We start from the raw sequence: 128,792 nt of genomic DNA, 5'->3' as shown, positions 1-128,792 counted from the left end.
GGCAGTAGAAGCCTGAAGGACACGTATTTTGAAAGCAGCGCCCAAGTGGTGTTCCTCCAGTTCGACAGTTTGGTAGAGGCGTTTCATTTCCACAACATATCCCTGTACTGACCCCAGGGGCAGCTTGGCAGAAGAAGCCTGTAGGACACGCATTTTCTACACAGCGCCCAAGTGGTGTTCCTCCATTTCGACAGTTTGGTAGAGGCATTTCTGTTTGCTGTTCGTGAGGGCAACACGTCCCAAACTCATTTGCTGATGCGGAGGTGCAAACGTGGCCTACGGGACACTGGTTGGACCCAAAAGGCCAGCACCAACCTGCTGGATTGCCGCCCGAGGGGCAAGTGACCGTACTACTAATTGGACAACAAAGGCCAGAGGCTTCCGTTGAGCCATAGCAGTAATACTGGCTTGGGCAGGTACTTGGAAACGTGAACGGATTGCAGGCCCTGCTCAGCGGCGTTCCTGTTGGACACGTCTGGGTGTCTGAAAAGTCTGAAAGGTAAGAGAAAATCAAATGAAGAATGTCTGCTTGATGGTGTAGGAAAATATTTAAAAAAGTTAAAATATATTTTCAAGGTACGAAATAAATTATTATACGTCAGTGAATATTGGCTTGTGGGAAAAAGGTAGCATGTGCTGGCATATTACAGGCTAGATCTGACTTCCTCATCCGGGTATATTCAGGTCATGATTCATTTAGCAGAACTGAAAACTGTCTAGATCTTTAGAGCACTGGCACAGCACGGAACAGGACTATTTGAAATGGTCTCTGAACTTTTAGAAAATCACAAATCGTTTAACTGTAGTTGTTTTTACTATATTGATTAATGTACTAGATTATACGTTATCATTTTTAAAAGTTATTTTAAATGCAAGGGCATTAGCTGAGATTTTACGCATTTCTCTAACTTACACTGCCCTCCTCCCTCGTCTCCTTCCCCACTAAATATGTAGCTACTTCCCAAACACTAAATATATATTTCGTTGAGGAAACAATGAACAGTCTAGAATTAGAAGTTATATTAAAACGGCACAAATAAATTCCACTGTAGAAAGTATATTTTGCGAAAGTAAGATTATTCTAATATTGATTGTCATATAAGTATAAGACAAAGTAATTAAAATAATATATCACAGTCGTATCCAATAAAACCATATGTAATTTGTGATTCGATTAATTATTAAAATAATATTTATGAAGCATAAGGCTTCCTTGACACAAAAAACAAAATGTTTCAACTCGAAGAGTATATCTATCAAATGCTATTTAAGCTCTACAAAATTGGAATATTTCCTTACCAATAACCAACAGCGATAGGATGGCCAAAATAAATGGAATCCTTCGTCCAAACATCTTACTATGTCGTCCAGAAACGTAATTGATCTTGCTGATTGGGAGGAATTTATAATGTGCGCGTGTGGGGCCTTCTTTGGTGGTTTTGTTTTCTCGACAAAATGCGACATCATAAATTAAATTTTCATATAAAAAAACCTCATTGCTTATGATGTCTGGAAAACATATAGGAAAGACGTATACACCGAGTTAGTCAGTTTAATGTTCGCTGTAAATCTCCATTTTAAGGCCATCACGCATGCATAAAGACATGCATTGTACTCCATTCACCAGCTTACTAGAGCTACGATCTAAGTCGAAGCACAACAGGTTGCAACCTCTAGAAAATAAAGAACCCGACTTTTGGGCTTGTTCCATATATATATATATATATATATATATATATATATATATATATATATATATATATATATATATATATATATATATATATATATATATATATATATATATATATAAATATATATATATATATATATATATAGAGAGAGAGAGAGAGAGAGAGAGAGAGAGATCGTTACAGCAATTAAATTGTTGTTTAAAATGATGACAATTTCGTCTAAATTGAAGTACACATTTGAATTTAATATCAGTCTGATAATACTTGGTCACAATCCTACCCATTATAACAAAAAAAAAGCTAAGAAAACAAGGGAAGTAATGTAAAACTTCCGAAATATGCATTTGGTTGTTGTTGTTGTTCATGATGATGGTGGCAATTTTGATGTGTATTATGATTATTATTTAATTTGCGTTTGAAATTTCTACGCCTGACTTAGAATTTCTGAACCAAATCATATGATCATTTTTGCGAGGTTCAGACATAACGATGTAGTGTGATCGCATGATAGTATATTGGTTTTTTGTACTATTAGGATGTTTAATATTAGTTATCATATAAATAAAGAAAGGAAAATCGAGAATAAAGGTACGCAAGACCGTTATATTGGATGCGATGCCCAAGGCGCACGCTTGCAGATGTGTCCGGCCGTTGTTGCTACTGTAGTATGCCTCGGTTTTTATGTTTTGTTTTGTTTCGTTTTTGTCAATAGGAGCGCTGTGTCCTAGGCAATCGCCTTGTTTCATTTGCCCTCAGGCAATTGGTACATATTTCAGTGCAGTGGTACTAAAATAGTCGTTAATTATTATTTACCCGCGAAATGTGGCATCACTGAAATAGAGAAATTAATATCGGATATAAATGGATCTCCTAACTGCTCTGTGTAATAATAATAATAATAATAACAATATGTTTGTATGTAACCATTAGCAACATTTGAACCTGTCTCTATGGATTTCGTACGTACAATCCTGATGAAGAGTGCACCAAAGTCATGTGAACTTGATCCAATTCCAACATCACTGCTGCTTGAGTGCTTAGATCCATTATTGCCTTCACTAACTAATGTTATTAATACCTCTCTCTCATCCGGGGAATTTCCATCATTTTTCAAAACTGCCATTGTAAAGCCTCTGCTGAAGAAACCAACACTAGACCATAACGATTTAAAGAACTACCGCCCAATTTCTAATCTCCCATTCGTATAAAAACTCTTAGAAAAGGTTGTTCTATCCCATCTAGTATCTCATCTAAATTCAAACAGTCTTTTTAGCAATGTACAATCTGCATATCGCCCTTGCCACAGTACTGAAACTACTCTTCTAAAAGTAGTTAATGACATTCTCTCTGCGTTGGATAGCGGAAAGATTACAGTCCTCACCCTCCTTGATATTTCTGCAGCATTTGACACAATAGACCATGATATATTACTTCACCGTCTCCAGCATGTATTTGGCATTCATGATACAGCCTTACTGTGGTTCAAGTCCTACTTGGTCAACAGGACATTGTATCTGCAAATGAAATACACTCCAGCCCAGTTGATCTATGTTGTGGTGTTCCACAGGGATCTGTTCCTGGACCTGTTCTCTTCATTCTGTACACTCAGTGGCTCTCAAGTGTCATAGATCATCATCCAATGTCCCACCAATTGTACGCTGATGACACCCAAATATACAAATCTAGCCACCCAACTGAAGTTGATGCTACCATCCAAGGTTTAGAGAGGTGCATTTCTGATGTGAAATCATGGATGACATGTAACAAGTTGCAGATGAATGATGATAAAACTTAGGCCATTCTGATCACAACACAAAGACTTTCTCATTCACATCCTTTACCTCAAACAATCAATATCAGCAACACCAACGTTAAATTCATACAATCAGTACGAAACCTAGGTGTTACTCTGGACAGTACTCTCACATTGCACCAACATGTCATGAACATATGCAAGGCTGCATATCTTGAGCTGAGACGCTTCAGCTCAATTCGCAAATATCTTTCAGTTGATGCCACTAAAACACTTGTGTGTTCATTAGTACTTTCAAGACTGGATTATTGCAACTCAGTTCTGTCTGGTTCATCTCAATATCTGCTCCAGAAACCTCAAAAAGTTAAAAACACAGCTGCTCGGGTCATACTTACAGTACCACGATCAGATCACGCCTCCCCGCAGCTCTGTACCCTATACTGGCTATCCATTCGATCCAGAATCAAACACAAAATTTGTTCTCTGTGCTACGTTTCACTGTCGGACTCTAGTCCAACATACCTATCCGACCTCACCCATGTGTATACACCAGCATGATACTTACGCTCCTCTTCTGACAATCGTATACTCATTATTCCCACTATGAAAACAAAGTCATATGGACAGCGTTCTTTTGCATACCAGGGCCCAGCAACGTGGAATGAATTGCCCACTGAACTTAGACACAAAGACAGTGATCACATTCAAGAGTGCTCTCAAAACTCACTTATTTTGACTGCAAGAACAAACTTAAAGACCTAATATGTTTCCTACCTTTATTTATTCTCAGCATGTTTTTTTAATGTTTTCTAATTTTATGGTGTTTGTTTTTGTAATCATATCATTATATGTTTTTTATCTTATAGGTGTTGTCTAATGTTGTAAAGCGCTTAGAGCTTCTAAAGATTAGGCGCTATACAAAGTCCTCATTATTATTATTATTATTAGCATTATTATTATTATTGCTACCGGAGAGCGCTGGCCGTTAACCTCTTCACCATTCAATGATTCACTATGCTCTTTGCGGCCTATAATCTGTCCTTAGAATATTAGAATGAAGGCCCGGTTAAACTTGGACCTAAACCACTAGAGGTCTCTGCGATCTCTGATGAAGTGGGCAATCCTTGCTATAAGAATGGCATGTCAAATGATTAAACGCAAACTCAGATTTAAGTTTCATCTGGTTCATTCACAGTCACAAAAGTATATGTCAGTAAATATTCAGCACTCAAATATCAGGTGCATCCCTTCTAAATAAAAACTCATTGATGTTTTAACACAATGGCAGTGTGCTTTTGGACCTGCTTAATTTATAAATAACAGTTTATTATGACAAAACTTCATAAAAAATATTTAAAAACATCAAAGTTTCAATATTCCGATTTTATATTAAAACTATTGTTCAGTGGTAGACATCGAAACATCGGCTAACACTTAATGATATGCATGAGGATTAACTTCCAACAGAGCGTTGAGAAACAGTCAATGGACATAATTATACTAACAACATATGTACAACTCCTTGAGATACACTCAATAGCCACTTGCTGCACAAATCTGCGTCTGGCAGGAAACATTATGCCGTTCGAGGGTAGCAACCACTGGGAAAATTCTGCAGGGGCAACCGTACCTCGCTACTGATAATAACAAAATCACACAGTGATAAATAATTTTGATTAAAAACCTACATTACTTAGTATATTAGGTACGTGTGCATACACCATACACGTCAATTAATTAATGAATACAGGTAACGTACCACTCTAAAAAATACTTGCAGATATTTAAATTGCATTTTCTGAACCATTTAATCCCTATTAAGCAGTATGCAATAGCATCACATATTCATGTAGCATTACACGCTATATTCATGTAACATTACACGCTATATTTATGTAGCATCACACGCTATATTCATGCAGCATCACACGCTATATTCATGTAGCATCACACGGTATATTCATGTAGCATTACACGCTATATTCATGTAGCATTAGACGCTAAATTCATGTAGCATAACACGCTATATTCATGTGGCATCACACACTATATTCATGTGGCATCATACGCTATATTCATGTAGCATCAAATGCTATATTCATGTAGCATCAAATGCTATATTCATGTCGCAGCACACGCTATATTCATGTAGCATCACACGCTACATTCATGTGGCATCACACGCTATATTCATGTGGCATCTCACGCTATATTCATGTGGCATTACATGCAATATTCATGTAGCATTAAATGATATATTTATGTAGCAGCACACGCTATATTCATATAGCAGCACACGCTATATTCATATAGCATCACACGCTATATACATGTAGCATCACACGCTATATTCATGTTGCATCACACGCTATATTCATGTCGCATCACACGCTATATTCATATGGCATCACACGCTATTTTCATGTAGCATTACATGCTATATTCATGTAGCATTACACGCTATATTAATGTAGATTACACGATATATTCATGTAGCATCACGCGCTATATTCATGTAGCATCATTCGCTTTCTTCATGTAGCATCACACGCTATATTCATGTGGCATCACACGCTACATTCATGTGGCATCACACGCTGTATTCATGTAACATCACATGCTATATTCATGTAGCAGCACACGCTATATCCATGTAGCAGCACACACTATATTCATGTAGCATCACACGCTATATTCATGTAGCATCACACGCTATATACATGTAACATCACACGCTATATTCATGTAGCATCACACGCTATATTCATGTGGCATTACATGCTATATTCATGTAGCAGCAAACGCTATATTCATGTAGCAGCACACGCTATATTCATGTACTTTTTCTGATATGCCTCATATGTTGTATTAAAGTATTGCTTTGTCTTCTCTGTAAAAATGTTCAAAGTTTGCAATACCAAAAATTGTTTAGCTTTAAAATGGATGATACTGTAAGAAACCATTAAGCAATGTAACGACGGGAGTATGCATGCATGTATGTATGTATGTATGTATGTATGTATGTATGCGCAACATCCAGTTCAAGGTTTTCGTATAAATCAGCATTGGATTGATAAGAGTGAGTTTGATTAGGGAAGTCATCAATACTTAAAACATGAAATGATTACAAAAGAATGACACCTTTCACGACATTGCTGTATAGATTTCGAAACCATTATCCACACCTGTTGTCGATGAACAAACTTGACACATCTGATTTGCACAGATGTTAAAAATTCATTTCGTTACTTGTTGAAATTGGTAATTATTTTGTTCACAGTTGCAGAACTGGTACATGTAGTGTTACAGGGAGACTGTACAAAGCTTTCCAAAATATTTTCGACAATGTCTGCAACAGTATCCTTATAAATAAAATGACCACGTATTACATTGATTAAACAGTTTATTTCAGATGCTGAACATACCAATTATTAAAGAATTATTTTTCAAAATAATATTAACATTTCACAACCTAACCAGGCAGCTTGGCTAACATGTCATGCACTGGTTATAAAATTAAGATGCTCAACAAAGAAAACCAATTAGATTTTCACCATTGCTAAATACTACTACTACTACTTCTACTACTACTACTACTGGTAGCGTCATTTTACATGCTTATCTGGTCTTATCACAAAAGGTTTCAATTTGCAATTCACAATAATTTATGGTCGACTTGCACATTAATGTTTGTTGAACGACATTGAATTTTATTGTATAATTTAAATGGACCTTCTGGGCTCATTTAATATAAATCAATCATTTCCCTGAACTGGAAACCTTTCATGTTTTTGAGGACGTGAAGCATCATTTTACAATGCTTTGTGTCATGTAGCAAACGAATTTATCTGTGTAGAGTCAATCAACCAGTCAATTTATATTTCTTTCAAAAAGATAATTAGTTTACAAATATAGAGAACATAACAGAAAGAAAGAGATTTGTCTATTTACATTGATGATTTCAGAAAGCATTCCAGAAGTCACTGTTGCAATTAAAACTAATGCAGTTGATGAAAGAACAAGTGGAATATCAATGATTAAGAAATACGTGCAAGCATGCACAATTGCACATAAATGTTGTACATAAATCTATTGAAGAAAAGAAATAAAAATGTATTATTACAGCACGATTCCATTAATGATAATGCCTTTGATAGGAGCTGATCTCTAAGATACATGCGCGTGTGATCTTTACATTACCACTTTTGCGAACAGATTCTGATAAGCACAATGTTCAATATTAAATTACATAATATGGCCATGTGAAAACATTTCAGAAAGGCTGAATATACAAATAAAGACAATACAATTAAAAGCCTTGACCTATCTCCACTAAACCCTGTCTTCTTCATGTTGGCCATCACCACCGTCGTCGTCGCCGTCGTCGTAGCTGTAGTAGTAATATTTTGCTTCTTGATTAGATGAACCATGCGTACTTACAAGTCCCTACACCTTGCTGTAACAGATCTAGAGTCAGCACAGATCATATATCATGGTGATCATCAATAATTGGTGTAACGGATCTAAAGTCTTCAAAGGTCATACACGATGGTGATCGCCAGTACACGGCGTAAAGGATCTAGAATCTTCAAAGGTCATACACGATGGTGATCGCCAGCACATGGCGTAAAGGATCTAAAGTCTTCAAAGGTCATACACGATGGTGATCGCCAGTACACGGCGTAAAGGATCTAGAGTCTTCAAAGGTCATGTATGGTGGCGATCAGCATTAAATGGTGTAACAGATTTAGAATTTTCAAAGGTAATACACGATGGTGATCATCAGTAAATAATATAACAGATCTAGAGTCTTCAGAGGTCATGTATGATGGCGATCAACATTAAATGGTGTAACATATTTAGAGTCTTCAAAGGTAATACACGATAGTGACCATCAGTAAATGGTGTGAAAGACCTAGAGTTTTCAAAGTTCATGTATGATGGCAATCGTCAGTAATTGATGTAATATATTCAGAGTATTTAAATATCATATATGATCATGATAACCAGTAAATGGTGTAACAGATTTAGAGTCTTCAAAGGTCATTCACGATGCCTATCAGCATTAAATGGTGTAACAAATTTAGAGTCTTCAAAGGTCATTCACGATGCCTATCAACATTAAATGGTTTAACAGATCTCGAGTCTTCAACGGTCATATATGATGGCGATCCCCAGTAAAAAAACAAAAGAGCTTAAAGGTCGTGGTCTTTTGAAGAATGGCAACTAAACAAATCGTTAAAAGTCATGTGAATAGCAATATTAAAATTTTCTTGACGTTAAACATATTTTTTGTCAGTAATTAGGCATATATCCTTAAAAAAAAGTAACCCTGTAAATATTAGTGTGTGCTTATAAATGGTTACTGAACTAAATGGAGACACATTATTTATTTATTTTGACTATAATTTCGGGGCTTCCAGAGAAACTGCGGTCATTATGTCATCCGGTCTTTCTTTGTTTGCTTGTGCTTCTTTGAAATGTCGTGCAATTCCTTCGAGCTTTAAAATAGAGACCGCACGCCTTGGAATATATTTAGGGTTGGTCTGTAGATGGGGAGAGGGTGGTGGGAATAATTCCATATGTTTAAAATTATTCCCGCTATTATACTTTGAGATGGGAGGGTTTACACTGGACGGCACAAGGGTAAGTGTTTTACAAGTACTAGATATTAATAATAATAATAATAATGTTACGTATATCTGATTTAATTTATATTTATTTTAATTTTATTGTTTGTTTGTCAGCTTTAAAAAAAATTATATCACATGCTCTAATAATATAATCTTGTTTACATGATTTGGAAATTTTATTTGGTAAACAATTAAATCTGACCTAGTTCCCGACCTTAATTCAAAATTAGTAACAACCACGTGAACGAGTTCTTTTTTATTTATTTGTATTGTGGGAATAATAAGGTTGAGATCGAGGCTGTTTTGGATACGTGACCTTTGACTTGTAGATAGTTTTTAGTGAAGTAAACAACTTTTATTCTCTGAGTTAAAGGATTGGTTCTTATCAAGGACATACAGAGGCTACGTGATTTTTTCATATGTAGACATGATCAAGTGACCGTTATCCTGGCATCTGTTTTACGCATTATTCAAGTTTTAAACCATTGCTTAGAGAGAGATCTCACAATCTGGGCTTTAAAAGGCTTGACGTCAAGTCGTTTCTTTCTGTTGTATCCAGTTTTCGAGTTATATGTTAATTTTTCTTCAGATTATTTGGATTCTAAAATATTAATTCGTCCTACTGGAAATATTTTTGTGCTCATACAGAATTCTTGAACAAAGATATTGCTTATAAATTGTATTCAGATTTCCAACATCGGAGTGTTACTTGCGTTTCTACAAGGAACTGTAGACCACAACACAATACAGGATACAGCACACGTCATCGCCTCCCATCTCGGATTCTTCGTCGGGACTCGAACTTGATTTCATTATAACATTTCAATATTACGTCTTTTACAATTTTATTCGTGGATTATTCTTGGATTTGATTCTTAAAATCGTAAGTTCTTATTTTTTAAATTTTACAGTAATTTTCCAGGGAAATAAATTATTTGAAAAAGTTTTCTAAGCTTGTTCTTTTGACTCTTTCTTGTGTCACTGTTTATTCGAGCCTAAACACGTTAAATAATAATAATAATAATAATAATAATAATAATAATAATAATAATAATAATAATCTGTATTGGTTATAACATATTTCTACGAAATTAAATATTTATTCTGAGTTATAAATGATCATAGTTGCTATATCAATTTCTGTTATGCAGAGAAAGAGAAATTGGAAGGGACGAAAATCCCCTTTAACTCTAAGCATTTACTCCTTTATAAACCGTTTATCAATTTACAATTTAGCCTTCCAAAGGCTATATATATATATATATATATATATATATATATATATATATATATATATATTCGACATCGATGGACTTGAGATTAGTGACTTCTCTTAAACCTTTTATACATTTGAGAATATACAGTCATGAATTTAGTGGCAATGGCTTTTTGCAGGGATGATATATTACGATTTAATAAATATTCTGTACAGGATGACAATCGTGTAATTTATGGAAAGTATTTTCTGCAAAAATATCGCCGGGACAAACCGATAGCTAGACGGGCAATTCCTCCTGCTGCATGTGTAAAAGGACTGCTCGGCAGTGCATCCTGTATTTTTCTCTTCAAGATGTAATTTTGGTGTCGTAATGTATTATTATAGGGAGTGCATGTTTATATTGTATCTCATAAATAATTATGTTTTAATCGTTATATTTATAAATGTGTTGGATTAGCTCAGTTTTCTGTTATAATCTTGCCACGGGAAATTTATCAGTGAGCTTCGGAATATCACGAATTTCCAGACTGAAAATAATCGGCTTGTCAAACATCGTTTCTTTGCTTATATCAGTCAGTGACAGTACGATAATTGCTAATAAATTATCTCGTGTGATTTGTTTGACTGATGTGTTTAGCAATGAAATGTGTTCATTTCTAATGACCTTTTAAAGCTCGATTATGTAGAAAATTCAATATATAAAAATAAGTATTAAGAAATCATTCTCTTAAGGTTGACTTTTCAAAGATTGTTTTGATACATTATTTCAAGATAACTAGTGTTATTGTTAAGACGGGTTCTCTCAGATCGTTCTTGTATGAGTATAACATAAATCAGTACACAAAAGTCATGCTTCCATCATTTTTTGATGCAGATGAGAAGTGTTTGCCAGTGTACCGAGGAAAAAGTGCGTGTGTTTTTGGATTTTTAACGTAGCTTTAACAATTTTTCAGTCATATTGCTACGATGTCTGCAGTGTGACAGTTTATAGTGATGTCTAGCACTGGGGCATCATGCCGCAGACATGTAGCATCATGTCCCATCCAGTCATATTATTCTGACACTGGGGCCGACCAGTCCTAACACTAACCTCTTAATGCTGAGCGCCAAGCGAAGCAACTGTTGGTACGATTTCTGTAAGTCTTTTGTATTGCTTGGACGAGGTTTAAACATGCGACCTCCTTCATCCAAAATGGATGCTGTTACCATTTAGGACACCGGAGCGGTCTCCGTAAAAAGTAAACTGAGGTTACAATGTCCAACGTTTCTCTCCAAGATGGCTATGCTATATGTTTAACTCAAATTGTTAAACTACCTTAAAAATACACACACACACACACACACACACACACACACACACACACACACACAGATTTTATGGCTGGTAGCATAATAATTAAAGTAAATGCACATAAAATATTACATGAATATACACTGCAGCAATACCTGAAAATTAGGCGTATGTTATTTCTACCCAAATATTCCTTCTGTCTCATCTTTGCTAGTCAAAATGTCTTCGATCCATGTCATTCCACATCTGATGTGGAATGACGTGGATAGATGACTCTGGCTAGAGATGTTTCTTCTTTTGGTGATTGTATGACCAATGAATGCACCAACCAATTTTTATGATTGTATGTATAAAAGTGTATGAGCTCAGCTGTCCTTGAAAGGTAGGTTAATTTGACCCTCTTTAAATAATAGTTGTACCCTTAATGGAGAACATTGTATTTACCGATAGGTTTGGTCGTTCGGAATTTCGCACATGTGTCACAATACATTTCGATATATCTACATTTTAAACACCTTAGATTATCCAGTATAATTTGCCAAAGCCGTGGTGATTTCTTTATATATCTAACTGCAATATGTTTTAAAACTACATCCAGTTCATGTAAGGCTCATAATTTTAGCAGAAGATATTAATAATCATAATTTTATCTGAAGATATCAATAATCATAATTCTAGCTAATAATATGTGTAATTAAAGTTACCACAAATCTGTTTTGAATGTGCCCCCTTCATCCACCCACCCAAACGCTATAAAGTGTGTGAACACTATTCAGTCTATATCCGACTTAAGAAGGATGCCAGGTAGTAGGTAAGATCAATGTATTTGAACAGATACTTTTTTCAAGCATGCATTTTATTTCAAACATTAAAACTTCGATATAAATATATTTTTCTTGTGTTCACGTTTTATTTATACTATGAGTGCTGGGTACATTAGTATCTTATAAAAGTGAAATTTGCTCTTACTTGTTGGTGTTCGTGCCGGGTACACTGTTTTGCTACTGAGGTAAACCTTTCTTGTGTTAAATTGATTTAGATTGTGAGTACCAAGTAATCAAATAATTACATGGAAGTAATGAAACTCATCTGATACAATCGATCATCGAATTTACACCAGGAATTTGTTTTAATACATTATTCAAATACATTTATGGAAATAATGATATATAGGTAGACAAAATAGCTACACATATCATGGCATTAGAAAATTATACTAGTTGCATCAGTATAGTTTTGCATTAAAAATGACCCAAATGGGATTCATCATTTGCTAACTGCTCTGATCTTTATAATGCACCCACATAAAGGCTGAAGTTTAAGTTTTCAATTGTAACAAATTTATGTTAGCTTTCAAAAGTAATTTATGATATCTTCCTTTAATCTAAACATGTAACAAATAAGTGTTAGAAATTTTACTGAAAACAATATTTGTTGGAGGATTTGTTTCTGCAGACTGACTTTCCAGTTATTTGGTCATTGCCGAAACGATTTGTCCGGATGACAGTTTTTTTCTCTGCTGATTATATACTAGAATAGCTTAAGGGATGGTCTGTTGTCTGACGTATAGTGTTCCTTTAGCACAAGTTTGCTATTGCAACTTCTCGACTACTTGAAGGGGTGCCATCAAACTCTGAAAACAGTCACCACAAGGTATAGGTGATCCTAACTGAAACGGGCATCAAAGAACTTAACTACAGCTACCATCTTGAATATATTGTTATAGCTACTCCTGCTGAAGAGAAGATCATGTGGTCTTTTGCAAATATGATGACCTCTTGTAAGTCCTAAATAAACATGATGTCAATCCACCAGTTAGAAAAGCGCAGCCATCGTGAAACTTTGCTTCTGCTACTTCTATTGCATTCATATTCTAAACGACAGAGTATTTGCCGAATGGTATTTTATGATGGTTCTCAGATCGTAAATGTAAACGGAGCCGATTTAACATCTGGTATAGACACCATGGTGGACATCTTGAAATATTTTTATCACTGAAATTTTTTAGAGATGATGTTATGTATATTTAATTTAATTGTTTATCTGTTAGATTTGATTTTTTTATTCCATTACATGCTATTGTAATGTAATTTGTTTTATTGGATTTGATATTGTCAAGAAGAGAGTTCAGTTGTGACTGATGTTTTTATATATTGGGGTTTTTTTTCCCGATGTAAACAACTAATAAATGATACATTGTATCTTTTTGATGACCTTTTTCCAAAATCAGTGACAGTGTTGATAAACAACTTTTTTCTAAATTTTGTATTCTTTCTCAGAGTAGTGATCATTAAGTTGAGTCAAGGTCACAGCTGGTCGACGTGACATTTATCATGTAACAAACTTCCATTTCTTCTGGAAGGTTGAACTCTTGACCCCCATCCGGGAATCTGTTTTGCGTTGTAGTTAGTTTTATAGTTGACGTTATGATAAGAATTTTATTAGTCGTGCATTAACACTTGAGACGTAAAGTTGTTTTAAGTTGTGTCCAGTTTGAGCTTATCTCTTTTTATTTTCTTTAAATTATTGAAATTCAAGGGATTCGTTTCTCTGGAAATACGTAAGTGCTCTGATAATTCTTGGACAAAACATTCCCTGGAAATTATACAGAATTTAAAAACTGGAATAATATTTTCTGTGATTCAACAAGAGACTGTTGATACATCAGTACAACGGTAACTATTACAGACGTCAACGTCGTCCATCTTGGATTCCATCGAGGTTTGAACTCTGATTCACTTAGAACTTTTCATTGATAGGACTTGTGTTTTTTAACTCTTGGATTTTTTTATTTAATTCGTAAAACCGTAAGTTCTTTTTTCTTATTTTTCACTTAGTACTTTAGGGAAATAAATTATTTATTTAATTTTACAAAGCTTGGTGTCTTCACTCATGTATGTTACTTATTTCAAGAGCATAGACTTGTAACAGATGATTTGAACACACATCAGTTAGATAGAATACACTTCTTTTGCATTTCTGGAAAAATAAATTGCTATTAGAGTGTAAATAACTTTGAGGGTCTCTTGTGGTGTGTACACATTTAATAAATAATATAGTACAAAGACTTATGATTCTAAGTACTTATATGCTATGTCTCACACATTATTTTGTGATTTCGTGTAAAGCAAACTTGTGTACAGTACAATTTCTCTTAAGCCGGCACAGGGAGGGAAGGAAAAATTCTGAATATAAAACGTAGATGGCTGCTTAAGGGAGGCAACATATGTACACCTCTCAGTCTTTATAACGATATTCAACATACACATCAAGTGTAGCGCCTTATAGTGAGGTTGCCGTATACCGGGTATATTATACATAATATCACTCAATTATGGCCCTGCATGTCTTATAAGAGGATTACTGCTGCACTGCGATACTACGTAAAGAGGGAGTGGCGTTCAAAATGTAAAGAGCTAGGAAATCAAACATTGGCTGGATGGGAGACGTTTCCGCTCAATGATTGGCATCGTTAGTGGCGGTTGCACTGAGCAGGAACACTTTGATGAATGCGATATAAAATTATTTTAAAATGTGTTATTGTCTAAAGTTTACATAAATTATCCGACTGTGCATGTGGATCCCTAAGGCAGTTTTTACTGACAGCTTTGAACCTACCGAACTGGAAATGATGGATGAGACTGTATTTTGCTTTTATTATTTATGGATTAGTGGCAGAGTCATATTCTTTCTAAACGTGTTGCTATAGATGCTCCAAGTATGATTACAAACTTAAAAGTTCCAAAATTAGTCCTGATTTTTTGACTGTAGGAAAGTATTGATAATTAACAGTTACGTAACATCGTTTCTTTAGTAACTTCAGCAGTAGTGTACTAACCAAAATACATCAATATGCAAAGTTGCATGATCTAAGGGATAAGTTGCATGATCTAAGGGATAACCAAAATACATCAATGTGCAAAGTTGCATGATCTAAGGGATAACCAAAATACATCAATATGCAAAGTTGCATGATCTAAGGGATAACCAAAATACATCAATGTGCAAAGTTGCATGATCTAAGGGATAACCAAAATACATCAATGTGCAAAGTTGCATGATCTAAGGGATAACCAAAATACATCCATGTGCAAAGTTGCATGATCTAAGGGATAAGTTGCATGATCTAAAGGATAAGTTGCATGATCTAAGGGATAACCATACATATACCACTGTTACTTAATTTTTTGTAACTTTTGTATTTAGGTCAATGCCTCGAGCAAGTTTACTGCAGGAATATAGACAAAAGTGGTGGCTGGGCATCTGTGTTCTATCAACACGTTTCTAGTCATATTTATTTCATAAGAAAATTATTTTTATGGAAGTTCTTTAATATCTGATTCGTTTAGGAATTATAACATTTCATTTCCCAAGCAATTATTATTACTTTTACTGAATAAGTATACTATGAAACTGTAGAAAACCCTGCAATCCATTGTCTTACAAGAATGAGATGTTACTGCATATTGATTTATTCATTATATCCGTGTTGATTAATTACCCAAGCGCATATGGTCCAGTTGGTTGGCTATTTCTCTACATTAAGCTTAAAACTCTTTAGTTTCTAGATTTCCTGGTTAAAAGGTAGGACCTTTACTGCAATGGCCATGAACCCATTGTCCAACCATAGTCTATTGGCTATAGTTTAAAAGCACCACTCTTACTTAAATATTAGTATTCATTTTTTAGGAAGATGTATACAAAGGTCTGAAATGTACTAAATCCATCATCTGCCCCTTCTCCATCTGATACCACAACCTGATAATAAAAATAGGTCACTATGAGTCATAATGGAACATTACAGATTTAAATATGGGATAGGTGTATGCATCTTAATTGTATGGTCACTGCATAAAATCGTTGCAAAATACGAGGGTTAGCCTTTGTGAGCGGGGTCTGTGGTTTGAATGTATTACAATAATTCACGAAAATGATGACCCGTATTAGAGGAAAGCCTGCTTTCAGAGGGACCTTATATAAGAACGCGACCAATAGAGTACCACACAGTATTACTTTGTGGCATACATTATTTGTTAATAGTATTTGTTACTTATGTTCAAGTTTTTCTTTTCTTAGATGAAACCGAGACATGAATGCATAGTTTATTTTAATTTAAATGAGACATACTGTATACGTTATTCCTGGACGCTTGATGACAGGATGCCAGCACTACACAAGTTATGAAGAGATTTATCTTAGACCTGTATCGTAGATTCCGTTTCACCTCTGTGTTTTAGCCACAAAATTTTATGACCGGACGTAGCTATTACAATCAAAGACCACTGTGACCTAAATCTTACATTTTCCTACCTTCATTTAAGATGACATGTTTAGATAATGAACGCATATCTTTTATGGCAGACATAAAATTAAGGGATGATTCCAATGGTAACTAGATAAGGGAGAATTAGATATAGAAAAATATTGCCATTATTATCTGGTTGTAAACTAATTATTATATGAATATTGCGCTATATTTAAAACATAATGTATTTGTTTCAATCTATTAAAATAGTTGTTACTTGCAATATTCGATTACATTACCAGTCACACTTGTACCATTTTTAGTTCGTACAATAGAATCATCTCTTGTGTTTTCAAATCACGTTTAACCTATTATGTTGGCGTTTGCATGCTACACGTGTTCTTCGACCTTGATATATATTGTATGGTCAATTATTCATGTTAATGTCTTAAATTAAGACAGCATCAACTGTTCACACATGTGAATGGTGGGGTAAAGAATGTTCGCATATATTCAATGTCTATATGCATGAACTGACAAGGACAAAACGAAGCTCACAAACAGTGAATTTTATTTGAAGCAAACCAAAGTACTTTCCTCAATTCAGTGTCAGAGACAATTCATGAGTTCATCTGTAATTAAAGAGACTACCTCTTTGCACATCCGAACGTTCGCACGCTTCAGTGCGCGTACATGTTGCAAAATGTATACAATCTAGATATAGCCTATCATTGATAAATTGCGGAAATTTGTATTAAAGCTATTAGGTTCCAAGTATTGTCAATCTGATACTGAGTGCCACATAGATTTATACTCCTGTTGTTGTATAGAAGACGGTCAATCATGTGTCAGTGAGATCCAGAAAAATAAACGAAATTAGTTCCCGTTTGACCCATATCAGTACCAATAAAGTTCATTGACCGCAATACCAGGTCATGCATGGACTGTATCGCACATGATTATATAGACGCTTCCCGATAAGGTCAGACGATATTCTGCCAGACGGCGTTTAACCTGGACGATGGGCAATCTGGCAATGTCTCCTATATGCGACCACCAAAAGTGACCATTTTGAACAAGGCACACTGAAGCAAAATCAACTGATAAATTACAAATATAGATACCAACAAAAATCCTGATTTGTGTTATGTTTATGGATGTATTTTTGTAACAGTATCTTGAGATTCAATGAATTTATTTCAACTTCCAAACACCATATAAACTCAACAGTAAATGTGACAGCATACCACAAATATGGCTGCTAATGTTGTCATTCGGGAACTGTCTACTCCATAACGGATTCATCGTCTCTCTTTATTTACGTCGTTACCGTTGTTGACATCTTGGAGTTGGTCAGTTTACAGTTTTGGTAACTGGGCATAAGTAAACCTGGTCTGTCCAATCAGCGTACCGTACCTACTCTAATATTTGACAAAATTATAAACATTGTGCACCGATATCTTGACAGACTGTGGATTCAGTGATTTTTTTACCACTTCAATATCTGATTTCTCACGCTATCTGTATATTACCTTTAATTTTATAATGCTTTAAAGTACGACGATAACTTAGATTTTGTTATGTTCTAAATGTTTCAGTTCAGACGAGCGATTGCATGTTTAATATGTCCCAACCATAAATTAACGATTTAATATAGAAGACATAGTCAAACATCAGCAAATCGATGTATCCGTGCCTTTTATATGATTTACAAATGGATGTATCAGTGCCTTTTATATACCATACAAATGGATGTGTCCGTGCCTTTTATATGCCATATAAATGGATGTATCAGCGCCTTATATAGGCTTTAGAAATGGATGTATCCGTGCCTTTTATTTGCCTTACAAATGGATGTGTCCGTGCCTTTTATATGCCATATAAATGGATGTATCAGCGCCTTATATAGGCTTTAGAAATGGATGTATCCGTGCCTTTTATTTGCCTTACAAATGGATGTATCCGTGCCTTTTATTTGCCTTACAAATGGATGTATCCGTGCCTTTTATTTGCCTTACAAATGGATGTATCCGTGCCATTTGCATGCATTACAAATGGATGTATCCGTGCCTTTTATATGCCTTACAAATGGATGTATCCGAGCCTTTTATATGCCTTACAAATGGATGTATCCGTGCCATTTGTATGCATTACAAATGGATGTATCCGTGCCTTTAATTTGCCTTACAAATGGATGTATCCGTGCCATTTGTATGCATTACAAATAGATGTATCCGTGCCTTTTATTTGCCTTACAAATGGATGTATCCGTGCCTTTTATATGCCTTACAAATGGATGTATCCGTGCCTTTTATTTGCCTTACAAATGGATGTATCCGTGCCTTTTATATGCCTTACAAATGGATGTATCCGTGCCTTTTATATGCCTTACAATGGATGTATCCGTGCCTTTTATTTGCCTTACAAATGGATGTATCCGTGCCTTTTAGTTGCCTTACAAATGGATGTATCCGTGCTTTTTACATGCCTTACAAATGGATGTATCCGTGCTTTTTACATGCCTTACAATTGGATGTATCCGTGCCTTTTAGTTGCCTTACAAATGGATGTATCCGTGCCTTTTATTTGTCTTACAAATGGATGTATCCGTGCCTTTTATTTGCCTTACAAATGGATGTATCCGTGCCTTTTATTTGCCTTACAAATGGATGTATCCGTGCCTTTTATGTGCCTTACAAATGGATGTATCCGTGCCTTTTATTTGCCTTACAAATGGATGTGTCCGTGCTTTTATATGCCTTATAAATGGATGTATCCGTGCCTTTTATATGCCTTAAAAATGGATGTATCCGTGCCTTTTATATGCCTTATAAATGGATGTATCCGTGCCTTTTATATGCCTTATAAATGGATGTCTCCGTGCCTTTTATTTGCTTTAAAAATAGATGTATCCGTGCCTTTTATATGCCATAGAAATTGAATAAGAAAATTATACGGTAACAGTCTATTAAAATTTTTTTGATTTCGTATTGACATTTGTACCATTAAGTTCTCAGTCTATTAATTTTAATTTGGATTTCAAATCATCATTTATACAATTAAGTTCTCAGTCTATTAATTTTATTTGGATTTCAAATCGACATTTATACAATTAAGTTCTCAGTCTATTAATTTTATTTGGATTTCAAATCGACATTCATACAATTAAGTTCTCAGTCTATTAATTTTAATTTGGATTTCAAATCATCATTTATACAATTAAGTTCTCAGTCTATTAATTTTATTTTGGATTTCAAATCATCATTTATACAATTAAGTTCTCAGTCTATTAATTTTATTTGAATTTCAAATCGACATTTATACAATTAAGTTCTCAGTCTATTAATTTTATTTGGATTTCAAATCGACATTTATAGAATTAAGTTCTCAGTCACATCCTAGATAAGAACATTTTCTATTCACTTCTGCAGAGTTAAACAGGCCAACATTATATGAAATGAATCTAGCTTTCTTCACCATGAAAACGAGTACAAAGAACCTGAGCAATCTGATACATTCCAACTGTAGTGTCAATATTAATGTGTTGTGCTTTTATATCTCTTCTTTGCGTTGTCCTTTCCTCTTGAGCCCTCAAATCATTTTGATTTGCTGACATTCTTATACCTGCTGTTTTTGTCCCTGTCCGCTATACTAATGCAGAAACCATGTACTCCGATTAATGAAATATAATAAACAAGTTTCTGGGCTTTTTCTCCGGAATCTGTAAGATTTATGTGCCAATACAATGAAATTTGCTTCTGTAATATTAATTGTTTCACCTGACTGCAAAGCCAAGTGAGCCAATAGAATGGCTCATCGTTCATCATGCGTCCACCAATGTCCATCGATAATTGATATTTGCGATGTTTAAAAATTCTTGTCCAATTTAAACCAAATGTGGCAAGATCATCCATGCATAAGGGCCTTTCGATTATATATATGGGATGCCAATCCATGCTCAAATAATGCTGCCCTTTCTAAAGATGGAAAAACCTTAAAACGATGTATCAAATGCTGCTGAATGGAATATTGTCACATGAAGACCTTTCAAGTTTGTACAAATGATGTCAATCTACCATCAAATATGCCCACTTTCATTAAACCCGGACAAACTTTTATATGACTTCTCAAAACCCACTCAACAGAATTTGACCAAATTTGACAAAGAATCCTAGAACAGAAGCTTTCCAGATGTTTCAAAATATGCCAGTCCACATCAATCCTATCCAATCAAAAACAAACTTTTAAATGACTTGACAAGAACTGCTAAATATAACTTGACCAAACTTTTAGGTTTCCACAGATGAGGTCAATCCGGTTTTAAATATGTATGTTACTAACATTTTAAATAAGCAAACAAACTTGAAGTAATATCGAAGAAATTGCACAGCAAAATTGGATCAAATGTGATATAGCCATTTCAGTTTTTGGGACTTTCATATTTATACACATTATTTCATTTAACGTTAAAATATGGCTGCTGTTATTAAAAATGGAAATCCCCTTCTTTCAGCAATTCTATACAAACTATGAAGACCCATCACATATTTTATATAGCTGCCAAGGAAAATGGGAGCTGAGTGCTTTTCCCAAGAAAACACCGATGCAGAAACCTATGACGTTCTGGGCGGGTATCGAATCCGCGACCCATAGATCACGATTTTGATTCTATACCAACTGAGCTATAAAGGCTCCCTCACAGTGAAGCACAACGAGGACGAGGAGACGGAGGGTTAGGAACCTGAAGTCAAAATGCGTATAATAAACGTACGATAGTAGTTTTATATGAAATAAATTTTTGTGGTTAATTTTGAAGTTAGTAATTTGGTGAGGTTTGTCTTCAATATGCTCTACTAACAATATGCCAGATAATAATCATTATTATTACGATATCAAAACCCAATGTGAGAACAATGAATAACCTACTTTTGGGGAAATTAATATAGAGAACAAAACCAATAGACAAAAACGTTCACTTCTATGGGAAATATAACTTTCTTAGGCAACTATATCAATCACTATTTCTTGCTGTAAAATGAAAATAACGACATTTCCTCTATTATAACTAACAGCAAAAAATTATTATTATTAATCCCAACGTCTAGTAACTGAAGTTACAGAGACGTAAACAACAAATTTATAAATTATTTTCTTGGCAAGAAAATTACCATTAATGTTAAAATAGGAAATAAAAAATGAATGAGACTTATTTAGAAAATGTCTTAGAAATATATCACAGGATGGACATTCATGTTACTTTCTTATACGTCATTAAAGAAATTAACCTTGATATATTCACGATGCTGTATTACCACAAAGTGTCATCATTCACCCAATCTAATTTATTTTCACACACACAGATATATATATATATATATATATATATATATATATATATATATATATATATATATATATATATAACCTCATGGAAGAATAATATCGTTTTGTAATTGAGTTGTTATTGTATAAAGATCTAAGAGTCAAATATACAGAGAAACACTAAATTTCTAGAAATTATGAATAACCAGAATACTAGAATTTTGAATATTTGAACTACTTACATTTATAAAGTTGTTAATCATAGAAATGGTGCCTTGTATTCATCTATCTGCATGTATTTTGGTTGCCCATTGCCTATACATGAATTTGAATTACAAAACATATGATTTATCTTCATATTATTACCATTAATAATGCAGATGTCTCTTTCTCCCTACAGAGATATTTTGAGAATTAACCTGCTTATTTCATTAGCATTGATCTGCAGTTTCGTTTCATTCTGTATTTTCTCACGCATGAAACAGAGTAAACTAGCTGATTTGCTAACCTTACATACCGTATCACAATCTGCTTGTCTCAGTCCGCTTGTATCAGTCATGATGTCCATTTCAAGGGAAGAAACCCTGTTGTATTCTGCTATGCCTAACGGAGTTATAAAATCAAACAACAACAACGACAATAGATATATAACATAACGAACTTCACTTATAAGGCAAAGCTTCTTCAACTTTGATAACACATCACACAAAAAATGTTTGAGACACACGCACACACTTAAACACACACAAAACACACCTGAGGTCGAACTATCTGGTAGTCCTCATAAATGACAGCATATCTTATAACAATAACCCCAAACGGCTGAGGCCATCAGTGCTAATCACGTGAATAAATCGTTTGAATCCTCGCTGTTGGAGCATAACTAGCCGAAAACTTTATTGAACACTTTATGGTTAAAATATGTTTCACTTTGGGGTACGGACAGGGAGTGGAGAACACAGAAACATCAAGTGCGGCGATATATGTATATAGCAAGGTTGTTAACTAAATTTAGAATATTTGGAGTTTAACGAGACGAAGACAAGAAGGGGGGGGGGGTACGTAAGAACCACGAGGAATGAAAAACCGAAAATGTACACTAATCCATTCTTTCCATATAGGTGTCATGTATCTACTAATGTTAGAAGAACAAACGTCCCTGTGATTTTTGTGACCGGCTCATATAATTCTTCTTTGACCATGTAACCCATGTGGACGCACCTGGGTCAAATGACCAATGGAATTTTACGGGCACACTTCTAGCAAGAAAGCTGATTATCTTAATGAAAAAAGGCTACGAAAACAAAATTGCCCACGCTGACTTCTAAACATAGCACATAAAACTCAACAGTGAGAAAATATGTATGCTAGAAACTAACAGAAAACACTTTTCCAGACATACATGCTAGTCACATCACTGGACACAAAAATTCAAACTGTCTACCAATACTGCAAATTTGGCAACAACAAGAAATATGTTACGTCAAACCTGCTTGCAAAACATCATCACAATCGCCCCAATTGAATCAAACAATATAATGCAATTAAAAAGGAAAACTGCAGCACTTACGAATTAGAGTGGTTCATTCATAGGTCCACACTCTATTACACAAGAAAATTTCCATGACGCGTATCAATGCACTAGTAATAGTAAAACTTGCCATATTGCCAGGACTGGATATATAAATTTCCAAGAAAAGATGATTTAAAAATCTCCTCACATGGTTCAGTTGAGTATTATATCTGAGGGGTCTTTAATGATGTGGTAATTTTAAAACCGAAATCGATTACAACACCAGTATGTTACATACAATTTCAACTCATGCAAAGAAAAGGTGAGTTGATATTAACACAGATCTCTTATTCGCCATGAATAATCCAACACATATACATCGTACTACAGTCATTACACACTGTGTTAGAGCTGTGTACTCAGTATCGCATCATTGCCTAACACAGAGCTTTTCCAAATCAGAACTAATGAAAGTTACACAAGGTATCGGTATAAAAATGATTAATTACTTATTGTTATTTTCATGTATCATCCATCGATTCAATGTGATAATACAGTAATACTATCAAATGCTTTCATGCTTCTATTTTCTCACTAGCAGAACTTATGTACTTAGGTCGACAGGTCACCCCACTGATCTCATTAACATATTCGTATCATTGGGCAATGCTTAAAAACAATAGCACGTGGCTCGAGACAGTCATGGGCAATATTTACGACACGTAACAATTATAACATTTTTTTTTTCTTTTCTAAGAGCGGCAGATATTGCTAGAGTCTGCTGATATAATTATTTAGAGTTTCATAAAACAATATAATACGGGATGACCTATACAAAAATGTGGATCAATACTAGTACCTGTTGAATACTGTATATGTTGAATGTGCTAACTATATTTCAAAAGCGTATGGTTATTTTAACTTTCAATAGAAAACGGGTGAGAAAAATAATCTATGTTGGTTATTGTATATTTTGAACTAACGTGCTCCACCAATGCAGCGCTATAAGGAAATAAAAGTTATAAGATAGGAACGATATAGCATAGCCTTTAAGAATATATTTTAGGAATTTGGCTGGAGAAATTAAACTCGAACGTTCTAACAGAAAAACGTGTATCCAAGAACATGGTAAACAATCTTTACTTTATATGTTCACATGGATGTGTGTTTATGTGTGGGTATGTACGTATGTATGTATATATGTGTGAATGTACGTATGTACCAAATACTTAAAAGAAATGGTACCAACCGCTGCCTCGCTTGGCGCTCAGCATTAAGAGGTTTGTCTTAGGACTGGTCGGCCTGGTGTCAGGATAATGTGACTGGGTGGGACATCATGCTACATGTCTGCGGCATGATGCCCCAGTGCTAGATATCACTATAAACTGCCACACTGCAGACATCGTAGCGATATGACTGAAATTTTTTTAAAGGTACGTTAAAAATCCAAATCACACACACACACACACACACACACACACACACACACACGCGTATGTATATATGCATGTTATTAATTGCAGAAACTTTATTTAATTTCACGAATGAGTTTTAACTTGTTTCATTCAATATTTGAACTCAAAAAGAAGAGTCCGTTATGTGTGTGCAACTTTAGCTGTTATTATTCTTCCGTACACATATTTTTAGAGATATTCTTGTAGTAATTTTGTCATTCAACAACATCTTGAAAATACATATCTATCAAACATTACGTCTTACAAACAAGGCTAAAGTTACCAGCAAATTATATAATTGATTAGATAGATATTTATTTTTTGCATTGAACGCCCATTACTAAATGCAGATATTGCATTATATGTGAAATCGCGGTGAAATTTACTGTATTATTCTAATTTCCATATCACTGAAGGATGTGAAAACCATATAAGGATCAAGTTAAGGAAGCCTTGGCGCTTGACTCCAATCGTGTTAGCGTTAAGCCCATGACGTCATAAATGTTAAAGAATTCCGATACATTTAAATCGATAAAATTAATAGCCTTACCATGAAATTTCTCAACTGTGTTTAATGGCAGTAGTTCGCGTGTGTGTGTGTGTGTGTGTGTTGTTACGAGTCTTTGCTCTTAAAATAAGTACCAGAATAGTGTGAAATTCAAACAGTTTTTAAAAATTCAACAAGTAATTTATTTACCTAGAGTACAAAGTGAAAATGAATTTTAAAAAAAAAGAAATTACGGTATTGCAAATTAAATCACTCCATAATCATAGAATTACATATAAGTCCTAACAATGAAAGTTTTGAATAAACTTTTGTAGAAATTCGAAGAAAATATCTAACGCTGAAAGTGTTGATGTGCCTGTGATGGCTCTGTATCGTAGTGTTATACCAACAGTCTTTTGTTGAAGCACAGTAATATAATTCCAGGTTCGAATGCACTAAAAATCCCATTGAATGTCTCTGTCCAAAAAAATTATTTGTTTAAGAGCACTCTTTATATCCAGAGAATATCGTAGCTATGTATTAGTTGCTTACGGAATAATAAAAAAGTCAATAATTTGGGTCAAGGAGAAAATAAACTTGATTTTGGACAAGATTAAGTCCAGCATATAATGTTACATTGCAATAACATCTAATGAAACAAACAAAATGAATAAAACAACAACTAACAAACAATGCAAATTATATATATATATATATATATATATATATATATATATATATATATATAACTCTGTGTGTGTGTGTGAGAGAGAGAGAGAGATGGGGTTTCTTGGGTATGAAATTTAAGACATGGCTGTGTTTTAGTCGTTTCCATATTATGTTATAATTTTAAAATATTTAAAATTGTTTTCAAGACGGAATAGGAAGAAGGGGTAAGTAAAAATCAAAAGAGCACAAGTCAAATAACAATAGAATTTTTTATGTAAGCATGTTTCATTCGATAGCAAAAACAGAAAAGAAAAAGTAATGAAGAAAAAATAATATATAAAGAATAAAATATATTAATGAGCTTTAATCAAATAGAAAAGATTTGGAAATAGCTGATAATAAAAACGTAAAACTTCCAATCCAAGAACCCTGCTGCTCTTGAACATAAAATAGGTAATAAAGATGTGACATAAATGTCAGAGTAGCCAGGAATATTGGACATGGCATATATGGGAGGGGCATAATTTTTTAGATTAAACATTTATATTTCTCAGTTTGTATGGATAACATTTGTCATACGTGAAAAATGATGAGAACGGAAGTCAAATTACAATTACAATACAATTATTTTACTTAAAGTTTGCAATAAGTTCATGAATTTATATATCAGCCTTATGGAAAATGAAGTTAAAAAACACAAAAGAACCACAAAGAATGAAAATATCACATGTGAAGTATCAATAAGTGACAAAGGAGAGCTAGTGGTTGATTGCGGATTTTAGGGCGCAACAACACTAAGGCTATATAGCTCCACAAAAAGGGTTATATGATAAAAAAATATAAAACCAAGAAGTTAACAGAAATAGAGATCATATGATATATATCGAGAGTATTACTTCTCCATAGAAAGAATAACATTTCTCCATCAGATTTCAAGAAAAAACAGGGTCTAAGGTCGAATTCAGACCCACGTGTGCGTGTCATTCATCGCGTTTATTTCTCGGTGTTGAGGATAATTGTCACCCTTTGAGATCAGACCTCGGGATGTAACTGTCACCCCCGACATATTTACACATTTTCCCGCATCCATCTGGGCAACACCTCTGACCCTGTCGACAGTCATTGTCCGACAAACAATGACCGGGTAATATCACACACGGGCCCACGCTGTTCACCACAGGACACGAACCTGTGGAAGAAATAGGTAACCACACCTGTAAACATCATGATAAAAATAGTGACACTATTTCTAGCTTTGATATGTCGTGCCGTTAACCTCTTGTTCGATACCCCTCCCACATTCATCTATCTCAAGGCTTTCATAATATATCGGACATATTGTGTTATTGTCCATCTATATGTCACTCCGTCCAAATCTCATCTTAAACCGCTGGGCAGGGGGTAGGGGTGTGGGACTTCACGAATGTTTGCATCTGGCAGGGGGTAGGGGTAAGAGACTTGAAGCATATATATATATATAGGTGTGTGTGTGTTTGAGTGTATAACTTATAATCATTTTAAAAAATTACATTTCAAATATTTGCTAACCAAATTCCATTCAGGTCACACATTATATAGGTGACGAATTTTGCGATATGGTGTGGAATTGGAGGGTTGTGTACAATCCGTTATTTGGTTGGAATATGAAGCAAAATTACTTGCTATTACTTGAAATCCATGCCGTAAAATTAAAGTTGTCGTACTGCTAATTTGTAAAACGTAAGAAAGCATGGAATGTATGCAAGAGTAATGTATGAGAGATAGAGAGAGAGAGAGAGAGAGAGAATTACCGAGTGCTGGTTGAACGATTCTAGTTGGACAACATATTCCTGTTCTGTCGCCTGGGACATCTTGACAGAAGAAGCCGCCAACACACTGATTAGTGACAGAGGGAACACACCGCCCATTCGCTGTCCCTCCATTTCGGCATCTGACTGGCAACATTGGTATATCGAGAGGGCAGCATGTTCCAGATCCATCTACTGATGTGGAGCTGCAGAAGTGGCCAGACGGACACTGGTTGACTCCAAAAGAGCTGCAAGGACCTGCGGGATTTCCGCCCGAGGGGCAAGTCACCTTAGCGATGTCGGGGCAACAAAGGCCAGAGCCGTCCGTGGAGCTGTAGCAGTGATATCCGCTCGGGCAGGTACTCGGAAACATCCGCGAATTACAGCCTCTACTCACATGCGTTCCCCTTGGACATCTTTGGGTATCTTCGTGTGGTAAATATAAAAAATGAAAAATGTTTTGAAGATACAAAATATATTATTTTATGTCATGGTATGTTGCATTTGTTTGGAGAAAAGAAACCATGCTATGTGTTCACACTTTACATGTTGGATAAGTTAATCTAGTTCGATTCTTTGTTGACCTTTTTGCTGTCATCCGGATATATTCACGTCATGATTCAATCTGCAGAAGTGAAAACTGTGTATATCCTATAAGCAATAATAAAGTTCCGAGTATGCCTCTAATTATAATCTGCCAAAGCCTATTTAACAATTTCCCTTTCCTAACCGTGAGGAAAAGACCACTCATTTCAATGTAATTGTTACCGGATTGATTACTATGTAAGACAATCTCTTTTCGTTGGAAGTACAGAAATACACGCACAAGAGCTGAGGTTCACCCACATCTCCATTCCCCCTCCCATATGCACACTCCATTGTATTTACCTTTCTACGAAATCAGCGCCCGCCCAACCTCCATATTTTCGGGGGAGGGGGGAGGGGGAGAAGGAGTAAACAACGAACAGTCTCAGGTTATTTTATATTGGAACTAAGAAGTGAATCAGGAATACTAAATTTGAAACGGGAAAAACAAATTTCACAATAAGGTAGTTTCCGTTAAAGCAAGATTACTTTGCGCTGGCCAAATTTCTAGTTCTGATTTTAATACGCGTAGAAGACAAAGTAATTAAAAAATATTATCACAATCGTATGACGTACAAGTTAAAACCTCAGATAAATTGTAAATTAAGTTAAGTTATAAAATAAATATCTTATAAAGAACACAGTTTTCTTAATGCGGGAAAAGGCTTGAACTCAAAACGTGTATCTATGCAAGATTTTTGCACCAGTTACATATTTTTACAATTGGCAAAACCATGACCTTTATGTCACTTATGTTTCCTTCCAACAGATTTAGGGGCTGCAAAACAAACTGTGTCCACGACATTCATCCGAAGTGATCTCATAATCATGACCACGATGATGCTGATGATAAATAATAATGTATGTAATGATGATGATGATGACGACGATGACAACGATTATAGACATCATAAATCATAGTCGTTATCATCAGAGAACAGACTGAGGAAATGAATACATTTTGAGGACGGTACACCCACTCCGACATTCTACGAAATCTAACAGTAATCAAGGAAAGTATTTTTTTTAAAAAACTGAGAGAGAGGTATGTCTGGATGTTGTTGTTATTGATGATGAAAATTCATAAAACGTAGAAACAGGTATGTTTGTCTGTTGCTTCTGCTGCAGCTGGTGATGATGATAACAAGTTTTGTCTTTATTATTATTACTGCCATCACTGACAAGATGATGACAATGATAGCGATGCTTATTATCATCTATATCATTATTATTTGTATCTTTATTTATATTATCATAATAGGTTTGCTAAATGTTGTCATGATAACATGATTATTATTATTATTATTTAACACGATGTTGAAATATCTACCTATAACGTAAAAGTTTTATCCATATCATATGTTCGTTTTAACGAGATGCTCGTCATAATGATGTTCTGTGTTCGAATGCAAGTTTTGTTGTCCTCATACCATATGGTTTTTAATAGCATGTACCTGCGAGAACTGGTAAAATCCAAAACAAAATTATTATTGCAGACAAAATGTATGTATTGCATGGTCGAGGTATCCAATAGTTTTTTAATGACGGGCAAAAAGTGGTATCACCGAAATACTGAAATTAGTATCGCAAATAAATGTAGGTATTTAGTAACTTTCCTGTGTTATAATGATTACTGAAAAATTGAACGAGCCATACTTGTGTGATCTGTGCATTTGTTTTGAATCAGATATGTAAGGTTTTGGGATTTGTCCATGGGAACGATACAGCAAGGCTACCTCATATTACGACGGTACGAGATGTATGACTGAACGCGAAAGTAGCATTTTCAGTTAATCCTTTGGTTGTTTGTATTATTTTGTGAATAAAAATTTGGAATAGCCTCAATATTTGGTCTTTGAACATTCAGGAATGGTCGCAAATTCTGATTCTGTGGAGTACAGTGTTTAGGAGGCGGCAGCCAAGAATTGTACATGACCTGCCTGGAAAGAAAGATCGCCCCAGACTCAAAACGAGACAAGCCACATGGTCGCCAGATACACCAGTTATATGGCCGACTTAAGTAGAATTTTGTGAAAAATGGCTTACAAATCGGTCGACCTTGGTGCGTCAGTGATCGAACAATGTGATATTTGTGGGTTACCAGAGGTCATAAATGAAAATGTTTTTTGGATGTGATGCATGACTTTCTTAGCGATAAACCATTGACTCAGACGAAGTATGCATACATATAATCCACCTCAAAGAGAAACTGCAGAGATGTAGCAACAGAGATAGCAACAAACATAATAACCGTAGTTCTGATAAAGTGAGACAGAGATCAACGACAACAGCCTTGCGAGACGATCAAAATGTTGAGCTGATATTATCAAATACTTCCAAACTGAAGCTACCGAATATTCATTGGTCGGGATTATCCACAAGAAATTACAAATGCTCGGAAATCGTTCAATGAGCTAAAACGTCTAAAAAGCAAGTACTCACAATCAAAAGTTACCATTCAGTATCCGGCAAAATTAACCGTGGATAGTAAATCAGTCAACGATTATTTTCCATATTGGCACCAAATCAACAGGCACAACAGACTGAGCAATATTAGCGAGGCCCATAGTCCTTTGCTAACTACCAATGTTGATAAAGAGTCAAAAGGCGCTCAAACCTCTCGGCCATGGAGATAAATTCCGAAACAAGCAATGTTAGCGGCGGTAATTATTATGACAACAAAAGTTATTGCAACTGCAACTCTCTTATCTAAAAATGTCCTATCTGAAGATAGCACTGTGGGAGATGATGTCGACACGCAGCAGAAGACCCCTCTATCGCAGATGCAATACAAATCCGGAATAAAATGTCGAAAGACCCTGCAGAACCTACAGATAAACCACCAGAGAACTCAAACGTCGACGCTGACCTCCGTCCATCGATTACCATTTAGGAATGCAAGGGATGTTCAAAGAACGATTCTAGTGAATGTTGTGATGATCCCATATCAAAAATAAATCAAAGCCAAAACTCGAGTGAATCAGGTTTCAGATCAAGCAATAAAATGTGCATCTTTTAAATGTCTGCCGTCTTAAACCGCAATATTTATGAATTTATTCCAAACTATCATATCTGTGTGTTAGTGAAGCAAAGCCAGACAATTTTGATACAAATGAATTGCTTTGATGCGTACTGGTCTAACAATCGAAAGCAAACATATTACCGCAAGAACGGTGGGTTGAGCGTTTTTTTTTTTTTGTTTTTTTTTAGAATTGTATTTTTCCTTTTATTTGTATCATTTAATCTGATTCAGATTACGTACTTTGGTTTAAAGTTTAGAATACTAATTTTCAAATTGATGGGGATGCAATTTTTGGGTTTTTTATGTTCCCCAATCAGATTCAAGGTTTTATCCTAAAGATGAAATTCCTAACAGGACGTACTTGGAACAAATATGTATTTTAAATGGGATACTTTAATGCCAGAACTCCTAACATTGATGGTTGTATAGCAAACAGAAGAGTTCCTTCTTAAACTCTTCGATATTGGTACCGATTACTCTCAGTTTTTCAACTATACCACACAAATTCTTGGTGGTTATAAATTGCCTAAGAAACGAGTAACATTAGACAAAATAATTACTAACTCTGGAATAATAGTGATAGAAATATGTAGAAATAATAAACCTTCTTATATTAAACGGAAGATTGGTGACAAAATGATTGCAGGTTCGACAACCTTCGAAATATTTGTTATTTAATATCTTCTCTATGAACGCTCTGGAATATGTTAATAATTTTTGCATACAAGATCTTGACACACTATTTTGCTGATGGTCGCTAACTTTAGTTTTTACTACGAAACCAAGCAAATTTAACTTGACGATAAAAGAGCATCATCACAAAATCCAAGATAGCAAGAATATGGAAAGGATGATTTTATTAAAAATAGTGATACCGGTAAACTTGAAGAGATAGTAAAGAAGGTTCGGGGTTAACATAATAGAATATAATAAAAATGACATCAACTGATTGTATTCATCGATCTCATCGTTATTTAACGACTCTGCTACAAAAAGGCTTGCTATAAATAATAGCAAACACATTTGGATGAAAAAATTAAACGATAATTTGGAACTAAGTGTCAAAAGGCCTGCAGAAAATATCACCTAGCAAGAAAAATATTCAGGAATAAAAAAAAAACTCGTACAAGTATGGCAAATCTTGTGAACGCATTTATAATAAGCAACAAAAGTTGAAATTTTGCAGAAACAAAAAAACAAGTTAAACTCAAAAAATGCGGAAGATGAAAATTAAAGAACCAAGAGGTTTATTGGATAAAACTAAATAAAATAGGAAAGACAGCAGGGGACAAAAATGTTAAACTCGAAGAACTCAAAGATTTAAAAAAGAAAAAGAATATTGACGAAATTGAAAAAAAAATGTATTTTGAAGATGATATAAAATACAATAGACGACAAAAAACAAAACAAAAAAAACCCAAAACAAATATTTAGTTCTGCAATTACTGAGCCAGAAGTTATTATTTGCGTTAAATGTCTTCAGAACAACAAAACAGAAGACCGCTCCGGTGGCTTAGTGGTTAGATCGTCAACCTCGTATTGGGGAGATCGCGGGTTAGAACCCCGGCCGAGTCATACCAAAGACCTATAAAAATAGTACTAACAGCTGCATCGCTAGGCACTCATCATTAAGAGGTTAATGTTAGGACTGGTCGGCATGGTGTCAGAAAATGTGACTAGATGGGACATCATGCTCAATGTGTGCTGCATGATGCCCTCATGCTAGACATCGCAATAAACAAGCCACACTGCAGACATCGCAGCGATATGACGAAAAAATTGTTAAAGCTACGTTAAAAATCCAAATCACACACACACACACACACACACATCTAATGCACTTATGTCTCTTTGTTTTACATAATATTTTACACTTGTCTGATTCCGGACTCTTGGTTTGAAGGTATAATCAGACCAGTATACAAGGGGAAAGGGGACGTAAGCTCGTCTGTTAATTATAGACCTCTCACGAGTTTGAGATTTCCAGTAAACTTTTTACATCCGTACTTGAATAAAAAGACTCCAGAATGTCACGATGTTCTTAAAGAATTCCATGCCGGATTCAGGCCAGTCTATTCAACAGCGGATCATTTATTTTGTCTTCGAGCTCGTATGAAAATATGGGGGGCCAAAATCGGCCATTATTGAACCCCTTTGTTTAAAAACTTTCAAGGTGAAATTATTTTGTGCTTTTATTGATTTCAGTCGTGTCGTTGGTAATGTTTGGAGGATAATAATGCGGACAAAACCAGAAGATAACCATGTCAATGTGAAAATATATAAGATGTATCGTTTAAATCACATGTGTCAGTTATGCGAGGGAGAACAATCTTCTTTTAGTGAGGTAAGGGTGTGATGCAAGATGAAAATCTAAGCCAATTTTATTTATTATGTACCTAAATGACTTAGAAAACTCTCTGTTAGAAAAAGAGTGCACAAGTGTGCAGTTGCAATTTTCTGATCCCCCTATGTCCATTTTCCTTCGAATTTTTTATTCTCCTTTAGGCGTCTTTTTTGTACTGACGAAGAATCTTTCTAACATTATATAATTCTGTTTCACGAATATTTAGAGCTATGGAAAATGATTATTAATTACATAAAGACAAAGAGTTTGATTATTAGTACAGAAAATGATGACAAATACAGATTTACAATTGGAGAAAATCTAATTGACGTTTGTACTGAATTTAAATATTTAGGGATGTTCCCCTTTTAAAATCGACCTTTTTTAAGTCAATTAATGCATTTTGTCCAAATTAGAAAGGTTACATTTGTACATTACTAAATACGTAGACACTCCAATAGTCCCATGCAGTTGCATCTTTTCGATCATGCTAAATTACCCACTTTACTTCACTGGTGTAAAGATAGGATTTTGCATCTCTGTCATCAATGGTAAGTGGGCTAAACTATCCAGACTCCTCTATCCAATCCTTATAAGAGACCAATATAACGCCAGTACTTATAGATGGATGAATTCAATAAGAAACACCTTTACCATCGTTTAAAAGATCTGAATATGGAAAACTACCTATTACTGTTACCTAGGCTGCTGTATTTTAAAGTTTAGGATTTCGATCCATGCAATGGCTGCTAAAACATGTCGTTTGGACAATATACAGTTTCAGGAATGGTGTAGCCATTGTGATCAAAATAACATAGGAGACAAGAACCATTGCTACTTCATTTTTTCACAATTTTAGAGACAGAAGGTTTTGAAACCATTACGTTAACTCTCTATTGCAAAAGAACAAATCTTATTTGCAAAAAAAAAAAAAATAATAATGCTAAATTTGTTATTAGTAGTGAAAGGGGTGAGATTAGCGTCAATGGGAATTAGCATTAAAAACACCCCCTGGGCGAGATTAGCGTCAATGGAAATTTAACATTAACCACCCTGGGCGAGATTAGCGTCAATGGAAATTTAACATGGGCAAAAAACCCTGGGTAAGATTAGCGTCAATGGAATTTAACATTGGAGAAAGGAAAAAAAAGGAAATATTGAGATTAGCGTCAAAGGCATTCGAACAATGGAAAAAAAAAAATATCGATTCTAGGGACAAAGGCAATTGAACATGGGGAATAGAGTTTGGGTCTGTCTAGGGACAAGGGGAATTGAACATGGGAATAAAGTGTGGGTTTGTCTAGAGACAAAGGGGAATTGAACATGTTAGAAAAAAAAAACTACTTTAGGGACAAGGGGAATTGAACATGGGATTTTTTTTTTAAAAAAAATTTTTATAAAGGAGTAGGCAATCGAAAGGCTATCTCTTTTCGAGAAATGTGGGTGGCCCTGAAAAGGGCCTTTGGGTTTATGTTAATATTAATATTAACATAGACGGCATCTGTCACATCTTCTTCTTCTTCTTAAACTCCTTCTAACTGCAGGTCCATACACAAGTACCCTCTTGAGGCATCCTTGTCTTTCTATGTAAACTCTTCTCATCCATAGACTAGTATCTGTCCTATCAACAACAGTCCACTTGGACCGGACATACATGAGCATGTCCGTCCTAAACATCATGGAAGACACAAGGGTGGATGATTCAACTGTGGTCCACATCGTGAGGCGACGAGAACAGGTGAATCAATGCAGTGAACTGCGCTTATTTATAGGTAGAGGAAGGATTGAAACGGATTGAGTCCATTCACCAATCCGAACACGCGTTACAAAATTCAGTCAGTCCGCATCCAATCCGAAGAGAGCAGTATGTGACGTCATGTGGTCTATATAGGTTTGCTAGCGCCTGTGTGCTGTCAATCTATGCGACAGTGATTCAACATGACGGAAACTCAGAAAACGATCCATTGGGGTGAACCAGCAGTGGAGACCACCCAAGGGAACCCGGACTTACTTTCAGAAGAGGTACATTGGGATTTTGTGGATTTTCTTACCTCGCAAGAATTTGTTCCGGAACCTTCGTCTCATTCTTCATTACCGCAAGTGGAGCATTTTAGACAGAGACAGAAAGAAGAATTGGAGAAATTTATGCAACGACAAAAGGAAGCTGAACAAGCTTTTCTCCTACAGCAACAGCAACAGCAACAAGAAGAGGTAAGAAAAAAAACAACAAGAAGAAGAAGTAGCAGCAAAGAAACAAGAGGGTGAAAATCAAACGGCTACGGTACTGTTGGACATTTTAGCGGAGTTAAGAAGTCTGAAACAAATGTATCAGACTTCTTTATCACGACCGAAGAGAATACGACCTTCCCGAGCTAAACATGCCAACCCTGTGACTAAGCCTATCGTACCACCCTTAGTGATTTCAACCCAATCATCAGAAGTAGGCCTCGGCCGTGGCAAAGGCTTAAGGCAGTTAAAGTTGATTGCTTAAACTCACCCCCTACACCAAAATAAAAAGGCCCTTTTCAGGGCCACCCACTTCTCTCGAAAAGAGATAGCCTTTCAATTTGCCAATAACTCAAAAATCAACAACAAAAAAAAAACCATTTTACCCTTATAGTACATGTCTGTGTATGAGTGCGTGAGTGTAGCTTCTTATTTTAAAATCAAAACTCAAAGACACTTACCTTATATAATTAATGTATTCTTTTCTCCATAGTTACAATCCAATTCACAATTCACAACAGAACACTTTATAAATTGCATTCACTTCTTCTGTTTCTTTCTTTTTTACTCTCTCTTTTTTTTCAATTTCTTCACCGTCACAGTCTTTTCCTCCTCTTCCTCCTCACTTTCTTCCCTTCTTCTTTTCTTCTCCTGTTTCTTTTTCTTCACCTGGCTGCTTTCTTCCTCTGAAGAATCTCTCTCTTCTTCTGAAGAATCCCTCTTTTCTTCCGACTCCTCTTGTTTCTTTTTTGGGCAATCTTGAGACACAATGTCCTTTTTCTTGACAATAATAACAGGTATCTTGACTTTTGTCTTTTCTAGCCCCTTTTTTCCTTTTTTGACGGTCTGGACACTCTGAAGACCAATGCCCTTTCTTCTGACAGATATAGCAAGTATCTTGACTTTTATCTCGAAAGGAAGGAGAGTAGTCCGTCGGCTGGTCTGAAGAGAATTTTCTAATGACCCCTCGCAAAGCTCTGATGAAACGTTCCATCTGGGTAGTCTCTTCCATCGTTGTGCTCGGTTTGAGAGTGAAATGAATAGTGAAAGGACAAGACACACACCCTTTTTATATACGCTGGTTTGTCATGACTATAAATTAGTCTATGGTGTTTAAACTTGAGTCATTTGACGTTTTGCACTCAAGATGAAACGATCCTATTCATTCGAGAAGAAAGAAGAAGAAGAAAGTAAGAGGCAGAAACGTGATCTATCGCCTCGTACCAGAGCTGAAGTCTTGGCACAAATTCATGCCAGTGATTTTGAAGAGGACATAAGTGAACCAGAATCCGAACCCTCTAAACAAAGTTCACCACCCTTAGTTAACCCTGAAAAGTACTACTCCATTCGAGAGACGGAAAAGCGCTCCTCTAGAAAATTTAGAACCACGGCTTACACCTACACAGTGAAGTTTGAAGATTTCAAGTCCGACGTACCATTGGAGAAAGCAGAAGGGTTTATCACCGAGATGTGGGATTCTTTGCTCACCGCACTCAAGCGACAATGTCAACCCAAAGAAGACGATCGCTTGACACTATCCATAGATCACGACAGCTTGAAATCCCCTGTTTGGATCGAGTTTAGCAGACCCGCAGAACTAACCCCTTCCAAAGTCATGGACAAGATTCAACACGTACAACAATCTAATGACCAGTTTGACATCACCGATGGTAAAGCCACACTGAAATGGCCCACGTCTCTCCTCCTCAAGGGACCGGACAACGCAATAAGGTGTTATTGGTGAACGACCTTCGCAGCACCAAAAAGAGTCTCGTCCAAATTAACAACCCTCAAGACCAGATGTGCTTAGCCCGAGCCATCGTGGTGGGACGAACCTATGCCAACAAGAACGACACGACAGAATGGAAAAGAACCTGGAAAACTATTCAACAATCGGACCGAGCCAAACAACGAAACGAAGCAGAACTCCTGTTGAAACAAGCTGGCCTGTCCAAAGACACACCCTGTGGCATTCCTGAAATGCAAAAATTGCAAGATGTCCTAGCTCCACGCTACACCTTGAAAGTGCACCCTCAAGAAGTGCGTGGACCTCTGTTGTTTCGAGGGAAAGACTTTAAGGACGGAAAATACATTCATGTCTATTATCACGATGACCATTTCGATACCATTACCACTATCACTGGATTCCTGGGATACAGTTATTACTGTGAGAAATGTGACTATGGCTATAACAATCGAGAGCAACACAAACATTGCGGATGGAAATGCCTAGGATGTTTGGCCTCTCCACCCTGTCTGAGCGAAGGACAAGAAAGAGTACATTGTCCTGCTTGTCTGCGCACGTTTGTCAGCCCTGCCTGTTACCAACAACATCTGAAGACGCAAGGTTCACAGCAGAAATGTGCTTGTCAACTGCTGAGACTGTGCCCTACGTGTCGACAAGGCCTACGTACCAATAATGCCAAGGCACACGTATGTTCAGGAAAGAAAAAATGTCACATTTGTCACCACATCGTGGACTTGAAACACGAATGCTACGTGCAAAAATACCAACCCCCACCAGAGAAAGAGGACGGTCACAAGAAGAAAGGCAAGTTCATCTTTTTCGATTTCGAATGCATGCAAGAGACTGTCATTCACATTCCTAATTTCTGCGTGCCTCATCGAGCGCGCTAGAAGTGCATTCAAGAACCTATCTTCAGTCATTGCCCTCACTGCAGCAAGATTCCCGGAGGGCGTGAAAAAATCTTTCGAGGACCGAACACGTTAGCCGATTTTGCCCAGTGAGTCTTAGATCCCATCGACAAGACGTGGAGCCAAGAGGACATCGAACGTTACGGAGATTGTCATCGTCATGCCACAGTGATGGCTCACAATTTCTCCGGATACGATGGACAGTTTCTTTTCAGATGCTATACGGAACAAGGCACCGAACGTCCTAAAGTGACTTTGAACGGAGCCAAAATCATTTTCATGCAAGTGGGACAAGTGCAGTTTAAAGATTCGATGAGCTATTTGGCCATGCCTTTGAGTCGAATGCCTAAAACGTTTGGAATGACAGAAATGGCTAAAGGGTACTTTCCACACTTTTTCAATACGGAAGCCAATCAACACGCCGTTCTACCCCATTTGCCTGAGGCTCACTATTACGACCCCGACAACATGCGTACCGAACAACGAGAAGCTTTCTACGCTTGGTACCAGACTCACGCCTCCGACCCTTTCGACTTTCAGGAAGAAATGCTAAAGTATTGTCGTTCCGACGTGGACATTTTACGGCGTTGCTGTGGAAAATTTTGAGAACTGTTCATGGAACACGGAGGGGTCGATCCTTTGAAAGAAGCTTGCACCATTGCTAAAGCGTGTTCCTTAGTGTATCGACAACGATTCATGCCTGAAAACACCGTGGCTGTCATCAGTCCTCAAACGACCTACTATGTCAAACGTCAATACTCGGTCAAAGCCCTACGTTGGTTACATTACTTGTGCGACAAGGAAGACAAATGGATTCAGCATGCCCGCAACGGAGGAGGCGAAAAGACCATCGGAACGTATTCGGTCGATGGCTGGGACTTAGAAAACCCCAAGATCGTGTACGAGTTTAACGGTTGCTTATTTCACGGATGTCCCGTCTGTTACCCTGATCGTAGCACTAAAAATCAGTTTTTACAACGAACCATGGAAGACTTGTACCAGGACACTTGTCAGCGACGCCTAAAGTTAGAACAGCAAGGATACCAAGTGGTGGAAATGTGGGAACACGAGTACGATCACCGTATGAAAACCGATCCCGAGTTTAAAGGTGCCGTCGAAAGTTACAAGCTGATGGACCCCCTAAACCCGAGGGATAGTTTATACGGAGGAAGGACCAATGCCACCTGTTTGCTGTACCAAGCCGACGAAGAGAAAGGAGAAGAAATCAAATACTTGGACGTGTGTTCGTTGTATCCTTACGTGTGCAAATATTGTCCCTTTCCTGCAGGGCACCCACAATTGTTCACGGAACACATCGACCTGAAAAACATTCGACAATACGAAGGCTTGATCAAGTGTAAAGTTTTGCCTCCCACGAACCTATACCATCCCGTCTTACCTCACCATTGTCAAGGCAAACTGATGTTTCCCTTGTGCCGTACTGGTGCCGAAACGTGCAACCAAGACCAACCTTGTCAGCATACCCAGGAAGAACGTGCCTTGACGGGAACCTGGGTCAGCGTGGAATTGTTCAAAGCTCTGGACATGGGATACGAACTGTTAGAAGTGTACGAAATTTGCCACTTTCCCAAGACACAACAATACCACAAGGGTGACCCCAGTCAGAAAGGCATTTTCGCAGACAACGTGGATGCCTTTTTGAAACTGAAGCAAGAAGCCAGCGGCTATCCTTCCTGGTGTCACACTTCCGAAGACGAAAAGACAATCAAAGAGAAATACTATGAACAAGAAGGCATCTCTTTAGACCACATCGAGAAAAACGAAGGCAGGCGGTCGTTTGCCAAAGTGATGTTAAATTGCTTGTGGGGTAAAATGGCACAACGACCGTGTTTACCCAAGACGGAATATTTGACAGAACCTTCCCGCTACTTTCAGATGATTCACGACAAAACCAAATACATGAAACACGTGGACGTCGTTCGAGAGAATTTGATCTTGGTCAATTACGAAGAAGATCTTTGTACAAGACGACCCCTTTGGAAATGTCATCATTGCGGCTTACTTGACAGCTCATGCTCGCTTAAAATTGTACGAAGCTTTAGAACTGTTAGGGGAACGTGTCCTGTACTTTGACACGGACAGTTGCATTTACATCCATCACCCGAGTCAACAGCACCCTGACATCGAAGGAGACCGTTTAGGAGCCTGGACAGACGAGCATCCCGACGACAAGATTCTAAGTTTCGTCAGTGGTGGTCCCAAAAATTACGGCTACGAATACCGGGACCCACAAGGAGAATTGCACACGACGTGTAAAGTGAAAGGATTGACTCTGAATTATCGTACCAGTCGTGTGGTGAACTTTGGGGTATTGAAAGAAGCCTTGCAATCGGGAGAGGATGCAAACTTTAAAGTGACCACCTATCAACCGAACAAAATTGTACGTTTACCCACTCACCACATCGTCAGTCGACCCTTGGAAAATTCTATCAAATCGTGTACCAGAAGCGAGTGCGACTTCCCAATCATTTCACCTTACCGTATGGACACGTCGGTATTGGTCTGTATATAAAAAGGAACCCTAGGCAAGATCGATAGTTCATTGTGACTACCAAGACCGAGCGAACAAGATGAATACTTTCAGAGAGACACAAAACAAGTTTAGACAGGCACAATTCAAGTGTGGGGCTTCTGAAGTGGAATGCGATTGTGAGCCTTGCGACTTTTCAACCTGTGTTAGTGACGGTGCCAGAAGAACCCGTCACCCAGGACGGGACTGTCGTGGACAGGCCTGAAAGACCCTTTCGGGAGGACACTTGTGTGACCTTACCCCCTACTATAGAACTGGTTAGAACATTACCCAAAACATGTTGTACAGACACTTGTGTTTATTCCACGTTGATGGTTATCATGTGCCTTTTATCCTTATACTTAAGCCTTTGACTTTTATGTATTTTTGTCTTTCGTATTCATGTTTGAAACATTCAATAAACCTGTTCTGAAAAAAAGTATATAAACTCTTGTCTTGTTTCTTTTCGTGTCACAAGTGACATTTCTCACACTATGGCTACCTCTGCTGTCTCTGCTCCCTCTTCCTCCACTGTCAAAGTCATCGACGAACACTTAGATCGTGCCAGTTGGGAGGCTTTGTATCTTCGCCATCCCTTTAACATGCTCATTGCTGGACCTAGCGGTTCAGGCAAAACCGAATTTGTCAAACGTTTAATCGAACATAAACATCATTTGATCGATCGACCACCTCAGCGGATCGTGTGGTGTTACAAAGAGTGGCAATCGGCGTACAGCCTCATGCGAGAAAGTCAAGGCGATTCCATCGTGTTTGTGGAAGGCATTCCTAAAGAAGACGACGGCATCGTCTCTGACTCCCGTCAAACCCATTTGGTCATTTTCGACGACATGTTAGGGGAAGACGAAGAAGAAATTAAACTGTAGTTTACGCGCAAAGGGCATCACCGTAATGCCAGTGTCGTTTACATCACCCAAAATTTGTTTCAACAAAGTAAAGCCCATCGCACCATCAGTCTCAATGCGCATTACGTGGTCTTGTTTAAAAGCCCTCGAGATAAATCGCAAGTGCAAGTCTTAGCCAAACAGTTAGGAACGCCTTGGCTGACTCAGGCGTACGACGATGCCACTCAAACTCCACACGCCTATTTACTCGTCGATTTGAAACCTACGACTCCCGAGGATTTGCGATTTCGTACCCACTTGTTTCACCACTGGTGCCAAAACGGAGGGCCTGTCCTGTACACGTCTCCGTCCTCGACTTAATTTCACTCCACATAAAAAAATCTATAAAAACCTCAGACCCTTTTTCGTCTGTCTCACTCACAGTGCGAACATGACGTCCCTTCAGTCGCATCTTCCCGTCAAATTGATTCGTGCCTTGTATGGCATCAGTCGAGAAAAAAATCCACAAATACGAGCTCGTGTCTTAGAAGCTAGTCTCAAAGAAGTCTTACGATGGTTCACGGTGACGGCACGTCAAATACTCCAAGGAATCATTCAGATTCCTCATCAAACCAAACGCTTTTTCGATCGAAACAAAGTCGCTTTGGTCCAACTGGCCGATCCCCGCATCGACACTCAAACCAAAAAACAAATCATTTTGAAACCTGGAGTGAGTGGTACTCTAGGAGGGGTCATCATTCGCTCACTTTTAAGATGGGATCCTAATGCCCCCAAAGTTATCCCCAAGAAAAAAGTCCAACGAAGCCCCAAGAAGAAAAAGAAAAAGACCAGGTCCCCAAGAAGAACTTCTCCAGTGGCGGGACCCTCCTCTTACCAGACACCACCCCGGGAAAAGAAAAGAAGCCCCCAGAAAAAGAAAAGTCCACAGATGAAAACTAGTCGCAAGAGAGGCACTTCGGCCAGGACGCAACCTTACACTCGCAAACCACGACCTGCCACGGCGGTGACTGCGTCTCCGGCAGCTTCACGTTTGTCCACTTCTCCGTTAATGACACCCAGAACTGAAGAGTACTTGGAGACGTTGATCACACCAAGAACTTCTCCGTTGATGACCCCCAAAAGAACTTCCCCAGTGGCAGGACCTTCGAATTTAGTGGCAGTGGCTGCTGCTCACAAAGTACCTTCTCCCAAAATCAAAGTCCATGAAAGATCGGGTATGTTACAAAGTTTACTGGATTTGTCCAAGCAAGAACTGGCTCGATTTAGTCCGTTGCGTACCCCTCCACGACGTGTCATGCCTGTCCTCAAACTGATACGCCGTAAAGACAATCAGTGGAGACGCGTTCCAGTATAAAAAAGACCTGTGACCAAGTCGGGGGTATCAGTGTTTTTTTGGTGTTCCTGAAGACTCAAAGATGTCACCCTCCAGAAAACCCCAAGGAAAGAAAAGAAAAGGACTACCACCATGTTTAGTCAAACATGGGGACATGTTATCTGTCCTGTCCAAAGCTTCTCCACCTCTACGAAAAAAACTCATTCAATCGGCCTCCAAAGAGGTCATCGATACCGTGTGCGAATGTTGTTTGAATGTCTTGAAAGGCACGATCCCTTTGTCCAAACACCAGAAACAATGCTTAGGCAAACATCGTCACGTTCTTCGCCAAATGGTTCAAAAGAAAATTCCCATTCGTCAAAAGAATAAGATGTTGGTCCAACGTGGAGGCATTTTACCCCTCTTGTTAGGACCCTTACTGAAAGGAGTCTTGGGAACCATGTTGGAAGGACTGGTGGGAGCAAGATAAAAAGACCCTCGGAAGTCCCAAGATCTCAGAATCGACCCCTGACAACCCCATGGAAGGACGAAAACTAGCTTTAGTGCCTTACAAACGATGGATGGAATACCATCGGTGGCAAGAACAACGCACCCCGCATTTACCTCCCAATCCCCATTTGAGCGAGATGTCCCAGTTACAACACGAATTGCAGTCCTTGATGGATCGCCAAGATTTGTCCGAAACAGAAAAACCGCAAAAGTACGGTCAACTCTTGCAACGACTGCAACTCTTTCACCAGAAAGCTTTAGACGAAACAGCTCTACCCACTCTGAAAGATTTTAAGACCTTGATGAAAAGTCCAGTACCATCACCAGTACCAGTACCAGTACCACCACTACCAGTGACCAAGACAGAAAAAAGAGAAGAAGAAGGGTTTCAAACTCCACCAGAAAAATTACGCAAGTTAACAACACCACCTACCTCCAGAACTGGATGGATTAAAAAGATGATGGCCACCCCTTCTTTATCACAAGAGAAAAAGAAAGTGAAGACAGAAGTGAAACAAGAACCGATATCCCCCGCTCAGACATCCTCCTCTTCAACACCTATTGCAGGTCGCACACGCAAAGCATTGCAATCCCAAAAAATACCCCAAGAGAAAAAAAGTAGCATCCTCCAAGAGTGGGTGCCTTATTAACACACCAACCAACACAAAAAAATAAAAAATGGAAAAAGTCTTAGCCAGCATTTACTACGATCCCTCGCATCCTGCAGGTTACGCAGGAGTTCAAAAATTGTATCGCGCTGCCAAAACTCGACTGAAAAGTCTCCGTTTACCTCAAGTGCAACGATGGTTACAAGAACAAGCTACCTACACTTTACACAAACCCATTCGACGCAAGTTTGCCAGAAGTCGCACCCAAGTGGAAGGCATCGATCATCAATGGCAAGCCGATTTAGCCGATGCCTCTCATTTGGCCAGCTACAATCGTGGCTACAAATATTTCTTTTGTGTCATCGACGTCTTTTCCAAATTTGCCTGGGTCGTGCCCTTGACTTCCAAATCGAGCAGCGAGTTAGTGCGAACCCTGCAACGGGTGTTGAAACAAACCGGTCGTCACCCTCTTCGATGGCAAACGGACAAAGGCACCGAATTTCTGAACCAAGCTTTCCAAAAAGAATTAAAGAAACGTGACATTCATTTTTTTTACCACCAAGAATCCCGAAGCCAAAGCCAGCATCGTGGAACGTTTTCAACGCACTTTGAAAGAACGCATGTGGAAATATTTTACGCATCACCACACTCTGAAGTACATCGACATCTTACCGCACCTGGTGCAAGCGTACAACCAATCTTACCATCGAAGCATCGGATGTGCCCCGCAAGACGTGACTCCCGACAACGAAGTGTTGGTGTTTGAGCGTCTGTTCGGTACGTCCCCGACGAGGGCTGTCCCCAAGAAAAGTGGAGAGTTGGCCGTAGGAGATTGGGTGCTCACTGGCAAAACCAAACGCACTTTCGACAAAGGTTACTTACCTAACTGGACGACCGAATTGTTTCGCGTCACTGGACGAGTGCATGGCCGTCATCCTGCCGTCTATAAATTGGAAGACATGAACGGAGAAGTGCTCAAAGGAACGTTTTATTTGCCCGAGTTACAACGTGTCACCAAAAAAGAAGACGACGTGTACGACATCGAAAGCATTCTCGAACGCAGAACCCGTAAAGTGGGCAAACGACGTGTCAAAGAAGTCAAAGTACGTTGGAAAGGATATCCGCCCAGTTTTGATTTTTGGATCGACGCTTCGCAAGTCATCGACTATAAAAAGAAGTGACCATCATGCCCTTTCACACAGACGCAGCTACGTCGACCACTCCTTCTTCACGTAGTTCTTCTGTGCAAGATTTACAAAAACAACCCTTGTGGGTGTGGTGTGGAGAACGTGTGCCTAAAACGCAAATCGTCTTTTTCTGCCAAATCTTCGTGGTGTATTGTGTCATCGGGGCAGCCATTGCCAATTTGAGTTTGCAACAAGGAGACAAACAATTGTGGACCATTTTATTGAGCAGTTGCATCGGTTACCTGCTTCCCAATCCCTCCCTGAAATTCTCCTCGAACGGGAACCACGGGAACCTTGTATCCAGTGCCAGTGCCAGTCACCACTCCAACAACAACCACAACCAGAACCCCATTTTGGGCGGAGACACGCCTCTGACATCCACTAACCCCTCGGACAGCCACAGAACTCTGGAATTATGAGTCACGAAAACCAATTTTACTTAACCTTACCCAGTGACAGTTCCATGGAGGTGTTTCCCCACAACACGTTGTGCTGTTACACGGCTAAATTACCTCAAGCCATCCAGTTAGATCACGAAGCCCATTGGGAAGTGGCTTTAGTAGAAATGATTCACCCTGCACAAATCCAAAACATCACCGAAAAGCAAAACACTTTTGAGGTCGAAATCATGAACCAACAATTACAAGAAGCCATGAATGACATCGGGTTTTCAGGGGACACAAGACCATCCAACAATTCACCCTTCAATATCTACACCTTGAAAATTCCGGCAGGGTTTTATTTTAGTGGCCAACATTTGGTGGACACCATTACTTCCAGGTTCGAGTTCGCCTTTGGCAAAGCCCTGAACAGAGTCAAAAAAGTGTCACCCTGGAGTACCATAAAGTGGCTCGTCGCTTACTGATGAAATTTCAGGATACCCAAACGTTGTCCATCAGTTTTAATCGTGACTTGTTTGATATTTTAGGTGGAGACACAAAAATGGCTCCAAATTTTAAACCGAAGATCAACAGCAATACGGAATTTTACAAGTTTTTTTCGATAAGATAAGATTGGCACATATAGCATTAAAACCTATAATGACAAAACTCGAACGTGGACCTACAACTTGGTGATTCCATCAGGCTATTATTTTAGCGGTCAACATTTGGTCAGCACCATAGCCACCAGGTTTAATGGCGTGTTTCATAGAGCTTTGGAGCTTGTCAATAAAAAGGTCACCCTGGAGTACCACAAAATAGCTCGTCGCTTTCTGATGAAATTTTCTGATGGGGGCAAATTCATGTCTTTCTTATTTTGTCCTGAATTGTTTGACATGTTGGGCGGAGACATGGAGATGAGAAAGAAAGTAGAACAAAAAGGACAACCCGAATTACGAGTCATTTACGACAACGAGTCTTTTGCCAAGTATTTTCGTACCCCGGTAGAACTGAACCAAGGACTGAATTTGATGTTCGTGTACTCCGATGTGGTGGAGTATAACGTGGTGGGACACACCTCTGTACCGTTACTGCGTGTCATTCCTTTCAAAGTGGATAGTACCACGACCAGTGACCAGGAAGGTGGAAACACCTACCATGTCCACTGGGAATTTGTGCATCCTCATTATTTGCCTGTCAGCAAGTCGTATTTGGACACGGTCAACATTGCTATAAAAGGAGATTTGGGACAAAATATTGCATTCACCAAAGGAAAAGTCACGGTAAACTCTATTTTCGAAAGCGGTTCTCTCACGACTCGTAAGTCATGTATCCAGTGTATCGAGGGGTTGCACGACAGCGAGGACACGGTTAAGGAGATATGTTAAAATCGGCCTTTCGTTCGGTGGCCCCGGTGTTGAAACCGATGGTGACACGCGGATTGCACGCCTTGAAAGATGCGGCACTGACACAAGGCAAAGAATTTCTCCAAAATGTCATCATCGACAAACAAAACCCTAAAGAAGCCTTCATGAGGGCAGGCAAAAATATCTTGCTGCAAACGGGTAAAGACCTTTTGGGCCGACAAGACACACCTATAAATGCCCTGCACGCTACCGAGTCAAGCATTCAGCAAGGACAAGGCAGAAAGAGACGACGAAGAAAACACCCTTTCACCAGACTTCAAGCTAGAAAGGCCAAGAAAAGAAGAACCGTTCGAGACTTAGACGTTTTCGATTATTGAGACACTGCAACAAAAAAATGATGCACCGAGAGTCTTGCGCCTGTTCCAAGACGGAACTGGATCTGTTTGCCATGCCCCCCACCATGATGACCATGCAAGAATCCCAATGGGTGGAATTTCATCACGTCTCCTCATTGACCGATTCCGCTCCCATCGAGTTTAAAATCAAGGGACAGCCCGAAGATTACATCGATCTGAATAGCAGTTACTTGTACCTGAAAGTCAAAGTTCTAGATAAGGATGGAAATGCTATAGACACTGAGCCAGTAGCTCCCGTCAACAATTTCATGCATTCCTTGTTCAGCTCAGTGGACTTGTACTTGAACAACAAACTGGTTAGCAGCAGCATGGATACTTACCCTTACCGTGCCTACCTGGAAAATCTCTTGACGTACGGAATAGACGCCAAGAACACTCATCTCAATGCCTGCGTGCTATGGGAACCTGACGAAGCGGGCGAATTTGATAAAACAGGTCTTGAAGCTGACCCCAAATCAAAAACAACCACCAATGAGGGATTTGTAGAACGAAGAAAGAGAATCATAGGACCCAACCAAAGTTTAGAACTGATGGATCGTTTGCATTTGGACATGTGGTTGCAAGAAAAATATTTGCTGAACGGGGTGGATGTCCGCCTGAGACTGAATCGGAGCAGTACCGCTTTCCATTTATTGGCTGATGCTGGCGAGTACAAAACCAAAATCCAAGAAGCCAGACTCTACGTACGTCGTGTGGAAGTGTTACCTAAAGTAGGTAACGACATCAGTCAGACGTTGGGCAGAACGACCGCCAAGTATCCGATCCGACGCGTAGAAGTGAAAACTTTCACCATTCCTAGGGGACAGCGATCCATGGTCGAAGATCATCTGTTCCAAGGACAGCTACCCAAACGTTTGATCCTTGGTATGGTCTCGAATGAAGCCTTCAACGGAGCTATCGCTAAAAATCCTTTCAACTTTCATCACTTCAACGTGTCCAAGATTGAAGTCAGTCGCGATGGCAAGACCTTGTGTACCCGACCTTTCGAACCTGACTTTGAGAAGAAGAATTACTTGAGATCGTACTTGTCCTTGTACGAAGCCACGGGACAGTTAGGAACCAACACCAGTCACGGCATTACGTACGACGATTATGACGGAGGCTATGCTTTGTGGGCTTTTGATTTCACTCCAGACCAAGGCAGCGACGAGGGACATTTCCACCCTATAAAATCCGGCCAGATTCGTGTTAAAATTCAGTTCGGAAACAGAATCGGTGATGATGATGTAACGTTGAACGTCATCCTGTATGCAGAATTCGATAATACCATAGAAATCAACAGTTTGAGAGAAGTCATTCTAGATTACTAGAAGCCATGGAAGACTGTTATCCCTCTTTACCTAGTGGAGAAGCTTTGAAGATGGAATGTGAGGAGACCGTGGAAGGAGAATCCCAACACAAAGACGAAAAGGACATCGTGATCAAGTCGAGATGGCCAGAACAAGAACAGCAATTGGTCTCCTACTGTGCTACATACCTGGCAGACACAATTACGACATGGATGAAGCATGATTACTATGGATGTCAAAACATCAGTCAAGAAGAAAAATTTAACGAATATCTGGACGAAGCTTGGAGTCTGTTTAAAAAAGACGTGTTACGTTGGTGGTATAAAGACTTGCGTGAACATTTCTGTCCTCCATTAACGACTCGAGACATCCATTACATCAAAACCCTCTTTGACAAATTCAAAGAGAAAGTCGAGATCGAAAGTGATCACTTATTATCAGCAAAAGAACATTTAGTGACTTATTTTGATCGTGATTTTTCTAGAAACGATGAGAAAGTAAATCGTTGATTTTTTTACTAGTATGCTTATTTTGTTGTCTTAAGCTAGGAAACGTAGTGTCCATCCATGACTCAATGACTTGTAACAGTGGAAATCACAATTTCATTCACAACTTTGCCAACCCTGTTTAAAGTAGAGTGTAAATTGAAAAAAATGTTTGATGTTATATTGTTGGATTATTGTTAAAAAAATTTAGAGTTGTTGGTTAGTGTTAAGTGATTTTTGAATAAAAAATGATGTGTTTTGAAAAAAATGCCTTTGTGATTTGTTTGGCTATAAGAATGTTTGATTCATGCTCTTTGACTTCTTACTATCCCTCTCATGACACTCATTGAACATTGCGGCTCGAAAACCGTGGAGGGATGTTTTCCTTCACGTCCGCGCTTTGACTTTAAGAACCGGGTTGTTTCCAGTCTAACCATCCATTGTCGACTCATCCTCCTACGAAGATGTGCTCCAAACTAGCTAAGCTAAACGAAGCCTACGTGAATTTGCATAGGGTCAGACACAGTCTGATACCGAAGCCAGAAGAGATAGAGAATGTGAGAATGCTAAAAGTCACTGAAGACTTGATAGAAGAACTCTTCAGAGAAGAAGTGAACAGGGAGAAAGAAGAATGGACAGAGAAGTACAGACTTCAGAGACAGCAGCAACAACAACAACAGCAGCAGAAACAGCAGCAGGAACCTGAACCTGAGAGAGGCTTTGTCGATTGTCGTATCGACACCAAAGAGTTCTTCTTCTCTTTCCGAAGAAGCAGACCTAGCGCCAGAAAGTCTATCCTCAGAGGACATCGCATTCTTAGAAACTAAAAGAATGCTATAGCAAACAAAAAAACCCCAGCCCTTTTCAGGGCTACCCCAATACTCTAGAAAAGAAATAACGATCAATTTGCCAATGTGTGTAGGTAGAGTAGTGTGAATATAAACACCAACTCTTTTTTATAGTGTGAGGGTATGTGTTTGTGTGTTTGTGTTTGTAACATCTCACGTACGTTGGTGTGGATAGTAGATTAAGATCATGTTTTTTTTGGCTGTTTGAGGTGTGGGGAGAGTAGATTTGGGGGGTTTGATTGAATTGCTTTGCGTATGTGAATAGTATATTGGAGTGATTAATGAAAAAATTTTTTAGAATAGGAATGGGTAGTATAAAAAAGTGAGTGAGTGTTTCTTTTAGGTCCGCGCGTTGTTTTTTGGTCATGATCTAGGTAAGATCAATTTTATGTTTTTTAGGGGGATGGTTTCCTTCACGTCCGCAGTTTTAGTATAAATTGAAACTCGTTCGGCAGTCCAGCTACCCTTGTTGATTGATCAACACCAGAATGAACACGAGACTGGCGAAACTGTTGGAACTTCATGTTCATCTGGAATATGCCAGGCGCCTGTTGAACGAACTGGCCGCGGAGGCCATTGTGGAAGAAGGAAGGATGAGAGAGGAGGAGGAAAGAAGAAATAAAGAAGAGGAGGAGAGAAGATACAAAGAAGAGGAGGAAAGAAGATACAAAGAAGAGGAGAGAAGATACAAAGAAGAGGAGGAGAGAAGATACAAAGAAGAGGAGGAGGAAAAGGAGAAAAGAAGAAGAAATTTCAGAATCCCAGAAACCGAAAATTGGGATTCTGAAGCCACATATCCTGCCTCTGCTCTCTCCCCCAAAAAAGTAAAAAGCAACTGGGGAACAAGATGTGTATGTGGCGCCAGGCCTGGAAGGTGCCACCATTAACCAGGTGTCCATGAAGTTCAAAAAAAAAAACAGCCCTTTCCAGGGCTACCCAATACTCTAGAAAAGAAATAACCATCAATTTGCCAATGTGTGTGTGTGTGTGTGTGTGTGTGTGTGTGTGTGTGTGTGTGTGTAGGTAGAGTAGTGTGAATATAAACACTAACTCTTTTTTCATAGTGCGAGGGTATGTGTTTGTGTGTTTGTGTTTGTAACTGCTCACGTAAGTTTGTGTGAATGGTAGATTATGGGTTTCTTTATTGTTTCTTAGCGTATGTGAAGAGCATAGTTTGGGTTTTGTAACCGCTCACGTACGATTGTGTGGATAGTAGATTATGGATTTTGTTTATTGTTTATTAGCGTATGTGGAGAGTATAGTTTGGGTTTTGTAACCGCTCACGTACGATTGTGTGGATAGTAGATTATGGATTTTGTTTATTGTTTCTTAGCGTATGTGGAGAGTATAGTTTGGGTTTTGTAACCGCTCACGTACGATTGTGTGGATAGTAGATTATGGATTTTGTTTTAATGATTTGCGTGTGTAAATAGTAGATTTGGGGTTTGTTTATTGTTGCTTCACTTATGTGGATAGTATATTACATGAAATGAGAAAAGTAGGGGATGTTTTCTTTCACGTCCGCACGATGTTAGGTCATGATCTAGGTAATATCAATTTTATGTTTTAGGGGGATGTTTTCCTTCACGTCCACGCTTTTCGTATAAGAACCCACAGTATTCGTCGTTCAAACCATTCTACAGAGAAGATGGCTTCGAACCACCTCAATAAATTTCAAACATTGCAAGACGTCCTTGACAATTTGGGCATGATAGAACAAATGCTAGTACGACTCAATGAAGACCACTATTCTTATAGTCCACATAGAGTAAAAATGGAGATTAACAACTTAAGAAAAGCAAAGGACATGATAAGTGGTGTGATGAAGGAAATAAAGGAGGAGAAGGAGGATGAAGAGGAAAGGATAAGAATACGAAAATGGAATGAAAAAATTGAAAAAGAAGAAGAAAATGAGAAGAGGAAGAAAGAAGAGGAGGAGGAAGAGAAGAAAGAAGAGGAGGAGAAAAAAAAGAAGAAAAAGAGTGTAGGTGAGAAAATAAGAAGTTGGTGGAGAAAAAGAAGAAATTAGAAGCAGAAGAAGAAGAAGAAACCAAAGGCCCTTTTCAGGGCCAGCCATATTTCTCGTAAAGAGAATGACTTTTCAATTGCCTATCCCTTTATAAAATTGTTAAAAAAAAAAAAAATCCCATGTTCAATTCCCCTTGTCCCTAAAGTAGTTTTTTTTTTTCTAACATGTTCAATTCCCCTTTGTCCCTAGACAAACCCACACTTTATTCCCATGTTCAATTCCCCTTGTCCCTAGACAGACCCAAACTCTATTCCCCATGTTCAATTGCCTTTGTCCCTAGAATCGATATTTTTTATTTCCATTGTTCGAATGCCTTTGACGCTAATCTCAATATTTCCTTTTTTTTCCTGTCTCCAATGTTAAATTCCATTGACGCTAATCTTACCCAGGGTTTTTCGCCCATGTTAAATTTCCATTGACGCTAATCTCGCCCAGGGTGGTTAATGTTAAATTTCCATTGACGCTAATCTCGCCCAGGGGGTGTTTTTAATGCTAATTCCCATTGACGCTAATCTCACCCCTTTCACTACTGTTATTCTTAATATGAGCACAATATCTATAATTGATAATGGCACAGAACAGAATATACAAACAATGATCCGGGCCCGGTGAAAAGAACAATATTTTTCAATTGTATGTATGTATGTATGTATGTATGTATGTATGTATGTATGTACGTATGTATATGTGTGTGTGTGTGTGTGTGTATGTATTATTTTCCACCCAAAAAGAGATAAAGTTTGTTTTGTGCATGCGTTTTTACAGACATTACTTTATGTAATATTATTATTTAACATTATCATTTTGAAAATAAATAAATAATGTGCACATAGGTTGTAAGGAGAGAGAGAGTTACCGAGTGCTGGTTGAACGATTCTAGTTGGACAACAGATTCCTGTTCTGTCGCCTGGGACATCTTGACAGAAGAAGCCGCCAAAACACTGATTAGTGACAGAGGGAACACACCGCCCATTCGCTGTCCCTCCATTTCGGCATCTGACTGGCAACATTGGTATATCGAGAGGGCAGCATGTTCCAGATCCATCTACTGATGTGGAGCTGCAGAAGTGGCCAGACGGACACTGGTTGACTCCAAAAGAGCTGCAAGGACCTGCGGGATTTCCGCCCGAGGGGCAAGTCACCTTAGCGATGTCGGGGCAACAAAGGCCAGAGCCGTCCGTGGAGCTGTAGCAGTGATATCCGCTCGGGCAGGTACTCGGAAACATCCGCGGATTACAGCCTCTACTCACCGGCATTCCCCTCAGACATCCCCGGATGTCTTCTTTTGGAAGTATCCCATAAATGTCTGAAATGTACGAACAAATTAAACCGGGGTTGTATGAGTTATGATGAGGGCATATAATGTAATAATTAAAAACGGGTTTTGAAGATACCAAACAAACAATTTTACTCACGGAATGTTTGTGTTGGTGAAAAATGACGACATAATTTGTGCTCACATATTACAAGTTAGATCAGTTAAAGTACTTAGATTGGTTCAACTTTCCCGTCATCTTGGTGTATTCAGGTCATGATTCACTCTGCAGTGTTGAAAACTATACATATCTTTAGAGCGTTTGCAAAGTCCCTTAACTCCAGTTATAAGCTGTAAAAGTCTGTCTCCTTCCTATTCGTTAGGAAAGGACCACTCATTAAAAACGTAGTTGATACTGTACTGATTACCACATTAGATCAGTTGTTTTCATTGTCAAAGTTATTGGCAGTACAATGATAAGACTGAGTTTTACCCGCTTCTCTCTCCCCCATCCCCTTCCATTATTGCAATACACGTATGTAGCAGATTAATTAAGTTATATTATCACAACCCTATCCATAATAAAGTAAAACCTTAAAGAAATTGTAAATTCGAGTAATTATTAAAATAAAAATCTTCCCCTCTTATTTTAGGACGCATATATGACAAATTAATCAAAATATATTATTAAAATCATATATAACATAAGCGAAAATTAGATCAATTATTAAAATAAAATCTTTATAACGTACACGGTTTTCTAAATGAGAAGAATGTTTCAATACAAATAGTATATCTAAGAATTGTTATCCAACCCGAAAAGTTGAAATATTTTCTTACCTGTAACCAGCAGCGAAAGGATTACCAAAACAAATGGAGTTGTTCGTCCGTACATCTTACTATGCCGTCCAGATCTGCAGCTGATTAAGCGGTTGTGTAATTGGAGGGTATTTATACTTTGCATTTAAATTTTCCTTAATGATGTTTTTCTAAAAAACATTTGACATCATAAATTAAATTTTCGTATAAAAAAAGTAGCACCGCTTAACCCGAACTATGACGTCAAGAAAACATATATGAAAGTCAGTAAGTTCAATGTTATTCGTAAATGCCCTATCGAACGTCATTACGCGTACACAAACGTATGCATGATACTCCACAATAACAAATCTAACTCGAAGCGGAACAGTACGGTATGCCTGGGTGTAACGTTTACAAAGCATATAACCCAGTTTTGTGGTTTGACACCAAACCAATTAATAAGATACATTATATCCAATACAGTGTTGTATAACGTAAAATGATCAATAGTTTCTCTAATTGGAGGTGCGAATATAAATTATAGATAAATCCGAAAACACTTGTGGTTATATAATTTTCTTTTCATTATTACCACAGCCTGATATCATCTATTCCAAGTAAACCAATGACATCATGTCAGTTAGTAGTTCCTTGTTGATATGATAGAGTGTTAATAACACGATCCTGGAACAAACATGGCATATTTTGTTACATTCAACCTAAAATGGGATTTGTGTAAGTCAACTATCGATATTTTAAGTCCTGCAAGGTGTAATTACATGAAGGTAACATACATAAATCATCAACATAACTCATCTACATAAGATATGTGCACCAGAAACTGAGCAACCGCTCTGGTGGCTTAGTAGTTAGAGCCTCCGCCTCGATTAGGGTGGTCGCGGGTTCGAACCCCGTCCGAGTCATACCAAAGACTTATAAAAAAGTACTAGCAGCTGCCTTGTTAGTATCATTTTAGGTTAGTGTTACTGGTCTGCCTGATGTCAGAATAATGTGACTGGGTGTGACATGATGCTACGTGTCTGCGGCATGATGCCCCAGTGCTAGACATCACTATAAACTGCAACACTGCATACATGGTAGCGATATGACTGAACTTTTTTTTAAGCTACGTTAAAAATCAACATCACACACACACACACACACACACAAATACACACACACACACACACGTGCACACATTCATAAAGTACACAATCTCTTTTTCGACAATTGCAAATATACAGCGTCTATGTGGTCCACTACTGTGTACTACACTATGATGCTGTTATACATGCATTTTAAATAAAAACACAATTCTTAGTAACAGTGGAATAACGGTTCCCACTGTTCCGAAATCAACATAAATTATTCTTTCCTTTCAGATTTGATTGCAATTTATATTTCCAGATTATAGTGATTTTTACGAAAAACGTTTAAACTATCTAATCTAGGCATTTCCGCATTCATTTTACAGCAATCAAAAACGTTATACTTACTGAATATTGCAACAAAGTTCACTTATATGCCGTGGTAGAACAATCAGAAACATATACCAAAGAATGCAAGCAGCAGAGAGGGTGAACAGACCATAGAATTCCGACAAAACAAATAAAACAAACAAATAAATCATCTGTAGAAAGGTCCAGATTTTTACAAATAAACGTTTCCTGGGATGTTTTTATTTTTTGTTGAAACCAACCCCATCAATAAAACCCTAGCTTGAAAAGGTAGCTGAAAAAACTAAAGTACTCTACGTGTTTATTTATTTTTTTGTTTAATTACTGGACGACCAACGTTGGTAGGCGCCCTCTCTGCTGCTATTAATTAAAAAATTGTTATGTTAAAAATAATGGTACATCCAGAATCTCATACTGCAAGAACAGCACGAGAACGATTAGAAACAATTAAAAAATTTCTTCCTGTCAAAGACTCATTTAGAAAAAATTTACAAGCGCAGCAAGAAGCAAAAGTTGAGTATGAAGAAGACACTAAAAAACTATTTAAACCCGTCACTGCGGCTACTGAACAAGTTACAACTGTCATCAAAGAAGATCTTCTTCCGGTATCAAAAAAACATAGCAAGAAGAACTAAACAGGCAAGGGAGATTTTACGAGACCTTCCAATTGACATAGCCGCAGCTCAGCCTCCACCTGTTGGTGAGGAAATACTTGAAGGTATTGGAGAACTTCGTACTGAAGTCGCCGATTTGAGAGAAAAACTTGCATCTAAATCCAAATCAGCAGGAGAGAGCTTAAAATTAATTGCAAGATTTAACGAAGGAGTTGTTGAGGAAATTAGAAACACTGAAAGAGAGAGATTACCTGAGATGATATCAAAAAATATATCTAATAAATCTAATTTTTTAAAACCCTTTTATGGAAAAACAAATGATGATGATTTCATTAAATGGATATATCGCGTATATTACAATAAAAAACAAGCTAGAGGTCCAGAATTTAAAAGATTTAATGAAGAAGTAAATAGACTTAGAAGGAGACGGGAACAACTAGGACAAGGAGAGTCCTCCCAGTATCAGCTTCCTCCACCTCTGCAACAAATAGAACAACAGCAATCTTCTTCGCAGCAAAGGTTGAAGTCGGAACTTAAAAGGTCTGAAGAGCTACTTAAAAAATCAGCAGAAAAAAGATCACCCTTAAGACTATTTAAGAAAACAACAGAAAAAAGAGAACAGATGTTGGCAGAAGGGGATGATGATGATCCTCCGAGCGCTGTTGGAAGTGGTTTTCTGACTACATAGGAAGAAAACAATTTTGTTTGTCCTGATAATATCATCAATGATGTGTCACGGTTAGAGGTTCTCATAGGAGGAAAACGTGCCGGAAATAATTCACCAGAAATAACCAATGAAGCAGCTGATATTTGCCAGCGATTATTTCGCGGCGGCATCATGGATATCGGCGTTTACCGAGAACTTATTGATGAGCTCGTTGATGACTAGTTGTTAGATAAATGGTAAATAAAATAAGATGATTGTGCATGATAATCATCGTAAACCCACACAGGTTAGAGCGGTAAACTCACGATTACCAATCTATAGTGTTATTTACGGAAATGGACTTGGTGATGTCATTCGGGTATTATTCACGAGGATAGCTCCAAAAGTAGCACCCGTCGCAAAACAATTATCGATGAAGGCTATTGATATTGTTCGTGATAAAGCTCCTGGTGCAATTGTCAATGTTGCTGGTAAGGCGTTCTCGGCGATCAAAGAAAGACTAGCACGATTATTGCGACGAAAACAACAATCACCGGTGAAACTGGCAAGTACTGAGGTGATGCCTGCAGATGTTAGTAAAATAATAAATCAGGCTGCAAATCAAAAACTAGCGGCGATATCTGAAGAAGCAGAAAAAATATAACAGCAAATTTAATAGCAGGAAGCGGTCTTCGTCGACGATGATCATCATTTGGAAAAATGGTAACTATAATAAAAATGTTCAGGCGCGAATCAGACCCAGCATTTGATATGGAGGCACCTGTCCTTAAGTACGAGTCGGTACGTGATTATCAATTTTATTCTTATGACGCAAGACTACCAAATCAGCGAGGGAGAATCGAATTACAGGTTCATGATACAAGTAGATATTTCTTGCCCGCTGAGGCGTTTATTGAAGTAGAAGGTAGACTTGTAACGAATGTTGTAGCTAATACGCCATATGCTGCTAATTTGCGTGTTGGTTTTGTCAACAACGGAATTATGGCATTATTTAGTGGCGCCACATATATGATTGATGGAAAAAATATTGAATCAGTTCAGAATGATGTCGACGTTGCTACAACAATATTTGGTCTGGCGAGATATTCTGACGACTTTACAAGATCAGCTGGTCCAACAATGATGTTTGCTAAGGATATTACCAACAACGCTGATCATGTTCAGTATACCAAAGTACTGGTAACACAAAATACTGCATCTAATCCACAACCAGTTGATTTTGAGCACGCAGACAGACCAGGTGCTGATTTTGATATTATAAAAAGTGTTAATGCGACTTACAACCTGGGATTTGCAACACGCCGGGCGGCGCTGTCGGGAGATAATATAAATTTTTCGTGTGCAATTCCATTATCACACATCTTTGGATTCTGCAGAAATGTTAGAAAAGTCATCTTTGGAGCTAAACACACAATTGTGCTCGTAAGAAAAGGTGATGATAATGATACAATCTGGCGAGGTGCTGGTGTTGCCGAGGGTAAAGTAAATATATCAAAACTTTCACTATGGATGCCAGTAATGACTCCATCTATTACTGAGGAACAAAAATTACTATCTTTTATGGATCAAGGCGGTAAATCATTGCTATCATGGTTAACAGTAACCACAGATGCTGCTCAAAGCAATATTAATGGTTTATTTACATGGCATATAGCATCACAACAGGGTGTTTCTGCACCACGACATATTTTTATTGCACTACAAGATAATGCTCGGACGAATAATCAAGAACGTTCACATATGATATTTGACAACCTTGGAGTTAATGAAGTTTCCTTACGGATAAATGGACATCAAGAACCAGCCGAGGATATACAACTAAATTTTGTTCAAAATCATGTAGCGCGCGCATATCATCGTTTGATGTCATTTATGGGACGTGATCAAAATATAGATACTGGTTTGCAAATATCACAACTAGATTTTACAGGTCCTATATCCGATTTATTATTTTTCACTAGAACATCTTGATTTATCCAAACAATCTGTTGTTGATATACACTTTCGAGCTCATGTTACTAACCCTCCTCCTGATATACCCGGTCCACCAATTGTTCCCGGCTTCTACAGAGCGATCGCGGTCATACTTAGCGACAAGGCCATGTTACTTGAAGGTGGCAGTGGTCGAATGAGGGTCGTTGATGCACCGGTGGAAAATATTTAATCGTGTTATTTAGAAAAATATTATTTATATAAAAATGTCGTATAGTCATGTTAATGTTACTCTGACCCCGGGTCAGGTAAAAAAGCTTCAATCAAAAACCGCCAACAAATGCGGAACTAAAATATCACTAAAACGAGATCATATTAGTGGTGGTCCAAACAAATTATCGTTGACAAATAATCAGATTAAACATTTCAATAAAGCCCTAGAATCAAAAACTGGAGTTCAATTCCATCTCTCCCCGAGCGCCATCAAAGACATGGTTAAAACGGGCGGTATATTTCCACTTCTTGCGGCCATTCCGGCATTAATAGCTGCGGCTGCTCCAGCCGTAGCAAAAGCAGCCGCGTTAGGTGCTGTTGGAACAGCCGCTGGAATGGCACTAAAGAAAGCAACAGGAAAGGGATACAAAAAAAAGGGACGCGGTCTAAGATTACCGGGATCTCGTTGGAGGAGAGGCCTAAGGCTTCCAGGGTCATTTCGTTAGACGTTCCAGCATCAAATTTTGATTTACTTGATGCTGCTAAAAAATTAAAAATATCTGCCTTTAGAGGTGTTTTTATGCGAGATCAATTACCGAAACAACCAACAAAACTAGAAACAGGTATTATTAATCTTGACAAACGTTCTGGACCTGGTACTCATTGGGTATCATACGCGATTGATCCGCGTGGAATTGTTTATTTTGATTCGTACGGGTTAGCTCCACCTGTTGAATTTATCAAGTATGTCGCACCACTCCACGCAACAACCTCTGGTTACAAAGTTTGGTATTCAACGCTACCCACACAAACAATGACAGATCCGCCAATATGCGGCCGTGAAGTAATTAATGTACTCGACGCTATATCAAAATCATCCAAGCCGCCACATAAAGTCGTGCACGATTATACAAGCAACCGATTTGTTGCGCGTAAGGCGTTTTAAACAACGAATCTTATTATAATGGTTGACATCTACGGAAGATCTTCTGCTAGTAAGAAAATAAAATCCGACGTTGATCTGTCAAAGTATGCGACTAAAGATGACCTCGCTGATATCATGAACCTTGCTGGAGTTGATCCAGATGAGGTTGTTATTTTTCAAGATCGATATGGTAAACTAAAAACCAGCAATATCAAATGGAATGATATAGTCCGGCGAGTACTTGGTGCAGTTACAGATAATATTCCCGTGTTTACTGATAGCGGCAAAATCAGAGATTCAAGTATGTCACTTAAAACCATCAGAGATGAAATTGCAAAAAGTGTTGCTAATCGCGTGAGAAACACCGGTGACACAATGATGGGTGAACTTAGCATGAACGGGAACAAAATAGTAGTTTTAAAAGATCCAACATCTGACGAAGACGCAGCAACAAAAAAATACGTCGATGTCAACTATGGCACCGTAGACAGTAAATTATCCACGTTACGGGCTGAGTATGACGTTCACGCAGGAGCTTTTGGAAGATTTCGAAGAAATTTTCAAAAAACCGATGATACCATAGATAAATTCTTCGGTACTCCACGCGCCATTGACATGAAACTCGTTGATATCAAAAATAACCTAGACACGATCAAACAAACACAGCAAGACGTCGTAGCGGGAATTCCTGAGATTGTCAGCAAAACAAATTTGATTAAAATTCCAGCTGGAATAACTCCCGGGCATATTACAAACATCGTATACACGGTATCATCGGGATTTGCAACATGGTCGCAGCAAAATAATACCATCAAATATACCGCAACAGTCACTGGCGTGTACAGGCTATCTGTGTTTAGTGCTGCAAAATTTGAAATATTTACAACGTTTCCATGGCGTCATTCCACAGACAGGTTTTCCGGGGTTGTATCTGTTGTATTAAATAGCGGAACCGAAGAAATATTTATTCTGGAAGCAGCTGATAAGAAATTAACCGCAACATCCTTCTGGTGGTGTTTGGAATTTGTAGCTGAAACACCTCAATTGGTTACTGCATAAAAATATATATGGACGGTGCACAATACAGATACAATCAAGCGCGTGAATGGCAGGCTGCGCTAAAAGATCAAGTCGATCAATATACAGTAAAAGTAAAAAAATATCGACGACGATTGGTTATCGTTGATGTGATTGTTTATTTAGTATCCGCTGTTGTTGCTGGAACCGGTGTAATATTATCAGCGTTGACAACGATGGCACCAGTAGCTGTAACTATCTGTATTTCAGCAGCAACAACGATTGCAGGTGTGCTTGGTATCATCACAAAAAAAATATGTACTTGTACGAACGAAAAATTATCCGATTACAAAATAAAATTACATACAGCGACGGTAGCATACTCGAAATTATCCTCGTTGTTATCAGCGAGTCTCAGTGATGGAATTATATCTGATTTCGAATTTTCAATGATAACCAAAATATACGACGAAGGTATTAAAGATACAAGTATCAATAATGACAGAATTACTTCAGCAGATCGTGACCAACACAACTCCGCCCAAGATAACAATGATCTCGGTAAGTTCAATTAATCCTGAATTTAGTGTTAATTTTCCTACTGCAATTCCAGTAAAAGAAATAGCACTAGCACAATTACGAGTATATTACAGCTGGCCAAATATCAGATCAAAATCATTTAATGGTACACCAGCAAATAATTCGCTTGTATTTACTAACAAGAACAAACCCGATGGAACACCTGACTGGGTTGTTGTTGGAATACCAACTGGCAGTTATGAGATTGAAGAGATCAGTGAGGAATTTGCGCGTAGAATAAAATCAATAACAGGAAAAGAATCAAAAATATCAATTAATGTTCATGAACCCACCCTGTCCTCGACGGTTGAAATAAACTCGCCTGATTATGCCGTTGATATTTATCAATCTTCAATCAGATCAGTGCTAGGATGGCCTGAAATATCACCACCGATAACACCGATACCACCAGAACCGAAAAAGTCTGATTATGTCACGGATAGACAATCATATCATGAAATTAATCCATCATACGGGGAACAACTACGTATTATAAAAAATAAATCAATGCTTCACAATTTTGCCTTCTTCGGTGAAATTGAGGCATGGTTTTTTAAAAATCCGGGAGAAACAGGACATTTTAGGGGTTTTTATCGAGATACGATTATTAAATATTTTCAGGAAATCAATCAAGAGTGTAAAAAACAACTAGATCAACTAAATCAATATTTTAACGAACATATTTTTGACATATCAGCGTCATCGCGTGAAAAAATCATCACGCGTGTGGAAATATTAAATCAGCTTATATCAGATATGGAATATTTTAATAACCGAATAGTTCAGGCGATGCTTAGTCTTTTAGAATCACCTAAAAATCCTGATGCATATAAATGGTTAGAAAAATATAAATTAACAGAAGCCGATGTACCAAATTATAAATTTCCCGGGTATAGTGTAACCGAGTTAAGAAAATCTATCAATGATGTCATTGATGAGTTTTTTCCTAAACTACTCGATGCATGGAGAAAATTAATTCCGCCTCCAACCGTTCTTAGACATGATAATGATCCACACGGCGGCGGAAGACACGTATCCCCGGGGATCGTTAATATAACACCGACGGTCGCGGTCAATCTGGTTTGTGACGTAATCGATGGCAGCTATCAAATAGATCTCGGAAGATCAAATCAGGCTCAACAAGGATACATCCTGTACACGTTCACACCACAAGTTCCCCCTGGAAATTTAATCGTGCAAGAACCAACTAATCCTGTGTATCTGCGGTGTCACAATAATATGTTAACGCGAATCAATTTTAAACTCACAGACCACCTTAATCGCTTAATTGACATACGTGAAGAAGAGCTTGTAATAAATCTGTATGTAAAGTCCTAAGACTTTTGTCTTAAGGATTTCTGTCCTAAGACTTTTGTCTTAAGGATTTCTGTCCTAAGGACTTCCGTCGTAAGGATTTCTGTCTAAGGACTTTTGTCGTAGATCTTCATGTAATGGAGGGTTTTTACACGCGAGGATTTCTTAACAGTTAGAAGAACATTTGTAACAGAGATCAGACTCAAATTCGATCAACTTAAAAAAATATTTTATTATTACTAGCACAAATTTGTGTTTGGTACAAATTAATCGGCCCAGGCAACTAAAAAAGCTAGTCGATGAAAGTAAAATTAAAATTTCTATCACAAAAAAAATAATATTTATTAATTTTCCTGATTTTTACTGAAATTGTACAAATTACTTGATTTTGACTACCAACTACCCCGTCAGAAACATAAAAATGCACGAATTACTTGATTTTGACTACCAACTACCCCCTCAGAAACATAAAAATGCACGAATTACTTGATTTTGACTACCAACTACCCCGTCAAAATCAAGAAAGTTCTAACCTTGTCAAATTGTTCCTAATAAATTTTATTTATTATAAATTAATTTTATTTATTAATAATATTATTTTTACTGAGATTTTTATTTTTTTTTACTAAAATACAACGAAATTGCTCAATTTTCCTGATTTTGACTACCAACTACCCCGTCAGAAATCAAGTAATTCGTGCATTTTTCTTTGATTTTGACTACCAACTACCCCGTCAGAATCAAGTAATTCGTGCATTTTTCTTGATTTTAGTAAAAAAAAAAAATAAATCCTCAGTAAAAATAATATTATTAATAAATAAAATTTATAATAAATAAAATTTATAATAAATAAAATTTATAATAAATAAAATTTATTAGGAACAATTTGACAAGGTTAGAACTTTCTTGATTTTGACTACCAATACACGTGGTCAGCGTTGACATGGACCCCAGTTACCAAAACTTTCATTTTCATTATCACCAGTAACGAGGTTACTCTGGATCGTTTCACCAGTAACGAGGTTACTCTGGACCGTTTCACCAGTAACGAAGTTACCTTGGATCGTTTCACCAGTAACGAAGTTACCTTCTAACATAATTTTTCTTAATAGTCTTATACGGGTACTAATCGTTTTCTTTGCCTCATACTCGTGGGATAATAACGACTTAATTCTTTCTACGGCGGTAGAAAGAGGAACGAACTCCTTCACATGATCATCTTCTACGGTAGCTAGCGACTGAAACATTGCCGATTGAATCCGTTTCATGAGCCTGTATTCAGATGATAGTGTGTGTGTCCCCATGGTTTTACGTTCTTGTAAAATCTCAAAGTCAGAAACTATTTTTTCAGGATTAAGTTCATCAGATATATTAATTCCATCTTTTTTCAATTTTTTAATAGCGACAATTACATCATTGATATTTTCATGGTTCATTATATAATATATGAATCTTTAAAATAAAAAAAATATCCCTAGAACACCTATCGAGTGTATTAGCGAGTTCGTCGGGATGTTTCAGGGACAGCACAACCAAGAACTCGTAGCTTGCCACCGCAATCTACCAAGTTCATTAGGCAAATATTCCCTCTACGAGAGCCCCTAACCCGCCAAACAACGGTCTAGAGGCCCAAGAGGGAGGACAGCACAATCCTCATTAAACTCGTAGCTTGCCACCGCAATCTACCAAGTTTAGAGGATATACACATAACATATAACTAACTAAGGACGGCACAAGGACAGCACAATCCTCATTAAACTCGTAGCTTGCCACCGCAATCTACCAAGTTTAGAGGATATACATATAACATATAACTAACTAAGGACATCACAATCCTCATTAAACTCGTAGCTTGCCACCGCAATCTACCAAGTTTATCGGATATACATATAACTAACTAAGGACATCACAATCCTCATTAAACTCGTAGCTTGCCACCGCAATCTACCAAGTTTATCGGATATACATATAACTAACTAAGTACGGCACAAGGACAGCACAGTCCTCATTAAACTCGTAGCTTGCCACCGCAATCTACCAAGTTTATAGGATATACACATAACATATAACTAACTAAGGACGGCACAAGGACAGCACAATCCTCATTAAACTCGTAGCTTGCCACCGCAATCTACCAAGTTTATCGGATATACATATAACATATATACAATGAAATGGTTATATACAATGAATGAAGAGCCCCTATCGAGTGTATTAGCGAGCTCAGATTATGAATGAAACGGCACTAACTAAGGACAGTACAAACATGTACGCTCAGCAAAATCCCACCCACAATAATTAATCCAGTGGGTGATACGAAAATATGTATCAACCACAAGTCAATATTGTGGTTGGGAATTTTGCTGAGCGGGGGGGGTTTTGCGGTTCCCCCCACTATTATAAAAATCGCAATTATGCGTACACCACCGACAAATTGTCAGCCATGGGGATTCAATCCTGGACCGCGAGCGTCACAGTCCAATACCATACTGATCGAGCTATCAAACATTGTTACGAACATATGTTTCGGAAGTTAATATATAGCTAGCTATATAGCTAAGGAACCAATATTTACACTAAACAGCGGTTTCTGAATAATAACAGTTTCTGTATTTAACAGTTTCTGTATTTGTAGCGGTTTCTGAATAATAACAGTTTCTGTATTTATAACAGTTTCTGTATTTGTAGCGGTTTCTGAATAATAACAGTTTCTGTATTTGTAGCGGTTTCTGAATAATAACAGTTTCTGTATTTATAACAGTTTCTGAATAATAGTTTCTGTATTTGTAGCGGGTTTCCCAAGTAGACTGAGAATCAATAATAACAGTGGCATGAACACACAACTGCAGGTCGATTACAATGACAAACGGTTTCTGTTTCACACACAGCTTCCTACGGATCAATAACATTATCATGATCTCTCGTAATGTTGTATGATGGGGAAATATTTAAAAAACATAAATAATACTTCTACGAGTAATTAATTACGATGTAATTAGTTACGATGTAATTAGTTAAACTGACTAATTACGATCATAAAAAAACAACCATCTACGAAGAAAACTATATATTACAAAGTAATCTCCCCTTATATAATCAAAAATTCAGTAGTGTATGGAGGACCTACTGTGACATAAATTAAAAAAATTAATTCAATGTGGTGATGATAGTTAATAATGTGGTGATGATAGTTAATAATGTGGTGATGATAGTTAATAATGTGGTGATGATAGTTATTGATACTTAAAGATAATTTTCTGCTTATATTTTTTCGAGAAGGTGGTTTTATACATATTTTCTGCTACTTTTTGTACTGAATGCGGGTGAATATCAAAATATTTTGCAGCAGAAGATATTGAACGAAACATAATTTCTTTGCCAGTTTCTATGTTTGAGGAAATTACCGCCCTCTTTCCGATTGTCTTACATCTTCCTGTATTTCCACGTGTATTATTCTCGCTGTGAGAGATAGCTTGTAAATTGGATAAATTATTGTTTTGAGTATCCCCGTCAATATGATCAATAACAAGACCATCATTGATCACTCCGAAGAAACATTCATACGTAAATCTATGACATAGATAATGTTTCTTCTCCCCCCCGCATGTGAACATTAGATAACCAACATTAGTAATATGACCAACTTGTTTCTTCAACTTGCAGTGTCTGATGATACCATTAATATTTGATTCATAGTTTGTTATGACAGGATGTGGGACAAATATATTTTGCTCCATTATAATAATATTATATGTTTAAATCATTGTTTGTCTGAAATCTTGATATATAATCCCTCACGGATTTTATAGCGTTTTCACCGCTATTATTTTTTTTGTCATAATATCTTTTAAGCTCTCTGAACCGTTTCCCGCCGCACTTCCCACATAATTCTGTCTTTCCTCGCACTCCAATACCACACCGTAGACATGGTATTGGTCCTAGACTTCCTCGTCGTATGTTTTGTGAGTGCATCCAACAAAATTCCTTTCTACAGGATTTGTTGCATCGATTTACTGAGCCGATCATCAACCATCTGCATTGGGACATTGTATATATATATATATAATTTTCTTTATTTAAATATTTGTTTTAATTATATGAACGAGTTTGAGAGATTATCCCAAACTAGGCCTGTTAAGTATAAATTCAACCTTGACAGATTATCTTCTGACTTGCCAGTACGAGATCTGGTTGATCCGAAAAATAAAAGTTTGATCTCGAAAATTCACGACGCTAAGAAAGAATTTTACACGGATGGTGCATCTCATACATGGTCAACGTTCAAGATTATGCGCAACACTGTCAAGGACGCTACAATGAATGACAAACGAGCGGCAACTATCATTAACTACATCGCTGAATACGAGGGCAATCAAAAATATTTCTTCAGAGTAAAATTTATTGTATTAACAGAAACGGATAGTTGGATTATCCGTGACAAATATGATCCTGTCCTTGGTAATAATAAAACTATCATATTAAGTAAAAATTCCAGACCGGGTCTATTGACTGGTATTGATAAACCGTATTATGAGCGAGCATATCCTGTAACAGCAGTTATTTATGGAATCTATGAGATAAATAAAAAACCCAACGTTGATAAACTAGCGCCGATGAAATTTTCAAGGTTAAATTGTGTGGCTGAACGGGTAATAGAACACTTTACAAACGCGATGCGTGGAAATGGATTAACCGATTTAAGGCGTGAAAAAATAAACTCGTGGGCTGATTCAGTTAAGGATACCGGTGCTACAATAAAAGATGTTGCTGAGTTAGGAAAAATATTAAAATTTCCAATAACCGTAGCGACAATAACGGGAGAAGTACTGTACCAGTCGAAATATAAATCGAAAGGAGCTCCAATAAATATTATCGATCATAACGCGCACGCATGGACTAACGCAGTAACAATATTTCCACGTGATCGAACTGTTAGATTTTACCCCACAGATAATTCTGTGGCAGATAATTCTGTGGCAGATAGTATGTTTGATTTTATCAACGAAATAAGTAAAACCGATCCTGTATCGGTATGGTTATTTAAAAGTAATGAGGAGGGTGAATTTGATCAGTTTGTCAAACCAAACGGTGAAATATATCGCACAGAATCCCTCCATGACGAGATGAAAAATCTTGCGACGTTTTTACAGTGCAAGCACGCGGAAAATACTGACAAATTACTAACTAATTGTTTTACCGTTCCATCTGTTGCGGCTCATTTCGCCAGAGAACGAAATTCATGGAAACCAACACGATTTGATTTACTCGAGGACGTACGCGCAAGTTGCGTCGAATATGGACATGGCGGATTATGGAATACCAAATGCAATTACAATGATGTTATTTCGGTTGATATGGTTGCATGTTATCCAGGAAGTTTTCTGGGATACGGAGATTGTTCTACGTACTTTGAAAGATTTGGTCACCCTACAAACGAGATGACGCGAGTGGCAATTAATGGACCATTACCTGATTTTGATCTGACTGGATTCGCCTGTATTGAGTCGTTCGAGTTTAACGAAAATCTTCACAAGATTTGTTATGTTTGGTTTGGCAGACATTTTTGTGAAAAACGTTGGGCACCTATAGTTTTGTTGCGATATATGCTAGATTGTGCGATACTGACATCGTTGGTGGTCAGTGAGGCAATTATATCATATCATGCACAGACCAAAGTTTGGTTGCCCATGTCAGATTCTGAAGTTATCAGCGAGTTTAAGGATATTTCCGAAGATGATATTCCTAATAAACTCAAAACCGCAAAAGATCTCGGTAGAAAAATTATAGGTAAATTTACTCAAGGTGGTGCATATGATTATAAAAGACATCACGCACGATTAATTCTAGATGATGCCGAGTACGATTTTATAATCGCTGATACAACAGCGAAAAATACGTTTGTAAATCGAGAGAGTGTTTATTTATCCGACGGAACAAAATTAGGTACGATCGTTAGTTACATAAATGATATCTCCCCACAGTATACACATCTAAGATCTTCCATGTTGGCTTATGTTTCTATAAATTTATTATCGATGATTAATAGATTTCCTGAGACCGCAGTCAGAGTCGCAACAGATTCGTTTTATATTTCAAGTAAATATTTAGAATCTGTTATGAAATTTACAAGTAATGATGAACGATGGGGTTCGTGGAGAATAAAAGAGGAACTATTACACAATTATGTAGAATCAGCAGATGTTCCAGTGAGAGATTTTTATCGTGAGGGTAATAAAATATCAGAAATGTCGAAGGCACCATCGTTGAGTGATCCAATAACCAGATATAAGACAGTATATCTCAATGGACCTGGTGGATGCGGCAAAACAACTCGAACGATTAATGTTTTTAGAAATTCAGATATAATCGTGCTGACACCCACACATAGACTTGCACGTGAGATGAAACAGCGGCAAGTACTATCGTGTACGTATCATAGTTTCTTCCGATGGCGCGGAGATACATGGACTCCTGAGCGAATGGGAGAAAAATATATACCTAAAATAATTATTTGGGATGAGATATGCACGGTGTCATTGGATACATTAAAAATGTTTCTTGATTGGTTGTTGACGAAAAATACCGCCATAATAATGTGTGGCGATCATGGTCAACCGCCGCCCTTTGTTGGACCATCTCCACATGATTGGTTAAAAAATTTCGTTGATTATTACGAAGAAATAGATGATGATCATAGAGCTCTTGATGCAAATTTGAAGGAGTTTAAAAAATTAATCAGATTACAATCAAACAAAATTCAGTGTGAAATAATACGTGGAGTGATCTCAGAGACATCAATGAGTGATTTTTTGAACTCATGGAGACCCACCGATTTGATCGTAGCAAGTAGAAAAATAATCAGAGACGCTTTACAACAACAGTTATTTCAACTACATAAAGAACAATATTCAGAATTACCTGTTCCGTTGTGTTATAGACCATCAGATACACGAAAACAGAATATTAATGTTGATATTCCAGGACCCTTGACAGAGTCAAGGAAACAGATTCTCGTATTAAATGATATTGTCGCCGTTGATATCAGTGTGGTCGAAGATGCAATAAACGCTGACAAATCTCCATGGGTGTTGGGATACGCTATGACGATCCACTCGTCTCAGGGATTAACTATTTCTGATACACGAGTTTGGATTGTAGACGATCGCATCGAGTGGTCAAATTTAGTTTATTTGGCGGTATCGAGGGTCAGAAATATATCTCAATTACGTAGAATCATAATTCCTGAAATCGTTGATAAATTTAACATCATCGATGATGATATAATAAGAAAAAAATTAATCGGATACAAACAATCTGACAAAAAAAATAAACGTGACTTTGATCTTGATGTTGAATTTATTATTGAGTTAAAACAGCAGCAGAACAATCATTGCACCAGTTGTAATTGTATAATGTTATGGCGATATTCGAGTAATGATTCAAGACAATTTACCGTAGATAGAAAAGATAATAGTCGCGGTCATACACGAGAAAATACCATGTTAACCTGTCTTGAGTGTAATCGACGTAGAGGCGCTAGTTAAGTGATCGAAATCACCGGAGTGATCGCGGTGGTAGTTGTGTATCCGCGGGAATTATTTGTAGTTGTTCACGTGTAAATCCACGTTGAGGAGCGGCCGAATCTAATCTGTAGATTGCAGGTCTGGAAACGCCTACGTTTCTTCCAGTGGATCTTGTCACGGCAGATATTTTGTGTGTGGTAACACTCCAAATAGGATCAGTTGCTCTCGCTTTACCACCTTCAAGTTCACCAGGCTCATATAAATATCTGACTGTGACATCACCTAATATTTTTTGTTTTCCAACATCTTTTCGTTGTGTTGGTATATTTTTTTTTGTGACCGCGCTAATGGGTTTCATGTTGGTTGTTCGTGTGATTTCATTATTTAATGCAGCTATCACGATTGGTAATCTTGCAACCCATTCGCGAGATCTTTTATCCTGAATAAATTCCCTCGCGTATTGATATCCAAATAACCGTTCAGCAAGTGTTCGATTAAATCGCTCAACAATTGCTTGATCACGGTGAATTGCAGTATGACCTCGTCGTATTTTGGTATTATGTTGTTTCATCAACGATGATACTGGACCAAGAAATTCCTTGCCAGGATCAACCTGTAGTAGCTGTGGCCATCGTAGACCACCTTGTGGTCCGAGTTCTCGTTGATAAATTCGTTCAAACGCATCGGCTACTTCAGATGATGTTTTCGCTGATAGCGGCTCTGCTTCTTTATATCTACTTGCAACATCAACTACGGTTAGCGCGTATTTGTACGTTTTTCCACGCACAGTATCATGCGGTAAAAACAGAATATCAGCTTGATGAACTTCATTAGGAACACTGACATCGAAATACGAGTACTGAATTTGTTTAGGACGTGGTAGATAAATTTGCCATATTGCCTGCCTGGACAACCACGTTTTAGCAGTAGAATGTTTAACCGCCGCTGCATCAGCGAGTTTACCAATTGCTGCTTTGCCTCTCCAGTATCCTCTCGGTGAATAATAAATTGATTCCATTATTAATTACCAGCCCCAATCGCTAATTTACCTTTCATCGAGGATCTTACTAACCAATTAGCTAATGATTCTCTAATATTTTTATTTTTTATAGAATTTAATGAATGAATTAATTTTACATCTGCAATATGCCTATCTTGTAGATTTTGACTTTTATAAGCTACATCATGAGCATGACAAGCTCGATCAATAGCATTTATTGGTTCCTCGCCTGGTTTTGGTTGATCTTGATTATCGAGCCTGATATCGAGTCGAGTACCAGGACCGCAATAATTATATCCTGGTAGATGTTTTTCTCCGCTGTATTTAGCCCATGGAGCACCTGGAAACTTTGACATCAAATTAGCAATATCACCACCGCGCTTATTAGGTAAAAATGAAAATTTCTTTCTACAGCACATAGAACATTTTCCACCGTACGCTATTTTTTTGTTTTTTGTTGTAACTGTAGCTAAATCAATAGTTGGAGTTTTAACTTTACAGCGTAAACAATATAAATTCATGTTATAATATATATGGATATAATTGATTTCTCAGCAACTCGGCAACGAGAGCCAGTTAAGCATCATCCTGCGCTACCGAATTCCATCAGAATGATTATCATAGGACCATCTGGATCGGGTAAGACGCAATTATTACTTAATCTGATAATGAGATGGTTGAAATGGGATAAGTTGTATTTAGTAGCACCATCCGTTGATGATCAACGATGTTATGATGTACTTAAAGATTTCAATGAAAACGCGCGATTACTGGATGAAGATAATGATGTTATAGAGTTTATAACCGATATTGATGAAGCACCACCCGTAGATTCCATAGACGGATTTATTAATAATTTAGTTGTATACGACGATGTGATGCTAGATAAACAATCAAATCCAGCCAGAATATTTTCCCGAGGGAGACACAAAAATACAGACGTGATCTATGTTACTCAACGATATACACAAATTCCGAAGGTGATCAGAGACAACTGCAACATTTTAGTTGTGTTTAATGGCGTAGACACACACACGTTGCGAAATATTCATCAAACTTGGTGTGGTGGTGACATGGATATAATTAAATTCAAAAATTTCTTCTCACGAGCGCAAGCTACCCCGCATGGATTTATAACAATAAATTTACATGACCCAAGAACAAGATATCGTGTGGGCATTGATAAAATATTTGGGTAACAGGGGTGATGATAAAATTAAATTTAATTAAACAGATATCATTAATATAATGAACAACTGTGCGTGGTTACGTCAAGGAACCACTAACAATTGTAATAAAAAATGCCGTGGAGAATATTGCAAGAAACATAATTATCTTATAAAGAAAAATCCTCATGCTGGTCCACGAAGATGTGTTGGATGTAACAACGGCGTTAGAGGATTATATCAGATTTGCAAAAATTGCGGTGGAGATCGATACAGAAGTTTGATGAACTATTACAGAAAAAGAAAAAACATAAATCCAAAAATAGAAAAACCACCATCAGAACTTGAATATTACTTGAAACATAGAACAAATTCCGAAGATTCAGATGAAGATGAAACAGATGAGGAGAAAGGACAGCGAGAACGCGTTGAAAAATATTCATCAAACTTGGTATGGTGGTAAATTAATAGCAGCAGAGAGGGTACCTACCAACGTTGGTCGTCAAAAAATAAACAAGAAATAAATAAACACGTAGAGTACTTTATTTTTTCAGATACTATTTCGAACTGAGGTTTTATTAGTATAATCGTCCATTACAGAAATAAAACATCTCAAGGAAAAGTTCATTTGTAAAATCTTGACCTTTCTACGAGATGATTTATTTGTTTGTTTTATTTGTTTTGTCGGAATTCTATGGTCTGTTCACCCTCTCTGCTGCTATGCATTCATCTAGAAGTGGATAATAGCATGTATGTAATATTACGACTCTTAAACTAAGTAATAAAAAAGACCGAAAACCAAATACATGTGTAAACTTCAACAAACAATATATTTTCCAAGAATACAAAGTGAAAATTTAAAAAGAACTTAGAGTAATGCGAATTAATCCCAAAAGAGTATCATCAAAGTCCTATCATCAATCCTAATGAAAAAAGTTCTAATTAAATTCCAGTGGTGTTCGAAATAAGAGCCAACGCTGAAGATGTTGATGTGCCATTGCTATATCGATGTGACGGCAGTCCGTTTGATGAATCACATTAATATAATCCAAGATGCCCTTGTTTCAATTCACTATAATTCCAAATTAATGTCTCAGTTCAAGAATATCATTAAAGAGCACTTTGTATTTCCAATGAAAAAAAACTAAATAAATAATTTCACCCAAAATCAAAAACTGAACTCAATAATACAAATCATTTGCTTCAAGATCTTACAGCACGAATGAATAATTTCTAAATAAACAAGATTTTAAAGCCCTCTACTTGACCTAGGTCACAATTGGCATTTTCCGAAAATACTATGACTCAGTAATATACCACGAGATGTATACATTTTTCATTAAAAGGAAACGATGCTTGCCGAGTTTACTTTTCATGAAAAATATATACAACGAGTGGTTTGTCATTGATACAGCGTACAAACGATATATATATATATATATATATATATATATATATATATATATATATATATATATATATATATATATATATATATATATTATTTTATTGATATCACATACAAAAACACATATTTGCCCTTTGAATAAAATTAAGATATACTCCAGGCAACTGTGTATTGACCGAGTGAATGAACTCCTTACATCCCTGTGAGTGTGTAGTTCCTTGTAATTCTTTTCTTGTTGTTAATAATCACATTTGCCAAGTTGATAAATTGATTGCATTCTTTTTAAGTTTCTATTTTTATTCACACTGATTAAATCTATATAAGACATACATATGATTTAAACATGAAAGATTGTTTTTACGGAGAAAGTAGAGCACCACGAACACGTTAGTTTCTCGTACACCCTGAACGCTCAGGCATTCACTTACTGGCGTATGGAAATTAGCGTCGAAAAGAAACTAAGCGAAATGACTAACCAACAAGAGGTATTATTTAATATATTTACAGTTGATCTAAGTCATTATACTGCTTTAATTAACATTGCTACTGACCGTAAACATATCTTGACTTAACTATATCATCATTCGTAGGTGCAGAGACATTGTCGTGTGACACAAGGAAAAATCCCCAACACTCGTATTTTCATGGATTTTCGCCCGTATCTTGTTACGATGGTCAAAAGAGAGAGAGAGAGAGAGAGAGAGAGAGAGAGAGAGGAAGGGCGCTGTTTGGACATTTTCACATTTAATTAATAACAATCAATTTTTAGAACATTATAATAGGTGTACGAAGCAATAATAACAACAATACGTCATTAAAGACGTTACAGTACGTGTGCTTCGTATCCGACAAATTTAACTGATAGTGTCGACAGGCTATTGCATCTATGTATCATTGATACTATGAACACTGTATATGAATCCCAAGGAAAGTGTAAACATACAGTTACGACGTACTATACTCTTGCAGGTTACTTGGTGCAAGTTTAGTTTTAAGGTTTTTATCCGAACTAAATTGTTTTTCTCTCTCACTCCATATTTCTGCGTCTATTGCATCCTTATGCATGATAGGGCAGCGGAGAACAGAAACAATGAAAGGACTGCGATGAAACTGTACAATGCTAAATTCATTTAGAGAATGCGGATTATTAATACTTTATATCGTTATTTTCATACGCTATCAATGATGAATGAGTGAAAATTCATTATTGATCTATAGGCCTACAGTTGAAAGAATGTTTATATATTGGTATTATTGTGCCATGGGCGGATCACAATTTGATATTCCAATAGTGATGGTATATCAATTTGCTTTATACCAACACTTTGAATGCCATGTCATTTTTAATGTATGTGGTATATAGGTATATAGATAGATCCATTCTTCCATCCATCCATTCATACACCCATCCATCCATCCATCCATCCATACATACATACATACATACAGATAAGCCATGTTGGACGAGACAGTCACTACACACCTAAATATTTTTCATTTTTCTGCGGATAACAGATAACAGGGCATGCATGCTTGGTACGTAGGTTGACTATGTGCTGAATTGAAACTAAGTTAAACATGTTTACATCAACAGCTAGGCTTCATGCCAAGAAGTGTCACATGATAATCCAGTTTATGAAATATACGTTGGCAATGGCATTTCTTAATACCTACCTTTGGATGGCAAGATTAGGACTAAGTTTTCAAAAACCTAACCAAGGCAGGTCACTTATTTGGACCGTTACTTGGAGAGAGTTTAATGTTATTTCATCAGAAAATGATACGAGCATGTATTACATGTTTAGACATGTTTAGAACGATGCACAGTTAATTTTTAGGGGGTCAGTTAGTGTCATCTCAATCGAGAAAATATCTCGAAGGTTGAAGGTATTATGTTCAAAATGGTTTAACTTAATATTTAAAGTAGGTAATACCAGATTAACGTTGTATATCTGCTCCTCAAAATGTGTCCATTCCATCTTGAGCACAATTGATTGGTGATTCAGTATGAGTCTGTCATACAACCATGTATTAAAGGGCTTTCGACAAGTGGATAAGGTACCTTAGGGATCGCCATTTAATTTTCGTTTAACAGAGGAGGGCGGGGCTGTTTTTTCAACCAAGCAGGATATGTATTTCTTTTACTTGAAGAGTGCAACTAATTGTTTATTTCTGCAAGAAAAAAAAAATTGCAGGTAATATGGAGTATTTTAAATGTATTTGGGACATGCCAAATATTATTTACTTTTTTACAACTGCTTTACCACACCTATAGATTGTTTTAATAAATTATGAATTGAAAATGCGTCTCCTTTCTAAGATAGTAATTAAAATACATGTTGATGGCTATTATAATGAATTAAAAAAAAAATTTTAAAAACTGTAAACCGGAATCAATGAAGCTATGGGGAATCCCGAATGGCTCTGTACACGTCGAGCAAATGTGTAAGAGTAGAAATCAGTTAGAGCGACTTTTCAAAGTGTTCTTTTGCACGCATGCGCAACACGATACGAACAAATGGTCATAATCGTCTGAATGGTACATGCAACGGGCAACCACCGACAGCGAATTTAATAATTAAACTGAACGTAGGTAGAGCACAGTGTATGGAGGGGGATTACCGCCGTAATTATATGCATGTATTCTAATCTTCCTTGATGCATTATTGTAAATGGCTGCTTGCAAGTGCTACTTTCATAATTCTGTCCATGTATATTGTATTCTTCATTGATGCAAATTGTACGTGGCAGTTCCAAGTGTTACTTTACTTCTGCATTATTGTCAATGGCTGCTTGCAAGTGCTAGATTCATAATTCTAGTCATGAATTTTCTATTCTTCATTGATGCCAGCTGTAAATGGCTGCTTGCAAGTGCTTAGATCTACTTTCCTTCTGCGTCATTGTATCTTGCAGCTTGCCAACTACTGAACTGATGTCGTATGGCAACTGCTGTGTCAGTTATTACAAGTTTTAATATTCTATTTATAAACTTGCTGTATCACAAGTTAGACAGATTGCACCTTCTAAAATCATGTTTATAATGTAGCATCAAGCATGTTGCAAGTTAGCATCACGGAAGTTAGGATAACATAATGCATAATTATGACAACAGATGGCGCTGTGACACGTCAATTTCTTACAACACGACTACTCCAGATCCTAGCAAAAAGAGGTTTTACCACTTTACGACATCACAGTCAGCTGATTTCTCAGAGTGTAAGCATTCCGAAGAGAGGTGGCTTGCAAGAAGCACAAAACAAATTAAATGTATCAAATTGTATACAATTAGAAGCATTTACACAATGTTATATTTCCACTGACCTTTCCCACCCCATTTTTAATTGGATATTTTGTGGGTATAGTTTACCGCTACCGCACGATGGCAGAATAGGGTAGCCGTTTACAAACAAGGTTTATGGTCCTAATTTGTTTATATATTCTCATTTACAATGTTATGAATTCAGAGCATGTTTATTATTTTAGAGTGCAGTGCAAATTCTGCTTTTTGTGTCAGTAAAGACCTCATACGGTCTGAGCGAATTGCGGATAACTGCACCTCAAGGCCATATTTCTCTTGTTGTTTATTCACGAGAGTGTGTGTGATTTGGATTTTTAACGTAGCTTTATCAATTTTTCAGTCATATCGCTACGATGTCTGCAGTGTAACAGTGTATAGTGATGTCTAGCACTGGGGCATCATGCCGCAGACATGTAGCATGCGGGATGTTGTGGGTTTGATCCCCGGCCGAGTCATACCAAAGACTTACAAAAATGGTACTAACAGCTGCCTCGCTTGGCATTCAGCATTAAAAAGTCAATGTTAGGACTGGTCGGCCTGGTGTCAGGATAATGTGGCTGGGTGGGATATCATGCGACATGATGCCACAGTGATAGGCATCACTATAAACTGCCACACTGCAGACATTGTTAAAGCTACGTTAAAAATCCAAATCACACACACTCACACATTTTTATTATTTAAAATCGTTTCATCCATATATAAAGCGATATTTATAGCATAGATAAGATGATTGATTGTAAGTCTTACGTCACGTGTTTAGGTTCGAATAAACATTAACACAAGAAAGAGTGAAAACAACACGCTTTGAAAAAATGCAATAAATTATTTCCCCGGAAAAATTCTTTAAAAATGAAAAAATATGAACCTACGATTTTTTAAAATCAAATCTAAAAATTATCCAAGAATAATGCAAGAATAAAATTTTAGTAGTCCCAGTTAGAAAATGTTCTTCTGATTTCACGTTCGAATCTCGACGAAGAATCCAAGATGGAAGACGATGACGTATGCTGCCATCTGTAGTGTTGAAGTCTACAGTTCCTTGTAGAAACAAGGAATTATCACTCCGGTCCCTGATAGCTGAATTTAAAAAATAACAACAACACTGTTCTTGTTCCACAATATTACATAAGCACACTTATTTTCCAGAAAAACAACAGAATTAATCCTTTTGAATCCAAGTAATTTGAAATAACTCGAAACCAAATAATTTGAAATAACTCCAAATAGCACAATATACAACTAACAGTTTAACAGCCCAGCTTCTACTGAGATTAATTCTACAAAACATGGATTATAGGGTCTTTCTAAAAGGTACACAAGTGGTCACGTGATCATTTCTCGAAGGCTATAGAAGCAAGTATTTGTTACAGATCACGTTTACCCAGTGTGGCCCTGAAGAAAACCAATCATTTTAAAATAAAATAGAAATTCTTTACGATGGTTGCTACAAATTTTGAAACAAGGTCAGGATTTAGATCAACACCTGGTGTTTATAAACTAACAGTCAAGGTCAAACTCTTTTCTGCAAAAAGTATAATCTCTAGTGAATAAATTTACATTACCATATCATGTAATGAAAAAAAAATTAAAACTGACAAACAATTAGATTGAAATCAATATATATTAAATCAGATACAAGTAAATCAAATATACATAACAGTAAGTTACTTCACTGATAAATCATCAGACCCCTTTGGTAGCAATTATAAAATTAAAACATATTGAATATAAAAAAACGTTGCTGCCGCTACCAGTAACCAGCTAACTTTGCTTTTATTATTACTGCTACATTACAGTACCAAACTTTCTTGAAACATTTGGATATGAAATTAATGTAGTAGTTAAAAAGATTAATACAAATTTCCACATGTGTCTTATACAGATGTGATTGTTTTTTGTTCCAAGAGTAATACACACACACACACCCCAAATAATTTGTTTAAACACTTTAAAAATTGTGAAGCTTATTCCCAGCTCAGGCTGTTGTAGCATCCATCGCCCTACCCCCATAAACGTCTTCATTTGCCTGTGATTTTATCATTATTTTATCCTGTTTAAATTATAAGTCAATATTGTCATCACACAAAAATATCAGCACAATACGACTATGCAATAAAGCAAAAAAAAAAAATAACTAAAAACTATATACAGTCCTGTGTTTAACTTTTCATAGGAAATGTTAGAGAAAAATAAATATTTGATGTAAACCGGCATTCATAAAAACAATATTGTTAGATGATTTAGTCTAAAACAAATTATCATTCATGTAGGCAATCTTAAGGAACAAATACATGGATTTTCTTGTCCGGAAGCGAAACAAGTACCAGTCTGTTACTATTTGGAGACTACCTGATGTACTTGCTGTTGATGAGTGGTCAGTGAGCAATCAAATTGTTGTTCCTAAGTCGTATAGACAGGACATTCATAGTCTAGCTGGTCAGCTGGGTGTCAGTAAGACTTATCAGAAGATACTAGTGAATAGGGGTGGTTTAGGGTCTAGGGCAAGTACTATGAAAAAGATGAATATTGAATATAGGGACTACGTAAATTAACATTAGTCAAATAACATTAGTTTTCCATAGTCCCTGAGAATTTTTCCTATAAGGCATAGGCATCATAGGGACAAAGGGAATCTAACATGGGAAAAGAACATTAGTTTTTCCCATTGTCCCTATCACTGGACAAAAAGGACAAACGTCATAGGCATTATAGGGATAAGGTGGAATGGAACATGGTCGGGATCCTATTTTAATAGGGTCCCGACCTTATGGGTTTATGGAAATAGAACATGCGAAATTTAAACAGGAAGAGGTCTCCATTTTAAAAAAGGGGTAGACAATGAAAGTCAAGGTCTTTTCGAGGCATATGAAGGGGCCCTGAAAAGGGCCTTTGGGTTTCCTCTTATTCTTCTATTTCCTCCAGTTCTTCATCCATCCCCTTATCTTTTCCAAAATTCCTTTCTTCTTCCTCTTTTCAATTTCCGGGATCCAGTCAGGGTGGCCCATAGCTCTAAACTTCTGTTGGATTTTTATCCAATTATTGTTCAACCTCTTATATTCTTCCTTTTTCTTTCTATTCTCTTGTTCTTTTCTATCTTTTGCCCACTTGTCCTTGATTTTCAGCACTTCTTCTTCTATTACCTTTTTCATCTGTTCCTCCGCTTTCTTTAGTTGTTCACTGCCCCTTTTAACAAACTTCCACTCTGACCTTTTCTCTAGCTCTTCCAAATAGCATCTCACTGCTTTTACCTTGTCCATAGACTCTTTTATCGTCCCCACTCTGACATACTCTGGTTGAATCAATCCTCTCAATCTCCTAACTTCTTCCTCTATCATCTCCTCTATCATCTTCCTTGCTAATTTTAGTTCATTGACATAGTCAAGACTTTTTCTTAATCTCCATTCTCTTTCTATCCTTTCAATAGCATATTCTCCATCCAACATCCAAAAGTAAACATTTCTTAAATCATTAAACAACACTGACACTTCCAACTTGTATAGGTTATTCCGTAGAATGGTGTGAATGACGAACTTTGCGGGTTCTTATATAAAAAGCGCGGACGTGAAGGAAAACATCCCCTACTTATCTAATCTCATATTAGCTACTATCCAGCATAATCAAACCCAAATCTACTATCCACACACACCCTAAGCAGCAAAATCAAACCCTAATATACTAATCACACAAACTTACCTCAGCAATTACAAAACCCAATAATTTACTATCCAAACAAACGTACGTGAGCGCTTACAATCACACACATAAACACATGCAATCACACCAAGCAGCAGAGAGACTGAGCCCACCAACTATTCCGTCCAAAAGAACCCTCTATCGAGAACACTTTTGATAGAGGGTCTTATTTCACAAAATAAACCCTCTATTCAGAAAACTATGATAAATAAACCTTCTCTGCTGACTAGAAGAGTTATTTCATGAAAAATAACTAACTATAAAAATACTTCTTGACTCCGGGGTCTACTAGACGAAACACTTGGTGGCTCAGTCTCTCTGCTGCTATTGATTTAAAAATTCTAGGATTTCTGCTGTGAATTAAAAATTTAAGTTAACAATAATGGCCAACATTGGAGAAGCACATTCTGCTAGACTGGCTCGAGAGCGACTAGAAGCAATAAAAAAATTTCTTCCTGTGAGAGATTCTGTAAGACAAAAATTACAAGCACGGCAGGAAGCACAAGTTGAATTTGCAACAGGTGCAGAAGAATTATTTAAACCCGTTACAACAGCTACTGAGAAAGCTGCGGCGGTCACTGAAAGAGCTTTATTTGGATATGAAAAGGGTATTCTTCTAGTGCTAAAACAAACCGCTGAGCAGACTGAAAAGATTGCTAGAAGAACTAAGCAAACAAAAAAGATTTTACGAGATCTTCCAACTGATATAGCTGCAGCTCAACCTCCGCCCGTCGGCGAAGAAATACTTAAAGGGGTCAGTGACATTCGTACTGAAGTAGCTGGAGTAAAAGAAAAACTTACACCTAAACCAATAAAAGAAAATGTTGCAATGATTAAAAAATTTAGAGAAGGGTTTGTCGAAGATATTAGAAATACTAAAAGTGAAGAACTACCTGAAAAAAACATTAATTAGTATATTTAATAAATCCAGTATCTTAAAGCCTGGCTTTGAACAAATAAACGATGATAGTCTTATCAAATGGATATATCGTATATATAAAAATAAAAAGCAAGCCAGAGATGATGATTTAGAATTCAGAGGGTTTTTTAAAGAAGTAGATAGACTTTATAATGAGAAAGTGAAACAAGTAGAACAACAACTATCCACTCAGTCACCTCCGCCATCAGTAGAAAGACAGCTACCGCCTTCACTTCAACGTATTCCATCCCTGCAGCCTTTACATCAGCTTGATACACCTCTACCGTCTTCATATCAACTTACTACACCTCGGCCACCATTAGAAAAACGACGGCGGGAGTTAGCTAAGGAATCTGAAGAAGGGGGACCTCCCGGTGCTACTGGTAGTGGTCTTGGTGGTCACATTACCTGTCCTGATAATATCATCAATGATGTATCACGGCTAGAAGTTCTCTTAGGAGGAAGGCGTGCCGGAAATAACTCACCAGAAATAATTAATGAAGCGGCTGATATCTGTCAGCGATTATTTCAAGGTGGCATCATGGATACTCACATCTATCGAGAACTTATTGATGAACTCGTCGACATCGATTAGAGAAATAACAATTAAATAAAATGATTGTACACAATTCTCATCGTAGACCAGTCATGATCAGGGTTGTAAATTCACGAGTACCCGTATACAGGATGACTTATGGAAACGGACTAGGCGATGTTGTTCAGGGTTTATTTGCGAGGATGGCACCTAAAGCAGTACCGATCGCAAAACAATTATCGATGAAAGCCATTGATGTTATTAAAGATTAAGCCACTGGGGCTGTTGGTAGCGCTGCCGGTAAAGCATTCACGGCAGTCAAGGACAGACTAGCACGACTGACACGTAGAAAACCGCCGCCGGTAAAATTACCAGCCACCGCAGACATGCCAGCAAATGTTAGTAAAGTAATAAATGAAGCCGCAAATCAAAAACTAGCGGCGCTGATAAATCCTGAACAAATAAACACAAGTTTGATTGCGGGAAGTGGTCTTCGTTTTAGACGATAACTTCTATAATAAAATGTTTAAACGGGAATCCGACCCAGCATTCGACATAGACGAACCGGTTCTTAAAAATGAATCAGTGCGTGATTATCAGTATTATTCTTATGACGCACGAGAACCAAATAAACGAGGACGAATTGAACTTCAGGTTCAGGATACAAGTAGATATTTCCTGCCCGCTGAAGCATTTATTGAGGTAGAAGGTGAAATTATAAAAACCGATGACACAGAATACGGACCCAATGTTAAAATCGGTTTTGTCAATAACGGAATTATGGCCTTGTTTGATAGTGCTATCTACATGATTGATGGAAAAAATATTGAATCAATTCAGAAGGATGTCGATGTTGCTACAACAATAATTGGTCTAGCAAGATATTCTGATGATTATACAAGATCAGCCGGTCCATCAATGATGTTTGCCAAGGACACTTCTAATTTTCCTGACAGTGATCAGTACAATATTAGACGACCAAGAAACTTTGCCGATAACGCTGACGCTGATGTGTGGCCGGTGGTTCGTGGTGCTAACGCAGAATTTAATTTAGGTTTCGCTGCACGTAGACAAATGCTAAAAGGTAATCGTAGAAATTTTTCATGTGCCATTCCGCTGTCGCATATCTTTGGATTTTGCAGAGATGTCAGAAAGGTGATTTTTGGAGCAAAACATACAGTCGTGCTTGTTAGAAAAGCTGACGACAATGATGCGCTATGGCGACCTCTAGGTGACGCTGGTAAGGTAAACATAACAAAACTATCACTGTGGATGCCGGTAATGACTCCTGCAATTACTGAAGAACAGCGACTGCTTTCTTTTATGGATCAAGGTGGTAAAGTGCTGCTATCGTGGCTTACAACAACCACAAATAGTATTCAAAGTACCAATAACGGTTTATTCACATGGCATATAGCATCACAGCAGGGGGTTGCCGCGCCGCGACATATTTTCATTGCTCTTCAGGATGTTGCACGGGTGGGTAATGAAACACGTTCGCATATGATATTTGATCAACTTGGTATCACTGACGCTTCTCTGAGAATAAACGGACATCAAGAACCATCTGAGAACATAATGCTAAATTTTGGTAATAATCATGTTGCACGTGCATATCAACGATTGACAAAATATCTAGCGCGTGATCTAAATATCGACACTGGTTTGCAAATATCACAACTGGATTTTATATCTCATTATCCAATCTATTACTTCTCGCTGGAGCATCTTGATTTAACCAGACAGTCTGTCGTTGATATTCACTTTCGGGCTACCGTGAATAGAGATGCAGGAGTTACAGCTAATTACAGAGCAATCGCGGTCATACTTTCCGATAAAGCAATGTTACTTGAAGGTGCTGGCGGCCGAATGATACTCGTTGATGCACCAGTAGAAAATATGTAATATGTAACAATTAGATCAATCTCGTATTAAATAAAATGTCATACAGTCATGTTAATGTCACTCTGACTCCTGGTCAGATCGAAAAATTAAAATCAAAGCATGCAAATGCCACAGGGATATCAATAACACTCAAACATGGACAACTAAGTGGTGGTCAAAATAAGCTATCAGTTACTCAAACACAACTTAATTAAATCAACAAGGCTAAATTGACAGGAAAAGGAATCAGACTTGATTTTAGTGCCGCAGTAGTTCGTGATATGATTAAATCCGGTGGAATATTTCCGCTTCTTGCAGCAATATCAGCGTTGATTGCCGCAGCAGCACCAGCAGTAGCGAAAGCTGCGGCGCTAGGAGCAGTTGGAACCGCAGCTGGAATGGCACTAAAGAAAGCAACTGGAGGAAAATGTGAAAAACGAGGAGGAAATATGCTCCTGTCACTCATGGGAATGAATCGTGCACTAACCGGTAAAATTAACCCAACAGCAAGAGAATTCTCAGCGGCTTTAGCTCCTGCGGCACAAAAAGTACTTTCTACGGTGTTGCCAAAAGTGCAACAACGATTATTGCAACAACAATCAGGATCCGGATATAAAAAAAGAGGGGATCCGGCCTAAGACTTCCAGGAACTCCGCCATCATGGTACCCAAAAAGGTTTTGAAAACACAAGGTGTTTCTGTTTCACTTCCAGCGTCCAACTTTGATTTACTTGATGCCGCTAAACGATTACGCGTAAAACATTTCAGAGGTGTCTTTATGCGAGATCAATTACCAGCACGACCGAATAATCCAGAAACCGGAATAATTAATCTTGATAACAGCGATGGTCCAGGAACTCACTGGGTTGCTTACGCGATCGATCCACGTGGAATTATCTATTTTGATTCGTACGGGCTAGTACCGCCAATTGAATTCCTCCGATATGTATCCCCGTTAACAAAGTTAGGGACAACGTCAGCAAAGGTTTGGTACTCAACGCTGCCAACACAAACACTGACCGATCCTCCGATATGTGGCCGTGAAGTATTAAATGTTCTTGATGCAATCTCGAAATCAGCGAGTTATCCTCACAAAGTCGTGCATGAATACACGTTGAAATCACAGATGTGATTTCCAAATTTAAACAACCCCATAACTAATAATGGTTGATATTTACGGAAGATAAGCAGAACAAAGGAAGAAAAAAAAGATATCGATTTATCAAAGTATGCGACCAAAGATGAAATTGATAATCTTTTAACGTTAACCGGGATAGACCCAGATGAGGTTGTAATTTTTCAAGATCGACATGGCAAGCTAAAAACCAGTAACATTAAGTGGAATGACATAATTCGCAGGGTTATTGGAGCTACCACGGACAACATCGTTGTATTCACTGACAGCGGCAGAATCAGAGATTCGCTGATATCAATCGCGGCGCTTCGAGATGATGCACGAAAAGCCGCAGGGGAACGTGTAGCGAAGACCGGTGATACAATGACAGGTGAACTCAGCATGAACGGTAACAAAATAACCGTTTTAAGAGATCCAACATCCCCGGAAGATGCCGCAAACAAACAATATGTAGACACTAGCGTCCACACAAGCACTAGCGCCGTTGACAGTAAACTAGCCACGTTGCGGGCAGAGTATGATGTTCACGTGGGCGCGTTTACAAGACTTCGAAGAAACTTCGCAAAAACCGATGAGACCACGGATAAGTTCTTTGGGACTCCTCCAGTCATCGACATGAAACTTTCTGATATCAAGACCAACATTGACACGATCAAACAAACACAGCAAGATATCGTATCGGGAATTCCTGAGATCGTTAGCAAAACCAGTTTGATTAAAGTCCCAACTGGAGTTACCCCCGGGCATATCACCAACATCGTATACACGGTATCATCGGGATTCGCAACATGGTCCCGACAAAATAATACTATCAAATATACAGCAACAGCCACTGGTGTATACAGGTTGTCTGTGTTCAGTGCCGCTAAATTTGAGATCTTCACAACATATCCCTGGAGACATTCCACTGACAAATATTCCGGGGTTGTGACTATCATATTAAACAAGGAAACCGAAGAAACATTTATACTGGAAGCCGCAGACAGGAAATTAACCGCAACATCTTACTGGTGGTGTTTGGAATTTGTAGCTGAAACGCCTCAATTGGTTACCGAGTAAAATAATAAATGCAAAGTGTTTCGGTGTCAACGACAACACTAAATGCTCAGCAATATAGGTATGATCAAGTACGCGAATGGCAGTCAGAGTTAAAAACCACTATTGACAATTGTGCAACAAAGATAAAAAAATACAAACGGCGTGTAACTGTATTAGACACAATAGTGTATTCGGTATCCGCGGTAGTTGCATCTACTGGGGTGCTATTATCAGCGCTGACACGTGTGACAACTGCAATCGCGATTACAATCACAATTTCAGCATCAACGACGATTGCAGGAGTTGCTAATATAATTGCAAAAAAAAATATCCTCGTGTGCGCTAACAAAATTGCATGAATATGAAAAGTTAAACAGCGCGGCCACGAGCACCTACTCGAAATTGTCCTCGTCGATATCATCCAGCCTTGACGATACAACAATATCCGATTCCGAATTCACGTTGATGTCCAGCGCATACAACGATTACAAAATCACAAAGTGTTTTTCAAAGTACTTTGATTTGAAAACGATGAAGATAAATAATGACGGAATTACTTCAGCAGATAGCCGCAAACACAGCTCCGGCAAAAACATCAATGATAACAATATCTTCAACGCAACCAGAGTTTAATATTAATTTTCCAACTGCGATTCCAGTAAAAGAAATCGCGTTGGCACAATTACAAGTATATCACAGTTGGCCCAACATCAGGTCGACATCATTTCACGGACAGTTGCCAGATAATTCATTTGTATTTTCGTATCAGAATAAACCTGACGGTACCCCCGACTGGAACGTTGTCACGTTACCAACAGGGTCTTATCAGATAGAAGAAATCAACCAAGAAATACAGCGTCAAATAAAGCGTATCACGGGAAAAGAAGCAAAAATATCAATAACCGCCCACGAGCCAACGTTGTCAACGATCATCGAAGTCGCTTCACCGGGTTACCACGTAGACATTTATAACAGTTCAATCAGAACAGTATTAGGATGGCCTGAAAATCCACCACCGACACCACCGATACCACCAGAGCCTAAAAAGTCTGATTATATCACTGACGCGCAGTCATATCACGGAATTACCCCGTCATACAAACAACATCTTGATAATATAAAACAACGTACAGCGGACGAAGGCATGAATATCTATAAAGATGACAGCGATATTGAGTGGTGGTTCGGTGGCCCCCACCCCCTCCAAGTGTGGGATATTATATATTTCATTTTCGCCTGAGTGAATTTACTGAATATTTTCAACTTATCAATGTGGCGTATCAAGCGCAACTAGCGCATCTACGGCAACGCTTCCAAGAACATCTTTCCGACGTAACGGGTTCACGCAACGAAATCATCAAACAAATTGAGATATTAAATCAACTTGCCGCAGATATGGAATATATTAACCAGCGAGTAATTCAAGCAACAATTAACAGTGAACCCCATTTTAAACAACTATTTTTGAAAAGGTACTCGCTGACCGAAGCCACGTTGCCGAATTTTAAATTACCAGGATATGTTTCCCCGGTCATCTTGAAAAAAATTGTTACTGATATCATCGATGAATACTTCGATGACATACTTGAACACCACAAGCGAATACTACCACAGCCAACTATCCTCAGACATGACAATTCCACAGCCAGTGATGGCAGACATATTTCTCCGGGAATCGTAAATATCACTGATGTCGTCGCGGTCAATCTTGTGTGTGACACAATTGATGGCAATTACAACATAGACACAACAGTATCAAATCAAGCCCAGCAAGGGTTTATATTATACTTATTTACTCCTGAAGAACCACCTGGGTTTTTGATTGTACAAGAGCCAATCAATCCAGTATTTCTGCAGTGTTTAAATCCAATGCTGACAAGGATGAATTTTAAAGTCACTGACCAACAGGGTAGACTTTTGGACTTGAGAAATCAAACTATTAGTATTAATTTGCTGGTGAAATCGTGAAACGATTTTCAATTAATAATATCATATCATAATAATGTCCCAAAAATCTTCGACTTACAAGAAATGCAAAGCGTTTCCGAGAAATTCGAAGAATTACCAGAAGTATGATGATGATGGTAAAAATCTCTCTGACAGTGATTTTATTGTTAGTGACAGTGATAAAAATGTCTCTGACATTTCCACTGACAGTAATTTTATTGTTAGTGACGAAGATGTCTCTGACAGTGATTTTATTGTTAGTGACAGTGACGACGATGATGGCACTGTTGGTAATATCACCATCAATGACAGCACTGTCACAATAAATTATATTAAATGATAAAAAAAAATATAGCATGTATCAGCACGTGAAATGTTTCATATACGACAAACAAACACTTGAAGAATATATCAAAAAATTATTCAGCGGAGCGTCGTCGATTTCATCAATGATGAAATTAGGTGAAGTTAAAATAGTTATTGATAAATACGGCAATGATAATTTTTTACTGACAGAATCGCAGTTGAAACAACTACAAGAGAATCATATCATAGCGATCACATGTTTTCCAGACCAAATCATGAATTATGCTCACTCGTGCATTTCACGGGATCATCTTGATAAGATACTGCAGTGAAAGTCAAGGGGGAAAAATCACAGAAATCGGACGATTTCACGATAATTTTATTTTTTTGTGCAGTAAAAATATTTTACTATAATAATTTTATTTTTTTGTGCAGTAAAACTATTTTACTTTACTTTTACAACACTTACAATTTCACTGGTTTTCATAGGGTATTTGCTAGTAAAAACCAGAGAAATTGTCCACGTTGCTAATCTTCATAGGGTATTTGCTAGTAAAAACCAGAGAAATCGGACAATTGCATAATTTTATTATATATATATTTTTTTAACACTGACAATATCGCTGATTTTGATAGGGTATTTGCTAGTAGCAACCAGAGAAAATGTCCCAGTTGCTTATCCTGATAGGGTATTTGCTAGTAGCAATCAGTGAAATCGGACAATTGCATAATTTGGACAGTAAAAAAAAGCAATATTTTTTTACTTTCGATTTCACTTCCAAGTACTCGATCTCACTTCCTTGATTTTATCAAGGTATTTGACTTCGTCAATGACGAAATCAAGGTGAGGTATTTACTTCCTCGTCAGTGACTTCGTCGTTGACGCTGTCAGCGGACATACAATGTTTCAATTTTCGGACGCGATTATTTATTATCTTTTTCATCTCATACTCGCCTGCCAATGCCAGCCTGATCTTTTCGATTGCACGAGACAGTGGAACAAATTCATTTATTTGTGCTTCTTCTACGCCAGCTAGTGATTTATACAAATTATTTTGGATCATCTTTATGAATCGATATTGAGCAGGGAGAATATAATGCCCTGCGCATTTAGATTCATATAACGATTCAAAATCAGACAGAATTGTTTCAGGATTTAGTGATAAATTAAATCCTTGTTTTTCTAATTTTTTAATAGCATCAGTCACATTATTGATATTTTCGTGATTCATATTTATATATATTTTTATATATTTAAAATAAAAAAAACATCACATCACATGAGCTTCTAGCTTATCATATGATAGGCTACCAAACTCAGGAGCGGAAACACGACCCCAATGCGAACGACGAGACATTCCCCATTTGTGAACCCCCTAGCTTACCATTGGTATGCTAGCAAGGTTCATGTAGGGACAACACATAACATGTAGTATTTACAACTGCCACCGCATTTTAGCACGCTTACACAGTAGTATAACTTAATTCTAACTTATCTTAAGACGGCACAAACACATAGTATTTACAATATTTACAGTAGAAGCATATTTACAGCAGTTGTATTTACAGTAGAAGCATATTTACAGCAGTTGTATTTACAATATTTACAATAGGGACGGTACATACATATAGACAACACAGACAGATGCGGGGTTATACTCTACATCCAACAAAGTTGCACCTCCACCCCCAAAATCAATCCCGTTGTGTGGTAAAAGACCAACCCTGAACGGGGCGGTAACGGAGAAAGTTGTGCAACTTCGTTGGGTTTCGAAAACCCCATATATTATTCGGACGATATTGTATATAAATCGAATGATACCTGGGAGTTCAGAAATAGCTCAGCGTGATTTTAAAACATTTTTTCTTAAATATGATCGTGTGAAAAATACGGATGTACCATAAACCCGAACAAGTGTAATCAAATAGTGATATTGTCTGTAAAAAAAAAGATAAATACGCGTTTATTCCTGACAAAGTCAGGGATAAAATCATTCTTGACGCTGTCACCTTAATAAAATCAAGGGGAAATAAAGGGAAGTTATTTACTTCCTTGTGCAGAAAATCGTCTGCTCGTACCTGTAAAGTGTTATAGCGCGCTGTCAAGGTGACAAGGGGGAAATAATTGTATCATTGACTTCAAAAATCCTTCGATTTCCACACAGTCACTGCAGAGTTATTTACATAAGAAAATATAATCCAGCTATCAAACTTACGTGAAAAAGTTGATTTGATAATATTTTCTGCAACACGTTGAACCGAAGCCCCACAAATATCAAAATGCTTACTGGCTGAGTTTATCGGTTGAAATTCTCTCTCTTCATTCGTATCTAAATTTATAGATATAACTCTCCTGGCGATCTTATTACCACGACCAGTATTCCTAGCCCTACAATTTTCGCTCTGCGTCACAGCTCTCAGATTTGAATAAATTATTATTAAGTTTCTGTCCATCGATGTGATCAATTACAATACCGTCTTTGATCTCTCCTCGGAAACACTCGAACACGAACTTGTGATTATGATAGGTTTTACCCCCACCAACCCTAAATCTTAGATAACCAGCATTACTAACAGCACCAACTGGTTTTTTCAATCTGCAATGTCTAACTATTCCCTCACGTGATGCTTCATAATTTTTAACGGTTGGATGTCGAACAAATTCTTGATTCATTTATAACTTCATGTACTTGTCTAATTTATAATTTGTCTGAAAACTTAGTTATATAATCACTCTCGGATTTCAGCGCATCTCCGTTTTTTCTATTGTAATATCGCTTGAGTTCATGGTATCGTTTCCCCCCGCATCCCGCACATAATTATGTTTTACCCCTGACACCAATGCCACATCGCAGGCATGGGATAGGTCCTGTACTTCCTCGTTTGATGCTTTGTATATGTTCACCGCAGAATTCCTTCCTGCAGGGCTTATTACAGACTGTTACGATCCAACTTTTAACCACTTGCAGTTATTCATTGTATATATAATATTTCTTATTTAATATTTGTCTTAAATATAATATGAAGGGTTTATTTGGCGCTGGGAGATTCGATCTTGACAGGCTAAACAGAGACTCACGACGGCGGAATCTAACTGATCTATTTAATATTATCAGGGAGGGTAAAAAAGAATTCCGCGACGACGGCGCTTCTCATGTATGGTCGTCATTTAAAATTATCCGTGACATTGACGAAATCATCGATGACAGCATCGATGTTGACGAAGTCATCGATGCTGCATTGACTGATGCCCGAGTAAAAACAATTATTGATTATCTATTTGATATTCATCAAAGCGATGAACACAGTAAGAAATATTTTTTCAGAATAAAATTTATCGTCCACGTTGAAGACGATGAATGGATTATCCGTGACAAACTCGACCCTGTTCTTGCTAACGGAAAGACCATTCTGTTAAGTAGAGATTCCAAACCAGGAATGCTGACCGGGATTGATAAACCATATTACTCTCGAGCGTATCCTGTGACCGCAGTCGTTTATGGAATCTATCTGGTAATAAAACCAAAAATTGATAAACTCACCCCGATGAAAATGACTTCGTCAATATTGACAAAGTCAATGACTACGTTAAGTTGTGTAGCCGAGCGAGTAATGGAACATTTTAAAAATGCAAAACGAAGAAACGGTTTAACCGATCTGCGACGTGAAAAAATAACAGCATGGGCTGAGCAAGTCAAAGATACTGGGGCAACAATAAAAGATGTTGCTGTGCTATCAAGTAAATTAAAATTTTCAATAACAGTAAAAACACTAACCGGGGAAATATTATATAGTTCGAAGCATTATAAAAAGTCAGGATCACCGATTGAAACTATTGATCATAACTCTCATGCCTGGACTGATGCAGTTACAATATTTCCACGAGATCGTGTTGTCAAACTTTATTCCGGAAATATATTTGATGCTATTTACACACTGAGTAAAACCGACCCTGTGTCAGTGTGGTTGTTTAGGAGTTCCGAAGATTCCGAGTATGATCAATCTGTAAAATCTAACGGGGAATTATACCGGACGGAGTCGTTGCAACAACAAATGAAAAAACTCGCAGAGAAATATGTGAGAAACGCAAGCGTTTCTGAAGACATTGATCAGTTATTGGTTAATTGTTTTACAGTTCCAAGTGTTGCCGCTCACGCCGCCAGAGAAAGAAATTCGTGGAGACCAACACGAAGTCAGTTTCTTTCGGATATACAATTAAGTTGTGTCGAGTATGCGCATGGCGGGTTGTGGAATACCCGGTATTACTACCGGGATGTGATTTCCGTGGATATGATTGCTTGCTACCCAGGAAGCTTTCTCGGGATGGGCGAGTGTCGCGAATACTTTAAGCAATTTGGACATCCCACGAACTCGATGACACGAGTTGCTATAAACGGCGCTTTACCCGATTTTGACCTGACGGGATTTGCTCGTGTGACTTCGTTTGACTGTCAGTGAAGCAATCATATCATATCGACCGCAGACCTCAGTTTGGTTGCCAACACCGGAGCGTGTCAGTGTAGATGAAGTTATCAGCGAGCATGCACGAGAGAGTCCAAATACTCCGATGGATGTCATTGTCAGTGAGGCTCCTAACGTTCTCAAGATCAAACATAGCAATAGTGAAAAAGCAGCAAAAGATCTTGGACGAAGAATAATCGGTAAATTTACTCAAGGTGCTGCATTTGATCATAAAATGCATCACTCGCGACTGATTATCGATGATGCTGAATTGGATTTTATAATTGCTGACGTTGTTGCGAGAAACATATTTTGTAATCGGGAGGATGTGTTCTTGTCCGACGGGAAAAAGTTGGGCACAATTGTAAGTTATATCGACGGAGAATCGCCTCAGTACACACAGCAGATGTGTTGCTTCATCAAGTACTCCGGAAATGTGGTGGTATTATGGATCATTTTTACGACCGTATCTCGAGCAAGATATCAAAGTTACTTTTGAAGATATTAGTCGCGAGTATGCAACGCAACAAAAAAAGTTACGTCAATTATTAACTGAGTATCTCCTTGACACGTCGTCGGCAAAAAATGAAATTATTAAGCAAATTGAAATATTAAATCAGATTATATCCGATATGGAAACAGTTCATCAAACTATTATGCAAAAATTAATGAAATTTCCTGCCAAACAAAGATTTCTTGACAAATACAAGGTAACAGAAGCAGATCTACCAAATTTTAAATTTCCCGGGTATAACGCAGACGAAATAAAAAACTCACGACAACATCATCAACGAAAACTTCCTTGATATATTTACACGGTACAAAGAAACACTACCACCGGCAACTATTCTCCGGCACAATAATGGTCCACAGGGGCAAGGACGACATGTATCTCCAGAAATCGTAAATATAACTTCTGTGGTCGCGATCAGTCTTATGTGTGATGTAATTGATAACAGCTACAGCACGGACACAAGAATAGCAAATCAAGTCTAGCAAGGATTCATTCTTTATTCATTCACACCAAACGAACCTCCTGGATTTTTCATTATACAAGAGCCGATCAATCAGGTCTATCTACGATGTCATAATTCACTGTTATCAAGAATAAATTTCAAACTAACAGACCAATTAGGCCATTTACTGGATTTGAGAAATAAAACAATTAATATTAATTTATATGTAAGATCTTAATACCTCATCGTAAAAATCTACGATTTTCAGGGATTTCCATCTTAAGATTTTCATGCTTCAAATCTACGATTTCCAATCGTAAAAAAAGTAATTCTCCATTCCTTTGATAAAGTCAACAGGTGGATTGACAAATGGTCGCTCAGATTTCACAAGAAATTAATTTTTATACTGAAAACCTGTCGAATTTCTCAATTCAGATAGTCAAAATCGTGTAAATCGACTGATTTGCTAATTCTGAAAGTATTTAGGTAGTCAAAATCGTGTAAATCGACTGATTTGCTAATTCTGATAGGTTGTTTACTAGTAAAAATCGTGCAAATCTAACATTTCAGTAAAAAACAAACAAAAAATATTGAAATCTGTCAGTGGTGAACGAAAAAACAAATTCTCCTTCCTTATGGACTGACATACTACTTTCAATTTCATTTCCAGGTACTTGTTCACCCTTGATGGAAATCAACCAGTCTAACTTTCGTTTTCGATCATTTCACGATCTGACATAATTTTTCTTAGTTACCTCACACGAGAATTAATTATCTTCTTTGCTTCATATTCATGAGATTATTCTAATCTAATTTTTTCGATTGCACGAGACAAAGAAATAAATTCTTTTATCCGCGTTTCTTCTACTGTGGCTAGTGATTGACACATAGCCGTCTGAATCTTCTTTATAAATTTATATTGAGATGGTAAAATATATCTTCCTTTGTGTTTAGCCTCCTGCAGTGTTTAAAAATCAGAAATAATTTTTTCAGGATTTAGTTCATCAGATATATTTATGCCGTCATGTTCTAATTTTTTAATAGCAACAATTACATCATTTATATTTTCATAATTCATATACCAAATTTTATATATTTAAAAGAAATTTTGCTTAGACAAAAATAAACAGTAGCATGATGAGCGGTTATCATTTATTGGTTCTTCACTGGCCTGTGTGTCTTTCATAGGGTGAATTATGTCTTTGTCTTTGTGTAAGACCTTCCTTCTTGCACCCTGTGACCGTTTCTTTTTGGCCACATTCTTTCTGAATGTTTTTTTGTGTGGAATACCCATGTGACTTAGAGCTTATACATCCACGCTACTGTTTATTTTGGGAGCGAAATACATTCGTGTACACCCCCAAGCTCAAATCCCGGGGTAGTGCAAAAGACGCATCACCACGTATTTGACGTGATGAGAGATGTACACGGGCTTTCTGGCGCTCCCACTATATAGAAAAACCTATTAATCGGTACCGTCGACAATATGCCTGTTACGAGATTTGAACCACTGACCCACAGAACGAGAATCAGCCGCTCAACCACTGCGCGATGGCTCTAATCTACTGGTATATGATTTAAAAATTATTATGTAGTTAACCGTTTGCAGACAGTTAACAAGTTGCAGCTGAATTTTAGTTCTGAATACACTGATTCAAGTTTGTACCCAATAAGTCAGATTTGATAATATATATACCCGAGAAAAACAAGTATATTGTCTGTGAAAAAAATATTATTTATCGTAAATAAACGATTACGCCTACCTGTACTGACAATCCTTTATAAAATCTATGGGATGTAATCGTATATTTCCGTGTTAATCTTACAGGTAACATAGAGAATTGTTTACCTTCACACACTGTGGCTTGTAGTGTGTATACAATATACGGTTCGCCACAAACCCCTGTTTCGATTACAAAAAAATAATATAAATTGAAATTTATTTATTTTCGGGATAATATATTACCTGTAAAAGGGTAATGACGTGTCTTGCGCAATCTTCTGAAATTAAGGGAGGTAACTCCATCATTAACTTTTACACAGTCGCGGCAAATTTATCTCCGTTATCTGTATCTAGCACCAATGGAATACAAGAGAACGAAATCCAGTTTCCAAACCGGTATGAAAACGACGATTTGATTATATTTTCTGCAACACGTTGGACCGAATGTGGTTGAATACCAAAATGTTTGCCAGCCGCGTTCATTGACTGAAATATTATCTCCTCGCCGGTCGCTATATTGAAAGATTTGATCGCTCTCTTTCTAATGCTCTTAAACCGACCCGTCCCTCCTCGTGCAGAATTCTCACTTTTTGTGAGAGCCTGAAGGTTGTGTAGGGAATTGTTCCGAGGGTTTCCCTCAATATGATCGATCACAAGACCGTCTTTGATCTCTCCAAAGAAACATTCGAATACAAACCTGTGATTGTAATAAGTTTTCTTCACAACGGTAAATCTAAGATAACCAGCATTATCAGCTGCACCAACTAGTTTTTTCAACCTACAGTGTATAATTGTACCTTCACGATTTGCTTCATAATTCTTGATGATAGTCTCTCTGACAATTCGTTTTGCTCCATTTATATATAATGTATTTGTCTAAATTATAATTTGTCTGAAAACGTAGTTAGATAATCCTCAAAACGTTTATAGCACTGTCACTGTCATTATTTTTTTATCAAATTAACGCTTCAGCTCTCTACACCGTTTACCACCACAACTCGCGAACAACTGTGTTTGTACTCGCACTCCGACACCACACAGTAGGCAAGGCTTTGGGCCTAAACTACCATTGCGAACACATTGTGAATGTTGCCCGCAGACTTCTTTTACGCAGGATTTATTACAAGTAGTCAATGAACCCCCCATAAGCCATTTACATTTATTTCTTGTTTCAGACATTGTATATATGATATTTTTTATTTAAATACTTGTCTGAAATATAATATGGATGAGTTTGAGAGATCATCTACAATCAAGCCTTGGAAAGCTTCAAGATTCGATCTTGACAGACTAACCCCTGACTCGCGGAAGCGAGCTCTGACTGATCTGATTAATATTATCAGGGATGCCAAAAAAGAATTTCGTGATGATGAAGCATCTTACGTGTGGTCTGCATTCAAAATTGTACTCGACGACTCTGTCAAGGACTCAGTCATTGATGATACAATGAACGATACACGTGCGAAAGCGATTATCGATTACCTTAGTCAGAAACATCTTTTCAGAATGAAGTTTATTGTGCAAGCAGATTACGATACGTGGATTATTCGTGACAAATGTGATCCTGTCCTTGCTGATGGAAAAACGGCTGTGTTAAGTAAAAATCCCAAGCCAGGAGCGCTGACTGGTATTGACAGACCATATTACGCTCGATCGTATCCTGTGACCGCGGTTATTTATGGAATTTATCCGAAAAATCAAAAACCCAGCGTTAATAACTTAGCACCAATGAAATTTTCCAAACCGAATTGTGTAGCCGAGCGGGTAACAGAACATTTTACAAATGCGATGCGTAGAAACGGTTTAACTGATCTACGACGTGAAAAAATAAACAAATGGGCTGATTCAGTCAAGGATAAGGGAGCTACAATAAACGATGTTGCCGAGTTAGAAAAAATATTAAGATTCCCAATAACCGTAAAAACAAAAACAGGAAAAGTATTGTACGAATGGAAATATAATCGGAACGGAGCTCCAATAAATATCATTGATCATACCGCTCACGCGTGGACCAGCGCACTAACAGTGTTTCCTCGAGATCGTACTGTAAGATTTTACAAGGAAAATATGTTTGATTTTATTAAACAGATAAGTAAAAACGATCCTGTGTCAGTGTGGTTATTTAAAAGTTCAGATGATGAAAAATATGATCAATTTGTACGACCTAACGGTGAAATATACCGTAAAGAATCTCTTCATGATATTATGAAAAAAACTTGCGCTAAAGTTTTGTGGAGAAAATATTGACCAATTACTAAATAATTGTTTCACTGTTCCGTCAGTTGCAGCCCACGCCGCCAGAGAAAAAAAATTCGTGGAAACCAACAAGATTTGAACTTCTCGAAAATGTTCGTTTGAGTTGTGTCGAGTACGGACACGGCGGATTGTGGAATACCAAGTATAATTACAAGTAAATGATATCAGTTGATATGGTTGCGTGTTATCCGGGAAGTTTTCTTGGCCGCGGAGAGTGTTCTGGATACTTTAAAAGATTTGGACAACCCACGAACGAGATGACGCGAGTGGCCACTAATGGACCATTACACGATTTTGATTTGACAGGATTCGCTCGTATTGTATAATTCCAAATGGCTAAGGGTCTTCATGTTATTTGTTATGCTTGGTTTGGTAGGCATTTTAATGAAAAACACTGGGCACCAATAGTGTTGTTACGATATATGCTTGATTGTAAAATATTAATATCGTTGACGGTTAGTGAAGCAATTATATCGTATCGGGCGTAGACTGAAGTTTAGTTACCAACACCTGAACTGGTTGATTGCGACAGCCATGATTACGATACATTAATCGCCAATCTCGAAGAGAAAAGAACAGCAAAAGATCTCGGTAGAAGAATAAATGGTAACTTTACTCAAGGAGGCGCATATGATCATAAACGACATCATGCACGCTTAATTGTGGACGATGCTGAATACGATTTTATAATCGCTGATACAACAGCAAGATATATATTTGTAAGTCGAGAAAACGCTTACTTATCCGACGGAACTCGGCTGGATATGATTGTAAGTTATACTGACGGCGAGTCACCTCAGTATGCTCATTTAAGATCTTCAATGCTCGCTTATGTTTCTATAAACTTGCTATCGATGATAAATAGATTCCCTGACAATGCAGTTAGAGTTGAAACGGATTCGTTTTACATTGACAAGAAATACTCGGGATCACTGACTCATTTTACAACCACTGATGCATCATGGGGTTCGTGGAGAATAAAAGAAGAAATGTTACATAATTATTGTGAATCCGCAGATGTTACGATTAAAGATATTTATTAAGATAGTAATCAGATATCGGAAATGTCGAGTGCGCCATCTGTGTATGATCCAGTATCCATACACAAGACTGTTTATCTCACCGGGAGGGGGGAGGTTCTGGTAAGACGACTCGAGCGATCGAATTATTTCGGAATTCAGATATGATCGTGCTAACACCTACACACAGACTTGCAAGAGAAATGAAACAACGAGGAGTGCAATCATGTACTTATCACAGCTTTTTTCGATACAAGGGTGATGCATGGACTCCTGATCGAATGGGAGAGAAATATGTTCCTGAAATTATTATTTGGGATGAGATATGCACAGTGTCGCTAGATAAAAATGTTCCTCGATTGGTTGTTGTCTAAGAATACAGCTGTGATAATGTGCGGCTATCACGGTCAACCACCACCTTTTGTTAGACCATCTCCATATGATTGGTTAAAAGATTTTGTTCATTATTACGAGAGATAACCGATGATCATAGAGCACTTGATGCAGAATTAAACGAGTTCAAGAAATTAATCAGACTACAATCGAATAAAATTCAATGTGAAATAGCGCGTAAAATAATTCCAGAAACTTCAATGAACGACTTTCTACAAACGTGGAGACCAAATGATTTGATACTGGCAAGTAGAAAGATAGTCAGAGACACACTTCAACAACGGTTGTTTCAGTTACAACGAGAGAAGTTTCCAGAATTACCAGTGCCGCTGTGTTATAGATCAGCCGATACACGACGACAGAATATTGACGTTGATATACCAGGATCCTCTGAGTAACAGAATTTAGTATTAAATGATATTGTCGCAGTTGATGTCAATGTTGTTGAGGATGCGTTACGCGCTGGTAAATCTCCGTGGACGCTAGGATACGCAATGACGATACATTCATCTCAAGGATTAACTATATCTGATACAGTTGTTTGGATTGTTGATGATCGTATCGAAGGGTCGAATTTAGTTTATTTGGCAGTGTCTAGAGTCAGAAGAATATATCAGCTGCGAAGGATTGTCTTGGACAAGTCAGTGATCAATAATGATATTGACAACGATATAATAAGAAAAAACTTAGCCGGTTATAAACAAAGTGACAAAAAAAAGCGACTTTGATATCGATGCTGAATTTATCAACGAGTTACGACAAAACAAAATAATCACTGCGCGAGTTGTAATTGTATAATGATGTGGCAGTACTCGAGTAATGATCCAAGACAATTTACCGTGGACAGAAAAGATAACAGCTGCGGTCACATACGAGAAAATGTGATGCTGACCTGTCTTGAGTGTAATCAACGTAGGGGTGCTAGTTAAGTGATCGCGGTGGTAATTGTGTGTCTTCGGGAATTACTTGTAATTGTTCACGTGTAAATCCGCGCTGGGGAGCAGTTGAATCCAGTCTGTAGATTGCAGTTCTACCCGAGGATCTTGTTATGTTAGATATCTTGTGTGTCGTGATGCTCCAAATAGGATCAGTTGCTCTTTTTTACCACCTTCAAGTTCGCCGGGTTCATATAAATATCTCACATTGTCATTACCGAGCACTGGCTGTGTTGAAAAATCACGTCGTTGTATTGTTATACGCGCGCTTGATTGCATTAATTGGTTTCAACGCAGTTGTTCGATTAATTTCATTATTTAGCGCCGTTATCACACTTGGTAATCTTGTAATCCATTCTTGAGATCTCTTGTCTTGAACAAATTCCTTAGCTTATTGATATCCAAATAACCTCTCAGCAAGTGTTCGATTAAATCGTTCAACAATTTCCTGATCGCGATGAATTGCAGTATGTCCTCGTCTGATGGTGACGTTATGTTGCTTCATTAGCGATAATACTACACCCTGAAATTCTTTGCCAGGATCAACTTGTAACAGCTGTGACCATCGTAGACCACCACGTCGATAAATTCGTTCAAACGCAGAAGCTACTTCAGTTGCTGCCTTTTTTGACAACGGTTCTGTTTCTTTGTATCTACTTGCAACATCAACTACAGTTAGTGCGTACTTGTATGTTATTTGACGTCTTTGGATTTTATGTGGTAGAAATAATATATCAGCATGATGAACTTCATTAGGAACTCCAACATCAAAATGTGCAAAGTGAATTTGTTTAGGTGGCGGTAGACCAAGACCTTCTCAATGGGAATTTGGAGTCAGAGCTCTCCCCCAATTCTACAGACAAGCCTACACTGGATACTCCCTCGGTCAACTGGTAGAAGCCGCTGCTTACATTTCCGCCCATCATGGCTACGCATTTCCTGATATCAAGAATCATAAGACTAGGAGTGCGGAAAAGATCGTAAGGGCGAAAGAGAGACGTGGTATCTTCTAGCAGAAATAACAGCCCATTTTAGGGTTCCAAAAGATTGCCTTTTATTAAATAGGGAATCATATTTGCCTTGGTATCCCTCCTTGACTAAACTATTCTCGAAACAAATTTTAGTTTCTTTACTTCATAAAAATCCCAGTCATAATTTTTAAAAACAAAAGCAAACAAAAAACCCATGCCACTCAATACTGTAACACTTCTGACTCTACCGATGTGAGTGTGTATGTCAAAATGTTTAAGTGAGGTAAAAAGAAATTGACAGTTTCAGAACGTGAACCAGTACTGTGACCTTTCAGTAGTTGATGTGGTAAGAAGATATGGTAAAATACACAAGACAGGCATGCAAGTTCATACTCCAGTCAGTCTGCACTGCAATGGTAACAACGCAAGAGCGTAGGCATTATTTTGCCACACTAACTTGGAACAAAACAATGCATCACTCAACGATTTCATTGGCTAGACTTATTTTCTGACCGCGTTCACTTCGAATTGACTTCAGTAGCTCTTCACACAGTGTCGAGATAGGTCGTATCTCACTGCTAGGCGTCTTCCCGTGTGTGGATAGTATAGTTTGGTTATGTTTCTGCTTCTTCGCGTGTGTGGATAGTAGAGTTTGCGTTTAAGTTTGCTTCTTCGCGTGTGTGGATAGTAGGGTTTGGGTTCAGGTTTGCTTCTTCGCGTGTGTGGATTATGGTTAAGATTTCTCCGCGTGTGTTTAGTTTTGGCTCTTTCGCGTGAGTGGATAGTATATAATGGGGTTTCTGGATAGTAAAGTAAGAGCTTCTTTTGCTTCTTCGCGTGTGCGAATATTATATTGGCGCTATGTTGTGGCTTCTTCGCGTGTGTGGATAGTGGATGAGTGTTTAGTTTAAGCTCCTTCGCGTGTGTGGATAGTATTTAATGGTGTTTTGTGGATAGTAAAGTAAGAGTTTGTTTTGCCGCTTCCCGTGTGTGGATAGTAGATTTGGGTTTGATTTTGCTCCTTCGTGTGTGTGGATAGTAGATTATGGTTATGATTGTGCTGCTTCACGTGTGTGGATAACAGATTATCGTTATGTTTTGGCTTCACCCCGTGTGTGGATAGTAGAGTTTGGGTTTAAGTTTGCTACTTCGCGTGTGTGGATAATAGAGTTTGGGTATAAGTTTGCTTCTTTGCGTGTGTGGATAGTAGATTATGGTTATCTTTTGGCTTCTCCCCGTGTGTGGATAGTACAGTTTGGTTATAGTTCTGCTTGTTCGTGTGTGTGGATAGTAGAGTTTGGGTTTAAGTTTGCTTCTTCACGTGTGTGGATAGTAGAGTTTGGGTTTAAGTTTGCTTCTTCGCGTGTGGGGATGGTATATTATGGTTATGATTGTGCTGGTTCGCTCGTGTGGATAGTAGATTATGGTTATGTTTTAGCTTCTCCCCGTGTGTGGATAGTAGAGTATGGGTTTTAGATTGCTTCTTTGCGTGTTTGTATCATAGATGAGTGTTTAGTTTTGGCTCCTTCGCATGTGTGTATAGTATATAATGGGGTTTGTGAATAGTAAAGTAAGAGTTTGTTTTGCTTCCTCCCGTGTATGGATAGTGTATTGGTGGTTATGTTTTGGCTTCTTCGCGTGTGTGGATAGTGAATGAGTGTTTAGTTTAGGCTCCTTCACGTGTGTGGATAGTATATAATGGGGTTTGTTGATAGTAATGTAAGCGTTTGTTTTGCTACTTCCCGTGTGTGGATATTAGATATGGGTTTGATTTTGCTGCTTTGCGTGTGTGGATAGTATATAATGGGGTTTCTGGATAGTAAAGTAAGAGTTTGTTTGGCTTCTTCGCGTGTGTGGATAGTTTATTGGTGGTTATGGTTTGGCTTCTTCCCGTGTGTGGATAGTGGATGAGTGTTTAGTTTAGCCTCCTTCATGTGTGTGGATAGTATATAATGGGGTTTGTGGATAGTAAAGTAAGAGTTTGTTTTGCTGCTTCCCGTGAGTTGATAGTAGATTTGGGTTTGATTTTGCTCCATCGCGTGTGTGGATAGTAGATTATGGTTATGGTTGTGCTGCTTCGCGTGTGTGGATACTAGATTATGTTTATGTTTTGGCTTCTCCGCGTGTGTGGATAGTAGAGTTTAGGTTTAAGTTTCCTTCTTCGCGTGTGTGGATAGTAGATTATTATGGTTATGTTTTGGTTTCTCCCCGTCTGTGGGTAGTATAATTTGGTTATGTTTCTGCTTCTTCGCGTGTGTGCATTTTAGAGTTTGGGTTTCAGTTTGCTTCTTCGCGTGTGTGGATAACAGAGTTTGGGTTTAGGTTTGCTTCTTCGCGTGTGTGGATAGTAGTTTATCGTTATGTTTTGACTTCTCCCCGTGTGTGGATAGTAGAGTTTGGGTTTAAGTTTGCTTCTTCGCGTGTTTGTATCGTAGATGAGTGTTTAGTTTTGGCTCCTTCGCGTGAGTGGATAGTATATAATGGGGTTTGTGGATAGTAAACTAAGAGTTTGTTTGGCTTCTTCGCCTATGTGGATAGTTTATTATTGGTTACGTTTTGGCTTCCCCGCGTGTGTGTATAGTAGATGAGTGTTTAGTTTTGAATCCTTCGCGTGTGTGGATGGTATATAATGGGGTTTCTGGGTAGTAAAGTAAGAGTTTGTTTTGCTTCCTCGAGTGTGTGGATAGTTTATTGGTGGTTATGTTTTGGCTTCTTCGCGTGTGTGGATAGTAGATGAGTGTTTAGTTTAGGCTCCTTCGCGTTTGTGGATAGTATATATTGGGGTTTGTGGATAGTAAAGGAAGAGTTTGTTTGGCTGCTTCACGTGTGTGGATAGTAGAATTGGGTTTGATTTTGCTCCTTCGCGTGTGTGGATAGTATAATATGGGTTAGTTTTGGCTTCGCCGCGTGTGTGGATAGTAGATTGGTGTTTAGTTTTGGCTCCTTCGTGTGTGTGGATAGTAGATTAGTGGGTTTGATTTTTGGAGTCTTCGCGTGTGTGGATATTAGATTATAGTTATGATTGTGATGCTTCGCGTGTGTGGATAGTAGATTATGGTTATGTTTTGGCTTCTCCCCGTGTATGGATAGTAGAATTTGGGTTTAGGTTTTCTTCTTCGCGTGTGTGAATAGTAGAGTTTGGGTTTAAGTTTTCTTCTTCGTGTGTGGGGGCCCCGAGTGGCCGAGTGGTCTAAAGCGCTCACCGTTACGGATCACTGCCATCTCACCTTTGTCTGCGTGGGTTCGAGTCTCGGATTCAGCCAATGTGGATATGTGAGAAAGCTTGCCAGTAGCTTCTCGAGGGTCGGTGGTTCTTTCCGGGGATTTCCCGGTTTCTTCCTCCACCATTAATACTGGCCGCCATGTATAGCCTATCGCGTGCTGAAAAATGGCGTTAAACCCTACAACAACAACAACAAAAACCTTCGTGTGTGTGGATAGTAGATTATGGTTATGATTTGGCTTCTCCGCGTGTGTTTAGTTTTGGCTACTTCGCGTGAGTGGATTGTATATAATGGGGTTTGTGGATAGTAAAGTAAGAGTTTGTTTGGCTTTTTCGCGTGTGTGAATTGTATATTGTTGGTTATGTTGTGGCTTCTTCGCGTGTGTGGATAGTAGATGAGTGTTTAGTTTAGGCTCCTTCGCGTGTGTGGATAGTATAGAATGGGGTTTGTGGATAGTAAAGTAAGAATTTGTTTTGTTGCTTCCCGTGTGTGGATAGTAGATTTTGGTTTGACTTTGCTCCTTCGCGCGTGTGGATAGCTGATTATGGTTATGATTGTGCTGCTTCGCGTGTGTGGATAATAGATTATCGTTATGTTTTGGCTTCTCCGCGTGTGTGGATAGTAGAGTTTGGGTTTAAGTTTCCTTCTTCACGTGTGTGGATAGTAGATTATTATGGTTATGTTTTGGCTTCTCCCCGTCTGTGGGTAGTATAATTTGATTATGTTTCTGCTTCTTCGCGTGTGTGCATTTTAGAGTTTGGGTTTCAGTTTGCTTCTTCGCGTGTGTGGATAGCAGAGTTTGGGTTTAGCCTTGCTTCTTCGCGTGTGTGGATAGCAGAGTTTGGGTTTAGGCTTGCTTCTCCCCGTGTGTGGATAGTAGAGTTTGGGTTTAAGTTTGCTTCTTCGCGTGTTTGTATCGTAGATGAGTGTTTACTTTTGGCTCCTTCGCGTGAGTCGAAAGTATATAATGGAGTTTGTGGAGAGTAAAGTAAGAGTTTGTTTGGCTTCTTCGCGTGTGTGGATAGTTTATTGTTGGTTATGTTTTGGCTTCCCCGCGTGTGTGTATATTTGATGAGTGTTTAGTTTTGACTCCTTCGCGTGTGTGGATAGTATATAATGGGGTTTCTGGATAGTAAAGTAAGAGTTTGTTTTGCTTCTTCGCGTGTGTGGATAGTTTATTGGTGGTTATGTTTTGGCTTCTTCCCGTGTGTGGATAGTGGATGAGTGTTTAGTTTAGGCTCCTTCATATGTGTGGATAGTATATAATGGGGTTTGTGGATAGTAAAGTAAGAGTTTGTTTTGCTGCTTCCCGTGAGTTGATAGTAGATTTGGGTTTGATTTTGCTCCATCGCGTGTGTGGATAGTAGATTATGGTTATGATTGTGCTGCTTCGCGTGTGTGGATAGTATAATATGGGTTAGTTTTGGCTTCTCCGCGTGTGTGGATAGTAGATTGGTGTTTAGTTTTGCGTGTGTGGATAGTAAATTAGTGGGTTTGATTTTTGGATTCTTCGCGTGTGTGGATATTAGATTGTTGCTATGATTGTGATGCTTCGCGTGTGTGGTAAGTAGATTATGGTTATCTTTTGGCTTCTCCCCCTGTGTGGATAGTAGAATTTGTGTTTAGGTTTTCTTCTTCGCGTGTGTGCATAGTAGAGTTTGGGTTTACGTTTGCTTCTTCGCGTGTGTGGATAGTAGATTATGGTTATGATTTGGCTCCTCCGCGTGTGTTTAGTTTTGGCTACTTCGCGTGAGTGGATTGTATATAATGGGGTTTCTGGATAGTAAAGTAAGAGTTTGTTTGGATTCTTCGCGTGTGTGAATTGTATATTGTTGGTTATGTTGTGGCTTCTTCGCGTGTGTGGATAGTAGATGAGTGTTTAGTTTAGGCTCCTTCGCGTGTGTGGATAGTATAGAATGGGGTTTGTGGATAGTAAAGTAAGAATTTGTTTTGTTGCTTCCCGTGTGTGGATAGTAGATTTTGGTTTGACTTTGCTCCTTCGCGCGTGTGGATAGCAGATTATGGTTATGATTGTGCTGCTTCGCGTGTGTGGATAATAGATTATCGTTATGTTTTGGCTTCTCCGCGTGTGTGGATAGTAGAGTTTGGGTTTAAGTTTCCTTCTTCACGTGTGTGGATAGTAGATTATTATGGTTATGTTTTGGCTTCTCCCCGTCTGTGGGTAGTATAATTTGGTTATGTTTCTGCTTCTTCGCGTGTGTGCATTTTAGAGTTTGGGTTTCAGTTTGCTTCTTCGCGTGTGTGGATAGCAGAGTTTGGGTTTAGCCTTGCTTCTTCGCGTGTGTGGATAGCAGAGTTTGGGTTTAGGCTTGCTTCTCCCCGTGTGTGGATAGTAGAGTTTGGGTTTAAGTTTGCTTCTTCGCGTGTTTGTATCGTAGATGAGTGTTTACTTTTGGCTCCTTCGCGTGAGTCGAAAGTATATAATGGAGTTTGTGGAGAGTAAAGTAAGAGTTTGTTTGGCTTCTTCGCGTGTGTGGATAGTTTATTGTTGGTTATGTTTTGGCTTCCCCGCGTGTGTGTATATTTAATGAGTGTTTAGTTTTGACTCCTTCGCGTGTGTGGATAGTATATAATGGGGTTTCTGGATAGTAAAGTAAGAGTTTGTTTTGCTTCTTCGCGTGTGTGGATAGTTTATTGGTGGTTATGTTTTGGCTTCTTCCCGTGTGTGGATAGTGGATGAGTGTTTAGTTTAGGCTCCTTCATATGTGTGAATAGTATATAATGGGATTTGTGGATAGTAAAGTAAGAGTTTGTTTTGCTGCTTCCCGTGAGTTGATAGTAGATTTGGGTTTGATTTTGCTCAATCGCGTGTGTGGATAGTAGATTATGGTTATGATTGTGCTGCTTCGCGTGTGTGGATAGTATAATATGGGTTAGTTTTGGCTTCTCCGCGTGTGTGGATAGTAGATTGGTGTTTAGTTTTGCGTGTGTGGATAGTAAATTAGTGGGTTTGATTTTTGGATTCTTCGCGTGTGTGGATATTAGATTGTTGCTATGATTGTGATGCTTCGCGTGTGTGGTAAGTAGATTATGGTTATCTTTTGGCTTCTCCCCCTGTGTGGATAGTAGAATTTGTGTTTAGGTTTTCTTCTTCGCGTGTGTGCATAGTAGAGTTTGGGTTTACGTTTGCTTCTTCGCGTGTGTGGATAGTAGATTATGGTTATGATTTGGCTCCTCCGCGTGTGTTTAGTTTTGGCTACTTCGCGTGAGTGGATTGTATATAATGGGGTTTCTGGATAGTAAAGTAAGAGTTTGTTTGGATTCTTCGCGTGTGTAAATTGTATATTGGTGGTTATGTTGTGGCCTCTTCGCGTGTGTGGATAGTGGATGAGTGTTTAGTTTAGGCTCCTTCGCGTGTGTGGATAGTATATAATGGGGTTTGTGGATAGTAAAGTAAGAATTTGTTTTGCTGCTTCCCGTGTGTAGATAGTAGATTTTGGTTTGATTTTACTCCTTCGCGTGTGTGGATAGTAGATTATGGCTATGATTGTGCTGCTTCGCGTATGTGGATAGTAGATTATGTTTATGTTTTGGCTTCTCCACGTGTGTGGATATTAGAGTTTGGGTTTAAGTTTCCTTGTTCGCGTGTGTGGATAGTAGAGTTTGAGTTTAAGTTTGCTTCTTCGCGTGTGTGGATAGTAGATTATGGTTATGTTTTGGCTTCTCCCTGTGTATGGATTGTATAGTTTGGTTATGTTTCTGCTTCTTTGCGTGTGTGGATAGTAGAGTTTGGGTTTAAGTTTGCTTCTTCGCGTGTGTGGATAGTAGAGTTTGGGTTTAGGTTTGCTTCTTCGCGTGTGTGGATAGTAGATTATGGTTATGTTTTGGCTTCACCCGGTGTGTGGATAGTATAGTTTGGTTATGTTTCTGCTTTTTCGCGTGTGTGGATAGTAGAGTTTGGGTTTAAGATTGCTTCTTCGCGTGTTGGGATAGTAGATGAGTGTTTAGTTTTGGCTCCTTCGCGTGTGTGAATAATATATAATGGGGTTTGTGGATATTAAAGTAAGAGTTTGTTTTGCTTCTTCGCGTGTGTGGATATTATATTGGTGGTTATTTTTTTGGCCTCTTCGCGTGTGTGCGTAGTGGATGAGTGTTTAGTTTAGGCTCCTTCGCCTGTGTGGATAGTATATAATGGCATTTTTGGACAGTAAAGTAAGAGTTTGTTTTGCTGCTTCCCATGTGTGGATAGTAGATTTGGGTTTGATTTTGCTCCTTCGCGTGTATTGATAGTATAATAAGGGTTAGTGTTTGCTTCTCCGCGTGTGTGGATAGTAGATTGTTGTTTAGTTTTGGCTCCTTCGCCTGTGTGAATAGTAAATTATTGGGTTTGCTTTTTGGCTTTTTCGCGTGTGTGGATAGTAGATTATGGTTATGTTTTGGCTTCTCCCCGTGTGTGGATAGTAGAGTCTGGGTTTAGGTTTGCTTCTTCGCGTGTGTGGATAGTAGATTATGGTTATGTTTTGGCTTCACCCGGTGTGTGGATAGTATAGTTTGGTTATGTTTCTGCTTTTTCGCGTGTGTGGATAGTAGAGTTTGGGTTTAAGATTGCTTCTTCGCGCGTTGGGATAGTAGATGAGTGTTTAGTTTTGGCTCCTTCGCGTGTGTGAATAATATATAATGGGGTTTGTGGATATTAAAGTAAGAGTTTGTTTTGCTTCTTCGCGTGTGTGGATATTATATTGGTGGTTATTTTTTTGGCCTCTTCGCGTGTGTGCGTAGTGGATGAGTGTTTAGTTTAGGCTCCTTCGCCTGTGTGGATAGTATATAATGGCATTTTTGGACAGTAAAGTAAGAGTTTGTTTTGCTGCTTCCCATGTGTGGATAGTAGATTTGGGTTTGATTTTGCTCCTTCGCGTGTATTGATAGTATAATAAGGGTTAGTGTTTGCTTCTCCGCGTGTGTGGATAGTAGATTGTTGTTTAGTTTTGGCTCCTTCGCCTGTGTGAATAGTAAATTATTGGGTTTGCTTTTTGGCTTCTTCGTGTGTGTGGATAGTAGGTTATGGTTATATTTTGGCTTCTTCCCGTCTGTGAATAGTATAGTTTGGTTATGTTTCTGCTTCTTCGCGTGTGTGGATAGTAGAGTTTGCATTTAAGTTTGCTTCTTCGCGTGTATGGATAGTAGATTATCGTTATGTTTTGGTTACTCCCCGTGTGTGGATAGTAGAGTTTGTGGTTAGGTTTGCTTCTTCGCCTTTGTGAATAGTAGATTATCGTTGTTTTGGCTTATCTCCGTGTGTGGATAGTAGAATTTGGGTTTAAGTTTGCTTCTTCGCGTGTGGGGATAGTAGATTATTGTGTTTTGTAAGCGCTCACGTACGTTTGTGTGGATAGTAGAGTGTGTGTTCTTTTTTAACCTTCCCTTCTGTGTGAATGGTAGATTTTGGTTTCGATAATGCTTCTTCGTGTGTGTGGATAGTAGAGTGTGGTGTTTGATTTGGCTTTTTCGCGTGTCTGAATAGTAGCGTTTGGGTTTAAGTTTGCTTCTTCGCGTGTGGGGATGATATATTTTTGTTATGATATTCTGCGTTTCTGTGTGTGTGGATATTACAGAATAAATGAAGTGAATGTAAGGGTCATTCATAGGCCGCGAGAATACTTGACTTTTCTTGCCTGCCTCAAAATTTTTTTAACTGTTGTATCAGTTTTTGCCTCTTGTCTGTTGTCAGTTGTCTATTGTCTCTTGTCTGTAATGTATTTTCCCAATGTCCCTAGACAGTCCCAATACCTTTTGTCCCTCTATAATCCCACCCAAGTTAACATTTCCTATGTTCCATTCCCATTGTCCCTAGACAGTCCTAATACCTTTTGTCCCTCTATTGTCCCACCCATGTTAACATTTTCTATGTTCCATTCCCATTGTCTCTAGACAGTCCCAATACCTTTTGTCCCTCTATAGTCCCACTCCTATTAAAATTCCCCATGTTAAATTCCCATTATCCCCAGGGTACAACCCACTTTGTTTAACATTAAAGTCCCATTGTCCCTAGGGTATGCCCTATCACTACTCATTTAAAAATCTTCTATGTTGTACTAGAAACATGGTCATGTGACCCTCATACGGGCATCTGTTTTGCGTCTTAAATTAGTGTATAACCTTTTTCTATAGAGAATTTAGGCAGTCGGGCTTTATGCCATTGACACTTAAATGTGTTTTGTAGTGACCAGTTTGAGGTGAATTTTCAAATTTTTCTTCATATTATTTGGATTCTTAGAGATTATTTTTCACTCGAAATACTTGTGCTCTAAATTAATTCTTGGACAAGGACGGTTATCGAAATTTATAAAGAATTGAAACATTGGAATATTATTTTATGTGATTCAACAAAGAACTGTTGACACATAAGTACGACGCTGACCACATCAAACGTCATCGCTTTCCAGTTTAGATTTCATCGGGATTCAAACTCAGTTGCAGTAGGACATTTGATAATTAGGACTTCTATTTTAATTCTTGGATTATTTTTGGATTTAATTCGTAGAACCGTTGGGTTCTTTTTCTCATTTTTACCTTGTCTTTCTAGGGAAATAAACTATTTGTTAAATTTTACAAAGCTTGTTGTCTTCACTCTTTTCTTATTACCGTTTAAAATAGCCTAAACGGAACAGCAGAAAAACAGCTGATGCTAAATTTCTCCAACTTTTATTGAAAATACACTTTAAATTGCCATTATGTGTCAGTGGCATTATATTTTCACTACATACATACAGTCTCCATATTACTGTACACTGCATCAAAGTCTGTGGACAAAGTGTAATGGAATTGATTTAATACATGTTATTATTTCACACACTCACTGCCAAATGGTGAATTTCTTAGCATTCAGAATATCATTCCCCCTACCTTTACATAATTGTTCATTATCAATAGCCCTTAAGGCCATTTTCATCGCATGACAGGCTATACATGGATGCCAGTACATTTGGTGGAGGGTAAATCTGGTATGACCCAGGAAAGAACCCTCGACCGACGGGAAGCTATTGGCAAGCTTTTTTTTTACATTCCCACGTTAGCCGAGTCGAAATTCGAACTCACGCAGACAGATGTGAGATCTGAAGTTTTGTCTTGTCTTTAAGTGGATTAAAGAGATAATGATTACAATAGTTACAAGTTCTCAGAAATTAAATATTTTCCCACTGATTTCATGTAGATGTAACATCGTTTAAGTGTGCTAGGCAAGATGGTCAGCGGCTACCATTTGCCACCAGCGTACGTTGGCGGTAAATTCCATGTTTTTCGATAGACAATTGACACTGAACCAAGACACCACATAAATGCCCAAATATTACAAATAAGGCGGAAATGGTGTGTGTGTGTGTGTGTGTGTTGTGTGTTTTTAATTTTTAACGTAGCTTAACAAAATTTTCAGTTTTATCGCTACGATGTCTGCAGTGCGGCAGTTTATAGTGATGTCTAGCACTGGGGCATCATGCCACAGACATACAGCATGATGTCCCACTCAGTCACATTATACTGACACCAGGCCGACCAGTCCTTACACTAACCTCTTAATGCTAATCTCTGCTACTTACATATTTATAAGTCTTTGCTATGACTCGACCGGGGTTCGAACCCGCGACCTCCCATATCCGAAGCGGGCACTCTAACCTCTAGGCCATCGGAGTGGCTATAGGTGACTAGGATTACTAAACGTCAAGGGCTATCACTAGGGCAGTAACCTTTATGTGAGTTTAAAAACCGCCTTGCTTTCGAAGCCTACATGTTGACTACTTTGAGTTTCAGTGGATTACGAAACACAATCGACTACGCAACGTTTAAACATCTATTCGGGTACTATATATATATGTGTGTGTGTGTGTGTGTGTGTGTGCGCGCGCACACACACCATGCCTTGTTCATCAAACAAAAGAAGTTTAAGTAGCATGCTACTTGGAGCGCTTACTGCTGATACGCTCCAGCGACCGCGAAAGACGGGGTGAAACTACTGCTTGGCTACAAATACACATGTCCGCTGACAGCGAACGTCAGGTGACCACTGATTACATGAAATTTACCGGTATATAGTGTTATATATATGTGCGTGTGTGCTGGGCCCCGATATGCAAATGAACGTTGCCCATAGGACTTAGTTTTACCTTGGGAATACTATGAATACGAGTATTAGATGATGAACGCAAGCTTCCAGTAGGAATTTAAATAATGGGTGAGATCAGAGAGATATTTTGGACCAAGGCAGTCAAAGAAATATAAAAGAGAGGAGAGAATTTTTGTTTGATTCTACTGCGAACAGGTAAGCAGTAGAGTTTGTGAAGATATGGGGTGAAATATAGTTCTTGCTTCTCTAAGAATGATCTTAGCTGCAATGTTTTGTAAATTTTGAGGTTTCTGCAGAAGATACAGTGACAGACCGAAATGAAGAATGTTACAATAGTCAAGTCCAGAGAGTAGTTAAGAACACAAAAGGGTTTCTGTGGCATCAGCTGTGAGAGGACTGCGAATAATGCTGATAGGTGTCAGCTCCAGGTATGCTGCTCTGCAAGTGATCGGGACATGCTGGTGCAAAGAGAGAGAGAGAGAGAGAGAGAGAAATTTAAAGTAACACTTATGCAGCCAACTTCTTCCCCATAGCTATGACTGATTTGGGAATAATTTAGTTAGTATTAATTAAAACGGTTTTTATGGAAACATATTTCCTGTAAATTTACAATTGTGTCAACCGTTCTTTTTGAAATTATACCCTTTCCACAAGCATCTCAAGATCATGCTCGATGTACGTATGAAGGTTGTTTGCTGTAACCAGAATATATTTTATGAGGTATCATGTTAGTTCTTTTGCAGAAAATCATGTGTATCTGTAACAAAAGAAAATTATTTCTGAAGCAAAGGATTAAATAAAAATCTGTATATTTGGCAATAAGATGTCCCATTTAAACAATCTGAAAACAAATGTGCCTACCTCGAGGCACTTTACTTTCTTTAGCATATTCTCATTTTCTACTGGTTTTCGTGAAATTCAGGAACATAGAACTATTTTGGTCTTGAATTATTCAGAATCAAGAAGTCAAATTCCCTTTTGATCAAAACAACCACCTTCACGTAACTTTCTAATTTCAAGCCTGACTGCCAACGCTGTATTATGATAAACTGGGTTTGAAAGCATTTAATTATAGCTCAACTCTCAAAATATACCGATCTTGGTTAATTACAACAATGGCATTTCCCTTATACGCCTTCAATATTACCAAATAATTGATACCAGCTAAAATTTTCAGCACCCTAATTTCTGATTTACTGCGTTTCATTTTTGAATAAAAACGTAGACATATTTTTGTTTGCAATGTCTGTAACGCAATCCTGAATATCCTGTTGTACGTACGCAGACTGGACCTGATTTATTATTTGACCCGACCAGAAAGGTGATATAAAAATCTCAAAACAATTCTACATCCTCATTCAAAGCATTTATGTTTTCATGTGTCAGCATGAAATTGAGATATTTTGAAAGCCGTTCTCCTCAAAAGTCGGACGTAAAGTCTGGACGTAATGTATGGATCGATCGATATATATATATATATATATATATATATATATATATATATATATATCCCCTTTCCTAGAGCGTTTTGACGCTGACCCACAACACTTTTCAAGGGTAAGCAGACTGAATTGATCAGATTCGGTCCGGAACCGCTTTCCCATCGCTTCTGTCAAGTCCGGCTTGAGGTTTCCTCGGCCTGTTTGCCCACATTGGTGACTAATTTCCTGTGGATAGCTCCTGCATTCCCGATGACTCATCGCACGCCAGAAAGGTCTGTGATGCAATGCCATGGCATCCTATTCCACCGGTAGATGTCAGGCCTTCCGTCCCCTCTGCTGACACTCATGGATGAGTGGCTGATACTTGGCTAATGTCTTCTCAGCGGCCACCTCCATTCTAGCTTACCATGGCACTAATTAGTTCTAACAAAATCGCCTGTTTGGCGCCTCCTGACCAAAATACAATATCAGGTTTGAATTTGGTTTAGGAATGTTTCTTGGGAATTTTAGCTGCCCTTTAACATCTGCCTGAGTTTGCCAATCCTGAACTGCTGTCAAGATGCCTCATGGGTCTGGTCTTTTGTTTTCGTTTCTCATCGCTTTTCACAAAGCTGATGTAGACTGGACCACATTTGACTTGGTTTTTTTTTTTGGTTTTTTTTTTTTAGCTGTATGCATCCTGGCAGCAATCTCAGCAAATACTTGGTCATAATGTCAACGATAACGAACGTCTGTTAGAACTGCGTTGCAGGATGACAGCACGTGCACTACACTTACAAGTGTCCCAAGTGTTACCGTTTGGTCATCAGTTAGTCCCCACATCTTTAGGCTTGTTGGTATAGGAAGAACACTATAGAATGAGTGTAAGATGAGGCTGATGTTCTGGCATCAACTCTCCAGATTTCACTCCAAGTTTGTTTCCTAGACCTCGATTTTTCTCAACTTTGCCAATGCCCCCTGCTTCCTCATGCTCACAGCTTTGATCTGTCTGTATTCCTCTTCTGCAAGACCTACTTCTTTCTGGATCATAGCACGCTTCTGTTTGAAACTTGCTGCTTGCCATGTAAGTCTTTATACACTTCCCAACCCCAATCTTTCTGTTGCTTCTGTGCATACCATGTCAACATGTCTCAGTCTGGATTCTGCCTCTTGAACAACCTTTGCTGATATTCACTTTCTACCTGTCCTTACCTCCAACGCTGCTTCTCACACCTTCTCATTTGCACATCAACATCATTACCTGGCCTTAGTCACCTTGAACTTGTCTGTCGCTGATGAGAGTGGTAACTGAAGCTTGCTGCTGGTACTGTACAAGCCCATACTGCTGAAGATCTTTGGCACTCCCCTCCATCATCCCCGTTATGTATTGAAGATTATCTCGACTGCTTCTACGGCCATCAATGGGATTTAGTCTACTAGAAGAAGCCAAAGTATTTTGGGTAGAAAACCATGCTGGTAACACCAGGCCTTGTACTTAACATGTAGCCCCCTCTTAACTATGGCTTCCGTCCAGTCTTTGGTTTGTCGCTTCATACAGTACAGTATCCTGATTGCAAACCTATAAAATGTTCACCATTGCTGAGTTATGTAGCCGTAGTCTCAGCCATCGATTAATGTTGTCAGTCCCTGAACTGAACATGAAGTATTTTACTTCTTTGATAAAATAAAAGCCATCGATTAATGTTGTCAGTCCCTGAACTGAACATGAAGTATTTTACTTCTTTGATAAAATAAAAGCCTTTAGCGATAAAAAAAAATAAGAACAGCATGTCTAGCGTACTGAGTTCTTAATAAGAATGTCTCAGAAACTGATCTACCAGATGAAAGAAGATTTTTGCATCGGGAAACGCTTATTTTACCAAAGCAGTCCTATGTTTCTGAAGTTCTGCTGAGATAGTCTAGTCGGAACACTACTCGAATGCGTATTATTAATTCCGATCTACACAGTTACGTTTTGTTTGTTTGCGCCTCAAACGTCTTGTCCAAATGTGACAGGTGATATTTCTAAGCACTAGAAATAGATTCGATCTTGGTGTTCCTAATGTGGCATTTATCTACTCGAATACATATTTGCCAAAGCAGCCTTGTTTTGAAAGTTCTGCTCTTTTGCTACAATTAATTCCAATGTGTTTGTTTGAGCCGCATACTCCTTGACCAAATGTGTCAGATGCTATATCTCTGCTTTTCCGAGGTGGCATTTGCTTATTCTTGTTTTGGGTTAACGCCATTTTGCAGCACACGTTAGGTTACACATGGCGGCCAGTATAACGTGGAAGAACCCGGAAAAACCCGGTAAGAACCACCGACCTACAGGAAACTTATGACAGCTTTCTCAGATACCCACATTGACCGAACCCGAGACTAGAACCAACGCGAACAGAGGTGAGATGGCAGTGATAAGTAAAGGCGAGCGCTTTAGACCAATCGGCCACCAGAGACCTTTATTTGTTTTGTTAAACACGTTAGGTGGCGCTCTACAGTTTCATATTTTGCATAGGGTTAGGATTTTAAAGAAAAAGAATTTCCCCAGCTTTCCTCCCTGGTTATACTGGCTATTTAAAAAAGACCTTGTATATCTTAGGTATAATTCAAAGAACCTTTAATTTCCTTTATTTTGGTATATGATTGATGGGTGTAATATGGGGTTATCGAGTATACAGCTTGGCCTTACTCCAGATGTGCACCTTTCAAAAAATGCTAGCTCCACTTGGTTATTTTCACTTCCTGAACTTCAGAGGTGAATTGTATAAAAAAGAGCCAATAACTTTTTTTACATTTTATATATTGGTAATTCATTCATTGCCCTTTCAGAAGCTGGTATTGTGTAGTCTGGCAAAATTCATTTTCCCTATTTTAATAGCTGCAATGGATAGTGTACTTAGACAAATTCAGGCTGATTTTTTTTTAGCACAAGGGGGCATTCATTTTAGTTAGCAGTGTGTTTAAATCATGTACAATTTCCAAAAGTACAATATCCAAAGAAATATCATCATTAATGTAGCATAGAGGTGTGCCACCATTCTCTCCATTGTGCATGTTTTAAATGCAAACAGCTTCACCTTACATACATCACTCTCTCAAATGTACATAATAACTGGTGAGTGCCCCCTTAACTCTAACGTACCAATTACTACCACCTCTTTGCAAAATGTGGGTAGGATCAGTCGTATTTCTGTTGCGTTCTCAATGTTGTTTGTTGCATAGTAGAATTCTATTGTTGGAAGGTTTAGTCCATTGAATGGTTACATATTAATCAAAATTGGTTGCTTACGAGTCCAATGTCTAACAACAGCCACCGTGGCTTCCCTTTCTTAGATATCGAGATGGATAGATTTAAGGATGGATGGAGGAACAGATGGACGTATGGATGATAGACTGGTGTTCGTTGGTCGGCTCATTGATCCTTTGTGAGTAATATAGTCAATAAATAGAACAAGACACAAAAATAATGGCAAATGTGCAGGCTAAGAAAAGACTTGCAAAAGACAAGGAACGAGAGAAGATTTTTAAATGTCCTTTAGTCAAATTTAGTTTTTCTTGTATTGTGTACTAACTTGTTTTTTTTTAAAGCAATGTTAACTGGCAAACTTTTAGCATGGCCTAGTTTTCTCTTGGCTATCGATATGCTTATAAAATTCGAATGCTAATTAATTTCAGCACATTTACCACATAATTAACTTCCTGTAATACCCTCACGGGAATCAACATGAATTAATTAAGCTGATTCAACTTTACTGAGGATATTCTTTGTCGTTGGCAACTGAATGGTTAGGTGTAATTAATCAATGTTTTTTTATATATAATTCAAATCTAGTTTTGGACAAAGTTTGGCTTCATTGTAAGGAAAAGAAATTTAAAGCTCCATACTTTTTCATATCGTTCTTAAAGAGTTTCAGATATTTACTAAGTCGTAAAAATCGCCAATATACCGTGCTTCCTGAAGTTTGTGATTGTTAAAAAGCTTTGAGCTACATGAAATTGGTAAAAAGTACTTTAAGAAGCTTTGAGTGTGTTTATGTGTTGTTGGATATTTAACGTAGCTTTGATAATTTGAGTCATATCGCTACAACGTGTGCGGTGTGAGTGATGTCTAGCACTGGGGCATCATGCTACAGACATGTAGCATCATGTACCACCCAGTCACATTATCTTGACACCAGGCCGTCCAGTCCTAACACTAACCTCTTAATGCTGAGTAACAAGAGAGAAAGCTGCTAGTACCATTGCTCAAGTCTTTGGTATGACTAAGCCAGGGTTTGAACCAACGACCTGCCGCATCCGAGGCGGACGCTCTAACCATTTAAGGCACAGGAGTGGTGCAGAAGCTTTGAACTACAGCAAACTGGAAAGAAGGAGCACTGTTAAGAAGCTTTGAACTACAGCAAATTAACACAAGGCAGAGCATCAAATGCCAATAAATCTTTAATCAAAACATCAATGTTGGTAAATTACAGTTAGTGCTAACAATAGCTATCTATATACTGAGGTTAGGCTGGCTATATGCATCCTGTATACAATCTTCATGCATTCTGTATACAATCTTCATGCATTCTGTATACAATCTTCGTGCATTCTGTATACAATTTTCATGCATCCTGTATACAATCTTCATGCATCCTGTATACAATTTTCATGCATTCTGTATACAATCTTCATGCTTCATGCAGTCTTAATGTAAAATGTATGCATGATACGAACAGGGATTAGCATTATGAATACCTCTATGGGTGGAAGATTAGTCAAGATTAGCTATACATAATGTATTTGATTGATTTGGCAGGACAAGTCTACGCTTAGCAGCTACATAACTATAAATGAGCTGGAATTTCAATGACTTGATTTCCTAATTGCTGCTGTTGTTTGGGGTTTAATGCCATTTTCAGTACAAGACTGGCTATACATGGTGGCTAGAATAATTGGTGCAGAAAACCCAAATAAGAACCACCAACCCACAGGAACTTACTGGCATGCTTTCTCACCCATGCACATTGGCTGAGTCCGAGACTAGCCCACATAGACAGAGATGAGATTGGAATGACTGATAAAGGCAAGTGGTTTAGACCACTCAGCCATCCTGTGATTCCCTCCCGTTACTGTAAAATTTAGCACTGAATAAGTTAGCATCCCTATTCTGTTTGATATGATATCATGCATGCAATGTAAACATAAATATTGAGTACCTCACTTTGTGTGTGATGGGAATACATTAAAGTTCAAATATGACAATTTTAATGTTGACTTCTGTATGCAATTAACCTCACTAATAGTGTGCTTTGCAATTGTTTTGATCTTTTCAACACAAAGGATTTAAAACAACAACAGCAATAACATTATTAGTATTATTATTAGTGTGGTTTGGGTGTGGGATGGTAGCTATCAGAATTCATGATGCAATTAACAGGGGTCATTACATAGAAAATACACCATGTCATCTCTATCTCTTACACAATAAAACCTGTACTTATAACAGTGAGATCTGAGTCAATTATATTTGATCTTATTGAGTTAATTAATAGCAATGGATAGGAACACAATTTCATCCAAATAGACAATACAAATTCTGCATACAATGGTGAGAGTTCTTCAGGTCTGAATATTTTGAACTGCATGATTTAAATCTGGCATGTACAAAGTTTACAGAATGCATGACATTATATATCCCAAGTGTCTGTAAAATAATGAATAGTTTACATGATAGCCAATTTCAAACAAATATTGATACATAAGTGCAACAAAGTAGATGAAATTTTTTTAATACAAATAATTCTATCATTATTCACTGTTATATGGTTTCATGTAAATCCTCAGTTAATCCCTAAAAATGAATTTGTTAAGAGAAGTGAAACAATACCCAAAACATGAAATTATTACAAAAGAGTGACATCTTTCATGTGACATAATGAATGACATGTGTCACGGTACTGGTCAGAATATGAATATTTTAAAACCATGATGAATGCCAAGAACAATTCAACTAAATTTACTGAGAAACCAGTGTCTACTTTTTTTAAACTGTATGCTGGTACACTAGAAAGCAAACTGAAATTTGTTAAACAATATCTAGAGCAAGAACCATGTGAACATTATCACCATGTTTTAAATGCCACAGAACAGTTTATTTCATATGTTGAACATATAAGTTATTAAACAATCCTTTCTCAACAAACAAATATATAAAATTTCACATCCTAAGGAACTCAGATGGCATGCCATACTGTGGTTTTAAAAGTATCACTCTTAACTGACAAAATCACTTAGTTTTTCATCACTGCTCTGTAATAATATTCATAATATAAATTCTACTACTGAAAACAAATAATAATAATGATAATAATAATAGCAGCATTATTAAACATGCTTTTAAGGTGTTACCACAATTTCATCAAACATAAGCATTTCAACTCTTTATCCAGACCTAGTTTTGCTTGGTTTTTATTTACAATCTACTTGGACACTGATGTATAAATTTTTATACAAGTTACATTGACTTAGGTGTTCCAATTATTGACATTACAGGTTGGTCTAGCATGTCTAACAAAATTAGAGTAACAATAATGATGCACTTATATGCCTTGAATTTGTGCCATATGCAGGCAAGAGGCATGCAAAGAGGCATATTTGATGCATACATACCCAATCGGTAATATATGGTTTAGTTTTGATTCACAATAGTCGATTTCGTCAGCAGCAAACACCCTGTCCTGCTCAGACATCATGTGGGTATCACATGCAGTGTGCTAATTTTTGCATTCTTTGTTTTAAGTTAATTCTTTTCTATTTTATGTTCACAGTGTCTTTTATTCATCCCCCACTTTGCTGGGTATCCAGTGTTTGGATTATTAATTATTATTTACAGTGATATTTAATATAGCTGTTTAAAAATAATTCTAAATAATTAAAAGTTTCTAGAAGCCACAACTTGTGTTGCTGTCTCAACTGCATCATGTGAGCAAGGGTTCAGTTTTGTAAACAGAATTAAAACAAAACTAAGATTGGCTCTAGACACTTCCACCCTGCGTGGTCTGTTACAGCTGGTTGTTAATGTACCGCTGGCCGAGATTTAGGATCCCAGTGAAGCCATCGACAAATGCAACTACACAGCTCCAGGCAAATATCACATGGGATGACATAAATGCAAGCTTGCAGTGGCTGATTTATAGGTTAGGTAAAATGTTTCTATAAAAACTGCAATTATTATGTTAAAAAAAGAAGTAATAAAACCAAAGTATTTATTATTAACAAAGACAAATTTTTAATGTCATTTTTTTCTGTTCACCTGAACCTATTGCGTATTCAATGTTGACAGTTGTTGTCATCCCCCCCCCCCCCATCCCCTGTTGTTGGCATTCTTTGGCTAGCGAGTTGTCATAATAAATTGCGAGTTACTTATGGCTACAATTTTCAAGGGTTGTATATCATATACAATGGGTTATTATACATGTGATGACTTTATGATACACAAACAGTTATTATGCATGTGAAGTATAATGACTTGTACACAAATTCATTATTATAGATGTCAATTAACCTATCATGTGTGTGTGTTTGTGTGATTTGGATCTTTAACGTAGCTTTAAAAAAAAATCAGTCATTTCACTAAAATGTCTGCATTGTGGCAGTTTATAGCAATGAATAGGACTGGGGCATCAAGCCACAGACATGATTCATTATGTCCCACCCAGTCATTATTCTGACACCAGGTTGACCAGTCCAAGAACAAACCTCTTAATGCTGACCACCAAGTGAGGCAGCTGTTAGTACCATTTTTTAGAAGTCTTTGGTATAACTCATTAGTGGTTCAAACCTGCAACCTCCCACATCCGATTTGGATGCTCTAACTACTTAGGTCACCCGAGTGGTCGATATAACAATCATATACAAAGGGTTATTATAGTTGTGAAGTACTATCATACACTGGGTTATTATAGTTGTGAAGTATGATGACTACAGACCTGCCAACAATGACAAGACCTTCTCAGTAAGGCAGTCAATGTTATTAATAATTTTGACCAGTTTTCAGTAAGATGCAAGAAAATGTCATGTACTGCTATTGTCAAGCTAGAAAATATGCATTTTAAAGTCGACAAGTATGATTCAAGGCTGATGCAGCAATGGTGAACATCGCATTCAACCCAGAAGTTGGAAAAGTTTAGTTGAACCTTAATTACCTTGAGTACAGTTCCAACAGCAACAGTTCCAAACCCTATGGAGCTCAATGGCTTCTTGAATTCTCTCACCTTGACATAATCCTTAAAAAATTAAATTTCTCATTAACATCTTTCCTGCCATGTGCCACAATCAAAACAACACATGATGTCCAGTAAACGTAAGTGTTGACATTTCTGCTTTTTCCCAAGAATTGGAATATTATTTGTCCTCTTCTGCACTATTAAAACATTTTAAGTAGTTTATTGTCTCTTTTGTCCGGACATGTCACATGTTGGATGCCATTATTAACAATAATAAGCTACAGCTTGATCAGGCAGATGATTTGCATTACAATATATGCACAGTCCAAAGTATCTGAGATACTCTGCTCAAGTTCTGTATACGTAACAGAAAACAACGATGGTATATACATGGCAGAAACCGTGGTATTTAACTGGTTCATCTGGTTCACTGACCAATTCCATTAAAAAATCAGATCAGAATCAAACATGGACACGCCATAACACATTTCCATAATTTGTGCTTTTATTCGGTAAGTCCGTATTTGAAAGGTCATTTCTGTAAAACGTAAGTAAAGTCTTAAGGGTTGGCAGGTCTGATTCTGACTTTATCATATGTAAGTGGGATGTTATCATACACATTATAGTTGTGAAGTATGATGAATATCGAACACCAAAAGGGCATTATAGATGTAAAGTATGATGACTGTATAGTATCATGCACAAAAAGGGCACTACAAATGTAAAGTATGATGACTGTACAGTATCATACACAAAAAGGATTATTATAGATGTAAAGTATGATGACTATACAGCATCATACAAAAAAGGGCATTACAGATGTAAAGTATGATGACTGTACAGTATCATGCACAAAACGGGCATTACAGATGTAAAGTATCATGACTATACAGTATCATGCACAAAAAGGGCATTACAGATGTAAAGTATGACTGTACATTATCGTAAACAAAAAGGGTTATTATACATGTAAAGTATGATGACTATACATTATCATATTCAAAAAGGGCATTACAGATGTAAAGTATGATGAATACAGTATCATACACAAAAAGGGCATTACAGATGTAAAGTATGATGACTATACAGTATAATACACAAAAAGGGTATTACAGATGTAAAGTATGATGACTATACAGTAACATACACAAAAAGGGCACTACAAATGTAAAGTATGATGACTGTATAGTATCATGCACAAAAAGGGCATTACAGATGTAAAGTATGACTGTACATTATTGTACACAAAAAGGGTTATTATACATGTAAAGTATGATGACTATACATTATCATATTCAAAAAGGGCATTACAGATGTAAAGTATGATGAATACATTATCATACACAAAAAGGGCATTACAGATGTAAAGTATGATGACTATACAGTATCATACACAAAAAGGGCACTACAAATGTAAAGTATGATGACTATACAGTATCATACACAAAAAGGGTATTATAGATGTAAAGTATGATGACTGTACAGTATCATACACAAATTGTTATTACAGATGTGAAGTATGATGACTGTACAGTATCATACACAAATAGGGCATTACAGATGTAAAGTATGATGACTGTACATTACCATACACAAAAAGGGTTATTATAGATGTAAAGTATGATGACTGTACAGTATCATACACAAAAAGGGTATTACACATGTAAAGTATGATGACTGTACAGTATCATACACAAATTGTTATTACAGATGTGAAGTATGATGACTGTACAGTATCACTCACAAAGTGTTATTAAATATGTGAAGTAAATGACTGTGCAGTATCATATACAAAGGGTTATTCTAGATGTGAAATATGATTGTACATAATCATATGCATGTTATTATAGATGAAAAGTATGATGACTGTACAGTTTAATACACAAAGGGTTATTATAGATGTAAAGTATGACAGTACAGTATCACTCACAAAGGGTTATTATAGATGTTAAGTATGATAACTACAGTATCATACACAAAGGATCATTATAGATGTGAAGTATAATGACTACAGTTTCTCTAACAGTATAATCACTGTACAGTATCACTCACAAAGGGTTATTATAGATGTAAAGTTTAATGACTGTACAGTATCACTCACAAAGGGCAATTATAGCTGTGAAATATGATGACTGTACAGTATCATACACAAAGGGTTATTATAGATGTGAGATTTGATGACTGTACAGTATCATAAAGGGTTATTATGTATGTGAAGTATAATGACTGTATAGTATCACTCACAAAGGTTTGTTATAGATGTGAAGTATAATAACTTCACATTATCACTAACAAAGGCTTCTTATAGATGTAAAGCATAATGATTGTACAGTTTCACTCACATAGGGTAATTAGATGTGAACTATGATGACTGTACAGTATCATACACAAAGGGTTACTATAGATGTAAAATATTATGACTGTGCAGTATCGTACATAAATGGTTATTATATATGTGAAATATGATAACTGTACAGTATCATACATAAAAAGTTATTATATAGGTGAAGTATGATGACTGTGCAGTATCATACGTAAAGGGTTATTATAGATATCAAGTATAATGACTGTACCGTATCATACACAAAGGGTTATTATAGATATCAAGTATAATGACTGTACCGTATCATACACAAAGGGTTATTATAGATATCAAGTATAATGACTCTCAAACCCTAATTTCAAGTGGATGATCTATATTTGGATGTGCCAAAGTATTTAGTCTGTTTAAGCCAAATACTTTACCATAGAAAAATAATATTTTATGAAAGGTCATACAGAGGGTCAGTAAGTTAAACTATATGTTGTTCTATGATTGAATCTAATGTCTATCCAATCCTGAACAGAACATGGTTCATACAGTCACTCTGTAAGTTAGGATTTTGAAGAATAAAATTTTCCGAACCTTATTCAATGGATATTTATACAACAGATATGTGAACTAGTTGGAAAACTGTGTGTTGCTAAATAACATATGGATTTTGTTTGAAACGTGATTTAGTCTAACGCAAGATATAAGGCAGAGTTATTTCTAAATGAAAACAAATAACACCATCAAGTTTACTTAACATATTCATACAATAATTTTTCACTGAATTGCACATCCTAGCAATCTCGAATAAAAACTTGCAAATCTGTAATACTATTAACTGAGGAAAAAGAAAATGAGCTTAAGTGTAGTCATTATTCCTATCATAATGTTTCCCTGCTAAAAATTTAGGTGAATATTTAATGAAAATGTATTCAAAAATAGGTATATTAATACTTAAGTAAAAGAAAAAAAATATAATTAAACAAATGATTAACTTTGTGATGTTCAAGTAAATTATGCTGCATCAAAATCTATAACAAATTAAAAGCTACATCGCTGCAAGCATCAAAATATGCACTTGTTATTAATTGATCACAGGGGTTTATAGTTCTGAAGCACAAAATGAAGATCATATAAAAATTGAAATTCAACATCTAATACAAAGTTACATTCTGTTACATTATTTTCAAATCTCACATGACTGAAGATGAGTGGTACATAAAAAGGTATATATCATTATGCGTTCACACTAAGTCCAAATATACTTCTGTTTACATTTTCAGAGCATGTCCTATTACATTTTTTAAATATTGATTGCACCTTTGAAGTAACCTTCTCAGTAAATTATAGTATACTTTGGAAACAGTCAAGAGTACTATAATTATGAATTTGATCCTTGAAATGTTTAAAGCCTGAGCAGACAACTTAATATTCCTTGGATATTTACATAAGCATTTAACAGCATGAAGAGAGGAACATGTAATGGTCTTTTACTTTCTTCACTTGAAGGAAATTTTTATTAAAATTCTTTTGAAAAAATACATAAAGTTCATTAAACACTTATATTCTGTACATTATTCATACAGTTGTAAAAAACACATTTTTATTTTTACGGAAAGTTGTTTTTCCAAATAAACTTAAAATAATTAAAGACACTGTGACAAAAAGAACAGAACCTTGTGTTACATGAAATAAAAATAAAGTTTGTTATACTAATTTACTATTCCGACTATATATGGTCTATAAGTCATAACTGCTTTCTAAATTGTTGATGTTATTAATACTCATTTCATCTGTCAAATGGTTCAGGCTGAACTCAGAAAATGGCTGATATTCAGTTGCCTACATAACTGAAATCAGACACGACTAAAGAAAGTATCTTAAAGTGTTGGAAATTTCACTGACTTCAGTTTGTGAAGTAAACCTAAAAATGGGAGGTCCAATCTAAGGATATGTCTTTTACACAGCTTTCTCAACTTGGTCGAAACTTATAAACTGAAAAGAACATTTAAATATTTTAGAGCAGTACGGAATTGATCATCCAAATGAAATAATCAAAGTATCTCAAATAACAAAACACATTAAATAAGGTATTGAACTGAAACATAAAATGAAAGCAATTCAAGAATAGTTTAAAAAGAACAATTTTGCAATTTCTTTTGCTTCTCACTGCATCAACATTTTAGGTTTTCATAGAAGATTTCAAATAATAATATTAATGAACATATTTAAATGATTTAATCAAAATAAGATTTAATGTTGACAATAATCAGTCAACTTCAAGCATGAATTAACTACCTACCTATAATTGGTGAATACTGCAACAAGTATTGAACATCTTTTTGATTAACTTATATATATATATATATATATATATACTAAAGGAAACAGACGACAAACAGAGTTAAATAACTCCAGCTACAAAACTAAACTATAATTATATGGCAAATTGAGAGGAAAGAACATTATATGCAGACATTATTATACTATTTTCACATTTGCCCATAAAGAATAATGTAATATAGATTAAAATAATGAAATATTATGCTCTAAGACTGCAAATACATATGAAATGAAATATTGTATTTCAATCTTTAAATGTGCAAATCAATACAATATATATATATATATATATATATACTGATTATGTTAATACTATAATACAATATATATACTGATTATGTTAATACAATAGCCACTGACATCCATAATAGAGTGCAAAGTATGTTGTTTGATGTGTGTATTAAAACTAATGCATAATATTCCTGTTAAATAAAATACAATGAAAATACTTAACAGAGTAGAAAATATACATAATCTATACACACTTATGAGTCTAATTCCAACCTACAAAGTTGCAGAAGTCCACTGCACAATGTGCAGGCAGATATGGATTAATGTCTAATTCCAACCTACAAAGTTGCAGAAGACCACTGCACAATGTGCAGGCAGATATGGGTCAATGTCTAATTGCAACCAACAAAGTTGCCGAAGTCCACTGCACAGTGTGCAGGCAGATGTGGGTCAATGTCTAATTCCAACCTACAAAGTTGCCGAAGTCCACTGCACAATGTGCAGGCAGATATGGGTCAATGTCTAATTGCAACCGACAAAGTTGCCGAAGTCCACTGCACAATGTGCAGGCAGATATGGGTCAATGCAGTTTGTTAGGAGTAATCAGTAGAACACATGCATATCATGATCTCCTGGTGGACTATGTGATGGTACATCAGATCCGTGTCATTTGCAACTGGACTCAACTTGTATGTAAATATATATGGTACATAGATACTCGTACTAATATAAGTACAAGCACAAGCATTTTTAAAATGGATTACGTTAATGCGTGTTCATACAAGATTTAATATGGAATACATTATTGGGTTCATACAGCATTTAAAATGGATTATGTTATTGGGTGTTCATACAAGATTTAATATGGAATACATTATTGGGTTCATACAGCATTTAAAATGGATTACGT

General features: G+C 37.4%; 2 protein-coding genes across 2 annotated transcripts in view; both read right to left on the bottom strand.

Moving 5' to 3' along the window:
- The window catches only part of LOC149783070 (uncharacterized), a 1,601-nt gene extending 192 nt beyond the window's left edge, over positions 1-1,409 (bottom strand). The window contains exons 1-2 of the mRNA XM_089933061.1: positions 1,300-1,409; positions 1-492 (exon numbers count right to left, since the gene is read on the bottom strand). The exon at positions 1-492 is cut by the window's left edge and continues 192 nt beyond it. Coding sequence (XP_089789187.1) covers positions 1-492; positions 1,300-1,354 — 547 coding nt within the window. The 5' untranslated portion in view covers positions 1,355-1,409. The remainder of the gene's footprint in view (positions 493-1,299) is intronic.
- Positions 1,410-26,535: 25,126 nt separating this feature from the next.
- On the bottom strand, positions 26,536-54,971 carry LOC149783069 (uncharacterized). Its single transcript, XM_089931286.1, has 4 exons — positions 54,819-54,971; positions 53,580-54,029; positions 28,071-28,493; positions 26,536-27,469 (listed from the first exon to the last, which is right to left on the bottom strand). Exons 1-4 carry the CDS (start codon positions 54,940-54,942, stop codon positions 27,300-27,302), a joined length of 1,167 nt encoding a protein of 388 aa, XP_089787412.1. The 5' UTR covers positions 54,943-54,971; the 3' UTR covers positions 26,536-27,299.
- Between the last annotated feature and the right edge of the window lie 73,821 nt (positions 54,972-128,792).

This window comes from Sinohyriopsis cumingii, chromosome 14, assembly GCF_028554795.1.
Source record: "Sinohyriopsis cumingii isolate HCF-2022 chromosome 14, ASM2855479v2, whole genome shotgun sequence".
In the NCBI taxonomy this organism is placed as follows: domain Eukaryota; kingdom Metazoa; phylum Mollusca; class Bivalvia; order Unionida; family Unionidae; genus Sinohyriopsis; species Sinohyriopsis cumingii.
Note: the sequence above shows the minus strand (reverse complement) of the source record. Positions and strands in the feature narration are given on the sequence as shown.

Bases quoted from the DNA above. Each gene is read 5' to 3' on its own strand.
- LOC149783069 (XM_089931286.1), bottom strand. From the start codon at position 54,942: ATGCAAAGTATAAATACCCTCCAATTACACAACCGCTTAATCAGCTGC. The intron at 28,494-53,579 runs GTAACTCTCTCT...TACCACACGAAG, and splicing joins AATCGTTCAACCAGCACTCG to ATACCCAAAGATGTCCAAGG. The intron at 27,470-28,070 runs GTAATTCTCTCT...TTTCTTCCACAG, and splicing joins AATCGTTCAACCAGCACTCG to GTTCGTGTCCTGTGGTGAAC.